Source organism: Anthonomus grandis, chromosome 16 (genome assembly GCF_022605725.1).
Source record: "Anthonomus grandis grandis chromosome 16, icAntGran1.3, whole genome shotgun sequence".
Classification (NCBI taxonomy): Eukaryota; Metazoa; Arthropoda; class Insecta; order Coleoptera; family Curculionidae; genus Anthonomus; species Anthonomus grandis.
The window spans coordinates 332954-477132 of record NC_065561.1 but is presented as its reverse complement, the minus strand read 5'-3'; the positions used below and the strand labels follow the sequence as shown (position 1 = coordinate 477132).

At 34.0% G+C, this 144179-nt stretch overlaps 3 protein-coding genes and 1 long non-coding RNA gene across 5 annotated transcripts; 2 read left to right on the top strand and 2 right to left on the bottom strand.

Moving 5' to 3' along the window:
- Positions 1–39840: 39840 nt before the first annotated feature.
- Positions 39841–143873, top strand: LOC126745699 (folliculin-interacting protein 2). Of its 2 annotated transcripts, XM_050453667.1 has the most exons (11): positions 39841–39982; positions 59481–59658; positions 68997–69125; positions 69196–69361; positions 76644–76811; positions 76875–77052; positions 90157–90630; positions 110719–112062; positions 124951–125172; positions 143106–143244; positions 143304–143873. In XM_050453667.1, the coding sequence occupies exons 1-11, from the start codon at positions 39912–39914 to the stop codon at positions 143508–143510; spliced, it is 3276 nt and encodes a 1091-aa protein (XP_050309624.1). In that variant the 5' UTR covers positions 39841–39911; the 3' UTR covers positions 143511–143873. The 2 variants fall into 2 exon arrangements, with proteins under 2 accessions (XP_050309624.1, XP_050309625.1); XM_050453668.1 differs by lacking the exon at positions 90157–90630.
- LOC126745701 (uncharacterized) lies at positions 46787–69239 on the bottom strand. The gene is made up of 3 exons (XM_050453674.1): positions 69092–69239; positions 63368–63499; positions 46787–54890 (listed from the first exon to the last, which is right to left on the bottom strand). The coding sequence occupies exon 3, from the start codon at positions 52165–52167 to the stop codon at positions 51175–51177; it is 993 nt and encodes a 330-aa protein (XP_050309631.1). The 5' UTR covers positions 52168–54890; positions 63368–63499; positions 69092–69239; the 3' UTR covers positions 46787–51174.
- On the top strand, positions 126995–128569 carry LOC126745702 (uncharacterized). Its single transcript, XM_050453675.1, has 2 exons — positions 126995–127360; positions 127416–128569. The coding sequence occupies exons 1-2, from the start codon at positions 127198–127200 to the stop codon at positions 127946–127948; spliced, it is 696 nt and encodes a 231-aa protein (XP_050309632.1). The 5' UTR covers positions 126995–127197; the 3' UTR covers positions 127949–128569.
- LOC126745703 (uncharacterized) lies at positions 135486–136730 on the bottom strand. Its single transcript, XR_007663637.1, has 2 exons — positions 136400–136730; positions 135486–136339 (listed from the first exon to the last, which is right to left on the bottom strand). It is a non-coding gene; the product is annotated as an uncharacterized LOC126745703 (long non-coding RNA).
- Positions 143874–144179: the final 306 nt, after the last annotated feature.

The following is a 144179-nucleotide window of genomic DNA, read 5'->3' as shown; positions in this document are numbered from 1 at the left end:
ATCCCTGAAATTTGGAAGACTGCTAAAATAATACCTATTTTAAAAGCTGGGGACTCTGATTTAATCGTGAACTACAGGCCAATCTCATTACTCTGTAACTTCTCAAAACTTTTCGAAATTATCCTGAATCGGTCGCTATTTAGTCACGCAAAAGAACTCATCTCTGTAGACCAGCATGGATTTTTTAGCGGGCGATCTTGTGTTACTAACTTATCCTGTCTGTCTAGCCACATCTGTGAATCACTTGATGTTAATACTCAAGTCGATGTTATTTATACCGACTTCCAAAAAGCCTTTGATCGGATAGATCACTATATTTTGCTGCATAAATTAACTCAGTATGGTTTTTCAGGGAGATTATTTAATTTATTTCATTCCTACTTGATTGGTAGATCTCAATATGTTGAATATGAGGGCTTTAAATCGAAACTTTTTAACGTAACGTCGGGTGTGCCACAGGGCTCGAACCTGGGTTCGCTCCTGTTTAGTTTTTTTATAAATGACTTGATTGAGTCACTCACTTGTCATAGGCTGGCTTTTGCCGATGATTTGAAGCTATATTTAAATGTATATGGTTTGGAGGATTGTGTTTTTCTTCAGAACTGTCTAAATACATTGGAGGTATGGTGCGCTGTTAACAGGTTAGGCTTGAATGCGGCTAAGTGTAGTGTGGTCAGTTACTCTAGATCAAAAACACCCTTAAATTTTAATTACTTTATTAATTATACTATTTTGAGTAGATTAGAGCAAATTACTGATCTTGGTATAACCTTTGACTCTGAATTTACATTCGTTCCACACTTCAATAACATAGTCAAGTCAGCCCTGAGAAGGCTTGGGTTCATAATTAGAAGTTCTCAGAGTTTTACTTTGGAGTCTACATTAAAACTGCTTTTCTGTTGCTTTGTGAGATCAAAACTGGAGTTTGGCTGCATTATATGGAACCCGCTCTATCAGAATCATGTTGGTCTCCTTGAATCTGTTCAGCGTAGATTTGCTAAGTTTTTGGCCTTCAGGCAGGATGGCATATATCCGGTAAGAGGGTTTGATAATCGGCAACTATTGGAACGCTTCAATCTACATCCATTACAACTCAGAAGAATGATCTTCTCTGTAAAATTCCTGCATGGGTTACTGAATGGATTCATTGATAGTCCTGTACTTCTTTCCGGTGTACGTTTCATGGTGCCTAGGCTTAATGCTAGACATCCCCTAGCATTCTTTCTGCCAAGGCCTCATACTAACATCCTGTTGAAATCGCCACTATATACAATATGCGCTATATTTAATCGGATCTGTCACATGTGCGATATAAATTTCTCTCCGGTTCATGTGATTGTCGATATCTTGGTGGATCATTACTCTTGGGATTAAGACCCATGTGTTTAAGTTATAGTTAGTAGGTATATTGCAGTTAATTTAATTTAATTTTGTTGAATATGCGATTATCTTGTTAAACTTTTATAATTGGGTTTTTATATCATATTAATAGTTATTTGTTCTAATTCTTTGGATAACTTTTGAGAATGTGACTTTACTTTACTCTTTTTCTTTTCTTTTCATTCTTTTAGGTTTGTTTGTGTGTGTTTTTTTTTAACTATATTTTTCATTGTTTTGCAACTGTTTCCTGTTATTGGGCAAGTTGCCTGTTGGAAATAAAGGCTTATTATTATTATTATTATTATTATAAATTTCATCCATTCAAAATGAAAATATTGCAAGAGTTAACCAAGGACGATTTCGATAGGCGAGTTGAGTTTTGTGAAAAAATGACTGAAGCGATTAATGATAATACTATTCATGTAAAGAATATCTGCTTCAGCGATGAATGCATATTTTATCCAAATGGATTTGTTAATAAGCAAAACTGTAATATTGGAGCAATGAAAATCCTCATGCATTTGTAGAAGGGCATACCCAGTACCCTCAAAAAATTAATATATGGGCAGGCATTTTAGGAAATAAACTGATTGGGCCATTATTTATGAGCAGAAATTTAAATGGAGACATTTATTTGGATATGTTGGAAAATACCATCAATCCGCTTATCACTGAATCCATTGAAAACCAAATCGATGATGATGGAAAGCCTATACTTGATGAGGCTGAAATATATTTCCAGCAAGACGTCGCTCTTTCTTACTATGTTCTTCCCGTTCGGCAATGGCTAGACGATGAGTGATCCAGATAAATGGATAGGGCGAAGGGGGGCTATAGAATGGCCTACTAGATCTCCTGATATAACGCCATTAGACTTTTTTCTATGGGGTCTTTGAAATCGATTGTGTTTACTCCCCAACCTGAAAGTTTGGATGAACTTCGTCAACGCATCATCGACAGCTGCCATGATATCCCACAACATGTTTTTGAAAATGTCCGTCAGGAGTTTGAATATCGCCTATATCATTGTTTGGTCAAAAACGGGCAACATTTTGAACACTTATTAAAATAAAAACTGATATTTTCAGGTTTTTGTTTTCTATCTGAACAAATTAAGATAAACAAAGATTTTTCTAATTTTCTCGAAAACGGATCGATCGATTTAAAAAAATCAAACGTCAAGATAAAACACTTCGAAAGACCTTTTAAACAAGTTATTACTCGATACCCCTTGCCATTTAAAAATTTTAAGAGGATGACCCTGGGGGGCAGAGGGTCAAAGGGGGTGAAGTAATTTTAGGTCAGAAAGTTGTCCCCCTTGACAAACCTTTTGACGTATTTCGGCGTTTTTTTTTAAACAGTGGTTTTCGATAAATCCGTGGTGGGAAGTTTTCAAATGAACACCCTGTATACAAATTACACACAAACAATTTTACAAATATATACTATATAACCCGAGGACAAAAAGGACTACAGCGCGACCATAGTGGCCGATAATACAAAATACACAAGTCATGTGTATTTGTGCGCGATACCCCTGTGTAACCTAAATTATGTAAAAACCTAAAAATGTAGTAAATAACTCAATAATGTTTCTAATGGAATAGCAAATGGCAGAAAAAAAAGGGTGAAAGTTGTGCGCGAGACAAACAAGGGAAGCTAACAGTAAATATAATATTAATTTTAAAAGTTATCCTATGTTAGCTTAGCGAAAAAATCTGACAACCCTGCACGCATGGTTTAGAAGAAATGTAGGTTATTATTGATTATTATTTTATCATTAATAAGAAATTGCTTAGCGTATTTTAGGAATCTTTTATAAGTAATTTCCGTCACTTCATCTGGTAAACCATTCCACAATTTAATCCCTATGTATGTAAAAGATTTCTGAAATCTGCAGTGTTGAGGTACCCTGTATTTATTAACAAAACTTGTATGATGCTGATGTAAAAATGGATTAAATAACGCTGCAAGGTATGAGGGTTAAAATTAAATTTTCTACGGTAACTCATATTAAGGATATTTTTATTATTTAAATAAGGTGTAATGTAAGAAAAACGCATACAGCTGTTTTGTCTTTTTTGTATTTGGTGTGCTAATTGCATCGTCGCAGATGAACTATAAACCACATCACCGTAGTCGAATAGCGATAATATTAAACTGTCACATAAATGATGCTTTATTTTGGATGGTAGCCATTTTTTTAAATAATTAAGTTTTTTAAATTTTTTTTAGGCAATTTTTAATTGATTATGATTTCACGAATCTTGTTCAGCACAACATCACTATATAACAATCTGAATGGGAATAGGATGTATGCATTTCACAAGGCTGAAATTGCTAAGATACGTAGGGGGCTGCTTCAAACCAGACTAAACCAGACTCCCTTTGGAATACCAATGAGTGTAAAATTATCAAAGTGTGTGAAGATGCTTATTTTCATTTGTAAGACCCTTGTAGTAACTTTACGTATAATGAAAATCCTGGTAAACGGTACTTTCAGGCTATTGAAGTGCTTGGAAATTCTGAAACAATTAGTGTAGTAAATTTAGAAACAGTTCAATGCGTTGATCTAGGAGTTCTAGCTTACAACTTCTTGAGTTACTTATTTTATTGGGTATTACGTCACTTATAGCAAAAATCAATTTAGAACTTACTATCTTTTATTATAATTATATCTTACTATATTTTAAAGAAGTAACCTTTGAATTTTTTGTTATCTTTCAAAACAGTTTGTCAAACTATTAATAAACCGTGAAATTATATAAAAAAAGTATTTAAAATATTGCAGAATTAGGAAGGAGTTTTAAAGGTATTATATAGCGGGAGATTTCAAAGATAAGTATAAGTATATTTTGTTTATATTTTTAATTTATTTTTATTTTGTTTTAATTACCTTGATAACGGTAGTAGATATAACTACCGAAACGTTGATTCAAATTAGGTATTTTAAAATTTAAAAAAAAATAAAATTCTTGTTGTTTTTATCGTTTTTTAATTTTAATATTCATAAAAAGTTAGGTAAAATATTGAAAAGAAGAAACGAGCCCAGAGATTAATAGATTAAAGCTCAGCTCCTAGGTATATAAAAAATCTATTATTAAATTATTGTATTTAAAACCTATTGAACTTAAAGAAATTAAATTAAGTATATCGAACGGTATCATTATAGATTTAAGTTCATATTTCTTTTAAATGCGTGAATAAGTCTATTTTCTTCTTCTTTTCAAATTTTGAGCGTCTGAGATAGTAATTTCTAAATTGATTTTTGCTATAAGTGACGTAATACGCAATAAAATAAGTAACTCAATAGGAATTCGTTACAACAATACAGATTTTACTTACAACTTCTTGTCCTCCCTACCTGAAATCAAACTTTTATTTTTAACCTAGACTATCTAAAGTAAAAATAACTTTTCAGGAACTAAAACAAATATTTGAGTCCCAACATATCTGCAAAAATGATACACAAAAGTGCTGGATTGGTAGACAAACTTTATAGACAATATAATATTTATTTTGAAGGCATCTTTAACACATAAATCCTAGATCCGAACTGTCCACATTTTCCTGAAAGAAGCATTTCCAAATATCTTATGCACTACCTGAATTTCCCAAGTTCTATACTCAAAAAAGATTAAGAACTTGCTAATAAATCATAAAGCGAAAGGGCGTTGAGCGAAAAAATGAAAGCCTCACAGCACGTCACGTTATCTTATATTGTTAAAAGTACAGTTTCAAAAACTAATACTAAAAGATGTCTATGATATCAAATGCATATTGAACATTATCCAGCCACTACAAAGGAATACGGACTTCATTATACGAAGCTTAGCTCATTTCGTCGAACTCCTTCAAGCCACTAGCTAGTAAGCTCTGATGTTAAGAGTCTTTATACAAATGTGACCATCGTAGAATCCTATGACATCACCAGAGAAAGACTCAGGACACAACACTTGCAGAGCGCACTGGATTTCCACTGGAATGATAGGCCTTTCGGCAGTTTATCTTCGTAAGTCCTACTTTCAATTCAAAGATAGGTTTTACGCAGGATGAATGTCTTCCAATAAGTTCGCCATTTTTTCAAGTGGTTCGAGGAGCAAAGTTGTAAAAGGACAGCTCAATCCAAATCCAAGATATGGCTTCGATATGTCGATGACACATTTATTATTTGAGATAAAAAGCGATACAGACCTAGCAATATTTCTGCACTAGCTAGCAATAATCAGCACTGCCCTTCTTAGATGTTTTTGTAAAGAGCAACAATGGACGCCTAAGGACATCAATACAGGGTTACTGGTAATTCGATACATTCCTTTGGAGATATGATAGGGGAGGGGGTAAGAAGTCAATTGAACCCTAATATGTATTATGCAAAAGTTGATAGTTTTCGACATATTTAATTTTTTCTGTTTTTCTTCAAAATGTAGACCTTAGTGGTTTAAAAGGCAGTTTCCAGAAAATCCGCTGTATATTTTTTTTAACTTTTTAGGCAAAATACATGCTCAACACAATAGTGTTACGTTTGTAATGGCAAAAGTCCCGCAAATAGTTGTAACTATAGGTAAATTCTCGATGCAAAGTGTAATTTTTTTTTCTTAAATAAAATACTACACTTTCTAGTGGATATTTTTTGGAAAAAAATTATGCTACATTCTTCAAAATTTGCTTAAAACTTCCTTATTACCTAAGCTAGCTCACAGGATACAAATGCTTAAAAGTTAGGTGACATGGTTTTGTATTTTTATTATAAATTGTAAAGTAACGCATTTATCAGTATTTACCTTCACAAATCTTGTTCAAAATGAGAGCCTCTATTGCGAATACAGGCTCGGCAGCGCCTTCTCATTTCAGTCTTTGTTGTTCTAGTTGTTATGGTATTCCTGATCTGCTGGGCAGCGTTGGTTATTCTTTGGATAAGATCTTCCCGGGTAATTATTGGGGTTGCATAAACCAGTGCTTTCATTTGACCCCATATGCTATAATCAAGCGGGGTTAAGTCAGGGCTTCGTGCTGGCCAAGCTATTGGACCTGACCTACCAATCCAACGATTCGGGAAACGTTCATCCAGGAACTGCCGAACTGACCGCCATAAATGAGCTGGACAGCCGTCATGTTGAAATATCATTCGTCCTCTAACGGCGAGAGGAATATCGTCAAAAAGATCTTGTAGGTCATGTCGTAAAAAATTTTCATAAATATCCCCGTTTAAATGGTCTGGGAAAAAATGTGGTCCTAATACATCCCGGCCAATAAGTCCCATCCACACATTTACAGAAAACTTTCTTTGAAAACTGGTTTCTCTTGTTAAACGGGGATTTTCTTCAGCCCAAAAATGAAGGTTATGAAAATTTGTAATGCCCTCATGACTAAACTTTGACTCGTCCGTCCACAAAATGTCGGTTAAAAAAGTTCTATTGTCTGCATCAGAATTTATAATAAATCTGCAGAATTCTACCCTTCTTATCGGGTCCCCTTCTTCCAATCCTTGGACAGGCGTATAATGGTAAGGATGGCTTCCCATTTGCCGAATCGTGGACCAAACTTTCCATTGCGATGATCCTGTTTGCTGCGCTACGGCATTAGTGGATGTGGTTGGATCGTCTTCAAAATGTCTTAATATTTCCTCCTCATCTTCTGCTCGATATACGCGAGGAGCGCCAGCGTCACCTCTTCTTGGTTTTACGGATCCAGTTTCAGCGATAGCTCGGTAGGTCGAAGCGAAAACACGGACATTTGGAATGCGGCGGTTCGGAAAGCGACGTTGGTATTCTCGGCGAGACTCCGCGGCATTACCATTGCAAAACCCATAAACAAACATAATATCTGCATATTCAGCGTTAGTAAATGTGGCCATAGCGCAGAAACCAATAGAATACCATCTTTGAAAACACGAGAAAAATTAACTCGAAACTCGTAATTTAAGTACTTTCCACAACAATTATTGCTGTCAGACTATCTACACATCAAATTTTTAACAATAAAATTTAAAAAACAAATTGTTGCTATAGTACTTAAATACCATAGAAGTAAATACCACTTGGCATTTTTCAAGTGCGTTCTTACTATTAATAATAAAAATACAAAATTCTGTTAAAATTTTTGGTAGCATTTATAGCCTATGAGTTAGCTTAGATAATAAGAAAGTTTTACGTAAATTTTGAAGAATGTAGCATAATTTTTTTTCAAAAAATATCCACTAGAAAGTGTAGTATTTTATTTAAGAAAAAAAAATTACAATTTGCATCGAGAATTTACCTATGGTTACAACTATTTGCGGGACTTTTGCCATTACAAACGTAACACTATTGTGTTGAGCATGTATTTTGCTTAAAAAGTTATACAGCGGATTTTCTGGAAACTGCCTTTTAAACCACTAAGGTCTACATTTTGAAGAAAAACAGAAAAAATTAAATATGTCGAAAACTATCAACTTTTGCATAATACATATTAGGGTTCAATTTACTTCTTACCCCCTCCCCTATCACATCTCCAAAGGGTAACCCTGTATATTGCACACCAACACCCACAGGACAATACTTACATTACAACTCAAATTATCCTGCTTTAATAAAGGTGAGAATCATTAAGATTTCGCATAGGAGGTCAGCCACAATATGCAATAACAATGTTGACCTTAACTGGGAAATAATATAAAAAAAAACATTTCCAAAGACTTAAAGTAGAACGGGTAACCAAGCAAACTAATAAATACAACTATTAGGAAAGCAGAGCAGAAATAACAAAGAAAGATCTACAGCAACTGAAGGATCCTATAGGATTTTTAACGATTCCGTACATCAGGGAAACTTTGGAGAAAATTAGAAAAATTGCAAGAAAATTCAACATCAAGACAGCCTTCACTTCGAAAACAACCAACGAGGTTTAACATCGAAGACCAAACTAGAATGCCTTCTGGACATCAAGAACTACATATACCAAATCCCCTGTGAATGTGGAGAGTCATACATAGACGAGATAAAGCGATCACTGGAACATCAAAGGCTTACCCGAACAGGAGAGGTTTCTAGACTAGGGATATCAAAACACGTTTGCTCCAATGGCTACAACATACATTAGATAGAAGCAAAGATTTTGTGACAGGAGCAACATTCGAAAAAAAAAAAGATTCCTGAAAGCAACTTATATCATGTAAAAATAGTGAATCTTCAGCCAGCATAGGGTTAATCCCAACATCTGAAGACCCTAATTATCGGGATGTATATAACATCTAATGCACTTCATATATGATTAAACGTCACGCACCTCTGGTATAAGCCTATTATAGGCTGCTCAATGTAAAATAAAGACATTGTAAATTCGAAAATTGGACATTACTACTTTACGAATGTCTATCACTTTCAAAAACAGAGGTGTAGTAAAACTAAGGAAGGTTTTAATTTCTGTTTTGCATTAAAAGGATAGTTCCGAAAATATTGACAATTATAGGTGATAATTTTATGGCTGAAACCTTTGGTATGATACTCAAATTACGAGACAGTTTTATCACTAACCGAAACTCTTTATTTTTACTCTCAACACGTGTTTCGCTAACGATGTTAGTATCTTCGAGTTTCAGTCTTCTCCCGAAGATAGTAACATCGTTAGCGAAACACGTGTCGAGAGTAAAAATAAAGAGTTTTGGTTTGTGGTAAAATCTCGTAATATAACTATAGGAGAATCTTCTTGCGAGTGGTTTTTCAATCAAAAACCCTTTCATTTCAGTCGTTCTAGTTCTTTAATTAATTTAAAAAAAATATTACCAGATTTAAATATGATTTTAGAAGGGTGGCATGACCCTTAGTGCTAAATGCTATTTCTCCTAAAAAGTCTGTTCTTCGATGTTAGTGGTGCTTTTGATCTGGTAAATCCCATCAAACTGATAAGTAAGGGAATGCTATGGGGATTTTGGCATAAAGGGAATGCTATAATACATGTATATTAGAAAATTTCCATAACTTTAGATCCGTTAAGGTAAAAAGTACCTATCAATCAATAAATCACTAGTTTATCCATATCAGTTACATTAAATATTGTTGTACGGGTCAAATAACATGGACAAATAGGTCCTAAGAATAAACTACAATAAAGATTATAATTTAAAATATAGAATACACACGACTACTACATATCAAGACTATTACAATAAAACAGATCCAGTACTATCATAACAAATTAAAATTTGAATTAAAATATTCTTCATGGGAGTAGAAATCCTGACTAGTAGGTTTTAAATACAGAGTGGCAACTCTCTTATTCTCATAGGTAACGCATTAAAATTTTTAGTCGCCAAATACCTGGGCCATCTTGACATCTTTCTAGGCGACGGTAAGCAGGCACCAAATCGTCCCTGGCACGAGTGTAATAGTTGTGCACATCCCGATGAGTTGAAAATAGGTCCAAGTTTTCCCTTACACATTAAAAATCTTTAGAATAATAAAGGCACTTTTGCAATCCTCTCTTTAACTCAAACCAGATATCACCTTAACAGCCTTCCTCTGCAATCCAAACACTAGAATATCCCTTTGCAAGAATTGCATAGCTAGTCTGGGAATGAAAAACTGCAAAATAGGTTGTTCGCCTTACATTAGTGGAGACACACTGAGAAATATGCCGGAGAAGATAAAGGTCTTCGGCTAATTTTTTTGCAAAGGGGTCAACATGTTCACACCACTGTATTTTGGGATCCAAAGTCACACTCAAAAAAGACACTGTCGACGAAGAAAATTACCATATGCGTCATCTCTGTATTCCGCAGCAACTTGTTAAAGCAGATCCATTTCTCTGCTCTCTCCTGTCCCAACCTGGTAGCCTTCAATGTGCCTACCCAATATATTAGCAGCAAAAGAAACAGTGGAGTCATTAGCAAAGAGAGTATATTTGGTCACTATAAGGAAGGTCATAGATATACATATATTAAAAATAATATTGGCTCTCAATAGTTGACCCCTGAGGTACACCTACGTTAATCTCACTCATTGCTGAGGACACTCCTGCCACCTTTACCACTTAATGTCTGTGTTATAGGTATGAGCGAATCAAGTTCACATTTGGGATCTCGAAGTATTACTAGTAGTGTGGGGAGCTAGAGCTCGGCAAGTAGGCCTGAGCAGTCCCTTTTCGCCAATCCTAGAATCACCCACCCCTACGCCTCCACTCCCAATGCACGGTCTTCACTGAGTCGGCCTGTCCTTTTAATAAAGGCTTGCGCGTACGTTGTCCCAGTCCATTGTCTTTAAGATTTTCCCGTCGGAGTGTTGTTGCTCCGAAAGTTTTCCTTCTCAGGTGACTCCACCTATCATAGGCACCTAGTATGTGGTATGAAGTTTCCTCGCCTGTACCGCAATTCAGACAGACTGAGCTTTCACTTATACCAAGAAGGTGTAGAGGCCTATTTAGACTGTTGTGCCCAGTCAGGATTCCCACCAAATCTTTGATACTCTGTCGGGTCTTTGTTAGCAGTCACCTTGCTTTAGAACCGGCATGGTCTGGTACCATTTCCTTGGCCTGTCTACATCTTTCTGTCCTTTTTCTAATTCTTCCTTTTTTCCCAGGCCCAATTATTAAGTGCCCGGAAAATTTGTTTTTTTGCTGAGACCGAGACAAGGTTCGGAGCCTACGAAGGGGTTAGCGGAACCCTGTCTTACCAGTTTGTCGGCCTGCTCATTGTCCTCAATATCCTGGTGTCCTGGAACCCACCTCAGTCTCATTTGTGTGTTGCAAGCCTTTCCAATGCGTCTCTGCATTCCTGGACTAGAGCTGAGCTGGCCCTGGGTTTCTGAATCGCCTTAAGGGCAGCTTGACTATCAGAGTAGATACAAATTCCGCCGCTGAATTGGTGCTTTTCATCCATGATCCATCTGTGTACCAGGCCTAGAAACCATTTGGCTCTTTAATTTGGTTCGCCGACCATTCTTCCCTTGTCGGGATTTCGACTTGAAACCTCTTCTTTAACCTTAGTTTGCCACTTTCTGTAGCGCACCTGGATTTCAGAATCGGTATGTTCTTACACATCCTGAGAGCAATCGTCATATGGCCTTGTCCTAACGAACGTTGCGCCATCATGGCCTCCCTCTCAATCCAGACTGGGAGGTCCGGTAGCCCAAGAAGAATATTTAGTATTGCCGCAGGTGTTGTTCTCATGGTTTTAGTTATTCCCAACAGCTTTTGGGCGTTGACGATCTTACGTCTGGCCACCATACCAGGGATCCATATAAGATCCTCGATCGTATGACTGCAGTATAAAGCCACTGGAGAACGTGGGGTTTTAGACCCCATCTTGACCCTATTGTTCGCCGTGATGTCCAAATTCTGATATTTAATTTTTCGAAGGCGGTTACCATGGTCATTACATTCAAAGGCGTTGATCAAATCTAAAAATAAAACAGGGAAAACATATTGTGGATGTTTTCTCTTTGTGGTGCATATTGTGGAAAGCGTCCAAAATGGCAAATGCAAGATCTATTATTCTATGAACTGTGTTTCTGTTTTTTCTGAAACCAAACTGAAAACATTGGCGAAAACATTTTTGGTATTGAAGAAATTCACCATTTGAATGGTCGTACATTTCTTCAGGCCAATATCTCTTCTGTCTTGAAACCGTAGGTCTGTAATTTTCAGGTTGACCCAGATTTCCTTTCTTAAAGATTAGAGTCACACTTGCAACCTTTAGAGCATCACACACCCGTTTTTAAACATAAATTAATTAACAAGTATTTTATTTTTGACTGATTTTAGTAGTCAAATGTTAAAATCCCATATATGTCACGTCTGTGTTTGTTGCTTAGCTAATCCAACATTTTCCTTATATTATTGAAACTTACTTCCTTAGAGGAGAAGGCAGATTTAGGTTTAATCAAATTGTTTAAATATGTTAAACGGTCAATATCTGAATTTGGAATTTTGCAAACTATATGGTCAGTTATATTAGAAAAAGTTATTAAAATCGTTAGAACTGGGCAAGAATTTCTTCTGAATATCTTGGGCCCTATGGTGGTGCTAATCTATTATTTGTTACATGGTCTTATTGGGATTTAAAGAAGTAAGAATTAAGTTATCATTTGCCCTAATTTTTGCCTCAATTATAGATTCCCTATACCTTTGATAAAATTTGAAGAGATTTTCTATATCTGGAATATTATATTGGGCTCATAAAAGATTGAGTTGTTACCGCATTGCCTTAAGATATTTGTTAAACAATGATATATTACAAGATTGGTCAGATTTTACATTATAATACTTCTCTGGGAAAGATTCTAGATAGCCATATTCCAAGATGTGTATAAATTATTTGAATTTTTGATTAGCATTACTGTTTTCATTGATGAAATCTTCGGATGTACTAGATATTTTATTAAAAAACTGAAAGAGACGCCATTTTGTATCGGTCTGCACACCACACTTCACACTATCAACCGCACAGTTTAACATTTGACCCATATGATCTAATATATTCAACTCTACAACATTTGCAAAGCTCGCACTTACTTACTGCATCGGGATGGCTTGTATTGAAATGGATGTTAAAGCCGGCAATTATGATATTAGTACCATTCTTAAAATCAAACATAATTTTTTCAAATGTTATTAAAAGAGTATCAAAACAGCCCGAGAGTGAGCGATATAATTCTAAAATCTATGAATTAAATTTATTAATACAGGCGTAATACACTTGTTAATACTAAAACTAGGATTTGTTCATTTTTACCTCTAGAGGTAATAGATACAGTCTTTTACCTATGATTCATGATCATGATTACGAGGATCGTGGTACCACTACCTGTATTCTCACTCTTTGCAGAGTACCCTGCCACTTTAAAACCATTAAATTACAAAGCCAGTATTCTGAGATACATACTGAGATGTCAATATCTGTGTCCTCTATAAATGCTTCAAGCTGACCACCTTTTTGTCGGATCAATTTCACATTTAGATGTAGAGTGTTTAGGCTGACCTCAAGACTGCTATTATGGCTCTTACCATTTAATGGCGTTGAATGTTCATAAGAAACACCTAGGAATGAACCAGCTGTTAACCACCCAACATATTGACTATACCAGGTTGCCAAATTTTCAATATTTTCCTGTCCATAATCCATCGATACAATTCCCGAAAAATCACTCCGTATTACCATCGGAAGCTTTACATGAAGGCAAGGTAAGCGTAATGGTGTTCCTGGCCTATACTCCAGCTTTTAGCTTGTTAAGCTATGATATTTTAGAGAATATTTTGTTCTATATTGGTTTTAGAACTGCTGCTCAATTTGTATTTAGATATTTTTAAATTAGGAAGACTCATAAAGAAGTGATATATTTTCTGAATTAATATCTGTTATGCATAATCATCCTTCAGTACCGTAACTACTGTTATTTATATGTAAGAGAAATTTTCTACGTTTTTAAATCAGATATTATTCGATTAAATGCATGTCTTTACTAGCATTTTACATTATTAGATCATCAGCAATAATTTTTAATAACCCTTATAAAAGATTCTAAACTAGTCCTATTTAAGTAATTAACTACAGATATTTAATTAAAATGTACTAGACAGAAATTGATATACAAAAACTTTTCAACGGGAATACTTTTGTTGTTGGTTATTTTCATTTGTTTGAAAATTATTATTTTACCGGAACAATAATATATTTTAATATTATAATTTTTTTATAGAAACAATATTAAAGACTAAAATATTACTGTAACTCTCTATGTTTATTTTTTTTAATTGGCACAGTATAATTCTTAAGTATATGAAATAATCTGACGATGTTCCCAGGCGATACCTACCTTAGGTGAAAGCAATATTGCGCTTTCATTTCTAGTTCTAGGTTGGAAAAATTTCTTTACCAACATGCAGCTGTTTAGTAATTTCATTATTGTTTAAGTATATTGAATTGAATCGACTTATATGCCTTTTTTGGTAAATAATTAAACCCGTACCAAATAGGATTCTGTTGTAAAGGATTTCCGTACTGAATATGAAGCAGGCATTTATTATTAGTTTTTTTTTGATTAATTTTAGAGATTCTAAAAATCCGTTTTAATAATTAGAAATTATACAGGGTGTTCATTTGAAAACCTCCCACCACGGATGTATCGAAAACCACGGTTAAAAAAAAATCGCCGAAATACGTCAAAAGGTTTGTCAAGGGGGAAAACTTTCTAACCTAAAATTACTTCACCCCCTTTCACCCTCTGCCACCCAGGGTCATCCCCTTAAAAATTTTAAATGGCAAGGGGTATCGAGTAATAGCTTGATTAAAAGGTCTTTCGAAGTCTTTTATTTTGACGTTTGATTTTTTTAAATCGGTCGATTCGTTTACGAGAAAATTAGAAAAATCTTTGTTTATCTTAATTTGTTCAGATAGAAAACAAAAACATGAAAATAACAGTTTTTATTTCAATAAGTGTTCAAAATGTTGCCCGTTTCTAGCCAAACTAAAGTTCATCCAAATTTTCAGGTTTGGGAGTAAACACAATAAATGTCAAATGACCCCATAGAAAAAAGTCTAACGGCGTTATATCAGCAGATCTAGCAGGCCATTCTATACGAAGGGGGCCTTCGCCCTATCCATTTATCTGGAAACTCGTCGTCTAGCCATTGCCGAACGGGAAGAACATAGTGAGGAGGAGCGCCGTCTTGCTGGAAATATATTTCAGCCTCATCATAATAAGGTTTCCATCATTATCGATTTGGTTTTCAATGGATTCAGTGATAAGCGGATTGATGGTATTTTCCAACATATTCAAATAAATGTCTCCATTTAAATTTCCGTTAATAAATAATGGCCCAATCACTTTATTTCGTAAAATGCCCATAAATTAATTTTTTAAGGGGAGTGGGTATGCCCTTCTACAAATGCATGAGGATTTTCATTGCTCCAATATCTACAGTTATGCTTATTAACAAATCCATTTAGATAAAATGTGCATTCATCGCTGAAGCAGCTGTTCTTTACATGAATAGTATTATCATTAATCGCTTCAGTCATTTTTTCACAAAACTCAACTCGCCTATCGAAATCGTCTTCGGTTAACTCTTGCAATATTTTCATTTTGAATGGATGAAATTTATGAAGTTTGGTAACTGTGTGAACAGAGCCTAATGAAATACCAGTGGCAGCAACAATTTTGCGTAATGAAGTATTAGGATTTATTCCAAAATAACCCAAGACTTCAACTTGAGCGGCTTCATCTAAAATTCGCCGATGATCACGTTTTTTATTTGCAACAGATCCAGTTTCAGTAAACTTAGTAACAAGGTCCAAAACATACCTGCGAAGTTATCTTCTCCGTGACGGCAGTTTGCCGAGCACATTCATTTTGGGCACCATAAATTAGAATAATTTCCACTTTTTCGGCTAGTGTATAAACCATTTTGGAAGTAAAATCTTTAATTCAACAAATAAATTTTCACTATTGCAAGATTGTCACAAATGTAACTGAGGGCAAAATAAATTCTTTATTTTCCTTAGCAACTATAAATAACTAAGCAGGTACAACAATAAATACAGTTCGCTTAGGATATCTGTGTTGATGAAAAGAATGTGGAAAAAAATTCATTTATTTAGTTTTTTCCACGTCTAATATTCGGAATTGCTGTTTATGTTGGTAGTTTCCGTTTTAAATTATAAACGAATTGTAGATTTGGCAAACCCTAACGGGCCACATTTTGAACACATTGAAATAAAAACTGATATTTTCATGTTTTTGTTTTCTATCTGAATAAATTAAGATAAACAAAGATTTTCCTAATTTTCTCGAAAACGGATCGACCGATCTAAAATAATCAAACGTCAAAATAAAAGACTTCGAAAGACCTTTTAAACAAGCTATTACTCGATACCCCTTGCCATTTAAAATTTTTAAGGGGATGACCCTGGGTGGCAGAGGGTGAAAGGGGGTGAAGTAATTTTAGGTTAGAAAGTTGTCCCCCTTGACAAACCTTTTGACGTATTTCGGCGTTTTTTTTAAACAATGGTTTTCGGTAAATCCGTGGTGGGAAGTTTTCAAATGAACACCCTGTATATATATTTTTTTTATTTGCAGTTCGTAATTTCTACAAATATTTTTTTTATATGAGGATATCATGAATTTTCAATTTCACTTCATATCTTTATAATGTTTTTTAATAATACCCTATAAAACTACCTTCTACGTAGTGGCTTTTTTTAATTGAATAAAACATTCATCATCATCATTATCAGCCCAATTATGTACAGCAGTGGATGCATCTCCAACTGCGTCCACTGCAATTGTTTGTTGGCGAGCGTTCCCTATTTCGGTAGGCCTCATTTCTCGGTCTCTATTCGAAGATTCTTCTGGTCCATCGATTATCTGTCATCCGTGCGAGGTATCGTCCCGCCTGGTGCCATTTCAATGTAGTGACTTCTTCTTACAACTTATTTGGAGATATCTTCATTGATTTGCTTCAAGGTAGATAAAATTGCAGTGTACCTTTCTCCCATCTCCTCTTTCTCTTTAGGTTCCTCATTTTTGGCTTAGTTTTTCTTTTCTTTGTCTTTCTCTTTTCGCTGTGCCTTTCTCAAGCATTCTTTAAAAGTATGATTTATGGTAAAATGCTGTGGATTTTAATGATGTTTTGCTTGAAGTCTTTGTGAACAATACAATTAACTCCTTCTCATGCTATATCTTTTTCTCCTCAATAGTGTAATAGATGGTTCGATTTAAGGGTTATTTGATTTTGAAAAATTCACTTCATCATTTGCTCTGTGAAGTCAGACTGCCTCTTAAAAATAACAGATTTTAGGTGATACCAGAGGAAGAAATCAATAGGCAATAAGTCCAAGAATCTAGGGAGCCAACCAAAATTTTTCTTTCAAGCCCTTGATTAGGATAATTATTATTTAATATTCTTCTAAGTATAAATTTCCACGTGCATCCCTTTGATTTTGTAAAGGATTTACTGCAAACTGTCTTAAGTGTCACTGCATCCAGTAATTGGGAACAGTATTAGGTTCTTGAAATTTCGCTACTAGTTGGCGAATGATGATGTGACTTATATTTCTGTCCGGATGCCTCTAATTCACTACGTGAACTCTTCTTAATAAACACTGATCTTCTTTACTATAAATAAAGATTATCTTCACACGTTCAAATGTGCTATTAATATTCTCAGATCAGCTCTGAACAGCTGACGAGGGAAGCCAATAATAGCAAATCACAAAATGTAAATTATAACGGATCGCCAAACAAAATAGTGAATCTGTGCGAAATCGAACACTTTGACCAATTTTCAACTCATTCTGATGTGAGGTTTTTTTTAAGTACTTTTCTAAGATGCTAAAAGTGACCAATCACGAGAGCGGATTAGACGTCGGAAAAACAGCAAATGAGCAGTTCTACGTCCCCTTTTATGTAAAGGTCGACAAAGGTCGTAGAGGGGTTCCAAGGGTAATAAACTCAACAGGTTGTCTCATTGAACAGTTTTTGGGTGAGGGGAAAGCGCGGACGAGGCGGAAGTAGTGACGTTGTCTGGCGGGCTGCTCTGTGGTGTACGGTTGTTTTTTTATCTTTTTGCTGCACATTTATGTATTAAAAGGCGTTTGAAGTAAGGATTAATGCGTTGTGATTGGTGTATGACATTTTGAGTTTTAAAAACAAAGTTCAGTGTTTAGTATTCTTTTATATTGGACTCGATTTGGCCTGAAAAATGTAAGTAAACAATATTTGTTAGTTGCAAGAGTATATTAAATAAAGTAGTGATATATACTATACAATACGGTAAATAATGATTTGATTTATGCAAAGAAGAAAATGCAGCCCTTTGAGAAAGCATATATTGTGTACTGCTTAAACAAATAATATTAAAATAGCGACCGAATCATGTTCATGATTGTTATTGCTTTTATTATGTGATATGAATTATGACTTATTAGGTATGTGATATATTATTGTAGTACAATGTACTGGTGGCTGCTAGTCATAAGAATAAAGTTAAATGAAACCAACCTACTTTATAACGACAATAAAAACCATAACCTTTAAATGTAGAACAATAATAGAATTGGTTTCAAATATACCACCAAATTTTTTTTTAATCACTTATAACTTTTGTATTTTTTTTTGTCATTTGTTTTTTTTTACCATTTATTTTTATTTCAGTTGTACAATGCCTGGAATGTTATGTGCAGTTGCGGCCTGCACTAATAGCAGGGCTAAGGCCAAAAAATCAGGAAATGATGAAATTAGCTTTTATCGGTTTCCCAAGGACAAACAAATTCGAGAAATGTGGATCCATAAATGTCGCAGAGCTGATAAATGGAATCCTGATAATTGTCGTGTATGTTCTCAACATTTCACAGAAGATGATTATGAACGTGACTTACAAGCTGAACTGCTCAGTCTTCCAATAAAAAAAAAGTTGAAAGCCATAGGTGAATATATTTTTTTACGAACTTGAATTTCAATGAGAGACTTATATTGTTTTTCTTGTTTTTTTTATGTATTTAAAATAAATGTATAGATACCCTATTAATAATCTCGTTTGTTTCAGCTGTGCCTTCACTCTATGTGGACAAAGTTTTACTATCATTTGCTACATTAACACAAAAGGATCAACGAAATAAGAGATCAGAGAAAAGAAGGAAAAAGTCCATAGTGCAAGATATTATGGTAAACCAAAAAACTCATGATATTGATACTGGTGCCATTTCAACTGTGACTTCTCCGAAGACTTCTCTTTTACCTCTGGGTGAGCCTTCAACATCTCAGCAAAACCATGAAGAAAATACATATGACATCCTTCTTAAAAAATATGAAGCCTTGCTTGCAGAAAATGATGAAGTTAAGAAGCAACTAATGGATAAGAAAAAAGAAAATGACATGCTTGAAGCCAAAATCCGCACCCTTAAACGAGATCTGGGATATATAGCGTCAAATTTAAAGATAGAAGAATCATACCGTAAGCAGATAGAACAATCTCTAACACAATTTTTTAACTAAGGCTTAAAGAGATATTATAATAGATAAAAAGAAAAGAGTAGTTTGGAGTTCAGAAGACATTTCGAACGCATTTGCTATCCGATATTTTAGTAAAAGGTGCTATGTGTATTTGAGAGAAAAACGAAAATACCCACTACCAGGAATATCATCATTACAAAGATGGGCTTCTCGACTCAACATGCGTCAAGGTATCTTAACTGATGTTTTAAGAATTATGAGCGTTGCCGCTCATGAGATGACTGATTTTGAAAAAGTGGCTGTGATTCAATTCGATGAAGTTAAGGTGAATACACTGTACGAGTACGATAAAGCCAAAGATGAGGTAGTGGGTCCTCATTCACAGATGCAAGTTGTAATGGTGAGAGGGCTCTTTTCGAAATGGAAACAACCAGTGTATTTGGACTTCGACAAAAAAATTACAAAGGTTATTTTGCTCTCTGTGATAGAAAAACTACATGAAATTACATATTCAGTTGTTGCTTGTGTTTCAGACTGTGGTGGAGGAAATGTAGGATTGTGGAAAGAACTAAAAATCGACAAAGATCATACTTTCTTTGCTAATCCAGTGTCAGGGCATAATGTGTACTTTTTTGCTGATGCTCCTCATTTATTGAAACTTATAAGAAATTGACTTCTAGACCATGGTTTTGTTTTAAAAGATGGCTCGATTATTAATGCTAACCCCCTAAAAGATCTTATCTTAAATTCTGTCACAAAGGTGTCTTCTTGTTATAAAATTAGCAAAAAACACTTGGAATGTATAGGTCCTCAGCGTCAGAATGTTTCTTTAGCTGCACAATTGGTATCACATACAACGGCCACTGCACTAAAACGTTACCAGCCTGGAGCTAACAAGAAACTCGCCAATGACTTGGGAAATTTTTTAGAAGACATAAATTGTTGGTTTGATGTTTTTAATAGTTATTCTACTACAGTTTCAATACCATCAAAAAAACTCTATGGACTGAATATAGAATACCAAAATAAAATATTAGATGATGTTGTAAATACTATGAGTACCATGAAATGCCAAGGAAAAGGTACTTTGCAAATTTTTCAAAAAGCAGTAATCATGTCAATTTCTTCATTAAAGCAACTTTTCGTGGATATGAGGGAAAAATATGATGTTAAATATATTTCTACACATAAATTAAATCAAGATTGTTTAGAAAATTTCTTTTCTCAAATTCGAGGTAGAGGTGGGCTTAATGATCATCCTTTACCACTTGATGCAATATATAGAATCCGTATGATCATTTTGGAAAAAAACCCAGGGGTTGTACAAAGAAGTTTAAATACAATAGCACATAATAGAGACAAAGATGAGTACATGGTAGTGGCAGAGGTTATTTCCAGTAGTATTTCTATAGCAGATACAAAAGTGATAAATGAAAAAGAAATGGATATTTCGGACACTGAAAGCATTTTTAGTATAGAAACAAATTCATCAAATTCAGCATTACCACAAGACATAAAGAAAGCCACAGAAGCAGATGGTCATGAATATTTAGCTGGATGGGTAGCATACAAATTAAAAGACAGTCACCCTGATTTAGGACAACATTCCTATAAAACCCAAATTGAGCATTGCTATAATATGCCTTCATGGGTCTCACACTTATCATTTGGAGGACTTATGCAGCCATCAAAGGAATGGGAACAACAAGCAAACATCCTCAACAAATTATTTGGGAAATTTCATAAGGATGGAAAAATAAGAAAGGAACAGAAAATAACCCAAAAGCTTCTCAAAATCGTCGAAAATAAATATAAGGACATAGATTTGAAAGCGGCTACATGTTATCTAAGACAGAGATTGTTCATCAGAATGAAATATCTGAACGAAATATCCAAACAAGAAAGGAGCATTAAAAGAAAATCTACCGCAAACCACGACAAAATTTTGAAAAAAATTAAGAAAGTTGTTACTTGATGTTATACGTTTATTATTAAGATTATATTTATTGTATTTGTGTTAATCTTTATAAATATAATAATCTACCATCAGTGTTTGAATCGTACCTACGTATTATTAAACAATACACATATATTTGCATTTCTTTATTCAAAAAAGGTGCAATTATTTTTAACCTATGAAAATAAACTTAGTAAATTATTGTACCCGACGACAAATATATGACTAATAATTAAAAAAATCTAATAAAATAATTTTAGATTCTGAAATAAATTCGTCTTTATGTCCTAAAAAATTTATTATTTTTATCAGGCGGAATTAATTTTTTCATAAATTTTTTTATAATGATTTGAATAAATTCTGAAATATGTAATTTGTTTATTTTTTTACAAAAATGTATATCCTATAAACCTCATTAACAAATCAAAAAAAAGTTATTTCGCGTTTTCCAATTAGTATAAGAAAAACTTTTTTTTTAAGTAACTGTAACTCGAAAAGAATGGGTATTACTGGAAGTGTTTACATCATAAACTTTTTCGACTTACAAAATATCCCTTTAAATATAAGTCTTTTTCTCCCATAACACCCTGTGTAATGAGAATATGAGATCAATAATCAAATTCAAAAAAAATTTTTAGTATGAACCGCCAATTTATTACGTCATTTTGCTTCAAAAAAACAATTAATACTTTGAATACTTACTAAAAATCACTGGCTGCGCATAATTAAATCTTAATATTATAATTATATAAAAATTATAAATGTTCTTTTAAAGTCGTTATTTAATTAAAACACCTATGACTATATAGAATAATTAAAATGCTTTTAAAATATGAAGCAGAAAAGAACAGTGTTATACAGATTACAAGGAGTAGGAGAGAGAGCGCTTGATACGGGCATTCGGAGATATCGCGGGGCTGAGGTAAGGAGAGGCATGAGGTAACCTGGTGAGTTTATTAGCCTTGGAGGGGTTCACCACTTATAGGTCATTTTTGTCAAACTTGACGCGGTGCTTTTTACATTCACGCGATTAAAAATCAACAATCCATCAAAGTCTGTTAAGGTGCATGTCCGCTGGTTGTCCTGAGTAGCAACACGTTTTAAGGTAAATATTTACTGGTTGTGCTGAGTCGCAATGTGCAGTTTCATGGGGCTGGTATTCGGTGTTGAAGACAAGAAGTCTTAGAATTAACAATAATTAATATAAAAATACGGTACGGTGTCAAACGTTATGGGCGGATATGGATTGGGAACTAGAAATGAGAGAGAGGAGCATCTTATGCCCTTCTGTCAGGAACAAAAACTATTGATAAGTAATTCTTTTTTCAAACAAGTACAGGAATCCTGAAAAAGAAACATCAGTGAATCCGCAATAGACGAATTTGATAAATGGGAGTTCAAGTGACAAACAAGACACTTCTGTTACATGATCGCGTAAAGAAGAAGGAATGGCTGACTGATGAAATCCTTGTTGATGATGGAGGAAAAGAGACAACATAAATGCAAAAATCTAATGAAGTACCAAGAAACAATTCGCAATATAAAAACAAAGTGACAAAAGCCCAAAATGACTAGACTCGAAATAAAAGGTTATTTTATTAGTAGAAAAGGCCATTTCATCGCTAAAAAACGACAAAACATCAGGTCCCGAGAACATATAGGGTGAGATCATAAAACTGTTACCGTAAAGTGGGGTTATTTTGCGCCATAAAGGGATACTTTACGCCTCTTAGGAAAAAAGTGTATAAATTTTTTCCACGGAGATTCAGTGCAGGGAACCAAACAAACGCTCAGGTGTATTCATGGTTGCCTACGCCTTCATGGATTACGCATCAAGTTGGAGCGGCTGACAATTTCTAACAAGCCCTGGCGCGCAAGTGAACATGTTATTTCTTGTACATCAATTGATATAGAACAATTAAATATATTTATATTGTATCTTTTATGTATTATTTTAAAACTACCATCAATATTTTAGTTTTATAACACCATACAATCATTTAAAAAAATAATAATTCTTTGAAGTGACAAAATATAGAAAATATGGGGTTACTTTGCACCACATGATTTCTGGCACAAAGTATCCCTTGCGTTTGTCCAAATTTGAATTGCCTTATTTTTTCAATTGTGGCGCAAAGTATTTCGTTTTAAAGAGATTTCTTTTTACATATACCCAGAACACACAAAAGAAGGCTGGGTGCGAGAAGGTACAGTGATTACAGTAAAGAATGACTTGAAGCATGTTTGCATCATGAAAAGCAGAGGCGAAATACAATATTCCGAGGCGAACAATTTATAATAAATTGAAAGGGAAACACCCCAAGCTAATTGGAAAACAACCTGTATTCAATACTGATTAAGAAAACCAATTTAAGAAGTGTATAATCTTTATGGGAGAATTACGGATTTCCCGTAAATGATAGAGAACTTCGAAACATCATGAAAAACTATCTCGAACAAGCTGGTAGACAAGTTAAAGTATTCACAAAAATAATTTACCTGGACGAGAATAGATTAAATCATTCCTGAAGCGTCGTCCAGGACTTTCTGAGAGGTTTGCAGAGAATGTGAAACGAACAAGAGATGAAATAGTAAATGAACAGCAGATGAAACAACTTTGAGGGCTTTTATTGATAATTTACGTCAAGAAATAAAAGACGTTCCACCAACAAATAATAGGAACTTTGATGAGACAAATCTTGTGGACGATCCTGGAAAAAAAAAGGTTTTAGTTAAAAAGGGCTGCAAATACTAAGAAACCAGAAATTCGTTAGAAATTCGTTCAAAGTTTCTGTTTTACTGGAAATGCTGCTTGAGAGCTCCTTCCGCCTTACATAGTTTATCGGGTCAACATATGTGGACAACGTGGGCCCACCCGATTGCAGGTATAATGCTAACGTTAGCAGATGGTTTGATGCTGCCATTTTCACTGTCTGGCTCAAAGCTCAAATGGTGCCTCGAATGAACAAGTTGGAAGGAAAAAAGATTCTGATTTGTGAAAATCTTTTTTCCCACATAACTGTAGATGCGCTCCACCTTTGTCATGAAAACGAAATTACTCTAATTTGCCTACCTCCTAATAGCACGGACTTGACCCAACCACTTGATTCGGCCATGTTCAGACCACTAAAAATTGCTTGGAGGTAAGTGCTTTTTCACTGGAAAGACTCCCCAGAAGGCATCCGCAGCGTTACCATTCAAAAGCAACAGTTTCCACCACTACTAAAGAAAATGCTACAAGTCCTTTTACCAAATGTTGTCGACAACTTGAAATCTGATTTTCGTAAATGCGGGATTTATCCGATTAATGAGGCAGAACTTTTAAACCGCATTTCTAGAAATACTCGTGATCCAAATAAGGTTCACTTCGTTTTCCTGCAAAATCTGGGAGATAGAAAATCTGATAAAAGTGTCTGCATTGAGGCGGAAAACAGTAGTGGAAGCGAAGACATAAGTTTACTTGCTGAACCTATGACTAACCTATTCATCAAAGCCAAAAAAGAAATGCATTTCAGATGTGTTTTCTGATCATTCCTCAGATGAAATTGACTTTGACGAGATAGTCAAGGAGTATGAAAAAGAACAAGACTTCATTGAATACGTCTACCGCAAAACATCAGGCGAAACAAAACAATGTTCGGATGTTGTAAGAGAAGTGGGGAAATTTGTTGCATTGCTATTTTGTATGATTAGATGAAGTGATACAATCTTAACAATCGGATTACTTTGCTCCCTAGATTAAATTAGCCTTGGTTACAGTGCTTTGAATTTGGTGGCGCAAAGTTGCCTCTCCAATTAATATGGTTTGCGCCATTTTTTATTAGAAAAATTAAACTACCTATAATAATTTTTTCTCACTTTTTCTTCTCAAAACTTGTTTTGCTAAATTGCCTCTATCACCTAACCCATTTTTGAAATTTCATCTATTTCCTTTCAATTTTTGACATGGTATTTTATTTTAAACTTTCTAAAAATGGAGCAAAGTACTTTACTAAGTACCCCACTTTACGGTATGCGAAAAGGATGACCACTTTAAGACCTTTTGCGACAAAGGATAGATTATGGAGGTGATCAAAGCCGATTAATAAGCCTGGTTAATCATATTAACAAAGTTTTTACCAAAATTATACATAATAGAATATATAACAAATGCGTAGCAAATACATTGGAGTCACAATTTTGATTCTAAAGCGCATAAGAGATGCAGCAAGTTTAAATTCGAATATGCAGAGACATGGATCAGAACGTCCACTTATGCCTCATCGACTTCTCCAAGGCGTTTGATAATATCAAACCTAATAAACTCATGGAAATCCTCAGGAAGATGCATCACTTAATAGCACAGCTAGTCGAAAATATGGCCTAGAATTAAATACAACCAAAACTAAGTGTATGCTCATCAGCAGAACAATCTCCGATGCAATTGACATTAAACGACCAAAACATAGGACAAGTAGAGACATACACATACCTTGAAACCACAGTCAACACAAAATGGGATTAGTCAACAGAAATAAGAACACGAGTTGGAAAAACGCAAGCTGCGTTCAACAATATGAAAAAGTAGTTCAGAAGCAAAATCTCAATAGAATTAAAATTAAGACTCGTCAAGTGTTATGTCTTCCCAGCCTTATCCTATAAAGCAGAGACATAGATCACAACGGAAGCCCCCTTTAAGAAATTAGAATCCTTTGAGCTGCAGATCTATCGCCGCATTCTTTGAATATTCTAGACTTGCCACATCACCAACGTAGGACGAAATAAAAATTACACAGAATAGGCAGAAGCAAATAATAATCTTCACCGTAAAGAAACGGAAGCTTGAATACTTCGGACATGTCATGTGCTACAGTTAATAATCCAAAAATTAGTAAAAAGCAAAGCAGTATCTTGGTGATCATACCCCTTCGAACGAATTGCCATAGACGTAGCAGGACCTTTTGTTGTTCGCAGCTCCGGAAATCTGTATGCTCTTGTGGATATGGATTACCTTAGTAAGTGGCCTAAACTTTATCCTATTTCAAACCAAGAAGCAACCAAAGTAGCTGAAGTGCTATTCCAGAATATTCATCCCATGCCGATTTGATATCCTCAGACAATGGAAAACCTATTTGAAAATTGTTGTCAATTTTAAGCAAATCAACTGGAATACCTGTGTACAACTATTCCTATTGGCATATCGTTCTTTTATCTATAAGTCTATTGAAAAAAGTCCGACAAAAGCTGTGATTAACTTCGTTCACCTTTGAACATTATTACTGGGAGACTCGACAAGGCTAAAACCCTTGACGAGTACATCAACCAATTACAAAGGCATTTGCAAATAGTCTATGAACAGGCACGGAATACACTTCTTTTTTTTCAGTGTTATCATATAAAAAAAATTTTAAGAATTCAAAAAATTCAAAAAACATTTTAAGAATTAATTTTATTATACTGGACTTTTATTATACTTAGACTTTGGAGACCGAAACCTTGTGTTTGTGTATTTTTTCGCCTATTTAAATCATATTGAGGTCTCTTTGAGCGAAATAGACGAATTTTTTCAACGGAATACACTTCACCTAGAGAGTAACAAAATGAAATCACGATATGACATAAAGGTGAGTTCTATCAGATTTAATCTTGGCGAGAGAGTCTGGTTAAATATTCCACGGAGGACAAAGGACAAGTCTGCAAAGGTCCAGAAGGATTGGGAAGGTCTATTTAATGTGGTCACAGGAATCAACGACGTGGTGTACCGGAGCGACCGACGTCCGACAACGAGGATGAAAATTGTTGATGAAACGAGAATGAAAAGGATAAACATCGTCCGGGTAGCGCTTTATCGTGACTCAGGTTGCCTCATCTTTAATCCTGATGGTGTTGATTGATCAGGGCGATCAAACTTGAGAGGAGAGCAGGTTTATGAAAATGTACTTATCTTAATTATTTTTATATCTTGTAGTATGATATTAAATTAATAAAATTTATTAAGGGTTCTACTTACGTTTTGTCTACTTTAATCTATGTATAATATGCAAATACCTATGGCATTATGTCACTTACGATGCTAATTAATTTCATTAAATAACAAGAAGAACATAAAAATTGTATTATTATCGTCAATATTCCTTATAAATTAACGAAGTTTGACAAGTCTCATAAAATACATAAATAGTAGTGATTTAACCACAAACTATTATTAAACTCCATTGGAGTTGTATAGTGTGATGTTTCATATTTAACTTAACTCAATTTACTTAGAATCAACTAAGTCACTTAGGCAACAGTTAAACAGTTTAACTCACAGGACTCACATACTTATTAAAGTTGCTATGATAACAAACGTTACGTAGACCGTATTCAATTTTTGATTTTTGAATAGATTTTTTAAACAACGAATTTGAGTAGTATATATTATTAATAGTTTTTTGATTAGCACTACAATATTTTTCACGTATAAGTTTCCAAAGCAAGTTATCGACACACAATAGTTCCTGGTTCAAAACTTATGTAAGCAGGGGTGATATACCAATATACACAATGCAAAATTTTGATAAAAAAATACCATAGAGAAAATACAACGCAGACAGCGTAACTGCCTAGCGATATCTAAAAATATGACAGAACAATATGCCTGTTTCGCTGGAAGACATGCCTCTTTGGCACAACAAAATGAAATATTGTTTCGGCAGCTTGGGTGCCCGCTCATAATTCAAAGTTAATTAAACCATATTTAAATGCCATTTGGTAATGACGGCATTGTATTGATACATACGTATCGATCAGATGGCCCTTGAAGTTATTGACATAATTAGAAAAATAATATTATCTATTATAAATTATAATTTAGAAGAATCCGATTTTTAAAGTTTGAAAGAAGGAGAGTAAGATAATAAAAACTTATCTTGATCAAATTATTAAAGTTCAAAAAGAAAATTCATGACATTATTGATTAGACTTAAGGATTTATTAACGTAGTAATAATAAATATTAATGTAGATTTTCGGTAAACGGCCGAGGAAGACTTAGGTCGAGCCTGCCACCCTGTCATTAAATGGATGTACTATTGATTCAACTAGCCTGCGCATAAAATCACGACAGTTTGATAAAATAATACTTTAAAGTATTTATCATCGTCAGTTTGAATCAGCGGCAAAAATGGCTGGTAGTCCAAGGACAATATAACTGCACAAACTTTGGCCTTAAGAAGAGATGCCGTCCTGCAAAAATTGTCACTACTGTAAATGTACGAAGGTGGTCCGGTGGTACTTAGCCTACAAAAGAAAAACGAAAATTGACAAAGTGAAAAAAAACTGACATGGGCGGAAATGGTTTGGAAACAAGAAGTCGCACGGGGCCAAATCTGGCGAACACGGTGGATATGGCAGAAGTTCGTAGCCCAATTCAACCAAATTACCCGTGGCATTGGCGGAGGTGTGAGTCGAGGCGCGTTGTCATGGTTGGCGCGTGTGGGTGTGACTCGTATGACCGACGTCCGACTACGTTGAAACTCATTAGACCAATTTTTGACGGTTGCCATCGAAGAAGAAGTAGAATCACCGTACACAGCATCCCCGCGCTTTAGTAGTAGTAGCAGTAGTGGTAGTAATAAGGTTGGGGAAGCCAAAGCTCATCAAGTGGGTCTCAAACTCCCTTTTCATCAACCCTAGAATTACCCACCTCTGCGCCACCACTCCCAATGCATGGTCTTTACTGAGTCAGTTGGTCTTCTTAATAAAGGCTTGAACTTAAATCTCTGGACTGGGACAGTTCAGATGATCCGTTGGAGTGTCCTAACTCGCAAATTGCTAATATATGGTATTAAGTTTCCTCCCCTGTACCGCAATTCGGACAGAGTGACTCCAGGACAGTTCGATTTCTGGGAATCAAGTTAGATCCCAAACTCTCCTGGCACGATCATGCAGACACCAGAATGAAGAAGGCCACCTGCGCGCTATGGGCCTGCAGGCGGGCTTTCGGCAATACCTGGGGTCTGTCTCCTAAGATCCTCCACTGGATCTACTCGCGCATTGTGAGACCTCTTCTCACATACGGGGCTATCGTTTGGTGGCCATGTACGGAGAAAGCGAAAATTCGTGCTCAACTGGACAGAGTCCAACGTCTTGCATGTGTCAGCATAGCGGGTTCCATGCAGACGGCGCCAACTAGAGCGCTTGAGACTCTATTGAGCCTTCCGCCTCTGGACCTCGTTGTGCAATTCGAGGCAATGAGGACTGCGTACAGGCTATACGTCCTCGGCGAACTACGTGCTGGCGAGACCGGTCAGGCAAAAATTTGGTCACGGGCCATACAGGAATGTCCTCTCCTTCTGATGGGTAGTGACTGCATGGCTCCAGTGACTGTGGACTGCGAGGGATTTGTGACGCACATTGCAGGCAGAGAGGAGTGGCAGCATTCCAACAGACCTGCATTGCTAAATAGGGGGACCATCTGGTACACAGATGGCTCCAGAATGAATAACAGAGCTGGATCAGGGCTTTGTGGTGGGTTCCCACATACCAGTAGGGCATACTCGCTGGGGGAGCACTCCACTATCTTCCAGGCCGAAGTATTCACTGTATTAAAATGCGGACAGAAAATCCTAAGCTGCGGACCCCGCAATACAGTCGTATCAATATGCTCGGACAGCAGAGCTGCCTTTAAGGCTATCTCGGCCGCAAAGGTAAGCTCCAAGCTTGTACTAAAGTGCATAAAAGTCCTGAAAAAAATGGTACAGGTTGGCTGCAGGGTCCAGCTCGTCTGAAAACCTGGCCACGCAGGTAATGAGGAAGCGGACTCTCTTGCCAGACTGGGATCCGTGAATGTGCCGATGGGGCCGAGTTGGTATCGCCAAATGCGTTGCGGTCGCGTCAATGAAGGGTCTGCTGGACAAGTGGACCCACTGAAGATGGACTGAGTCCCCTGGTATGAGACAGGCCAAAGCGCATATAGGTGGGCCCTCTGCCTGTCTCACCAAAAATCTACTACGCCTAAAAAAACGCGAAATTCGGATAGTGACAGGTCTTTTAACCGGTCACTGGCACTTATGAAGCCATCTCCATACTATCGGTATTGCGGACAACCCGGAATGCCGATGGTGCAGTGAGGAGGATGAAACCGTTGACCATGTAGTCGGGGAGTGCCCAGCACTCACGCGCACCAGCTTCAAATACTTGATTGACGAAAAACAAATAAAAACACAAAGTCACGGTCTCACAACATGTAATCAAACGGGCTACACGTGTTTCGCTCTAGTTAGAGCATCATCAGGCCTTTAGAAGCCATCCACACACTTCACAGTACATAAATGGTAAGTTCATTTGAATGAATGAGTGTGTGGATGGCTTCTAAAGGCCTGATGATGCTCTAACTAGAGCGAAACACGTGTAGCCCGTTTGATTACATGTTGTGAGACCGTGACTTTGTGTTTTTATTTGTTTTTCGTCAATTTTGTAAGTTGGTCTCTTAGAGAAGAATGGATGAGATTTTTGGATTCAAATACTTGGGTAACACTTTCAGTGTACCGAGTGACTTTAAGTCCTTCAGACCAGAGAGCCTTATCGGTTTCTCTAAGGCCGTTGGGCTCTGGTAACCCCCAGTGAGGCATGACGAGTCCATCAGGAGACCTACATGCACAACTGCCTTGCAGCAGCCCACTGTTTTGACAATTCAACCACAAAACTTTTATACTTTCGTGGAAGCCACGCGATATATTGCAAAACACGATGCCGAAAAAGATGTTTATATGTCTCTAAATTTCGCTATGAACATCGTAACATCTTTAAAACAATGGTGTGACATCGCCATTACTTTCATTTATACCAAAAATGTGCCAACTTCTGTATCTAGTGCAACAGCTGAATCAGACTTGAAGATATTAATTCGACTCTTTGAAACTAATTGGAGTTTTGAGATATCCTCACACGCCGCTAACAATGTCAATCTTAATAAGTGGAATAAAGTTACCATTGTGCCTTTAAAAAGTGACTTGCGTTTATTAAGGAACCATCCAATCTATTTAGCCACAGCAGCTTTAAAAGTTCTTGCTAAAAGCGTTGAAGTTGTAAAACAAGACTCAAACTTAGATCAGTCTGCATCAATAATACAGGATCGTCAAAGTCTACAAGCTTTCAACAGCATAATGGAAACCATTTACTGTAGTAATCTTATTAAATAGAAAACGATCTGGAGAATTGCAAAGAATGTATTTACATACTTACCTTAGTGCTCCATCTGAAATAAGAAGAGTTTGATAATGTGGTAATGTAGTAACCATTCTACTTGCAGCAGTCGTACGAGACGGTCGTGTTTTCGTTCGTTGGCTCTGTTAGTATTGAATTTTTGTTTTGTTTTGATTTGACCGCGTATTTTAAAAACTTTTTTGTTTAAAAATTGCAACGGTGTGTTTTCCGCTATACATACGCTTCCTGATAAATTCTAGTTCCTGTTATACTGTTTATGTTCCGCTAGTATAAACTTTTTCGGTGTAACTTAACGTGACCTTGTATAGCTACCATTGACTTTTTCGATATTTATTGAACTTTTAATATTGAACATTATTTGCTGTGCGTGCTTTCTAGTTAAACAATATTTCCTGCTAACTATTTAGTTCCTGTGTAACTCTGTCTGTTGAACTATTTTTGAGTTTTTCCTTTATAAACATCTACCGTCCACTTGAGAATAATGGCTGAATTCAAGTGCGATTCCTGCCAAAAAATCGTCTCGGATAAGGGGAAATACAAACTTCGTTGCAGTGGGGAATGCCGCCGTAATTTCTGTATGGGCTGCACAGGACTGGACAAGGTAACTACAAAGGTCCTTAAACAGCAGAAATACAACAACATTAGATTTTTCTGCAGTGTTTGCGATTCACCAACATTAAAATATCTTCATAGTAAAGTTTCGCAGCTGCAAAACTCTCAGATATCTCCAGAAAATGTCAATGCTCTGGGTACCTGTCTAAAGAAGAATAACGACCTTCTTCCAGTGTTTCCAAAGATGTACGACATTTTAAATTCTCACAACTCCAAATGGAAGAATCTCTATGACAAAATTGATGACATTTATCGCCTCCATCTCTGAAAATGGACAAGAATCTCTTTTTCATTCAATCAGAGATATGAAACAGGAAATTTTCAACCTGTCATCAATTCTTATGGACAACCATGGTGAGGCGGTAAAGGTACAGATCCATCATTCTTCCAATGAAGAGTTAAAAAGTGAAGTAGAGAATCTGAGGAAAGATGTTAAACAAATGGCTCGCACCATAGAACAATTAGCTAAAGAAAAATCGAATGTTAAAAGTTACCAACCTATAACTAAAAGGACGATAGCCTACCAGACTGATCATACAGAAAAACCAGACCCGGAGGTTCCGACGTCACCGAACGACAACACAATGAACAAAGATGAATGGCATTACGTGGTTGTATCAAATATCCCACCTCCGTTTCCGGAAATCAGCTTTCACACTTCATCAAAGAAAAACTGGGAACGACGGACGTTATCCAATGTTTCCCAATGCTAAAAACCAAGGACATTGCCCATTCCGACTTCAAAATTGGTGTGCAGAACTTAAATCACTTAAAGCGGCTGAAGGATATTAGTATGTGGCCACCGGGCACTCTCATAAATTCATGTTTGGAAACCTCTAAAGCGCCAGTCCAAATAAATAATCACCTCGCCCAAATCTAAGCCTTCCCAGTCTAAGTCCAAGCTTCACTCTCCATGCAGCCATAACCTGCCACATCGCTCAGTTCCATCAACATCTGCTACAATATCCAGAGAGGTTCAATCTTTGAAAATTAGTTCTGATAGGGAGGCCATTGCTGCCTCTAAATCCCTTGCAACAGAATTATTAGAGGTTGATTTTGTCATCGATAATAATTCAGTGGCGAATAAAGCAGTAAATATGGACCCGTTGACTCCACCAATAGTGGGACTATCAAGAGACTCAGATGCGACTGATGGTCGCTATTTATTGGCCAGACTGAGAGACCCTTCCATCGTAAAACCTCTTAGGCTATTCCTTGCCTATCTGCATGATCAACCCTCCGATTGGCACTTGCATCAGAGGGACTTCCTGGTGACGTGGACTCTTTGCGGAGGCTCTACTTTAGGTACCATGATGCCTATTGGTATTGGTCCAACTGAAGTTGAAGCAGATCGGTCAGCCTCCAGGTCCTTCTTCTCATCAGAAAAGCTGATACGCCTTCAAAAAATCAGAGAGAGTCATACCAATTATTATTCTGGTGGATCTCCCGCCAGGAATAAAAATTTTTAAATGACTTGACGCGAACAGAGAATCAAGCACCCTCTGAAATACTGGACAATGGCAAGCTTAGTATTTTCTCTCTAAATATTCTGTCCTTAAGACATAAAACTAATGATTTATTTCTTTTACTAGAAGAGCTTCATTTTCCCGAATTCGTTGCCATAACTGAACATTGGTTGTATGTTGGTGAGCCTGTGGTGGTGGATAATTAAACTACAGTTGCCAGATTTGATAGAACAAATCTAACTCATGGAGGTACTGTGATATTGTCTACTAGCAACGACTTTTCAATGGTAATCAGGTTCGATAATTTAGTTTCTGAAAAAAGATTTGAATTTTCCATTGTCTACAATAATAATTTTGATCTTTACGTTGTTTGTATTTACAGAACACCTGATGCTGACGTAAATGTTTTTTTCCAAAAATTACTAAGCTTGCTTGAGTCTCTGCCGTTAAAAAGCAAACTCATTTTATGTGGCGACCTAAACATTGATTTTTCCAGTGTGTGTGCTGCTCAAGAATCTCTCCAGTCCATTTTCGACTCTTTTGGCTTAATCATGCACATTAAATCACCTACCACAATAACTAAACCAGCGCTAGTACAATAGATTATGTCGTATCTTCCTTTGAGCCAGATTTCGTCGATTGTACTGTCTTAAGCTCAGGTTTCTCAGACTATGAAGCAGTGTTAACAAAGTTTTCCATATCTAAATCTAAAAGAAAAAATGTTCCACGCAAATTAGGCCGTATTTTCTCGGATAATTTTTTTTTACATTTTAGGCACCTTTTTCAATCAACTGACTGGAATATTCTTTCTGACGACGTTAATTCAGAATTCTCTAGATTTGTAAAAACGCTATCTAGTCTTTCTCACAAATCCTTTCCTTTGGGACCTCTTAAAAAGAAGCAACATAACTCCTGGTCTACCCAAGGCTTGCGTACATCTGTTAAGAACATGAGCTTATTGTCTCATCTTAAGACATTTTCAGACAGCGCTTTTTTTCATGAATACGTAAGACTTTCAATACATCTTTTGACGTTACATCATGACGTTACATCTTTTCTTTACATCCGTAATATTACCAGAGCTTTGCAGCTCAATTAGGGAAATCAAAAACAAAGGCTCTTCTGGAATTGATGGACTTACTCTCAATTTTTTTTCAAATCTGCCCGAATGTACATATGTCATCTTATTACTCTAATTAATCAGTCTTTTCAAAAAGGTGTTTTTCCTAACTGCCTTAAGATGACGATAATAATTCCACTACATAAAGGAGGAGACAAAGATCAGTCTTCCAACTATCGCCCTATCGCTCTTCTTCCCACACTTTCAAAAATTATTGAAAGATTGGTTAAAAAAAGACTTTTATCATTTTTGCTAAGATATAAAATACTTACTTCCCATCAATTTGGATTTTTAAATAACAAATGCACAAATGATGCTATGTTTTTTCCTTTTAATAATGTATACTCTAGCTTAAACAACAAACACCCTACAGCAACAATTTTCTGTGATTTTTCTAAAGCCTTTGATTGTGTTAATCATGACATCTTATTAAAAAAGATCTAATATTACGGGTTCAGAGAGGGCCTTTTCAATGGTTTAAGTCGTATCTCAGTAACAGAAGTCAAGCTGTGAAAATTGATTCGACTATGTCTTCTTGCAAGCCAATACAAAGTGGAGTGCCTCAAGGTTCCGTACTTGGCCCTATTTTGCTTCTTATCTTCATCAATGACATTGCTAATCTAAATATTAATGGTAAAGTCTGTCTATTTGCTGATGATACTAGTTTTACTTGGAGTAATCCGGATATTTCTATACTTCATAGAACCGTATCAAGTGATTTAACTACTATTGAATTATGGTGCGACTCTAATCTCCATGTCTCAACATTTCCAAAACTAAAATGTTGTCCTATAAAAATACCTTGCAATCTTTTGTACTTGGTAAAGCAACAATTGACGAAGTTGATTCTGTAAAGTTTTTAGGGCTAACTGTTGACAACTCGTTAAAATGGGACACACATATTGACTCTTTATCAAGAAAATTAAGTTCCACTTGTTTTGCGTTAAGATCAATTTCTAAGGAGATTAGTCTGTCTACTTCTAGAACAGTTTATTTTGCCCTTTTTGAATCGCACCTTCGATACGCCCTTCCATTCTGGGGTACATGTAGTGCAACTCAATTTGACCGTATTTTTAGATTACAAAAGAGAGCTTTACGTTATACATTGAGACTTAAATACAGAAGTCATTGCCAGCATTTCTTCAAAAAATTTCAAATATTAACTCTTCCATCTTTATTCATATTTGAGTCCGTTTGTCTAATACGCAAACACGGTTCAGCATCTGATAGGCCTTCCCATAGTTATCTACTTAGAAACACGGAACATGATCTATACCTGCCTACCCCACATTCAGAGTTGGTCAAAAGTTCCATATTATATAATGCAAAAAAAATGCACAATCATCTGTCATTGGAAATTAAATCCATCACATCTTTTTTTGCATTTCGTAAAGCATTAAAAGCATTCTTACTGGAGAGAGCTTTTTACACAGTTAACGATTTATTTATTTATTTTTTTTTTTAACGATTTTTTTTGTAATCATTGATTTGAAATTTCGCACTAGCTGATTATTTATTTTTACTGTACACTGTGTCCCATTTTGGATGAGACTGTAGGGTATCTCTGTCATTTTTTAAGATAGAGCTTTGCGGTTTTCGCGACCCTGTATCACTTTTTTGTAAAACTTTTAAAGCCACAAATAGAAATATTGTAACTACTTTTGTTCCTGAAATACAGGGTGAAAACGAAAATGTTCACTTTTGGAGATGTTATTATTTCTCAGGCCCTGTATAAGATAACATTTTTATGTTTATATAAAACTGCTTATAATAGATATTTTTACATAAAAGTCAGTGGCGTATTTCATTTTTTTTCCCAATGCACTGTTTTTAAGATTGGGCACAAACTTGGTATTTTTTAAATGGAACACCCTGTATATTTTAACGTCAAATTTTTGCATTTTTTTTTCTGAATACATTGATGTATCACAACCTATTCTTTAGTAAATTTTAGCTTCAAAAATCAGAAAAATCCATATTTATTTTTGTTTTTAATAGTAGGCCATGAATTCTTACACACATGCATTTAATTATTCCTTTTTTAAAACGCCATGTGATTTAAACCTGTTTATTTAACTATATTTTAAACATTAACTTAAAATATTAATATAAACATAAAAATGTTAAAAACAAAAAAAATATATCGGACCAGGTTTAACATTAAAAACTAATTAGTAATTACAAGAATCAAATTAGAAAATTAATTACAAAAACCAAAAAAAAAACAACAAATATAAATTTAATAAAACTGTTCAAACTGCTGTCCATTTTGTCTTATACAAAAACCACATACAGTCTGTATTCGTCTTAAGGCATTTAAAATTATAAAGGGTTGCCTTTGTAAGTTTATGAATGCTTCTTCAGTTGTCGCTCGGAGTTCATTTATATTATTATGCCGATTTGCATAAATTTTATTTTTTAAGTACGACCATACAAAAAAGTCCAAAACACTTAAGTCCGGTGACCTCGGGAGCCATCTGATTGGCCCGTGTGTGCCAATCCAACGTCTATGAAAATGGGCACTTAAATATTCTCTAACTACCCTTGAATTATGAGCGGGCGCTCCATCTTGCTGGAAATATATTTGATGTCGCTGGGCTAAAGGTATGTCCTCCAGCAACTCTGGCAAATTATTTTGCAATATATTTAGATATCGTTGGGCAGTTAAGCTACCCTCAAAAATTGTATATACAATTTTAGTGCCCAATACAAAACAGGAAACACTAAAACCAAATCGGCCTTGTTGCTGTCGTTCAAAAGTAATATGTTGGTTTTCTTGATACCAATGTCTGGTATTTTGCCTATTAAATATGCCACTACTGCTTATATGGGATTCGTCAGACCATATTACCTTTTTTACAAAATCCGGATCTTCATTAGTTTTGGTTCAAAACCAATTAGAAAATTCCAGTCGTTTAAACGGATCGTCAGGATGCAATTCTTGAATAATATTTATCTTATACGGTTTAAATTTATGCTTTTTTAAAATTTTTTGCACTTTTGTTTTGGAAACTCCTATCTCTTCCTCTATCTTACTACAGGAAATTTGGGGTCTTGCTTCCACACACGCTAAAACATTAATTTCGCCAGCTTCATTTCTATCAACATGGGGTTGCCTAGGTTTTGAATAGCAGCCATAATTTAAAAGATTAGATTTTAACCGGAATATCGTAGCCCGAGATGGCTGACGTCTTTCTGGAAACCTAATAAGATCTTTTTTATTTTTTGAATTTTGTAACAAAATAAAATAAGCTAGAGCTTTACCTATTTAAATATAATTGCTGCGCCGCTTCGACATTTTCGTTAGAAAGGTTTAAACATTTTATAATATCATACTTTTCAAAATTTTGGAATTCCATATTTTCACCGTCAGCCATCATTATTGATATGTATTTAGTCTGTTTGTGACTTAGTTTCCATGAATGCAATAAACAAAACATTTTTTTATGCATGTGTCAAAGAATTCATGGCCTACTATTAAAAAAATAAACATAAATATGGATTTTTCTAATTCTTTGAGCTAAAATTTATCAAAGATTAGGTTGTGATACATCAATGTATTCAGAAAAAAAAATGCAAAAATTTGACGTTAAAATATACAGGGTGTTCCAAGTTTGTGCCCAATCTTAAAAACAGTGCATTGGGAAAAAAATTAAATACGCCACTGACTTTTATGTAAAAATATCTATTATAAGCAGTTTTCATTTTTATTCTATCTTATACAGGGCCTGAGAAATAATAACATCTCCAAAAGTGAACATTTTCGTTTTCACCCTGTATTTCAGGAACAAAAGTAGTTAGAATATTTCTGTTTGTGGCTTTAAAACTTTTACAAAAAAGTGATAGAGGGTCGCAAAAACCGCAAAGCTCTATCTTAAAAAATGACAGAGATACCCTGCAGTCTCATCCAAAATGGGACACAGTGTACATGTTTAGGTATACTGCTTTGTGTAGCTTTTTTAGGATTTTTTATAATTTTTTACTTTTTTAAACATTTTTTACATTTTTATTTTTTAACATAGAGAGATTTTTTAATGATTTTTTTTTTGACATTGTATACATTAAATTGTATATTTTATAATAATATCTTTGACACCTTACAATTTTTAAATCTGTATATATTGTAAATGTTCTATTCTATTCTATTTATTTATTTATTTTTTTTTATTTTGTTTTGTTTGTCTTTTCTTTAATTGTGTCATGTTTGTATTTTTGTGTCTTTTTTGTTTTACAGCTTTGTCTACAAATTGTAACAATCTCTTGACAATAAAGAATTGATTGATTGATTGATTGGTTTCTGCGCCCGAAAATTTTCTTTTACAGTCTTTAAAAAGAGTGGTTATCAGAAAAAAACGGGGCAAAGGTGTTCCTGTTTTATTCGATTCTGATATACAAAAACATATCAAAATGGTACTAGAAAGAAGTGATTATTTCATTCCCAAAGATAATCCTTACCTTTTTGCTGTAGCTAACTTAACTACACATTTGATAGGTTACAAAGTTTTAAGCAAACACTCTAAATTATGTGGTGCTCAAAATTATTTATCAATTACATCTACTCAATTACAAATGTATAAACAGGAGTTCTTAACTCTGTATACAATAAAGCATTTTTTATTATATTTGATTATAACAGGTAAAAAATTGAAAAAACTAACAACGGGCGCGGACTAATTTAATGGCTGGCAACCGACATATGCTGCGTTCTCGACTTTGGCGTTGGCAACCGATCGAAGGCACACAGGAACATCTGTCAAAGTAAAAGTTTACATTTGATTTGAGTATTCCTCTTGATTCATTATTTACTCTATTTATGGAATAATTTGTTTATTTACTAATTTAAGCTACCAAGAAAAGACGTAATGATGTATTTCCAACTTATTACGGTGTTTCTTTCGATGACCCGAATTATAAAACATAGTAGAAATGAAGGCAAGGGAACCCTATAGTCCTAGTAAGTCAACATTTCACAAAATATATTTTCCATTTCCTAATTAATAAGCGAGCGATAATTACGCAAAACGTTCGACCTATTGTTGTAACCCGATTGATACTACTTATTTTTTGCCTAGGGTACATTCTCCCACAGTGATGACACACTGAGAGAGAACTTACTGAATGACCTATAAAGAGAGAGATGATAAACTGTATCATATGACTGGACCGCACGTGATTTTTATTTATTGTTTTCACTCTGGCATCGTACGAGGCAAAACTCGTGCTGATTCAACTATAAATGAATGTGAATAGTGCAGTATCTATGGTATGGCTCTTTTTAAATTCTTTCCGAAACTTAGGACCACGGGACAAGCTAGTGAGGAAGGGAGGAATGTCAGGTGTGTATTATTTTATGAGGTTTTTTCTTTTTTTAAATTATATTATTAGTTACTTATATAGTCGCTTACCAGTTCACAGGATATATAAATTGTATCCTAAACAGTTCAGTCAGTATGACAATGTATTACTAATGTAATAATACACATTTGTCTCTATATAGGGTAAACTGCCCTAATGTTGGCACCTACCCAATCGTTGGTATCAAAAAATATTTTTATAATTTATGAGGTTCTTGAAAGATATTTAAGTCTATGGATTAATATTTTTTAATGCGGCAACCTATATTATTTCCATCACACATAGACAATATAGTTCTTGCTGGGTTTAGCATGGGCTAGCAAATCATGTGTGTGTTGTAGTGAAGTGAAAAAAAAAAGTAAAAAATTACGATTTTTTATAAGGAAACCCCTAGAAATCATTTATTTTTTTTTTAATTTAGTTCTAACCATATAGTTGTATAAAAAGACAGTGTTAACTATAGGGTAGTTAAAATATGTGTTTTCTATTTATTGGCACTTTATGCCAACGATAGTGATATTTAGGGTTATTTATACCTGCTTAAATTGGGCACCCTTTAAAAGTTTGTGTTTTTTTAAAATATTTGTCACTTTAACATATTGCCCAATGTCCAAGTTATCCTAAAATTTAGGAATGTTTGCAGCTTTTATGACTTTTTTACTTTATTTATAACCAATATTTTAAAATATTACATTAAAACCCTTTCAAAAATGTTTGTTTAGTAAAAAAATTTTAAAAATGTCAATAAATATTTAAAATATTATATATAAAACTTTCATATTATTGGCACTCTCCTTTTATTGTTCTTTTTTTGCAAAATTTAATTTCAGTTTCTAACAAATACTATGCAAAATTATGATTTTTATTAACAAATGTAATCCTACAGTATCAGTATGGGGAATATATTTCCAAAGGACCATTATTTTGCAGTATTATCTGACAAGGAAATGATGAAGAAGGATCAGCACAGGTATCTGAGCAAAATGTAAGAAAGTGTTTAATGATATTTATGTCTACTTTGAGGAAAAAGAATTTGACAATATTTTACAGGCCCAATGATTTTTAATGGGGATGAAAAGAATTTATTTTTTATTTATTTTATTTTTTATTGTTGAAAAGTTTTTGCTCCAAAAGAAACTAAAAACGTGTATATGAGGTTGACCAATAGGATGTCAAACAGTATTTAACTGTAACATTTACTTTTTTGGTGTGCAACTTGCCTTTCTAAAGTACCTGGACTTTCTTTGACTCCTATCAAAGTATTTTGTTAAGTTTAAAAAGTTCTATAATGTGATCTACTCAGCAATGGAAAGGTTTATTCCTCTAAAGAGGTACAAAAGTTCTGTTTTTCCATCTTGGTTTTCTTCAGAGCTTCGCGGTTTGATCATAAGAAAGAAACAAATTCACAAAAAGTTTAAAATTAGTGGTCAACAGCAGGATTATGATGAATTTGTATTGTTGAGACAACAATGTGAGTACTTAAGAGAGTTGTGCTATCAACAATACATTAATAAGGTGGAAATGAATCTCGCTGGCAATCCAAGGTACTTCTGGTCATATATTTAAAATAAAAGAACTGGTTTTAGTCTTCCCTCCAGAATGACATACAATAACAGGACTCGTATGAATATCTCGGACACTGCGAATATGTTTGCAGAATACTTTTCATCCATCTATTCGGATGAGCAAGTCAATGACATACCATCTTTTGTTTTTGATGAATCAATTTGTCTGAGCACTTTAACTCTGTCAACGCAGGATGCTTATGAGGTTATTACTTCCTCTAAGAATAAGCTCTGCACTGGACCAGATGGGATTCCGGCATTCTTCCTAAAAAAATGTGTTTGTGTTCTTACGAAACCAATACTGTTCATTTTTAACAAATCTCTAGGTACTGGTTCTTATCCACTCTCTGGAAGAGAAGTTTTCTAAAACCCATTTTTAAATCTGGTAGTAGAAATGAAATTTCCAATTATCGGGCTGTGTGTAACCAATCTGATTTGCCAGATTTATGCATATAAAGTAAGGCCTTGTGTATTTACTGTAAACACGCGCATTCTTACGCTCCGCGAATTTGCTTTATTTTACACGATTAGAAAGAGGTAGACTTCAGATTCTTACATATTTTCTGCTTCTTGGCATTGTCTTTGCAATATTCTGATCTGGTACTGCTGGTGATTGGTGGTTCGTGAGTAATTGTGATTTTCAGTGGAAACAATAGAAATTCTCAGATAACAATACGTTTTTTTTTTGTGCGTCTATGAGAATCAATACCTGAACATTCTTGGTATTTATTTTGCCGCTCTGCTTAAGCCAACGAGTTTGAAGAATTGGATTTGTTGACTTTTAATAATAATTTCCAAGTCAACGTGTTTTCGGATTTGGAGTTTTTGGGAGCCTGTTGAATTGCTATTTTGATCTATATCATGGCTTGCGGAAGGTGTGGTGCAAGTCTAACAGATAGAGAGGTAAAATATAAGATTGTTTGCGACTTCTGTAGTGTCGTGCATTGCTTATCATGTTCAAAATTTACTACATCAGAGGCTCAGGTCACTCAAATGAAGACTAAAGTCATGTGTTTTGTGTGTTCTGTGTGCAAACCCAGCTTGTGGACAACCAGCACGGATAACAGCTCCCCAACAAATGCTGCTATTTTTCTGGAAGCTCAAATGAAATCCTTTCAAAACACAATCACCAACCAAATTTCTTGTGGTTTTCATGATGCTAATATTGCATTCTAGGAGGGACTTATGAGATTGGTCGAGAAAGGAATCGGAGGAAAGAGCGTTTCCGCCTCAAACCGTGATTCTGAATTGTTAAAACTACTACAAGCAAAAAATGAAGCGCTAGAGGTCAGGTTGACAATACTGGAAGAGGATTTAAACATGCTCAAGGATCTTATACCATCAAAGTCATCCTGCCCCCCAACTAATATAACTTCTCTAACATCTTTGTCTCCGGACAATACTGTGTCTTTGCCGATAGAAACAGAAACAGTAGCCCATACCTACGCAAAAAGGGTTGATCCAATCAGATCAAGGCCTAGTAGCTCTTCAATGGCTGGCGCCAATTCTGAAGCAAAATCACAGAATAGGTCGACACCACAATCAATCCATCGAACTAACCCTGGCAGACAAACAGTCATCATTGGGACTTCTTCTGAAGCTTCTTCACTATCTGCAGCTGATAGACGTCAGTGGTTGTATTTGGGCAGATGCAATCCGGACACTACTGAGCAGCAGATTCTAAAATACCTTGAGAAGCAACTAAACATCTCAGATGTTAAATGTGCCATATTGGATAAGAATGAGGATGTTACATCCTTTAGGATAGGGGTAAAAGAGTCCCTACTAAAGGGACTACTTGACCCGAACCTCTGGCCAGCCGGTATAGCGGTCAAGGAATTTCGTCCCAGGCGCACTCAGGGCCGAGGGGCGAATTTTCAGTTAGACCCAACACTGTCTCAGCGCCCACAGTAGATGATGTATCGTTCTTTTATCAGAACGTGAGGGGCTTAAAAACTAAACTAAAGGGATTTCTCTGTGCGGCCCAAGCAGAAGACTACCACATTCTTGCCCTAACTGAAACTTGGCTGGATCCTACAGTCAACGACGGTGAATTCCTTAGCTCCAATTACTGTGTGTATAGAACGAACCGCAACACTAGTAACAGTTCAAAAAGTAGAGGAGGGGGTGTGCTCCTAGCAGTGAGCAACACCCTAAAATCCCATCGTTTGCCAACTGCTGACAATTCACTTGAAGAAAACTGGATCTCTGTGCGTCTTGGTGATGGCGAGGATTATTGCATTAGCTGCATTTATGTTCCTCCATCCATGGATCTATCTGTGTATGCAGCGCATTATGCCTCTGTTACCAAAGCTTGCGAGAGCTTTAATATTGTTCTTATTGTTGGTGACTTTAACCTTTCTAATATTTCATGGTTACCTAGTGATGATCATTATGGCTTAACCCCAAATAATGTTACATCTGATAAAGAAAATCTTTTATGTGACACATTCACTTTTCTAGGTTTAATGCAGCTCAATGCAGTGGTTAATGATCATGGAACAATTCTTGACCTTTGCTTTACAACTTTTCATTCCACTTTAACAACTAAATGTAATGGTTTAGTCGGGTCAGATCCTTACCATCCTGCTCTTGAGCTGCAACTACCCAATAGTAAGTCCAATTACCTGGAACTACCTATAACATATTTTTACAACTTTAATCAAGCAGATTTTGTGTCTATAAATAACTACTTTTCTACATACAACTGGATGTCAATAATTGTTAACGATAACTTAAATACCACTGTTGCAAACTTCTATTCTGTTGTTTATGATTGTTTGAATCTGTTTGTGCCAATAAAAAAACACTCTCCCAAGAAACATTATCCACCATGGTTTTCTAGAGAACTAAAAAGTCTAGTTATTTAGAAAAAAATAGCACATAGAAGGTACAGACAGTCAGGATCAAATACTGATTACTTAAGTTTTAGTGTTCTGCGCTCAGAATGCCGTTCATTATCTAGTGAATGCTACAGACATTAAATTGAAAGAGCCGAAAATGCAATAGAGAACGATAGCAAGACCTTTTGGAAATTTGTAAGACTTCAGTCCAATCAAAGCGATTCTACTGTTCCAGATGAGATGTTCCTTCATGATCTCAGGGTCGATACTGGTATTTCTATTGCAAATCTCTTTGCCACCCACTTTTTATCTGTATTTAACAAGAATACTAACCCTTCTAATGCCTCTGACGGTCTCGATACCTCATGTAAATTTAACCATATCAACCACGTGTTCCTTAGTGCTACTACAATTGAAACAGCATTAGCTAAACTGGACAACAGAAAGGGAGCGGGTCCCGATGGAATTCCAAACAGGCTTTTGAAAGAATGCAGCCATTCCCTTTTCCTTCCACTTTTTCATATTTTCAATTTGTCCCTAACTTCTGGAACTTTTCCAGAGAACTGGAAGCTATCTCATGTATGTCCTATTTATAAATCTGGGAATAAGAGTGACATAACTAACTATCGCCCCATTAGTATCCTCTCTGCAATTCCTAAGCTGTTCGAGCACTGTGTAGAGGTGGTTCTATCTGGCACATTTCAGGAAATAATTGGAGATCAGCAGCATGGATTCACCAGAGGTCGTTCTGTGGATACAAACTTGTTTGTTTTTAGCAACTATATCTTCAAATCTTTTGCCGACGGTAATGAAACACATGCAATATACACGGACTTTAGTAAGGCCTTCGATAGGGTCAACCATAATATTCTTATCTCTCATATTTCAGATCTCGGCATCAGCGGATCTCTTTTACTTTGGATCAAGTCTTATCTGATGGATAGAGAGCAGCGTGTTAAAATTGGTGGTTTTTTGTCCAACCCATTTTTGACAACTTCAGGGGTCCCTCAGGGCTCCCATTTGGGACCATTGTTATTCAGTCTCTTTATCAATCACCTCGGCTCCCTACTGGAGTCTGAGTTTTTGCTCTTCGCTGATGATTTGAAAATTTTTCGGCGGATTTCCTCCTCTCAGGATCAGTTGGTGCTTCAGAGAGATATAAACAGAGTGTTTTCCTGGTGTAAGTCGAATGAAATGTCATTGAATGTTGGGAAATGTGGGTTTATGAGGTTTACTCGTTTAAGGGTCTCCCCTCCTTGTCAATATGTTATTGATGGTATCCCCTTGAAGGAGCTTGACTCAGTCAAGGATTTGGGTGTCTTTCTGGACCCGAGTCTTACTTTCTCCCGCCACTTCGAAAATACTGTAAATAGAGCTAATAAACTGCTTGGTTTTATCAAAAGATCTTGCAAAGACTTTACTAATGTGTCAGCATTGAAGACACTATATATTTGCCTGGTGAGATCTCCTCTCGAATTCTCCAATATTGTTTGGTAACCTTATTTTCTGATTCACATTGAGAGGCTTGAAAATATCCAGCACAAATTTATCAGGTTTGCCAGATATACTCTTATGAAGTCAGGCCTGGATCTTACCTGTTCAGAGACCATGTCCTACCTGAGCATAAACTCCTTATCAAGTAGAAGGCAGTTCTTTGATGTTTGCTTTGCGTTTAAGGTTCTGAATGGTATTGTTAGAAGTCCGGAATGTCTGTGCCTTTTCTCTTTGCATGTATCTTCTTACACAACACGAGGTCAGGCGCTTCTCCACATTCCCTTTTGCAGAACATCCTATCTACTAAACAGTCCTATAAATAGAATAGCTTCTACAGTGAATAGATTTGCAAAAGATCTTGATTTTTTCAGTACATCTTTAAATAAATTTAAGTCGTCAGCTAGGGCAACTATCTTGGGATAGTGCCCTACTCCCACTCTTTGGATTATGTTTGGCACAGTATTGTTTATTAGTATTATAGTTTTTACTTAAGACTACTGTTAATTATTAATAAGTACTTGAAATGTTATATACGTTGATGAATAAATAAATAAATAAATAAATAAATCATATAGCATGTATATAGCATTTAGCATGTATATAATATGTAATAATAAGTGTTATGCAATTGTTGAGAGACGTAGGTGTTTAGGACTAAAAGGACAAAAATATTTCATTTAAAACTAGGACAAAAAATATAAAATCGAGAGTTGGATTTATCACAATAGTTTTAAGGTTAGTTAAGCAAGTTTATTATAATTCGGAAAATAGAACCAACTTTTTTTTGAAACATCAGCGCACACAGGTGTGTTATGAACACCTAGGCGTTAATTTAAGATAGATACAGTGTAATAATATATATATATATTTTTGTTCGTACATAATTTTTCTTTTTATAAAATTACTGTAAATAAATGTGGCAGGGAGTCAGGGTGTACTGATCCCTCCAAATAATGAAATAATGAAAAGCTGACTGCCTGGTCAGTCAAAGGATTGCCTGGAGTTTTAAATCTTTATTTAATGCTGAGCAATTTGGATTTATAAAAGGCAGATCTACTGATGCTAATTTGGTGCTGTATGTCAACTATCTCTACCGCTACTTGGAGAAGGGACAGGTTGACTCAATATATACAGATTTTTTCAAAGCTTTTGATCGGGTTAACCATGGGGTACTCTTGCAGAAACTTAGGCCTTTAGGTATTGTGGTATTGGGCCTCTTCTTCAGTGGATTTCAGGATTCATCAGAGGTAGAACCCAGATTGTTAATCTTGGAGGTACATATTCCTCTGAAATTTTGGTGCCATCTGGGGTGCCACAGGGCTCTCACTCGGGCCCTGTTTTGGTTTGCCTCTTTTTGATTGATTTTGTTTGGAAACTTGAAAATTGTCGTGTGCTAATGTTTGCTGATGATGTGAAGCTATTTAGGCTTATCACATCCCTTTCTGATGCTGTGCTCCTGCAAAAAGACCTCAATTTGTTCTTTGATTGGTGCCACTTGAATAGAATGTCCCTTAATATCAATAAGTGCCATAAGATTACTTTTTCTAAGCCAAGAAACCCTATTGCCTTTCTTTATAAAATAAATAATGTAGCAATTGGTTTCAAAACAGAGGTTTCTGACTTAGGAATATTTATTGACCCCAGGTTGTCTTTTAAAAGTCACATCAATCAGGTGACTGGTAGGGCAATGAAAATGCTGGGTTTTATCCAACGGTCTACAACTGATTTGTCTTTGTTTACTTTTAGATTACTTTATTGCTCTCTTGTTAGGCCCATCTTAGAGTATGGCTCAATTGTGTGGTCCCCGTCATATAACTGCTACATTGAGCAGATTGAAAAAACTCAAAATAAATTTTTAAGGGTGGCGGCTTTTAGATGTGGTTACAGGAGACAGGAGTATTACTATCAGTGGGTCAGGGATAACCTGAACTTACCCACATTAGAGTCACGAAGAACATTACTCGACTTATGTTTTATGCATAAGGTTTTAAATGCTACTATAGATTGTCCGGACTTATTGTCTCTTTTTAAACTTAGGGTGCCTTCCAGATTGAATAGACAATCAGAAATATTTTCAGTCCCATTCCACCATACCAATTATGGCATTAATGAGCCAATTACACGAATGGCTCGAAGTGCTAATGGTCTGTCAGGACAGATAAACTTTTTTGACTCTAGGATAACATCTTTTAAGGGGCAGTTAAAGAATATTATTTCATTTCCTTCAAGTACTTTATTGTCGAAAACTTGGTACATGTACACGAATTTTATTGACAAAGCTTCAGAAAATAAATACAATCAAATCAGATTTTACAAAACAAATTTAAAAAATTTATACAACATATAAAATGCCTAAAAAAAAAAAAAAATGCAAGAGAAAAATGTTACAAACAAAATCTTTATAAAACAAAATATATGCATGTAGACAAAGGTAGCAGAGATAAAGGGACACATAAAGGTATGTTCAAAATTAAAATTAACAGATTAAAAGCTTAGCATCTACTACACAACATCCTCAACCTTAAAAAAGTCTTCAATCGAATAAAAGGCTTTTAGAAGCAAATATGACTTCAGTTTACAACAAAACTGGCGCAAAGACTGAACACTTCTTAATTCCACGCTAATGTGATTATAAATCATTAAACCGCGATATATAAATGAATCTTTGATAGATGTAAAATGAGGAATAGGAAGGGGAATATTATTAATCTGTCTGGTAGGATAACTGTGATGTCGGACTGGAAAACTGTTCTTATTTTTGAATATTAAACATGCAGTTTCCAAAATAAATAATGATGGTAGGGTCAAAATACGGCTCTCTTTGAAAAGATTACCACAATGCATTCTAGAATGGGCCTTAAATAAACCTCTGACAGCCCTCTTTTGCAGCACAAAAACAGACTGAAACAGATAATTTGAACATGCACCCCAAAATGGAAGAGCATACCTTAAATGCGACTCGAACAAAGCAAAGTACACATCACGAGCAACATCTCTCCCCAGTTCATGAACGGTTGCCCTAACAGAGAAGCAGCCAGAAGCAAGTTTTTTATTTAACTTTATTATATGATCAGAAAACTTTAAATCTTTATCAATGACTAAACCAAGAAATGCAGAATTGTCTACCATATCCAATGCGTTCTCACCAAAATCAAGACTCTCAGCTTGAAAATTGAAACCAATAATATGGGACTTTGACATATTTAAGCAAAGTTGATTGGAATCACACCATTGCTTTAATTTCAGGAGATCGGCTGCAACATCTCTGACAAGCTGCTTGGGATCTTTATTCGACCATAAAACCGTTGTGTCTTCAGCAAACAATGTAAAATGTCCACATATGCTAAGAGTAATAAGATCATTAATGTATACAAGAAATAGAAGGGGACCAAGAACTGACCCCTGTGGAACACCACAATCCACAGACTCCCTACCAGAAAAGTCACCATTAAGGTACACAGACTGCTCGCGACCAGACAAATAGCACTCAAACCACTTCAGTGCAACACCCCTAACTCCATAAGCAGAAAGCTTCTGAAGCAGTATCCTATGACTCACACAATCAAAAGCTTTGGACAAGTCACAGAACACCGCCGCAGTCGCCTCTCTTCCATTAACACCCTGGAGAAGTTTGGACAAGAAATCAAACATAGCGTCAGAGGTGCTTTTCCCTGATAGAAAACCAAATTGTTCATCTCGAAGAACCCCTTCTCTCAGAAGAAACTTTAAAAGACGATCCTTCATAAGTCTTTCAATTAACTTAGATAAAGTAGACAAAATTGAAATCGGCCTATAGTTGGATGGACTAGAACGATCACCACCCTTATAAAGAGGCAACATTTTTGCTAATTTTAGGCAAAGAGAAAATGTGCCCGACTGAAATGAAATATTAATAGCATCAGAAAGAGCCTGTATAGCACTCAAAGGAAGTTTTCCCAATAAATTCACTGAAATACCACTAGATGCCCTTTTCTTTTTCATCGATCCTATAGTGCAAAAAAATCTCCCTGGGAGTAGTGGGGCTGAGGTAAAATGAGTTTCCAGTAGTGGTAGGTAAAAATTTGAGAGGGTCATAAGTGGAAGAGAGACCCTTTGTGAGGATATCAGCAACCGAACAAAAGTACTTATTTAATATGTCAGAATCAATCTGCACTTCTTGAGAGCCATTACTTTTGGACACAACCTCATTAACAATTGACCACGCTTCGCGTTGCTCATTGGAGGAATATTTCAAACGTTTGGAATAATAGAGACTTTTCGCTTCACACACAACTTTCCGGTAAACTTTTCGATATCTCGAGATTAGCGACAATACAAAATTATTTATCGGGTAGAACTTTTTTAAAATACCAAAAAATCTAAGATTACGGCCGGAAATGCGAATATCAGGAGTTAACCATCTTTTCCGGTCCCTAAATCGATTTTTTAATGGGTGAACGGGAAAGTATCTATCAACTAACTTTGAAAGAGATGGGTGAAATGAAGCAAGAGCATCCTGCTCACAAAATATTGAGTCCCAATTAAAAGTCCGACATCCGTCAAAAGACCGGAAGTTCCTTGTGCTGTAAATTCTACCCAAACCTCTGGATTTGTATTTTTTTCTGAATGGCACCTGAGCCAGGATGGCATTATGATCAGACAAAGCTGGATCAAATAAATTACAAATTACATTCTCCTGTATATTGGAGGCAACATAGTCAATGGTTGTTGATGTGGTACCTGTTACACGCGTAGGGAAGCAAATTAATTAAATCCAATGTAGCCCTATTCTCCCCATCTTCAAAATCTATATTAAGATCGCCAGCAAGAATTATAGTATTTTTAGGAGAAAATTTAAAAAGGAATTGTTAGCAAGCCTATCTAAAAAAGTACTACTACTATTTGGGGAACGATACATACACACAATATAATAATTGGCTTTACCAGAATAAACAATTGAGAATTCAAACTCCTTTTCGACACTAAGATCATCAAAATCGCCAAAACCAACAAAGCCGTCGCAAAAACATTGATGCACAAGAGCCACAGTGCCACCATATCCAAGGCCAGCCCTACAGAATTTGGAAGCTACAGAGTAGCCAGGAAGGGAAATTGGTTCCTCATTTCTCAACCAGTGCTCAGTAAGTAAGACAATGTTTGGAAAATTTAAACTGTCTAAAAGTATTTACAAATCATCAGATTTACCGCGCAGTGATTGAATATTCAAAAGCATAATAGAAATGCATGCGTCAAAGTTGCCTACCCTAAAAAAGAAGTAGAAGTTAGTAGAAGTTAAGCTGAAGTAGAGTTAAGAGTAAGAGGAGAACTATCAGAGTTAGAGCCACTGGAATGCTTATCAAAATTAACATTAGATAATGGAACGGGGGAGAGTACAAAATTTCTTTTTAACGCATAACTAACAGTAACAAACAAAACCAGACGAACACAAAGAGCACTCTTACTAATTCTAAATTTATTATTTTGAGAGTTATTGCTGAAAATTCTTACTGAAGCCCTTTGGGACTTAAGAAATCTCTTACAAATAGATACCACATGAAAATAATTAAACTTATTTGTATCATCGTAAGTTAAGCTTAAAGTTAAATTAGTGAATTTACCCAAAGAAAGTAAACCATAAAAGGAGTGACAGTCAAAATAAGTTGATCCTAAATCTAAGCAAACAATAATATTATCCGTACTAACATAGTCAGTGGTTAATTCAAATATACGGTTTGCCATCTGGGATAAAGTATAGTTGGAGTGAACTTCACCGTGAATAGAATAGATCTTAGAGTCCAAAGAATGTGTCATCCTAGAGGCTACACCTCTTGCAGTCTGATCACCAAACACCAGGACCTGCTTTCTGCATACATTGACAGGATTACTTGTCACAAAAAACTCTTTAACATCAGGTACTGTTAAATTCTTGGTACTAGAAGGATTGTCAAGTTCTGTACTAAGTGTACAATGAGTGTCAAATTCGATATCCGAAGAATCCTGGATAACTTCCTCGCGTGAGTTAGAGGCTTTAAATACCTCCATGTCATTTTTGAGAGAAGGTATTTCACAAGAGTATGATTGATTTTCTGCTTCAAGAAGTCTAATTGAAGTAATCATTTTTTTGCATATCGAATTAGCTTCTTCTAGATCTTTCTGGAGTAAAGATATTTTTTCCTTCTGATCAGAAATAGAAATTTTCAAAAGCTCTTCATTCAGCATTAATTTATCAATCTCAGATCGCAACTTAATAACCTCTTCTCTTTTGTTATTTAATTTCTCAACCATTTTGCGCTCTGCTTCCAATATATCCTCCTCGAAGCCTGAGTTAGTTTGCGTTCTTTTCGAAAAGCATTATCCCTAGATTCTAGTTCCTTATGCAAATCAGTCACCCTATCCTGTAGAAAACTAATTTCATCATTTTTAGATAATTCTAACTGTTCAATAAAGATGTTCTTTTCATTGAGCATGGATTGAAGCTCGGCAACCAATTTAAGTGCATTATCATGCTCAACGGATTTTACAGAATTAGGTGAGGAAGCAGTTGATTTGCACACATCAGAACAAAAAATTTTTGTTTGTCCTATTTTTTCATGTGACCGAAAATCCCAAAGACAGCTTGGGTGAAAAAATCCCAAACATTCAATGCATAAATAATTATTAAATGTTTTATTAGCACAGCATTTAAATTTACTTTTTGGCTTCATACCATACATTTTGTGTGATTGTAAATACTTCTCAGAGAATGACCCCATAACACCAATTCATTTCATGGAAGCAAGAAACATTCAGACAACAGTCTCAGAGAATCACCCAATGGTATTTGTACACAAAATCTTTATTTATATGATTGCATTCCAAGTTCTTTTATGGAAATGAAATCACACCAATTTGTCACTTTAATTTACAGTAAGCCAATTTGTTTTTACATCACGATTTAGAGCGCACTTCACGTAACATACCGACCAAAAATTAAAATTTTTCTGATCTTCTGATATCCTGATTATACACGTATTTATGATATAAGAACGCACAAGCTGCGGTACGACCGTTCTCCGAGTCGAATCTGGGGCTTTAACTTTTTTTTTCTTCTCATAGGGGCTTTAATTAATTAACTCATCTACACCGTTCACTGATTTATAGATGTTTGTATGCTATGTAACACTTTTGTAAATGGATTCCGTTAATAAATAAATAAATAAATAAATAAATAATATTAAATAATATGAGTAATGTTCTTAAGTAAATATTTATGTTTTATGAAAATAATTTTAATTTTTATTATTCACCTTAAGATAATGCTTTATTTTGATAATCAAAGTTTGTGTCAAATCAATTTTTTCAATTTCTTTGTTTTTTCTTTGTTACACTTTGTTCATTTAAAATTTTATATAAAATTAGGTTTTTTATTTATGGTAAACACCTAATTATTGTTAAGTACACAAATTGAATGAAAACAGAAGTGCCAATAATTGGGCAAATGTGGGTGCCAATATTAGGTTAAAAGGTGCCAATCATTGGGCAATTGGTCCTAGTTTTCTAGTTTTATTTAATTATAATAGATATTACTTTTTTACTATAAATCTAATTTCATTTTTTAAAAATAGTATCTTTGGCGATTCAAAAAATTAACCTCAAGATGCATGTCAGAGAGTCAGTATTATTATTTTCGGTGGACATGTTCGTTACAAGTAAAACTTGTAATTTGTGAAAACACACACTTAATTACTATATTGACAAAGTTCTCTCAAAAGACTGCCTTTTCTGTTCCTTTATGCTTCTTCAAGCATTCATTCCCGGCCTCGTTCCACTCGATTCTCGATATCTCTTAAAAGATATTGAGTCATGTCCTTTATTTTATTTCTAAATAAACTTCACTAAAAATCAACATGAACTCAGACTCATAAAAATAATTAATGGACGGCCGTACCGCCGATCGTTGACAGTAACTTAATACCAAGCCTATTACTAATCAAAACAAATCCTTATCTTAATATTCTTAGAAAAATACGTATGGCCGACATGCATATAGAACTATAGGACGCAAAGATAAAACTTTCCTTAAAGTGCCAACCATTGGGTAGTTTACCCGAGACAGTTTGCAAATTTGTATGACAGTTATTCATAATTAAATACATAATCTACTCTATATTCTGTTTGAATTTTTACAATTTTATCAGTCATGAAAAAAAAGATAATTCCTATGACCCCGTTATATGAACCAGTCCTAGGAATACCTTCACATTTTCATTGTTGTGGTTTCATCACATATTGGATAATAAAATATTTTTTTTTACGGTTCAATAAATTATACAGGCTGCATAGAGACAAATTTGTCAAATCAGTTTGATTGCCAAATTTCACAGTTTTCTTAATTACAAAATTGCACTTAAACTACACAGTAATTCTTGATTTTGTAAAAAGTTTTTTTTATATTTCATGCAGGTAAATTTGTGAAGAGCTTGAGCTGCTGTTTTGTTTTATTTATTCTTTTTCTTTGCTTTTGCCTTTTGCAGTAGTTAGGTGGGATTAACGCTTGTAAATTTGTTAAAATATTTATTTAATTAATAATTAAATTAACAGCTACTAATTTTGTAAGCCTATCTCTGGTTCAGTATAGATATAAATAATATTGATAACATAATATTACTTCTTTTAAAACATATAACATTTTTGTTTTTGGTTTGTAAATTTTTTTGAAATTTAACGCATTTACTCCTTTAGTTGCATAAGTTTCATTTGGTAATGAAAATGTCACTATTATACTTGTATATACCTGTGTTCTCTTATAAAGCATGAAGGTTGCACAACTCAATGTAAGGTTGCTTTTCAATGGTTTTCAGGAGTTTACCTCATTGGTTGTTGAACATGACTTCGATGTTGTTATGTTAACCGAGACGTGGCTAAACAATAATTTATCTGTTAATGCACTGAATATCCCTGGCTACTGTTTTTATCACAAGGATCGATCTGGTAGAGGTGGGGAAGTTGGTGCCTATGTAAAATGTAATCTAAAACATACAACTATTGGTTTTAATTTTCAAACATCTGATCAACTAGAATACATATGATAAATGATTTTGAAAACATAATATCTGAGACATTTCTTCAAGCGGATATACTTTTGTACCTGGGAGATTTTAACATCAACTTTTTTAATTTATCTAATTCTATACTGGATACTTTTGAGTCTTATGGTCTGCAACAGCTTATAAATGAGCCTACTAGAGTGACGGAGACCTCAAGCACTCTTATTGATCCTATATTTATCAATAATTTTGACATAGTGAAACAATGTGGAACGATATCTTCAAATGGAATTTCTGACCATAATTTAGTATATGTTAATATGTCTCTTAATATTAAAAAAGCACCTCCTAAAATATTCTCTTTTAGGTCATTTAGAAATTTTAATCAACTAAATTTTGAAAATGATTTTTTAAATATGTTGTGGCATCAAATTTTATGGGAAGAGAATTTAGAAAGTAAACTAGAACTTTTCAATCATTTCATTATAGAACTTTTTGATAAACATGCTCCCATAATAGAGGTCCGAGCAACAAAACCAAAAGCTCCTTGGTTAAATGATGATATTTGTCACCTAAGAGTATTGAGAGATAAAAGTTGGCAAAAGTATAGAAAAACTAGATCGGACGCTGACCATTTACTCTATAAAAATATTTGTAACCAGACATTATCTGCCACTAGAGCTGCAAAAAAGAGATATATTATAAATACTTCTCAATTAAACAATACAGCTAAACTCTGGAAAACTCTTCAAGCTTTAAATGTTCGCTCACAAAAAAAACACATTATACCAAGTAACCTCTCAAATCCTAATGAAATTAATAGTTATTTTACATACTTTTTGCAATCCATATCAAATCCTTCAAATAATCAAATTTTATATTATAACACCCATATATTCAACCCAGAAATAAACTTCAAATTTTCTTTAGCTACAATAGATGAAATACACTCCGCTCTACATAACATCCGAACTAACGCTGTTGGTACAGATCAAATTAATGCAAAAATGCTAAAAATATGTAGCCCTTTAATAGATCATATAATTTTACACATTATTAACACGGCCATAGAGAAGAAACAAGTCCCAACAAGATGGAAAACTGCTCTGGGAATGCCACTACCAAAGAATAGTCAGCCCTCCCATTTTTCTGAGTTAAGGATCATAAGTATTCTTCCCACCCTGTCAAAAATTTTTGAGCGAATCCTTTATAATCAAATATTCACTTATTTCACTGTTAATAAAATCCTGCCTGATAATCAATGTGGATTTCGAGAGAATTTTAGTACAGTATCTGTTTTAGCATCTGTGCTTGATGATATATTCAGGGCCTGCGATGAAGGCTACATAAATATTTTAGTACTTCTAGACTTCTCCAAGGCCTTTGATACTCTGGATCACCGTCTCCTATTAGCTAAGCTAAAATATTATGGGTTCGACGCGGACTCTGTTCAATTAATTAATTCATTTTTAAGCAAACGGTCGCAGAAGGTGGTCTATAACAATATTACGTCGAATGCATTGGATGTTCTGATTCTCATTGGATGATACGTCGATTCATTGGATGCGAGAATTATTGATATAATTCTCGCACTTAAATACTGTAAAACACAAGCATACGCAGATGACACACAAATCTATGTCTCTTTTGATTATAACAAATCGCAAGAAATGGCCGATAAAATAAACGCTGATCTTCAGGTAATTAAAGAATTATCTGCTGAACATAACCTAAACTTAAATTCTGACAAAACTAAACTATTATGTATTGGCAGCAAAATCAAAAGGAACTCTATTAAAAACAACTTAAAATTAAAAATAAATGATACTACATTAAAATTTGTATCCAGCGCAAAAAATCTTGGTTTAACTATCGACGAAGATCTCAGATTTAGTGCACCCGTTCAGAATATAACAAGAAAACGCTTCTGTGCGCTGAAATTATTATATAATAATCGACACATTCTTAACTACTCGTTGAAAAAAAGTTTATGCGACACATTAGTACTCTCACATTTCAACTATGGTGACTTTATATACGGTCCATATTTTACAGCTCTCGATAAACAAAAAATACAAAGGGTACAGAACGCATGCTGTCGATTGATATACGGAATCAGGAAGCATGACCATATTACTCATAAAATTGTAGAATCTAACTGGCTAAATATGGAAAGCCGTAGAAAACTACATCTTTCAAATTTTGTGCATAAGCTTTTCAATACCACTAACACCTCGAATACTCTTAAAAATTAATTTCTGCCAAGGACAAGCATGCATGGACAAAATATTAGAAACAAAAACAAATTCTCCATCCCGTTACATAAAAAATCTATGTATAAAAGATCCTTTTCATATAATGCAATCACCTTATATAATTCCATACCTGATAATTTTAAAATATTATTATGAAAATGTAAATACGTTAATTATTCTGCTAGTTTTTGTACAATTTTATTAGTATTCTGTAGTTAAAGTTGATTCGTAGGGTTTCTTTAGGGTTCTACTTACGTTTGGTTTATTATTTTCATCTATAGTGTTTAGTTTTTAAGTAGTTCATCTTGTTTGAGAGCCCCATTTTGGCCCCAACTTAGGTTATTTAGGTTATATTATTGTAAATCCCTGTAGTTCTAATTTTCTAGAATTTGTATACTTGCTTGCTTTGACTGTCAGTATTCTCCTAAAATTATTGGTCTCTTTGGGCAAAAACAATGAAGATAATTCTAAATATTTCGAAACTGATCCATCGGGTTTTAAAAAGGACGCGCTTCGTGACAAATCATTCAGTTTTAATTGTTTAGTCAGTTTTTACCTTGGAAACAATTAAACGACAGTCAAGGCGAGTTAGGTTAGTGTTTTTGACGTTGACAATAAAAGTGTGTTCCCGAATTTCGTTACAATATTTAATATTAACAAATTTAAATACAAAATGCGTTTGTTTTTATTTAATCAACAAACTCACCATGAATAAGAAAGGATTTTTTTTTCTTACTAAAGACAAAAAGACACTTAAAATGAGCATGTTGAGGCAATACTTAATAAAAAAATAAAAGAATAAATAAAAAAAATGGGAGAATAACCAGGAAAAGTGTATCTGACTTGTGTAATAAACCAACCTTATATATTTGAAGAATTTATAAACAAGTATGCTGAACTGGACTAGGCTTTGAAATTATTTCAAAATATAACTAGCTACTTTTTAAAGAAAATCTCTACCTGCTACTGGATAAAGCTATATTACGGTGTTTTGTATCGCACAGTTTGTCGTTGTGTATAATAATTCTTTAAGTAACTTTTTTTTTCTTTCTACAGTGTGTGCGTATATTTAAAGAGCTATTCGCTAATAAATTGCATGATATTGTTTTATTTTCACTTCAGAGGGATTAGGTAGGTTAAGTAAGAGTAGCCACATGGCTAGACTTCGCATCTCTTATATCCCTATAGAAATGTATGTATTATAATCACAACTGTAAACTATTTGTTTGTTAAATAAAAGAGGTTTATTATTATTATTATTATTATTATTATTATATAACATTATTAGTCTAATACAAACATATAAGTTTTGCAACTACGTAAACATTATATTTAAAACTTAAAAATATCTGCACATAAAAACATTTAAGGTATAATAATACCTACATATTAAGAAATAAAATATATGTATATATACCGGGTGACACAGGAAAAAGGGAATACTTATTAATTATTTTATTATTTAATATAAACAAATGAAATTTGGTATATCAATTGAATTATTATAGGAGCATCTTTTGACATATTCAGTTGTTTTCTGTCACTTCCAGTTTAACCGGAAGTGACACTAACTTTGATTATTGATCTGATTATTTTTTAAATTGGTTGATAAATAAGCCCATAAACAGAAAAAAAAATTAATAATTTATAATTATAATAATTATTTCTTAAATTATTTCAATTTTTTAACTTTTCATACTTCTTGTAATAAATCTGATCTCTTAATTTACTTGCAATCGATGAACAAACATTTTCACACCACATCAGATTTTTAGGGAATTAAAATTGTTTTTATTTTTTTAAGAGAAAACCGTGCGTCGGACAAAATAAAAACAAGAAATCAAATTTGCTAAAAAGTGGTTGAGGATTTTAAAAATAATTTTTATTTGAAGAAAAAGCAGTGTGCATTCTATTTTTTCACAACAATATTCAATTAAAGACCTGTAGGGACGCCACTGGCAGAGAAAATATTTTTTTGCACATCAAAAAATGCGTCTTGACGCATAGAATATATGTACCAAATTTCATAAAAATGTCTACAATATTGTCTAAGTTATTATTAAAAAACTGATTTTTTTTGAAAACTCTTCTTTTGAACACCCTGCATCTCAAAAGTTAAGACGTTTAGGACATATGTTCATAGGAATTTTTTTTCTTAAATGGGTCCAGGAATCACCTCCTTAAATATTAGCACGTCTTTAAGGAATACCCTGTATATTAAAAAAAATTACTTTAATATTTAGTACTAACATTTTTTTTCGTATAGGATGATAGATTTATTATCCTTTTTATGTTTAGACAATACTATTTTTTATAGTGAAAAATCATCATGTCCTTTTGGGACAGACCAGGTCAGACTTATGCTATTCAGGGAGTGCGACTTTAGAGGCAGAAAGCTCCTCTTTGACTCTGATGCCACTCAAAAAATTCCAGTGGAAAAAACGGAGGCGGATAAGAAATTTATTGAAATTACAAACGGATATGGTTACTTAGTCGTATGTATTATTATATATTATTTGACCCTCAAAAAGGGAATCTCGGAATCTATAAGAGATACTAAAATGGTTAAATTGGGAATTTTTGAGCTTAACAATGTGCTGTTTAAAAAAATTAAAAATTTCTAATAGTTCCAAAGATTCAAAAAAGAAATTTGACAAAATTTTGAAAAATCGATTTTATTTTTTTCTGAGCTTATTTCTTATCCCATTTCATTTAATCCCATTTTTTAATAATTTGCACATTTTCATTGCCAATTTTTTCGTGCTACATGATGGTGTTTTTAGATTTTGAATATGATGTTTCGTCTTTTGCCATCATCAGCTTTGTGATTTCTTATAGGTACCATATTTGGTTTTTGCTTTTTTAACATCTTTGCTTTCTAATGATGTATCACAAGTAATATTTAAAAAAAAACTGACAAAAAACCAAATTTACCACAGTAGGTTGTGCATATTTAAACTGTCAATAAATGTTACATGTTATAAATAAAAGATAGGCAGAATTGCATTGCTAGTATAATGCAATACCGTTGTTTCGTTCTCTCTCCTTTTGTTACTTTTTGCTAATTTTTCTTATTTTTAGTTTCAACAACAACAGTTTTCTTTAAAGTTTAAGATATTTAATAATTAGTTCGGTAATACTTTTTTTATTTTGGTTTATTTACATTGATTTCGCATATAAAAGTTCACCCGGTATAACACAAGCGTTTCTTGGTAAATTGTCAATATTTAAACTCGACCTATCTTACATTTCTTTATTCTCTTATTCCGATGTTCCTTCTATAAAGCCTTGCTCTTTTACCCTACTTCACCTTATGGACCCCTCGGGGCGAGAGTAGTAAGCTATTTGACCGAGGTCATCCGCCAAAATACGGAACAGGTGTGCTATACCGGAAAGCAGTAGTACTACGGCAATTATTGAATCGGTACCTAAATCTCATGCGAGATAATACCGAAGTGCATCACGTTTTTGTCGATTTAATGAAAGCTGATTGGGGTGTTCCTTATATCAACATCCTTTACTTCATTTATTACTAGGGTAAGTCGAGTCCTTTTTTCCTTTCACGTTAAATTGTGTCTCTTTTTATTAATTTTCTATTTTATTTCACTCATTATATAGCCCCTAAGGGTGTGCGTCGAAAACCGAAGGATCACCTTATTTCAGTGTGACTGGAGCAGCGTCCCTATTTTTTTACAGTCTGGCCTTGATAACTTGATAAATAATTAAGATAGAAATAACCTTGATTTAAGTAATTAAACACATATTATAAACAGGCCCGAAACAACCGTAGTAGTGCACATGCATCACTTCAGGGTTACACCTTTATTATTTTCGAAACACCTGTAAATATTTTAAAAGACACTAAATTAATTTAGTTATTTAAAAAAAACACACTTTATAGTAATTTTCTAAAGGAATCATGTTATCCAAATAGTCTTCAACATCCGATCTTAAAAACTGGTAATAAGAATCTCCGTTAAGAGTTCCATTAATCCAAAATTCGATTTTTATAAATACCTGCGCGAACATTCAGGCTAAATCGCACTTGTGCCCGAATTTTATTTATCCTTTTAGTAATTTTTATTAATTTTCCATGAACTTGAAATGTTGTTGAAGTTTTGCAGTTTTGTTGTCGGAATAATTTTTCATAACTTACAAGCATTTAATGTAATTTTCTAGTGATTTTCATAATATTTTAATAATGTAGTAATTTTCCAGGCAATCAAAGTTTTTTTGTAAACTGTTTTTTGAGTTGAAGTCTTCTGAGAACTTCAAATGTTTGTAATTCTTTCCAGGCATTTGGATTAAGTTTTTATGTTTTCTAAACTTTCTTTATAATGACATAAAATTTATTTTTTTGTTTTATTTTAGAAAATTACGTTAAATGTCTGGAAGACAGAAAATTACGCAAAAAACCTGGGAAATATTAAATATTTAAAAAAATATTTAAATCTCTGGAATGCGTAAAAATGTCCATGAAATGTTTAAACTAAAATATAAATCAATCCGGTTTTCTAGAAAACCTACAGAATTGCGTTAAATGTCTGGAGGTCATAAGATATTAAGAATATGGAAAATACAAAAACTGATTTTAAAAGCCTGGAATAAAACAAAAATGTATTTTAATTGCCTGGATTAAATAAAAAATTAATTGTTAAACCTAGAAAGCTTATAAAAAAAGTCTAAAAACATGGAAATTTCTCAAATTAAAAACGGCAATAATTTACCCTAAAAACTTAAAATTAAATAAAAAATTATTTCAAAATATTCCAAAAATATCAAATTAAAAAAACATAAAACCAAAAAAAAATAATTTTAAAGAAAAATGACTCGGAAGTTGTGGAAAAAAAGCGCAAAGTTCTGGAATAAAACGATATTTTTAAATGCCTGGAATAATACAAGAATGCTCGAAAAATCCAGAAAATGTTAAAATTTATTTCAAAAATTTGAAAAGAGTAACTTATTTTAAAACATTAAAATTGAAAGATAATTTTTTTTAAATAATAATAATAATAATTTCTGGGAATTGTCGTGAATTATTTTCGCCTCAAATGCGTTTATTATTTCTATTAAAATTGCCACAGTTTGTAAATGTGCTTTCATTGGTTCATATTACATTCTCAAGAAAATTGGGGTAATCAGTAATTTTTTGCGTTAGTCAATTATAAAAAACAACACAGGTCTTTCAGTATTATCAGGATGCAATTTTTGAGCTAAATTAATTTTAAATGACTTTTTTAAGTTTTATCCAACCATTTGTATGGGAGGCAATAATATTCTGAGAAAATTTCCGTGTATACTTCTTTGGGTTCACATTTATCTACAAAATATTTCTTAGGTAGTGCAATAAGCACAAAAATCGCTGATCCATACCTCATTAAGTAAGTTTTCTTTAGTTTCTTCATCTATTCCATTTCCATGTTTACTTTTAAGCTTATTAAAAGAATCAAACATACCAAAATTTTTAGCCTTTATTTATTTTTTATGTGTATGTATAAATATATTTAAAAAATATATTTTTTATACAGTGAGGACGCGCAAGTAGGAACAAATTCATTTAAAATTCAGGGCTGTGGCGATTTTTTGAACCAAAAATAAGCAACGACCATCAACTTCAATTTTTTAAATGGAAACACCTATTTTTTATTCCATTTTTGAATTCTGCATAGAACTTTAGCTATATTTTGTATATCATGTCTTATACCTAATACTAGCATTATTAATAAATTTGCAACTGTTTGGGTCATTTGAGCATATTCAAACATGTTTTTTCATAATTTTTTAACAGGTATATTTAATTGTTGACACCTTGTCACCATTTAATCGCATGGAAACAGTATGTATTACTTTACGTAAATGTCAGTAAGTGTCAAGTGCAGTTGCAAAGTTTAAAAGTATGGCGCGTTTAACTGAAAAACAAATAATTGAAATTTTGATGATGGTAGGATATGGCGACACGACTCGAATACAGGCCGAAATTTGCGATTTGTTTAACAATAAGTACCCGGAGAGGCCTATTACACGTTCGGTAGTAAGCAAAATTGAAAAAAGTTTTTGAGAGAGATTTTGGTAATGTTAGAGACAAATATGACCTGGACCGTCCCACGCTTCCAGAAAACAGACAATTAGATATTTAATACTAAAATATTAATTAAAGACTATTTAATAATTATTATTAAATACTATTTAATAATACGAAATTACCTTATCAGCATTTTTCCGAATAGATGAATGGGAAGGGGGGTTTTATTGAATGGCCAGCAAGGTCTCCACATTTAACCCCATTGGATTTTTATCTATGGAGTTATCTAAAATCTAAAGTGTAGTTTGATAAACCTGAAAGTTTAGAAGAGTTAAAAAATATAATTAGAGCCGAAATACAACAAATCCCGCCTCAAACAATAAGTATTACAACAATTTGAATATCGACTTGGTTACTGTCAGAACGCTAACGGTCAACAATTTGAACATTTATTTTAATTTTTTTGTTTTGTTTTTTTTTATAAACCTTTCCAAAAATTCATGGTTATGTATAAAAAATTTAATCGTAAATATCTTAATAAATATTGAGGTTAGGTATAGGACATGGCATACAAAATATACTTAAAATTTCATACAGAATTAAAAAATAAAATAAAAAATGGGTGCTTCTATTTAAAATGATAGCTCTTAATAAGGTGACAGTTTATTATCAGAATGTAAATGGCTTAAGAACAAAGTTGGTTGAAGTTTGCAAAAATGCTTCAACTTCAGTATATGGCGTGATGATGTTGAGTGAAACTTCATTGAACAGCAACTTCTTGGACAGTGAACTGGGTCTGCATAGCTTTACTATTTACAGACGGGACAGATGTCTTGAACGGACTGGTAAAACCAGGAATGGTGGAGTACTTATTGCTGTTCGCTCGTCTCTAGAGTCTGAATTGCTGCCTATGGCTCATGAAGAATCTGAAGCCATCTGGGTGTCCGTTATTTTTGGTAAAGTGAGACGAATTTTTTGTTGCTTTTACATACCTCCCAATTCTAAACCCGAAGACTACCAACGTTTTTGTGAGACAACCGAGAGGGTGGCCGAAGACTATGGTGACAGCTCAATTTTGATTGCCGGTGATTTTAATCTACCAAAATTGACTTGGTGTAATGACTCTCTTGGAATGTTTAGTAGTGGTGTTGTGGGGCCTGCAGAATCTTTACTAGAAACAATGCCATACCTTAACATGTATCAGATCAATAACATTCAAAATGCAAATGGGGTATATCTAGATCTAGTTTTTAGTAACAATAGTAATGATACCCTATCATGCTCAAATGATCTTTTAGTTAAATGTGATCGACATCATCCTGCATTGGTGATTTTTATAAAGTTAAACAATTTTGAATCTCTTGATTATTGTGAAGAAATACACGACTTCAAGAATGCAGATTATGCAGGTCTTAACAGCTACCTTCTTGATGCGGATTGGGATAGTTTATTCTCATCTGATGTTAACGCTAATGTGGACTGTTTGTATAATGCATTGGGCAACGCTCTCACCTATTTTGTACCTATCAAAAAATTAACAATAAATTCAAGTTTCCAATATGGTTCAGCGCAGAATTGAAATCAAATGTCTTGCAAAAAAGATTGTCACATGCAAAGTATAAACAGTCTAAGGCCGTTGAAGATTATGAAATGTTCAGTAATCTTAGAGCAATCTGTAAGAATCAGGCCGATCAGTGCTACTCAAACTATATTGAGCAAACCAATCTTCTATTTCCGGTGACCCTAAATATTTCTGGAAATATATAAGAGATAAGACACAAAATAACAGTATTCCATCTACTGTGAAATATTTAGATGCAGTGGGTGAAAATGGCCATGAAATAGCATCTTTATTTGCACAATATTTTTCTTCAGTCTACTCTCCTGATGAATTTGATGTTCAGGAATTTACGCAGCCTGGTATTAATGAAATGCATGTACAAATATCTGAAATGCATGTACGAATATCTTTTGCAAAGTTAACCAATGTCAATGTTAATAAGGGCCCTGGGCCTGACTATAATCCAGCTGTCTTCATAAAACACTGTGCTTTTGCTTTGGCACGTCCACTATGGCTGATTTATAATTTATCTTTCAAGACAGGTAGATTTTCAACCTCATGGAAGTTAAATTATTTGACTCCTATATTTAAGAATACAGGTCAGAGGGATGATGTGAAAAACTATCGTCCTGTTTCTCTGGCTTGTCACTTTGTAAAGGTTCTTGAAAGTTTTGTCACAAATCAGAGAAAAAGGTCGGTTAATTCCATAAATACTGACTTTTCCAAGGCCTTTGACAGGGTTAATCATTCTCTCCTGGTTGCAAAGTTGTCACTCTATGGCATTGGTGGTTGTCTTTTGGCCTGGTTGAAGTGATATCTGCCTGGAAGAACACAGATTGTAAAGATAAATAATTTTTATTCTAGTCCTTTTCCAATGACTTCTGGGGTACCTCAGGGTGCCCATCTTGCTCCTTTTTTATTTAATCTTTTTAATAATGATGATTTTGATTATTGTAATGTGTTGCTTTTTGCTGATGATGTTAAGATTTCTAGAATTATAGACAGTAACTTGGCACATCATGAACTTTGTTCTGATCTTCACAAATTTGAATTATGGTGCAAGAACAATAGAATGGTCCTAAATGCTAAAAAATGCAAATATATTCAATTTACCAGGAGTTTTAGTCCACCATTTCATCAGTACCATCTAATGACTTCACTTATTGAGAAGGTATCAGAGATACGTGATCTTGGGGTGCTTTTTGATTGCAGACTTTTTCAAAAAATATTGAATACCTGTGTAATAAGGCTTACAAAATGTTGGGTTTTATTAAGAGGCACACTCATCAATTCAGCAGTATTGATTCCATCAAACTTCTGTATTTTTCATTGGTTCGCAGTTAACTTGAGTTGAATTCATGTATATGGTCACCTTATTATGCTAAATATATAATGTGTCTAGAAAAAGTTCAACGTAAATTCATAAGATACATCGCTTACAAGCTTAATATTCCTTGTATTGATATTAATTACAGTGAAATGTATAGTTTGCTGAACATTGAAAAGTTGGAGACTCGACGTAAAAACTGCGATATTGTCACAACATACAAGATTCTTAACAATGTAATACAGTCTCCTGAGTTGTTGTGTCAGCTTAATTTAAATGTTCCTCCTACTACAGTGCTCAGACAGACTAGATTATTCTACCTTGAACAAGATCGTACACTGTATGGTGAAAACTGTGCAATAGGTAGAATGATGATTAACTCAAATAGGGTCAGTATAGATTTGTTTAATTTTTCTCTGAGTTCACTTCAACGAGTTTTAAAATCTGCTTAAGTGCAATATAATTTTATATCTTGACTTTGCTTAAAGTGTGTCTTCTTTTCTATTGCAGTTATTCTGTTTTAAACCATTGTTGTCCTTATATTTTATTTAATTTTATTGATGTTACCTATTAGATGTTATTTATGCTAGATATTTAATGATAGTACTAATACTTCAAGTGCTTTATTGCGATATAAAATCTTATTTTGTTGAATATTTTATATACTATATTTATTTTGTAAATTGGTTAATTACCGTAATATATACTGAATCTGAAAAACAATTAAGTTGATAGTCGTAGCTCATTTTTGGTTGATCCTGTATACATGAATTCATCATCAAAAAAAAAACGACGTGTCCGAGCGTTTTTTTTTTCGAACACACCCCTGATTTTAAATGAATTTGTTCCAACTTGTGCGTCCTCACTGTATAAAATAACCGCTCCGTATGATATTGAGCATCATTCATCATTTCTGATGCTCTAATAGCATTTCTATAATATTTCTAATAAATTTTAATCATATCTCGCTTTTTTTCATTCATAAAAACCATAATTGCTTAAATTATTAGTATTAGTACTACAATACTAACAAAATATACAAATATTTAAAACATATGATATTTATGACAGTTTGTATCAGTGTCAGTTTATCATAGCCAACTGAGGCAAATTTAGTTGTTTCCAAAAATTCAGGTTTTTACAAAAAATAAATATTACTTCTGATACATCGTTAAAAAGGTAATTTTGCACAGATTTAAAAAAATAAAAATTCAATATAGCGTCCATAAGAAAAAACGAGTTAATGATGGTTTGCAAAAGACGAAATTTATATTAAAAATCTAAAAACGCCATCATATAGCACGAAAAAAGCGGCAATGCAAAAGCGCAAATTATTTTAGAATCAGATAAGAAATAAACTCGGAAAAAATTAAAATCGATTTTTAAAAATTTCGGATTTTTCCGAATATATTCGGTATAACCATCCTGAGTTTTTAAACGGCATATTGTTAATTTTGAGGGTCGAATTTGAAACACCCTGTATATGTACAGATTGTTTCATTGGGAAAGGGACATATTTTAAACTCAAATAGAACTTACACAGGAGGTTCCAAAACCCATATATAACAATTAAAAGTTGTGAGCGTCAGCTAAATAATTTTATAATTTTTAATACGTTAAATAAATTCAAAATAATCAAAATAAAGCATAAAAATAGGATAAAACCTTGTAAAACAACTGGGCGCTTGGGCGACTCCAAAGTAGAGATGGTGACGTGTAGACCTAAAATAATAAAAGTAACCTGAGCACATTTATTCCTATTAAATTAATTATTAAAACAAAAATTAAGCAAAACTCATTAATATGAAAGATATGAATTAATATGTTTTAAACTGGCTCAGTGATTTTACTTTTACGATAACCATTTAATTCATGTTCACCGACATTTAACCACTTTACTTAAATATCCCAAAATTCATTATTCACCAATTTATTACTTTTATCCGATTGTTAAATGCCCCAGTAACGACAACGTACTGATATTAAATGATATACAATCGTTCAATATGCTAAAACGTGAGCACTACATTACTGTACAAACCGTAGCCGAAATGCTATCAAAAACATTATCATAAAACATGAGATTGAGATAGCAATCTCCGATCTAGACCACTTGACGATAACACACTTTGTACTGAGGGGTGCAATGGACACCAAAACGCGAGGGTCCTCTCCAAATACAAAGCCTTGTTAAATACAACGAGCTGTGCAATGGTCCCAGACCAGCTCAGTATCTTAACAAGGAACAATAAACAATCGTCACAACAACACAAGCAAGACAAACAACAATCGTTCAATAAAATATTTCATTAATCACATTTTTTAATTAAAAAGGTAAAATATCGGTGTAATCAATAAGATAGAAATAAGCAGACTCTGTGATAACAGTCACCTTTTCTTGTAGTAAAACACTACACCAAACCAACACAGCTTATTTCACGTCGCAACACCCTGTATTGTTTTTTATTAAATAACTTCAGTTTAGTGACCAAAACTCAAATGAATTTTATAAACCAAATATTTATCTCAGACTCTTTTATCGAAACCCATAAAAATAATTCCCGAGGGGAAACGCTAAGTGTAAACCGTATTTGGTTACTTACGGTACCGCTGAGCTAGTTTTAGTTTTGTATATATCCTGGACCTCTTTTCGGTCAGACCGATAAATTTCATCTTAATGACTAAGAAAAATATTTAAATTCTTTAGAAAATAAACAGGGTCTTACAAGAGGGAAAAGAAAGAGAAAAATTCAGGTAGTACATTAAATGTAGAATAAAAAACGAGTAATTTTAGAGGCATTAGACTCAATAATTATGGTTTTTTTTTAATCTCCTGTATGACTTCTATTTGTGTTTTAAAATATGCCCCTTTCCCATAAATTTATAAATTATATACTCTTATATTCTCTCGTTATGTATTCAGGTTTCAAAACACAATGGGGACTACCAGCAATTATCAGACATGGTTTTTGGTTCTGTTGCTATGAGCTTTAGAGGTACTTACTTAAAAATACATACCCTTACAAATCCCGATAGAATTATGTTTACACAGGTAAATTAGTGCTTTATTCATGATTTTTCATATACACTTCTTATATGTTGAATTTCATTTTATGTTTTAGGTTTTTCCTAGTCCCAGTCACAGCAAAAGATCAAAAACTTCCAGTAACCAGTCGACTGGGAGTAGTTTTGAACATTCCATTAGATTAGACGATTCAGGAAATAATAGTAGCTTTTCTACTAGTGACAGACTTTCAGACCATAGTACTGCTTCTGATACAGTTTTAGGTAAGAAAGCTCATGTTTTTATTTAAATCCGTTATTTACGTACCCTTGACTTGTTCTTGGAATTGCATTAGCCTTATCTTGTTTATACACATTTCTATTTTTACAACTTAATAAACAAAATTATTCCATTCCATTGTTTACTTGCATAGTGATAATTATGACGAAGACGAATGTGTTAATGACGTTTTATCATGTATACAGTAAACGTAAATGACGCCAATAAACGCGAAATGTTTATATTTAACAAATGATGCGTGGATTTTGATGCATTTACATACCGACACTCCTACATGTTACTTGGAACTAAAGTATGGTGATTTTTTTAGCACAATTGGACATACCGCTTATCTATATTTATCTGGCATTGACACGAATGCCTTCAAATTTAGATTAGGTTTATTTTTGATGTAGGGATTTGCAGGCTTTTTGAATGGATGAACGTAGGTATTTTATCTTTGGCTTTAAACATTTTTTTGTTTTTAAAAAAGGAATAATTTTAATTAATTCATTTTGCATGCCTAAATAGGTTACAAAAACTTTGTTATTTTAAATGGGATACCCTATAAATATATCAGTTTTACATTCTACTTTTAGTATTTTTTTATCGATTTACTGATAAATTTATCGCCTAACATGATAAGGATATCTATGTGGGAATCCTGGAAAACAAAAGACATACGAGGAATTAAATTAGAGAAAATTTACACATTTTTAAGCCTAACAACCGTTTAGAAAGTTTTAAAATTCCGAGTAGTTCCGGAGATATGAAAAAACAAAAGACACGTTCTCATGGCCACTTTTTAAGCTCTACAAAACAGGGTATATAAATATTAGGGTGGGTCGATTCAAACATTTTTTTTTTATTTTTAAACGCCTGTAGTTGTAAAAGTTGAAATTGGATATGCATATTAAAAAAAAAATTAGATCGCCTGTAGCAAAAATGCAGTGCATCCCAAAAATTATGTCTAAATTCATTTAAAATTCATGGGTGTGTTCGAAAAAAAAAACGCTCGGACCCTTCGATTTTTATTTCAAGTTGCGCATTTTTGTACGTGAAGTTTGTATATACAGGGTTGCTCAAAAATAAATTACGACGATCTACTTAATTTTTTCAAATGAAAGCACCTTTTTTTATTTCATTTTTGAATTTTGCGTGGAATTCTACATATGTTTCATGCATCATGTCCTATACCTAAAGTCAACAGTTATCGAAAAAAAGACGACCAAACATTATTAAAGTTCATCTTACAAGTCACCTTATCTCTGAGAATTTTTGTACAGAGCAAAATTCTATTCATTCGTGTTTTTTTATTGTTGGCTGGTGACCGTGTATTTTCATAGAAACTGCATGACAGTTGTACGCCAAACAGATATTGTCAAGTGTGAAGTGTACGAGCAAAGTTGCGGTTTTCGCAATGGTAAAGTTAACGGAACGAGAAAAAATAGAAATTCTGTGCATAGTTGGGTTTGGTAATAGAACACGTTTTCAAAGAGAAGCTGCTCAATTATTCAATGAAATCCATCTTGATCGTCCTCCGATATGTCAAAAGGTGGTGAGTAGAATAGAGGCTAAATTTAGAGAATTCGGTCATGTTAGAGATCTGTCGAAATCTGGTTGTCCTGTTCGAGATGAAAATGAACAACTTGACGTTTTGCTTTCTTTGAAAGCAAATCCATGCACTCCTCTGTCGCAGATTGGGGCAAATTTACACATGGCGAAATCTATAGTTCACCGAATAGTTAAAAAGCACAAATATCACCCCTACAGAGTTATTCCTGTGCAAGAGTTATTTGATGACGATTTCGATAGGCAAAATGAGTTTTCTGAACGCTTACAAAACATGTGCAACCTAAATAATAATTTAGTAACAAATATTATTTTTTCCGATGAAGCCACGTTCTGTTTGAATGGTAGTGTGAACAGACAAAATTGTCGATATTGGGAAACAGAAAATCCGCATTGGATGATAGAGGTAAACACCCAGTACCCTCAAAAACTAAATGTGTGGTGTGGAATAGTGTGCGGAAGAGTAATAGGTCCCTTTTTCTTTGAACAGACTTTAACGAGACAAGTGTATCTCGATTTTCTCCAATTTGAGTTAGTTCCAGCATTACTAGTTTTATTTCCAAATCCATTGGACCCAGACTATCCTGACGAAGAACTAATTTTCCAGGAAGATGCACTCAACCAATTAGTAGCATAAATAAAAAGAAAGAGTTCATAAATACAATGAAATATTCATTAAAATCGATCCAAAGAACGGCATCTTTAAATAAATGAATTGTGCGACATAGAAGCAAGAACAGTTTCTTCATGAGCTACCACAATTCATATTATACAGGGTGTCTCACGACGAATAGACGCGATCGATGTCTCGGAAACTAATTTTTCAAACATTTTGAAAATTTGGCAACATGGCACAGTCGATGGGGGCTACACAACTAAAATATTTTGACAGTTGTGACGTTTCCGGTTATACCGGAAGTATGTGTCAACTTCGTTATTTTAAATGAAACACCCTGTATATTTTTACATTTTTGGCTTCCACGTGAAATTCTAGGTATATTTTGTGTATAATGTCCTATACCTAAGTGTAACCGTTTTTGCCATATTTTTAATTTCATGTAAAAAAATATGTTTATAAGCCCTAACATAATTACCGATTACTCCCTTTTAGTAGCCTTTATTTATTGGTTAGTTTTGGTTTTATTTTAAAGGAAGGACCACTTTAAAAGACTATTTTAATATTTGGCTAAAAAAAGATACAGGGGGGTCAAAAACTAGCAATAAAAATTGAAATGAAAAAATCATTAAAAGTCAATTTTTTTAAATGGAAACCCCCTATTTTTATTATTTTTTCATAAAGATAATTAAAAATAAGGTTAACTTTGTAAAAGGTTATCTAGTCCAAAAATTGATAGTTTCCGAAATATTGGCAGTTTAAATTTGGCCTAATATTAAAACCCGTATAGTAAACACGGCTCAAGAATTGTTGATTAGTTGATCATGACGATTGTCATAGTAACCGCTAGAAGCGGCAGTAAGATGGATTATAACAGAAATGTACACTTTTTAAATAAATTAGACATTAAATTACACTTTTACGAAGAACACTTAAATAGCAAGTCACTTATAAATTTAATGCATATAATCCATTGTCTTACTGCGGCTTCTAGCGGTTACTATGACAATCGTCATGATCAACTAATCAACAATTCTTGAGCCGTGTTTACTATACGGGTTTTAATATTAGGCCAAATTTAAACTGCCAATATTTCGGAAACTATCAATTTTTGGACTAGATAACCTTTTACAAAGTAAACCTTATTTTTAATTATCTTTATGAAAAAATAATAAAAATAGGGGGTTTCCATTTAAAAAAATTGACTTTTAATGATTTTTTCATTTCAATTTTTAATGCTAGTTTTTGACCCCCCTGTATCTTTTTTTAGCCAAATATTAAAATAGTCTTTTAAAGTGGTCCTTCATTTAAAATTTAAAATAAAACCAAAACTAACCAATAAATAAAGGCTACTAAAAGGGAGTAATCGGTAATTATGTTAGGGCTTATAAACATATTTTTTCACATGAAATTAAAAATATGGCAAAAACGGTTACACTTAGGTATAGGACATTATACACAAAATATACCTAGAATTTCACGTGGAAGCCAAAAATGTAAAAATATATAGGGTGTTCCATTTAAAATAACGAAGTTGACACATACTTCCGGTATAACCGGAAACGTCACAACTGTCAAAATATTTTAGTTCTGTAGCCCCCATCGACTGTGCCATGTTGCCAAATTTTCAAAATGTTTGAAAAATTAGTTTCCGAGATATCGATCGCGTCTATTCGTCGTGAGACACCCTGTATATGAACAATGATCATTAAATTAAGATGCCTCAGTCTTACGTTACCTATAGAATATATTCAGAGTATTAATGAACAAACTTATTAGTTCAAATACTAACATTTCATTGATGTAATGATTATAACGCATAGTTATAATGACTCATAGCATTGTATTTTTATTATATTTTTTTAATTAATTAATAATGTTAAAGTTAAATTTTCATCACAAAGTATCCTGTCGGCCTTACGTTTACCTAACGTAAGACTGCCGAGTTGAAAAGTTTTTAGGAAAAAACATTTTTTTTTCTAAATTTGACACCCTGTAAATTTGCTATAAAACATGTTTGAACAAAATTTCTTTGCAAAAGTCTATTTTTTTAAATTCTCTGCCACATAATAAAAGTAATGACGTTTGAACCGAACTACCTTGTATAAGTAAAGGATGTAATAAGTAAAACGGTGAAGATTTTTAACTTGTTTTTATTTTAAAACTTACAAATATTATTTTACAAATTTTATTATTGCTCTTTAAGAGTGTTACATAAAACATGAATTTTTGAATTTGAATGGTCTGAGCTTAATTGATAAAAATATGTTTCTATAAAAGACCAAAAGTTCATTGCAGCATCGGGAAATTTTAGGTTAAACACATAAAATATTTTGAAGCAACTATCTACTGCTCTTAAGAAATTCGTAAATGAATATTTCACATCATCAACATACACATAAATCTTTTGTATACTAGTTATTTCATCATCCACTAGCAGAAGAAGCGGCTGTATGTTTGTTTTCCGATTAGCCAAATGATGTAACAAGTAATCGTCCAAATCTTGATGCGACTTTCGCTGTAATACAAATGCTTCTTGGGAATCTTTGATGGTATATTTTATGACACTAGTTTTTCCTGCTTTGTCTTTGCACACGGTCCTAGACGTCGGAACTAAGTACTCATGAAGCGCCCAAAGTATCATAGCATTAAGCCTGTCTAAAAAAATAAAGTGCCATAAAATATTTAAAAAACGCAACTTTTTATAAAAAATCTTTGTCAAAAACTCGATTTGAGAATTAGTTACTTACTTTCTGAAACTTAATTATTCTTTATATATTATACTATATACCAAAGAACACTTGATGTTTTTGTCTTTGACATTATCATTGGACAAAAAATTCACTATAGCATCTCTTTTTGTTTCCCATGTTGACAAAAGAGCATCTCCATTAGGATGCAGCGCGTCAAAGTCCATATCAATCTAATAATACATGTAACTTGATTTAGATTTTTATGTTATAGCAAAACAAGTAATTTACCTACCAGTTTAAAGCCAGAAGAATCTTGTAAAAGGGCTATTTGTCAAAAATGGCGGTCGTATTTTCCATTTTCTTTATATCCGCCATGCGAAATTGTCGGCATGCCTTTCAATAGCTATCAACATCTTCCGTAGAAAGATTGTCAAATTTAAGTGCTCTGATGCAGACTTCCGCATGTTCTTCTGGAACTATAAGACGAAAGAAATTACATTTCAAATTAAATAGTGGGTTGAGTTGGGTTTTAAATTATTAAAACCATCACTAATCAAAACAAACAATATAGAAAAGTGAGGTTAAGAAGTTATATTGTATTGGTATTGCTATTTCGTCTTAAAAAATAAACAGAAACCCTGCAAATAATGGATGTATAATAATAGACAATTTACTTAACATTTAACTTAATTTTTGTTCTTTTTTATTTGTTACCTGAATCGTCTTTTTTTCTATAACTGTTGACTTTAGGTATAAGACATGATGCATGAAACATATGTAGAATTCCACACGAAATTCAAAGATGAAATGAAAAAAGGTGCTTTCATTTGAAAAAATGAAGTTGATGGTCGTAATTTATTTTTGAGCAACCCTGTATATACAAACTTCACGTACAAAAATGCACAACTTGAAATAAAAATCGACGGGTCCGAGCGTTTTTTTTTCGAACACACCCCTGAATTTTAAATGAATAACTTTTGGGATGCACTGTATATGAAGTACTTTCATCCAAGAAACTCGAGCCTTTTGTACCTGATGAGGTAACTTATTTGCTTCTCGGCCGTAGGCCTAAAAGTTGGCATCTACTGAGATACAGCAGAAAATAGCAAGCGAGTTACAAAAGATAGTTAAAACAGGTTTGATTTCTTTTATAATTAATAAAGAGTTTCTTGAAAATGTTTCTTCGCAAATAAGTGTTGAAATGGTGAAATTTTTGGAAAATAGTCAGCAGGATGACGAAGTTATTCATATCTAAGGACTCTAGACAACAAGAGGTATGCCGTAATAGTATTTATATTAGTAAACACGCTGACCTGAGAGTGGCTTGCTGTAAAGTAAATATGCAAAATAGGCCTATTCAAGAACTAGAACAATCTAATAAAACCTTAAATACTGTAATTTCACTTTTACAAACACAGGCCGCTTATTGTGAGGTCAGACAAAATCAAAACAATAACCAACAAAGTAAGTCCATATTTTTTGACATGGTAACATATTTTGTATGTTTTCAGAAAAAAGGGAATTAAAGAGTAAGAATAGAAAAGTGAAATCCGTTTTATTCTATTTTTAGTAAAATAAAATGGAGTTTTAGAGGCTTTTAATTTCATAAAAGCAGCAATTTTCAAAAACGCGTATCTTAGAAACACTTGTATAAAAGTATGGCACGTGATACATCAAAATGTTTACAATTTTGTGTAGAATCCAAAAATGTAATCACATACAGGGTGTTTTATTTAAAATAATAAAGTTGGTATTGACCACGGCTACATGGGACGTGTGCTAGCGTTTATCCGAACACGCCCTCATTAATTTTTTTATTGAACTTGTTCCATATTTTTGCCTTTCACTGTATGACACCATCTACTTTGCGCATCAATATACAAAAAAATTATATGTATTCTTTTAAACCCCAATGAAGATTTTTTGTATTATTATATTTTGTGTTTTTCCCATCGAACAACGATCACAAGCCTTCCTAATTCGTAAAAAAAATCTAGTACTAATTTTAAAAAAACTCGGTTATATTATAAATACAAAGTTATGTAGATTTGATTCGTAGTTTTCATTAGCTCAGATTTGACATAAAACAAATCTGTAACCTTTAAAATTAAATAAAAACCAGGATAGAATAAAATTCACGCGGTAAACAATTAAACAAGTCATGGTCGACTAAATTGCATTAAAATCTCATTGGGATCGTTGTTTCCTGCACGTATTTTCTACCCGACGAGCTCACATGAATTTCTTGGCACTCCGCCATCAGACAACTGTTGCGTTTTTGCACGTACGAAATATATTTGAAAAATAATTTATTGGTGTCTTTTTATCGCTTTATTTAATTAAATATCTCAGTAATATTTAGGCGTTCACAAAATTTGAATTTTAACGTGAACTATTTATGAATAGTTTGTCGGAGACTGCAGAGCAGCCCTTTAGACGTACCGGGATTGCTACCAAAGAGTTTATCTAAGAGCAGTTTGATAGTCGACTCAGGTTGTGCAGATCACTCTTTTTCTAGTACTAGTACTGGTCCTTTAAATATTTCTATATGGGAGTCCGTTTTTTCTCATAAAGGTAAGAAAGAGGATGTATATTTAGACTTAATTCAAATATTAATAATGAGCATTTCGTTGATAGATTTGACTAGTATACAGTTTTCAAGTGGCGTATTTAAGAAATTACTAAGAAGTTCGACTAGATCTTTAAGCAGTTCGATTTCCTTGCCAAATTCCACTGAAGCTTTACATAAAAGTGCCCGGAGGGATAGCAAGTTGGGCCTAAGCATTATCATAAATCTGTCTGCTGAAAGAGAAAGGTAAATTAACAAATATATTTTAATACTCAGTTAATTTTAACGTATTTTAATTTCTAATGAGTATACTATCTTTTGTGTTTGACTTTTAGTTTTAATTATTAATACAAATTTTAATTTAGCCTCGCTATTGAAATGGTGTGTTTTTTAGTTTAAAAATGAAATCTAAAAATAGCTCTGCTGATTTCAGAATTGTGATCAAAAAGAATTAATTTAAATTTAAAAACAACTTGAATATTGTTACCATGCTATCAATCGTTGCCATAAAAAATCATAGTGATTATTTATGTTGTATACATTGACGTCTTATTGATAACTAAATTGTGCTTAATAAGAAAAAAATATGGAAACGAATTTGAATATAGAAGTTGATATGTTGTCTTAGAACATTGAAAGGCTAGAATTGTGGAAATTTTCAGCTGTATATTAACACATATAATAATGTTAATTCAACTTATTTGTATTGGATTTTGGATTAAAAATAAATAGTAGAAATACATACAAGGTGTTCATTTGAAAACTTCCCACCACGGATTTATCGAAAACCACTGTTTAAAAAAAGACGCCGAAATACGTCAAAAGGTTTGTCAAGGGGGACAACTTTCTAACCTAAAATTACTTCACCCCGTTCACCCTAACCCCCAGGGTCGTCCCCTTAAAAATTTTAAATGGCAAGGGGTATCGAGTAATAGCTTGTTTAAAAGGTCTTTCGAAGTCTTTTATTTTGACGTTTGATTTTTTAAAACGGTCGATTCGTTTTCGAGAAAATTAGAAAAATCTTTGTTTATCTTAATTTGTTCAGATAGAAAACAAAAACATGAAAATATCAGTTTTTATTTCAATAAATGTTCAAAATGTTGCTCGTTTTTGGCCAAACAATAATATAGGCGATGTTCAAATTCCTGACGGACATTTTCAAAAACATGTTGTGGGATATCATGGCAGCTGTCGATGATGCGTTGACGAAGTTCATCCAAACTTTCAGGTTGGGAAGTAAACACAATAGATTTCAAATGACCCCATAGAAAAAAGTCTAACGGCGTTATCACTGGCGGCTTTTCAGGGACGGCAGTGCCCCAAAAATTAAAGAAGTTGAGGTGATAAATTAAAATATAGGTTCTTAACCTAGTTTTTTTTTATTTATATGAACTGCGGACTAAAATTATATAGTTATATAGGTAAAGGTAAGACAATATAGGTAAGCGTTAAGTAAAAAAAAATAAAAAATGTGTAACGGAAGTGTGCAAGAAACTGATCACGCAATGGTTGTAACTGTAAGTACAAGTACCGATAGGTCTGATGTTGTTATTTATATTTTAGAGCATGGGTTTTTCTCTTTATCGTTTAAAGAATAAATTTTTATTAAAAATAAGGTCGTCCGTTGCCTAAAATGTCGGGGCTTATAAATATTAGTTCGGGAAGTAAGGGAAGTAACAGGGCGTTTCCAGAAAATTGGTATAATAAATATTCATGGTTAACCGGGAGCGAAACAAAAAACACTGTTTTATTGGCCTTGTATTTTGTTTTCCATTAAGAGGGGCAAGACTCAAAATCCGTAGTGTGAATCTGGTTACGACAACTTAGAAGAATTATTTAGGGCCTTACAAAAACATGACATTTCTAAAAATCACACTTATAGTCAACTTAAATTTGATTTATTTGGTAAGTAAAATATCTATATGTCACTAGATAATGCACAACGTGAAAACGCTATTAAACATAATGAAATTGTCAAAAATAATCATGCAGTTTTACGTCGTTTAATTGATATTGTTATATTTTTAAGTTGTCAAGAAATATCATTTAGGGGGCATGATGAATCGGAACATTCAGTAAATCAGGGTAACTATAGAGAATTAATTAAGTTATTTAAAAAATACGATTCGGAATTTTCTAAATTATTATCTGATTCGAAAACATTTAGCGAGGTCTCAAAAACAGTGCAAAATGAATTAATAGAGTCAATAAGTCATATTTTAAATAAAACCATTGAGTCAGAAATAAACGAATCCAGTTGCTTTTCTCTAGAAGTAAATGAAACAACGGATATTTCTTGTCACACCCAATTGTCAATTGTTGTTCGATATGCGCTACACGGGGAGATTTATGAGAGATTTTTAGGGTTCAGAGATATCAGTAAGAGTCACAAGGCTCAATATATTTTTAATATTATAAAGGAAAATTTTAACTGCTTTGATATAAAAAATATATTAGTGGGACAAACTTTTGATGGTGCTGCAGTGGTGTCAAGCGAACTAAATGGTTACAGGCAAAAATTAAAACTATTGCCCCACAGGCGGGTATTTACACACTGTCATGCACACCGTATGAATTTAGTTTTGCAAGATACCTGTAAAAAAATTAGGAATGTCGTATTTTTTTTGCTAACTTAACCGGGTTTGCTTCATTTTTCACAACCTCGCCTAAACGCACTTATATCTTAGAACAAATTGCTTCTAAAAAACTTTCAACAGTTTCTCAAACGCGATGGAATTTTAAATCTCGTTTAATTTTCACTGTAGCAAAGTGAGCAACCTTTGGAAGTTTTTGAATTAATTATTGAAGGAAATGATTTTGAAAATGACGACATATCGATCCAAGAAGCAATTGGTTTACAAAAATTATTAAATGATTACACTTTCAACGTCTTTTTAAATATTTAAAAAAAAAATGTACTCAAACAGATTTAATTTTTAATATTATTCAAAATCAATCTACTGACATTATTTATTCAAGAAACAGAATTACAAAACTTTTAGAAAATCTGAAAGAATTTCGTAGACATGATAGTAATTTTGAACACATAAGAAGTGACGTTTTGGACTCTCTTGATATTTCTGAACCTCCTAAAAAAGACGAAGACAAAATGATGAGCAAGACATAAATCCTGAAAAACGTGCCTATTTTGAAATTTTAGATACCATAACAATGCAAATAGAGACGCGCTTTGCAAATTTCGAAGATTTAAAAATTTTTGCTCTTTTTGAACAGACAAAATTTAAAAATTATTCTAAAGAATTTTCAAAATACTTATTAAATTATTTAAAAATTATCCAACATTTTTTAATCCACTAAAATTAGAATTGATGGTTGATGGTACTTTAGACGTTTACGGAGAACGGAAAATATTTTTTTTTTGAAAATTTGGCAACATGGGTTTTAGCTGATGATCTAACGATTAAAAATATTTTTAACGATGCAGCGTTGCCGCTTGTACCGAAAAGTAGTAGCACCTTTGTTATTTTTAATCGAATACCCTGTATATTTTTTTATTTTCCGATCCGCTATCCCTTTATGATTGGTTTTGTATAAGATATTCCTATACCTATCTTTAGTGGTTTTCGAGAAATTAATTATTTTCTTTATTTTTTGACCAAAACATAGCTCCCAATAAATTTGTATTACTATGCCAATGGAACGCACAAAACCTTGAAATTATAAACGTAATTTATAGAAGTATTGTACATTATTTTTCACTATGAAAATTTGTTCTACGTTATACAGGGTTGCTCAAAATTAGTGATTTTACCGCTAGATACAAAAATGGTAAAAAGTGCATTTTTTTAAATGGAACACCCTGTATATTATAACATATTCTAAAAGGAAATTAAAATCCCTGTGTAAAGAGGTATTATGTTCCTATATCGAAGTAGTTCGGTTTCGGAAATAAAAGCAATTTTCTGTAAAAATCGGAATATTTTGACATATTTGCTTTAGTTGGCCATGAAAGGTCATGATGAAACAATGCTATGCTATTGATGTTTGACAGTGACATTTGGTTGATTAATAGTAAATACGCTTGGGTGTTTTTTTATTCAAATGAAGTTTTGATGAATCTATTTATTATTCATGGACAATGTGACAAAATTGTAGCAAGAACATGCAGAAAGTTCAATGAAATGTACCCGAATTTACAAAAAATGGATAAAAGTAAATTTGTGCGAATACAAAATAACTTTATACAATTTGGTTCACAACTTAAAAATGATACAAGATTATAAGTAATTTACAATAAATTTTCAAAATGATTGCCATTGACTTCTAAGCTATTCAAAATCCTGCGTTGTACAGCATGTCTTGTCGCTGCTTGTATTTCAGAAGGATCCAGTTGACCAATGCAAATGATAAGTCGTTGACGTAGTTCCTGTTTACTGTTTACCGGTGTCTTGTATACCATTTGCTTCAAATTACCCCAAAAGTAAAAATCAAGTGGTGTAAGATCAGGTGATCTCGCACTGGCCTGCGATAGTCCCAAACGCCTAAACCAGCGGTCATCGAATTTCTCAAATAACTCACGTGTCACCTCCTCAGTGCAATGAGCAGATGCCCAATCCAATTGGAACCAGCAAGAGCGATAATCTTCATGCGTTAAATTTTCCAGAAAATCTTCTACTACTGAGCGCAAAATCTGAATGTATTTATGGGAGTTTAATGACCCGTTATAAATAAAAAAAGCTATTTGATTATCTTTTAGTAAACAAAAAACATTAAAACTAATTTTTTTTGAAACCCCATTTCCTTAACCGCGTGTGGATTTTGATTAACCCAAAAATGTTGATTTCTTCTATTAAAAAATCTCTAGAAAACTTTGCTTCGTCTATCCATATTATTTTTTTTAGAAAGTTTGGATCCTCTTGAGTGCGTGTCAGAAGTATCTCACAATATTGAATGCGACGTTCGTAATCATCCGGTTTCAGCTAATGAACTTTTGAATATTTAAAGGGACGCATATTATTGTCGTTCAGAATTCTTTGAACAGAATAATAAGTTAGGCCTAAATCATCTGCTGCACTCCGGATGGAAGCTTGTGGATATGCGTGAAAGTAGGCTAAAACATTCACGATGTTGTCCTTATCAGACGTTACAGGCTTGGGCAAACTTGTATCATTTTTAAGTTGTGAACCAAATTGTATAAAGTTATTTTGTATTCGCACAAATTTACTTTTATCCATTTTTTTGTAAATTCGGGTACATTTCATTGAACTTTCTGCATGTTCTTGCTACAATTTTGTCATTCATCAAAACTTCATTTGAATAACTATTTCTTTCCATTTTAATGAATTTTTAGGTCACTATTTAAAAAAAAAACACCCAAGCGTATTTACTATTAATCAACCAAATGTCACTGTCAAACATCAATAGCATAGCATTGTTTCATCATGACCTTTCATGGCCAACTAAAGCAAATATGTCAAAATATTCCGATTTTTACAGAAAATTGCTTTTATTTCCGAAACCGAACTACTTCGATATAGGAACATAATACGTCTTTACACAGGGATTTTAATTTCCTTTTAGAATATGTTATAATATACAGGGTGTTCCATTTAAAAAAATGCACTTTTTACCATTTTTGTATCTAGCGGTAAAATCACTAATTTTGAGCAACCCTGTATAACGTAGAACAAATTTTCATAGTGAAAAATAATGTACAATACTTCTATAAATTACGTTTATAATTTCAAGGTTTTGTGCGTTCCATTGGCATAGTAATACAAATTTATTGGGAGCTATGTTTTGGTCAAAAAATAAAGAAAATAATTAATTTCTCGAAAACCACTAAAGATAGGTATAGGAACACCTGATACAAAACCACTCATAAAGTGATAGCGGATCGGAAAATAAAAAAATATACAGGGTATTCCATTTAAAATAACAAAGTTGCTACTACTTTTTGGTATAAGCGGCAACGCTGCATCGCTAAAAATATTTTTAATCGTTAGATCATCAGCTAAAACCCATGTTGCCAAATTTTCAAAAAAAATATATTTTCCGTTTTCCGTAAACGTCTAAGGTACCATCAACCATCAATCACCCTGTATAGTGATTTTAGAGATGCAACGTGAGCTCTTTCATTCTTGAGAAGAAACTTAAGCTTAGATAACTTACACATCACAGACTTATGTACATTGTACATAATTTCATGCTCATTTGTAAGATTATCCTTAGACAGTCCTGCCTTGGCAAGAATTTATACTCACTATTTATACATTTATACGTTACTATTTATACCTCTTATACTCACGAAGAAAAGAGTATTTGTCACTATAGTCTCTCTTAGTTTTCAAACTGGAGAAATCAGAGCTGGACGATATTGGAGTATTATCCAGATTCACAGTGTCTGAAGAGATGTTTGGAATTAGAATCTGTAAGATTTGGAACCGTGATTTTTAAGGATTTTTGCACTTGAAATGAACTTAGATCTTCTTTACTAACTGAATAAAGTTGTTCTCTGTCAATCTGATCAACATCAATGAATACATCTTGAGACACACTTTGGGACTAGGTTGCAAATAGGACTTTTTTTTCATTAGGGACCTTTGAATAATTATGATCACTTCGCATTTCAATCTTATGTGGTACAGCATCCCATCTAAGTCGCACAGGATTATCAGGCGTATTAAAATCAGAACCAGAAAAGTGATTGGAGCAAACTCAATAATTGGTGACACTTTTAGTTGGACTTACATGACAGATCTCCCTCCAAGATTTTTGTTAGGATGAATTTAATGGAAATTTAAAGAATCTATGATTTCTGTGACCGTCTGGGCAATTACTAACATACCAACTACTGCATAAAGGATATTTGCACGAATATTTTAATCTAGATGAAGACAATGAAGAGGAAATACTAGACATTTTCCCCGTGGACGACCAAGAATTAAAATTGAATTGTAGAAAAAAATTTTAATTGAGAATAGTGATATTTATATGTCCAAAATAGGATTGAATCTATAAATTATACCCTGGAAAATGATAATACATCCAAAATGCACCTTAACATTATTAGAAAACACTTACGTATGTCATAATTAAAATTTACCTGTCTCCTGCACTATGTAGTCGCACGATGATTGGATGTTGGCACGTTTGTGAAATAATTTATTAACCCATGACTTAAGAAAACTAAAAAAAGCTATAAAATTACTTAAAAAACTTTACATTGGAAAAAAACCATGAGGCTTCGCTTGTTTTCCACCCAAAAGGAACTTAAAATAGACAATCGTCAAGTACGACAGTTAAAAAATGTCACTATTGTCATGTTTGATGTACGTCAAAATCAAAAATTAAAATCAATCGGCCATCTGGGTGGCAAACTATTCTGCCCCGCCCTATTCAACCTTCATAAAGTCCAGTTCAGAGATCTATTAGAATCTTTGATGTGTCGCAGATGCCGCACTAACTAGTCCGTGCGCCTATGTCATATTTATTGTTGCATGATATATATGTTTAAATGGCTAAATTTTATATTGTGTATCTATGAAATCATTTTAAATATACGTAAAACCCCATGTTTTATACTATTTTTTATTTTTCTTTCGAAAATGTCAATTTTTAGAAAGAAAATAATATCACAAGAAAATAATATCAAAAAATTGACCGCGGACTAAAATCCAAGCATCTTACAAAATATTTTAAACACTTCCAGCACTCACAGACTTGTCACCTCTTTTTAGCCAGTCTATTAAACAAAGATAAAACACCTGCGTTCTGACAATTCCTACTTTAGGCTGTCCAAGTGATTGTGTATCTCTCTCTATCCCACTGAATTTAAGAATTACGGGGCCGTACCCAAATAAATTTTTGGACCGTTTTTGTATTATTTTCGTCGTGTTTTTAAAGAGATCTTTACGGATGGGTCTATCAGCTTTAATAGTTGGGAGGGGGGCCATGTGAGGTTATTATTTGATGTGTTTTGCCGGTTATGCTTTTTACACGTTTATGAAAGTAAAGAATTTAGAATTTGGCCTGTATTCCTGTAAATTTTTTGCAGTTTTTACTGTGAGGAACAGTGTTTTTTTATTTGTGTTTGTGGATTTGTTTTGGTATTATACCTAAAGACCTTAAAATGTTTCGACCCTGGAAAAATAGGCAGGAAAATTTGGCAAATAAAGAGGAAAGTGTTTGTGCGGGCTTATGGAGGCCGTGGGTGTACAAGAAAGACAATAACATTTGTGATAAAAACAATAAGAGTGATCTGGGCAGTGATTTAGACTTACATAGTTCTGATAGTTCATTTTCTAGTATTGAGGAAGCAAAAAGAAGCAAGGGAAGTAGAAGCTACAGAGGAAATCAAGCAGTTTTAAATGAACAAATTTATCTAAATATCTATAACAATCTAAGGAATGATACTCAGTTCACAAATGATTGTAGTGCTTTGCAAAAAATAGCGTTTTTAACAGGGGTTCCCTATAGTACAATATGCCTGTAAAAAAAAGGATTAAACACAGAATACAAAGGAAAGATGCAGGACAATCAAAGGGACTTGACATGGATATTGCCAAATTGCTAAGGAAAGGTGTGTATTCTAAATACAAAAACAATGAGGTTCTGACCATATAGACACCTTATCGGCAAGGGACAAACATTTCTCAGTCTCAACCTTGCGGAGATACCTGATAAAACTTGGATTTAAGCTTAAGATGGTTAACAAAAGAGCTGCTGTAATGGAATTGTCAGGTGGTGTATAGAATATTTGAGGAAAATTTAAAAAATTTGGGAGGAAGAAAGATCCATATATTATTTAGCCGAAACATGATATGATACATTTATGATTGATGTATGATTTCCATTCTCTGGGAAAAAAGTCTCTTTTTTGCCATAGTAAGAAAACCATATTTTTATTAATAAAACAAGTTTAAAATTTTGTTTTTTACAGCTTACTACCCCTGTTGTCCTTCAGCGACACAATAAAGTATATATAATGTAATGCTTTAGTATCCATATGCTGATGTGCGAGATGAAGTTGGAATCCATGGCGGCAACAGAGAAACTGTTTCCTTCCTTAATGGAAGAAACTGCTAAAGAACAATGGCAAAAACACAGAATTTACAAAATTTGTATTAACTTTTTGGGCCAGATTCAAAAGAGTGGTTAAATTTATAAAAGTATTTAGTATCCTCACTGTAGTTTTAGGATCCAGTATACTTAAAATGTAGTGTTTTGTATAAGATTTTTAGTTTTTAGTATAAGCATTTATTTTTGTTAATTTTTATCTAATCTCTCCTAATATGCATAATAACTAAATACGAGGCAAACAAATTAATAAATACGTTAGGGATGTAAGGTGTGTTTTTTTTATAAGTAAAACTTGTGTCTTTTAAAGGCATAAAGTATAGACAGCCAGATGATTTTTAATGTAAAAGTTTATTTAAAAAAATATACTTCCAATTTTCTGACTACATAATTACTTTTTATCAAAAGAAGTTGGTACTAAATATAGAGATGGGGGGGTTTTCATGAGTATATTATTATAATAATATATCATAATATGTATTAATTAAAAAAAACTATAATAAAGGACATTGAATATGGCAGCCACAATCCCCATTAATAACCACCACCATGTAAAAATAAATCTCAATTCCCAAAAAAAGGAAATATATACAATTTGAAGACAAACCAAAACATTTTACACTTTTGTGTCAAAAAGTAACTATTTAATGCCTTAATCCACAGAATAAATGGGCCTAAGTAATTTGTCACCTACTCTCTCATTAAACTCAAAAATGCTTTGTTGTCAATATAAACATAGAAGTTGTAGACAAAGCCAATAGACTGTACATTAAAGGAATAAAAACGAGAAACTAATTTAAAATAAAATAAAATTATATAGTAAAACTTTGAAAAATACTTAAATGCTAATCATTAAAAATTCATCATTGTTTAGGTGCTACATAGTTTAGTACGCTTTACTAGCAAGAAATATTTTCTTCCTTGTACGTAGGCTTTTTTCAGTCTTAAGTTGTCTTATTTCTAGTGGAAGTTTATTAAACAGCTTTCTACCTCCATATATGATAGAGCTACGGACAAGTTCAAAATGAGGAATGGGTAGCCTCAACAAATAGTTTTGTCGCGTATTATAGTGGCTTCCTAAGTGGAGTTCCTGTTTATATTTTCTAAAAACTTAGCAAACTGTTTCCAAAATAAAAATACAACACAGGGTTAAAATATTATGACTTACAAAAAGCGGGCGACATGAATCACGAGGCTTGGCCTCACATAGATATCTAATGGCCCCTTTTTGGAGTACAAACACTGAACTAAAAAGTGAATTTGAACATGAACCCCAAAAGCAAATTCCATATCGAAGGTGCGACTCGATAATCGCGAAGTATGCAGATCTGGCGATGGAGAAATTAAGACTGGTGGCAATAACCCTTAGGGCGTAGCAGCCTGGTGAGACTTTTCTACATACATTCACAATATGGTCTTCAAATTTAAGGAACTTGTCTATGGAAAGACCCAAAAACTTACTGAACGGTGGCATGTTGATGGCTTCATTATTTAAACATATATCATTTGTATTACATTTAAGAATATTTGTTTTGGAAACATTAAATGTCAAAAAATTTGCATCACACCAGTCTTTTATTTTTAACAAATCTGCACGTATATTGGCCTCCAATTGAGAAACATCAGAGTCGTGCCAGAGGATGGTGGTATCATCGGCACACCAGTTACCTGCAGTTGTGGCAGATCGTTCACATAAATGAGAAAAATTAAAAGACCAAGTACTGATCCTTGCGGAACACCCACATTTATATTAAGTTCCTTAGACATACCACCATTAAAGTTGACAGCCTGGACACGATTTGATAAGTAGGAACGAAACCACTCAAGGGCAGTTCCCCTGAAACCATAGAGCTCCAGTTTCATCAGCAGCACTCTGTGACTCATGCAGTCAAATGCCTTGGACAAGTCACAAAATACCGCTGCTGCAACTTCACCAACATTCAGTCGGTTGTACAGGTGCTCTAGAAAGCTAAAGATAGCATCATTTGTGCTCAAAGACTTACAAAAGCCAAACTGCTGAAGACTCAATAGGCCAAATCTATTTGAAAATGAAACCATCCTCACCTTAACGAGCCGTTCCACTATCTTGGCTAAAGTAGGCAATAACTTTAGTTACGTAGTAACTTCTTAGTTTTCTATTTCGTTTCTTAATATTGACAACAGGAAAAGCAGTGTTAAAATTGTTTAATACTATTTGATGAAAGCTATGCAGTGGGTTAACAGTAGTCAATACATTATTCCAACTTGACATATTGCAAAGCAAAGAGACTTGACTTGTTATAAGGGACTGATGGCGCTAAAAACTAAAATTTTTGGTTAAACTCATTTAACGTACTTAAATCTTATATTTAAATTAAATATTATCTTGCTATCAACTATCCTGAATTTCTAACTTAATAAAACTAAACCCAAAAATCCCGAATAATAAAGTTTTAAATACAAATAAATTTTAAGGCCGGACCTGTGCAACTTTTCACACTTGAGTGGCTGTGACTAAGGTCAGGCGTTTAACAAAATAGTACGTGGGCACATGCAGTCACATTTTACGAATCAAATGTATAAATTCTTAAAAAAATGCTTAAAACATTTATTTATTTAATGAAATGATTAAATATCGCTTAGAATAATACTTTATGACTCTTTCCACATAAAATTTTGCGGTTTAAAGATGCATGTCATGTGACAATACAAGCAACACCGGCACACGGACTATTTGCGGTACATCAAAGATTCTAATAGATCTCTGAACTGAACTATACCGGTGATGGTGATCTGAACATTTTCAGTGAAAAAAATATATTAAATAACGGTAATGAAGTTGACGACGCTGACGTTCGACGTGTGAGTATAGCGGATTGCATAGTTTTTGGCGATTTGTAAATGACGTTTGGGTATATCGTCTGCAACAGGCGATATAGCGTCCTCCTTATTTAATACGTGGATAACGTATCACCATCCTTATTTAAACGTATTTGGTTCGCTGTTTCTCAAAACCAAATTATTGTAAATTGCATGTCCGTGTTTATGATAGAATAATATATAGAGTTGTTTATTTTTACTATATAAACCCTTGCGATATATAAACCTTTGCTAATGTAGTACATAGAAGGAAAGTAAAAATTAACAGTAGTTAAAATAGAAAGAAAATAAAAGTGTTTTTAACTTAATTTGTTAGGTAAATACAAGCAGAAATTTAACTAAAGATCATCATTTTCATAGTATTAGGATTTGTAAGATTTAAGTTTAAGTTTAGATTTAGAAGTTTCAAGAATCAGAATAATAAAACAAATATTTTAAATTGCATGCATCTATCTCAAGTTAATTGAAACTTAGGTCAGGAATACTTTCTTTCATAAATTTTAACGAAATTCTTAAAGAAGTACAAGAAATATCACAGATGTAACGCGCAACTATCTTAAATTCCTAACTAAATGTAACTTTCTATTTTGTATTTGTAAACATAACCTCTCAAAAAACTTTAATTTCCCTACAATTGGCACAACTGAAATTTCTCAAAACGGCCAACATCGAAAGGGCACAATCACGCAAAATGGTGGCCCCCTAGTAGTGATCATTTACTTTTCATTGAAATGGCAGTCTAACTATATTTATTAAATTCGTGGCCGTACGTCTTAAAAGACTTGCATGCGGTTGCATTTTAAGAATCTTAAAATGCAACCCGAGACTCTTCTCTATTTAACTTTGTTTTCTAACAGGAGATTTTCTGTGCTAAAGACTTTCGTCGCGTCCGGAGCTGCTTACATAATCGTTAAGCACGATTCATACTTATTAGCGAATAACGTATTTGGTGCAAATATTTAATTGTAACTTTGACAGTGTCGTGGTTTTCACAACAGGCATTATTCATAATTTATTTTAGATCCAATAAAAGCACATTAATTTATTTGGGAGAAAAGAGTGGCTCAAGCTCTAGAGGATGAAAAAAATTTACTTAATTTTTTATCAAACAGAAAAAAAGAAACAAAAACATCAACTCTTTAATTGCTAATAACCAATTCATTTCAGCGACTGTTTCCTTAGATCTTAATTCTTATGTGGTGGGGAAACAATACGTCACACTTACCTGTCAAAATTGTCAATCAAGAGTAGCCGCGGTTCTAACCAATTCCACGCTGATAATCGGCTTAAGATTTCGCAGATTTAATGCTATTTGATTTATTCCAAGTTAATTGACAACAAACTAAATTTTGTTCTCGAATGGATATAATGCGCTTTGATAAGTTGCTCCGCATTTAATGTTTTTAGTGAAACGTAACTTGTTTTGATTTTACATTGTTCTTTTTTTTTAAGGTCCCTAATACAATTTTTTATGGAGCACATCACTTTAATGGAATCTCTTATTTGGCGCACACACCGCTCTGTCGTATCGGCCTACCACCGACCCTCCTTCTTCATATCCCTAATGATGGAAACGTTTCAAAATGTGGCATCATTCCTTAGGAATTTACAAACCGCCCCACGTATAGTAACCAATTTGTGGCATTGTCTCTCTTTTGGCTGTGATAATTTATCTAATAATTATGCATTTATTAACGAGCTCGATGATACAAGTTGCCAGACGTTGCCCAAGGACAGTCACACGGAGCTGAAAGTTCTAAGCGCGCCTAAGACTGAATTTTTAGGATTTAATTTTAGTAGAATTTTGAAGACTGATTGGAATTTGAGTGAGAAGAGAGGAGGGAACAGAGAAGAGGTTGCTGCTGATAGTTTTATAAAGGAATTCTGTGAGCTGTTGGAGGAATTTGATGTCAAGGATACTAATTTGTGAGTTATTAATTTGTTTTATTTTTAATGCATGGTTTGGCATTACATTATTAGGCTAAGCGAAAATAACTCTAAAAAATTAGATACTTTTATGAGACCTGACATTACACGTCAGATCGTTATTTTCATGCTTGATTTTGAGTGCGAAACGTATAATCTTCAATGTTCATTATCTATGTTATGTACAGGGTGGCCAAATAAGAATGTGAGGTACTGTATCTGGGAAACTATTTATTGTAGAAGCTTGCGATAAAAAAATTTATTACTAAAATGGCCAAGAGAATGACCTGGAAAATATTTTCAAGTTTCTAAAATGGCCGCTAGGGGGCGCAACTGCAATCTTGAATCTAGAAAACTGATGTTTCTGTAAATTTTGCTGAATTAACCTAACAAAAAAATAGCTGATTATTAAAGTAGACACTAATCCGAACCTTTTTTATTTGAATAGTTTTGCTGTATCTCTAAAAATAAAGTGGTGGGGGGTGTTCAAAAGTTGGCTTAAAACACACCCTGTATACTAAAAACGCCTTAGCCGATTTTATCAAACTTGGGCTAGTTGAAAAGAGCTATTATTAAGTTACGAATATTATTATATTTCATGTTTTTTTAGTTTTACATCTCGCCGCTAGAGGGCTTTTTTCGGCTTTCTGACACAAATGACTAATTTTCTCAAAAAACTTAAATGCGTTGATATGATTTTTTTTTCATAGAAAAATAGCTAAATGATGTCTAAATAATCTTGCGAAAACCGCAACTCGATATCTTGTTCCTAACCTAAAATATAGGCCAAAGAATATTTTATACCCTTAAATTTTAATTTTTTTATACTAATTATTTTGGAATTTTTTAAAATTCACTACTTTTGAAAACAAAATTTACCATTTTTGAAAATATTACCTAATATCACTAAAAGGTAAGTATTAATAATGCTTCTATCAAAAATCAGACCTATTTTATGTTATATATTCACTATGGATATAATACGAAAAAAATTATTATTAGAAAGCAGGCCATGGAATGCAACAAAACAAATGTCTACTCAAATTATAAACATTCCTCAAATTGTCAATAGTAAGTTGTCAAAAGTTTTACGTTACTTGAGCATTTTTTGTTTTTGCAAAATGCGTTTTACGAACGATGAAGCTGTTAATATGCTTGCGGTTTATTTTGAATGTCTTCAAAATGCTGCAGTAGCAAAAAGAGTTTATGCTGCTCGATATCCAAATCGAAGTCCTTGCGATGTTAGATTTTTTCCCCGATTAGTGGCGAACTTACGAGCCAATGGTAGTTTTCGGCCTAGGTTTCAACGGCCAAGAATTAGAAGAAATGTGGACAATATTAACAGCGTACTGGGATATATTGAAGGAAATCCTCATGTTAGCACAAGAGCATTATCCCTTGAATTAGGCATATCAAGAACAACGATTCAAAATATTTTGAAGGACAATAGGTAAATTCTAATAGCCATCGCCATATATGGATTTATTTAAGTTCAGCTTTTTTTTAAATATATTTATAGAATGCACCCATATCATGTTAATTTACATCTGGCATTGGAAGAAGCAGACTTTGACCGTAGGTTGGACTATTGCCATTGGATATTAGGCATGATACGCGAGGACAGAGATTTTTTATTTAAAATTCTTGGAATGAAGCCACATTTAATAGTGACGGTAGAGTCAACCTGCATAACATGCATTATTGGTCTGCAGAAAATCCGTATTGGTTGCGTGAAGTTCAGCACCAAGGGCTGGAGTTTAAATGTGTGGTGTGGTATACTTGGAGGCAACATTATTGGACCATATTTTTTTGAGCAATCTCTAAATGTCAATGTTTTTTTCGACTTTTTGGTAAATCGATTACCGTTGTTGCTGGAAGATGTGCCACTGGAAGTCCGGCAAAATTTGTTTTTGCAGTTGGATGGTTGTCCAGCACATTTTGCTAGGAATGTGCGAGAGCATATTAATAACATTTTTCAACAGCGGTGGATTGGAAGAGGAAGCCTGTTTCCATGGCCTCCGCGATCCCCAGACTTAACCTGTCTTGATTTCTATTTATGGGGGCGGTTAAAGGACATTGTATTTCAGACTCAGCCTACGACTAGAGAAGATATGAAAAACCGCATTCGTAATGCAATACATACCATACCGAAAGCCGAAATTGAAGCTGCAGTTCTATCTACCCATGAGAGGCTTCAGCAATGCATAGAGCGTGATGATCAGCATTTCGAGCATTTACGGGGGCATTAAAACCCTTTCTTTTTAAAATCGGTCCTTTATAGGGCCACAACTTACATTATAAAAGAAATTCGAAATAAATTATTTTGTAGTTTTTATAAATATTAAGGGATTTCCATATAAAATTTTCTTTGGCCTAAATTTTAGGTTAGGATGAAGATATTAAGATGCGGTTTTCGCAAGCATATTTAGGCGTCATTAAGCTATTTTTTTGTATAAAAAAATTTATACCATTGCATTTAAGTTTTTTGAGAAAATTAGTCATTTGTGTCAGAAAGCCGAAAAAAAGCCCTCTAGCGGCGAGATGTAAAACTAAAAAAACATGAAATATAATAATATTCGTAGCTTAATAATAGCTCTTTTCAACTAGCCCAAGTTTGATAAAATCGGCTAAGGCGTTTTTAGTATACAAGGTGTGTTTTAAGCCAACTTTTGAACACCCCCCACCACTTTATTTTTAGAGATACAGCAAAACTATTCAAATAAAAAAGGTTCGGATTAGTCTCTACTTTAATAATCAGCTATTTTTTTGTTAGGTTAATTCAGCAAAATTTACAGAAACATCAGTTTTCTAGATTCAAGATTGCAGTTGCGCCCCCTAGCGGCCATTTTAGAAACTTGAAAATATTTTCCAGGTCATTCTCTTGGCCATTTTAGTAATAATTTTTTTTATCGCAAGCTTCTACGATGAATAGTTTCCCAGATACAGTACCTCGCATTCTTATTTGGCCACCCTGTACATATGTATATGTATTGAAGAGAGTATTACACATATATATGAACATAATAAATATAAAATAATGGAGAAATATTCTTTATATAGTTATGTATTTCATATTTACATACATGAAGGTGCTACATCAACAAATATACATATGTATGTAAGTTTAATATGTAATTATTTTTTGAAAAAGTCTGTGATTTTCTTCTGTTTTTTAACCTTCAGTGAATTTCTGAATGCGATATCCCTCCATTTTCTAATCACCACAACGTCTAATGCTGTTGACTCATGTTGCTGCTCAATGTATTTTAATGTAAGTTCCCTTACATTTTTGGCTTCTTCATGAGAAATCGTTTTTTCCTCTTCAATGTCACTACTCTCATCATATTCCTCTGGTTCTTTGGTTGCTAAATCTATGATTTCTTAATCAGTCAAAAATTCATTTTCAAGGTGATCGTCACAACTTATCATCCAATTTTCCAAATCTTCTGGTTGCAATGCTTCGTTACCCGTTAACTTTTGAAGGTCTTGTAGAGTGGATTTGTTTTCTTCTTCTTCAGTCCCTGCAATATTCGAGATCGCAACTAGATTCTCAACATCTGGCCAAAGTTTTCTCCAAGATTTAATAAACGTTGAAGAGGGCATTTCTTGAAATGCTGTAGCTAACATATAAATAACGTCCTTGATATTGATCTTTTTGATGACTAAAAGACCTTTGTCTTCACTCTCTGAGTGTTGCAGAATTTCAGAAACAAGTTTATGCCTGTATCGTCTTTTTAAGCTTTCGATCACTTCTTGGTCCGATGGTTGCACTAAGGTTGTCACATTAGGAGGAAGATAAACTAATTTTATGTCATCTACATCGCAGTCATGAGGATGGGTTGGAGCATTATCTAACACTAGAACTGCTTTGATAGGCAAGTTAACACTTTTTTAATGTTTTTTAACTCTTGTAACAAACTCTTAATTAAACCACTCTTTAAACAGGTCTGAATTCATCCACGCTGATTTTTGTGACTTATAATAGACCGGAAGGGACGATGGATTCAAGTTTTTGAATGCCCGTGGTTTAGCAGACTTGCCAATAACGAAAATAGGAATTTTATGAGTTCCCGCTGCATTCGAACAAACGGCCACTGTAATACGTTCTTTGTTCTTTTTAAAACCAGGGGCAGACTGTTCATGACTGCCTAGAAAAGTTTTTTCTGGTAACATTTTAATGTTTAGCCCGGTCTCGTCCATACTATAAACTTGTTCTAGAGATAATTCCTCTGTTTTAACCATTTCACCAAACTTAGTCTTGAATTCTGTCGCACCTGAAGTATCAGCAGACAGTTTTTCTCCACTTACATGTGCGAAATGAATTCCGTGGCGCTTTTTCCATCGATTAAGCCAACCATCACTTGCCACAAATTCTCCTCCATTATTAATCTTCTGGTGAATAGCCAGAGCTTTTTCTTTGAAAATTGGGCCGCCAATCGGTGTACCTCTTCGACGTTCCTGAAGAAACCAGATCCACAAAGCTTCATCGACGAATTAGTTTTTTTTTCTCGTACAACGGCTGCCCAGATTCTTATCAGATTCCATTTTCGAACAAAACTCCTCAATCTCTTCGCCAGTCATTTACAGTGCTTTTTCCAACATTAAATTCTGCACAGATTTTCGCCACGGATTCACCATTATCAATCCGCTTTAACACTTTTAAACCTGTATCCATCGAAACCACAATTCTTTTGCGCTTTGCACTCATTGTTGAGGAAATAGTTATGTTTTGTACGTACCCACAGCAAGAACAAACCAAACTGATCAAAACGACAAAATAATCCTATCCAACATCGTTTATAGTTTAGTTCACAGGGATCTCCCCGTAATAACGGGAAAATCCCAGCCGAATCGCCTCGCCGGTGAATTTCTTGGAAAACATTGCGTTGCGTTCGGCTGTTGTAAACAGGCCGGTTAATGGACGGGACACACATGCCCGCAACAAGTCCGCACCGAGCACGCACCGTAGCGCGGCCGTGTCTCGGTTGTGAATTGTCGTTCGTAATCATATGAAGTAGTCTTAACATGACCGCACCGTGCCCGTGCGCCGACTCCGCACCGAGTCCGCAACGAGCTAGAATAGTTTTGTTTAATTTTCAACGGTGACGGTGCGCTGTACGGTCTCGAACGAGCAATAAAATTTAGCTATTCAAAATGGAAATTGAAAGGTTAATAGAGGAAGTAAGGAAGTTTCTATCACTGTATGATTAAAAAAATGAAAAATATAGGAATACAGATTATAAAGACAGAGTGTGGAAGAAAATTTATTTGGAATTGAACAAAAAAAGTGGGTCCAAATTTATAAAACATATTTTTAGTAAATTTAATTCGAAAAATTGTTAAATAATTTGTAGTATATTAGGTAGATTTTGGCAACATCCGGTTGTCTAGATGAGCGAATTTGTTTTAGTAAGGGGCTATTATAATTTGTTCCAGTTGTAATTATTTTATACACCGTGAAATTGATTCTTTTTTCTAAAATGCATTACAGCCCATTTTACAAAAATCAAACGAAGATTGAGCTTGATATTTGAAGTGGTGTGTAAGATCAGGTGTAAAAAAACGACCTAGAAAATGTTCTAATTCATATTTTAGGATAGGAAACATGCAGTTTTTTGAAAAGCTTTTATTTAACTTGCAATGTATGTATGTATGTATGTATGTATGTACATATGTAACTTCTAGTTGTCCGATTTTGGTGAAATTTGGAACATATACGGTTTTTGGTGAAATTTGATACATTTGCGGTTAGATAGAGTAGCCCCAGGCTAGATCTCGCCGCATTTTTGGATAATAACTTTTGTAACTATTTTCTCTCTTTTGGCTGTATTTTCGTAATATAAAGGCATTTATTATTATTATTATTATTATTATTATTATATACGTAATTCCGGAGACAATGAAATTTAGTACTATTTAGTACTAAAATTAACTAAGGTTGGTACTTCTATATCCATAAAAAAATATTAATTAATTTTTCGAAATAAAACTTCTTCAAGTTAACGTTTTTATTTGATTTTAACTTAATTAACTGGTAACGATAGTTGTATACGCAAATTCCAATTACTCAATATACTAGGTTTTTATTTAGTTTTTAAATTTACATAAAAAAAGGTTACAAAGTTTAATTACCAATATTTTTACCACTAGATTCTACATTAGTTGTTTGGGATTTTCGTCTTAGAAAAAAATTTTTTACGGCGAAGAAACCAAATAACTACTAAAAAACATGAATTTGAGACGATCTAGATTTTATTTACTACATTTTAGCGAAAAAGATGCAACATCTAAAAAAACTGGCAAATATGATCCATAAATTAAATTATTTAAATTGCCAGGGCTGTATTTTCCTGCCAATCTACGCTGCCCTCTACAGAACTAAAGAAATCATTTAGTTGTTCTCGTATTGCGAATGCTGCATTTGTTGATCATTACCAAATTTCGAAAACATTTTTCTTTGAAATAAATTTAATGTACCAACCCAATTAAGTTTCGATCCAAACTGAATACTCTAAAGTGCGTCATGACCGTCCAATGCGATGCGGGATGCGGCCGTGTGTCGGAGATGTGTGTTTTGGGAGATAACGCACCGAGACACGGCCGAGCTACGCTGCGGGCACGGTGCGGTCTCGGTACGGATATGTGTGCCCCGACCTTAATCCGTCGACCGGTTAATGCGAAGCCGGTTAAGAGGAATTATACTGTATTATATAGTCGGAAGTCGTTTATAATAGTCAGTGACTCATCGTTAGCATTAGGGCCACCGAGACGGTTGCGCGGTGAGAGACGTAGCTAGCAGCGGCGTAGACATTTTTAAAAAGTGATTTTAGTATATTATATAAATTATTATTTATTTAAGCACATAATAATTTTATTATGATTTCAATATTATTGTCTCGATTATTGTAATGAAAATAGTTAGTGTAATTTATAATAAAGTTATAAATAATAATTAATTTATAATAGGTATAATGAAATTATAAATGTATGTAGTTCAATAAATGAAGGAAACTTTGTTGCAATAAACAAGTTTTAAATAATAAATATTGTACCTCTATAATGGTTAAAACGCGCTAATTGCTATCAGAGGTTTCATCAGAAGAACTTGAAGAAGAATCATCGCTATCACTATTTTCAGAGCCAGGAGTAATAATAAGTGGTTCCACAACAACTTCAATGTGATTATCCAAATCCCACATTTTTTGCTCCTCTTTCACCACATGTTCGATGCACTTTTGCCAGTTGGTGGGTGTTACATTACCGATAGCTTCATTTAATAACACTTTAAGGTCATTTAATTTAAACGTTGTATTCTTGCTGGCCACTTCGCCTTTTATTTGCGCCCATATAAGTTTTATCGGGTTAAGTTCACAATGATACGGCTGTAACCGCAATATTGTAACCCCACTGTTTCGCGCCATTTCATCAACCACATATTTAATATATTGTGCTTTGTGGACATGAACAATATCAAGCAATTGTGCCTTAAGCATGTCTTCGTCAAATTTTATATCGCCTTTTGATTTTAACCAATCTTTTATATCATTTTTTCGCCAAGCAGTCGTGGGTATTTTTTCCACTCGCCGACTATGATAAGGTGCATTGTCTATCACTATAACTGAACCGGGCTGCATACACTTCAACACGGACGAAAACCATTTTTCAAAAACCTCAGCGTTCATGTCTTCATGATAGTCTCCCGATTTTCTGGATTCAAAAACATTCAGACCTCGTTCATCGGTATAATAAATTTTTCTTCCTTCGCGCCGATGTTTACGAATTTCATCTAAATATTTCCTTCGCCACAAAACAATCTCTTTTTTGTCAATCAAAAAACTTTTCCGGTTCCTTTTTAAATAACGAAAATTTAAGTCGCGTAATGTTCGCTTTAAAACACCAGTGGAAAGTTTAGGTAAATAATAATTGTCACTATCAAGTTCGGCCTTAATTTTCTTAATTGTTTTTTTTTTTTTTATGGTAAACACAAGCACAAGAGGAAAGTCCTATGACACTCTTGGAGTGGTGCTTGCGCGAAGATATTTGTGGGCGTTTATCTTGAATCGCTGCAGGTTGTATACGTCGGGAAATATGTGAGATGGAAGCCCGTTCCACAAAGATGTTCTCCAGATGAATGAGTCCCGATACAGCGACGTCCTTGGGGTAGGCAGGTGGACTCGATGTTGATGAGCCGCAACTGCTAGACGCGTCCTTCTTGCCGGAACAGTCCTGGGTGGAATCAGGCCTGCCAGCTCAGAGGAGCACTTACCGTGATCATAACGGTAGAATAAACAGAGATCGGCCACCTTTCTCCTGAGTTCCAAACTATCCAAACTCTTTGTCAGTTCTGGTTTGTCGATAAGACGAATAGCTCTCTTCTGTATAGAATCTAGCAGCTTTAAACTATGCTTGGGTGCAGAGCTCCAGACATGCGAGCAATACTCAAGGGAAGAGCGTATTTGAGCCTTATAAAGAGTCAGCAGGTGTTCTGGTGTATACAGTTTTTTCGTTTTGAAAAGCACTCCGAGTTTTTTGGAAGCTGCCCTGGCGATCTCGGCAACGTGGTCATGCCAGGACACACTGTTGGTGACTTCGACTCCTAGAAGATGTAAAGATGATTTCATTGGCAATGTTTTCCCTGCCATAACCAGCTCCGGGTCATCAACGTTAGTCTTCATCGTAAATACTGCAGCCTGCGTTTTTTTAGCGTTAAAATTGACCAGATTGTTACCGCCCCACTCCAAGATTGCTCTAATATCGTTGTTGGTTGAAGCTACTTGTTGCTGCCTAAGATTCTGAGAAGTTGTGGCTGTCGTTGATTTGGCGGACTTAAATGTGGAAATAAGTGTGCTATCGTCCGCAAAGCTGTAGATTGGATTGACAGTGGTTCCTAGCAAATCGTTGATATATATCAAGAAAAGGGTGGGGGATAGAATGCATCCTTGAGGGACTCCAGCGTTAATGTTAAATTTGTCGGAGAGGTATCCATCGACGGCTACTTGGATTGTTCGTTGTTCAAGAAAACTTTTGATCCAATTCAATAATGAGTTTTGTATGCCGATTGAGGAGAGCTTGGTTAGTAGTCCCTCATGCCACACTCTGTCAAATGCCTTGAAAATGTCAAGAGCGACTGAGCGGGACTCGCCGTGCTTCTCCATGGCCTCCGTCCACAAGTGTGTGACGTAAGCCAGAAGATCGCCGGTGGATCTAAGCTTTCGGAAGCCGTATTGATGATCGCTGATTAGTCCAGATGATTCCAGATATCTTAACAGTTGTTGGTTGACTGCTTTCTCCATAATCTTCGATATTACTGGAACTAGTGCAATCGGGCGGTAATTGGAGGGCATCGTCTTCTTACCCTTTTTGGGTACAGTTTGCACTTGAGCAGTTTTCCAGCTTGTTGGAAATGAGCCCAGTTTATACGATGCCGTGAACAGTCTACATAAGGGAGTAGTCAATTCGTCTGCACAACGTTTTAGTACTAGGGCTGGAATTCCATCGGGTCCAGAAGCTTTGTTGGTTTCTACGCTTTTAAGAATTTTATTTATAATTCGTTGGGGAAACGAAATTTCTCCCATCGATGAATTCACCCTTGGCAAATATGGCGATGTTTTGCCTTGCGAGTGCAGAGTAGAATTGGGCGCGAAGAGTTTACCCAGTAAGTTGGCTTTTTCCCTTGCTGTTACCGCGATAGAACCATCATCTGCTGTTAGGGGTGGCAAGGCCGACTTAGCAAATCCTTGACTAACGGCTTTCGATACCGACCAGAAAGATCTTGTTCCATTTGGGCAGTTTAGCAGTTTGTTTTTGATCCTGTTGTTGTGACTCTCTTTGCATTCATCAATAATTCGCTTGCAGCTATTTCTGGAGGTTAAAAAGTTCCTCCAATTTTCGGTGGAAGGATGTTGACGCCATTTGCGATATGCTGCGTTTTTAGTGTTTACTGCCTTTTTGCAATTCAGGTTGAACCATTGCTTGTTGTTTGATCTGCATTTAGTAGAAAAAGGGATATAAGCTTCCATTCCTGCCAAGATCGTCTCTGTAATTTGGTTTGCACATTCTGAGATGTTATTGGTTCTAAAGCAGAATTCTTTCCAAGGGAATGAGCGATAAAATTCCCGAAGATGGTTCCACTCTGCTGATTTATAGTGCCATACCTTCCGCGGCATCGGAGGATCCTGCGTTTTAACATCCAACTGGCAAGAGACTGTTATCAATTTGTGGTCCGATGTTCCTAGGGGGACCTGTACTGATACAGTGTACGAGTCAGGGTCTGAAGCCAAGACCAGATCTAGGAGACTCGCGAACTCGCCGTCTCGATCGAGGATTCTGGTAGGTTCCTCCACAAGCTGCGTAAGCCCGCATATGGTGGCAAATAGCTCAGCTTCTCGTCCTTCATCGTAGTTCTTGTTGCAGAAGTGCAGCCAGTTGATATTGTGAACCTTCAATAAATTCTAGTTGCGATCCTATAGGTTTGAAATCTTGAGTTTAGTTGTGGGATGGGATCGAAGGAATAAAAACAAACGTCACTTTATGTACTGGCCAACGTTTCGCAATAATTTTATTGCTTCATCAGGGCCCTAAGGTAACAAAAAAGACACAATAAAAAAGGATTATTATATATAAACAAAATTTCACTTTTTGGGGTTATGTTGATACCACCAAAAAAAAAAAAGAAAAAAACAGAAAAACAAAAAAAAAAAAAACACAACAAAATCTTAGATTTGAAATAAAAAAAATTTTAAAAAAAATTACACAACAAAAAAAAAATATGATAAAATTGCTTACATAACAGTGTGATTTTGCTTGTCATAAAAAATCATGTTTACAGGACACACAGGTAACATAGAATATATAAAATATTGTTTTTTTAACAAAAACGGTTAATGTTAGATAACAGCCCTTTTACTAACAAATTTCATAAAGTTCTACTTAAATTTCAAAAATCCATTATTAACTTAGAAATCGAGCATAGTCACTGGAAATGCAATAAAATTAAACAATCAATTAATACTTTAAAAAATACAGTGCATGGTAATATTTCTAATGAAATGTTCCAAACTTTCTGCAATTTTCAAGATCGTTTTTTTAATATCACTTGCAATAAATTAAAAAATAATCAAATAAAAAAGTTCAAATCTTTACTTAGCAAACAACGTAATGATAGTTGCATGTCCAGTTACAATGTTAATGATAAATGGATCATCAATTTAACAAATATAGACATTCCGAATGATGTAAAATACCTATTAAGTTTAGGAGATAAATTTAATCTTCCTTACCCCACTAACAAAGTGCCAATCGAACAGCTGATCATAGACATTGAATACATTTTTGAAAAATTTGATGAACCAACTAGGATTGACTTGCGTAATAGGTGTATAAATATTATTACAAACCATATTAAGTCAAACAAATTTTGCAAAAATACTAACAATAATTTCAAGAAAAGTACAAGTAAAACTATACAATTTATACGTAACCATAAAGAGCTTGTAATCACGAAAGCAGATAAGGGTAATTGCACCGTAATCCAAAACAAGTATGACTTTGACCAAAGGATAGTTAATGCTCTCAATGATACTGAAACTTATAAAAAATTAAATAAAAATCCTACCATGAACATTCAAAGAAAAACTAACAAAATTATATCACAACTTTTTGATAAAAAAATGATATCGATTGAACAACAAAAATGGTTAAAAATTAATAATGGTGTCGCTCCCAAAATCTATTTTTTACCAAAAATTCATAAATTGGGGACACCACTACGACCCATAGTCTCTTTTACTGGTTCCCCTCTTTACAATTTAACAAAACTTTTGTCCAACATTTTACAACATTTTTTTATAAAAGATGAACGATATGTGAAAAATTCTTTTGATTTCGCTAATTACATTAAAGAGCAAACAGTCCCTGAAGGTTATATTCTTGTATCGTTGGATGTTGTTTCTTTATTTACTAATATACCGGTGGACCTAGTAACTGATATAATCACCCAAAAAAAAAAAAAAAAAAAAAAAAGTGGCATCTTATCCGGCCTAATACATCGCTAGACCTTGAAACAGTTGTTTTTCTTTTTAATTTTTGTATTGAGAATAATTATTTCCAACATGGTGAAAATTTCTATACCCAAATTTTTGGCCTCGGAATGGGAAACTGCATGTCCCCAATATGCTCAGACATTGTAAAGGCACAACTACAAGATCAGTGTATTTCTGAACTATCTTTTAATGTACCTTTTTTCTGTAGGTACGTTGATGACATAATCACGGCAATTCCAAATAAAAAAGAAAACGAAATTCTATCAGTCTTCAATAGTTTCCATCCACGTTTACAATTCACTATCGAACAAGAAATTAACTGTAGTCTTCCATTTTTGGATGTTAAAGTCATAAGATCCACAGATGGTACCATAAAAACAGATTGGTATCAAAAACCAACTTTTTCAGAACGCATTTTAAATTATTTTTCAGAACATCCTATGACACACAAAATAAATGTAATAAAAAACTTAAAACATCGGTGCTTGAGACTTTCTAGTCCAGAATATCATAAAAAAAAACCTTCATTATGTTCAGACAATTTTAAAGAAAAACAACTACCCCCTATCAATTATTAAAAAAATAATTAACGACACCGAGAACATTACTCAAAATATTCCACGAAACAATGAAAATAATCAATTGGCTTATTTCAAGATTCCCCTTACATTAACACACTTTCTCATAAAATTAAAAAGACCATACAATCAAAATCTGTTGTTATTAAAATCTCAGAAAGAAGTGAAAACTCGGTAAGAAAACATTTCTTTACGAAGCTTAAAACTAAAGACGCCTTTGATTTACATTCTAACATTATTTATAAAATACTTTGCTCTGGGTGTGATGTGTGTTACATTGGTCAGACGGGTAGATATTTGAGGCAGCGCCTATACGAACATGAGTATGATTGTAGGAATTTAGCCCTTAAAAAAAACCCTACTGCTTTAGCTGAGCACAAAATGAACACAGGACACAATTTTAATTTTGGCAAGACTACAATTATGGGCCAACAGCAGCTTTTTAAAAAGAGACTTCTAGCCGAAATGATAAACATAAAAAAACATAATTATGCGGTAAATAAAAGAACGGATATAGACAATCTAAGTTCCTCTTATTTTAATCTAATAGATCAAAACAAAATGTAAACTTTTGGGACTGTTTTGGTTCTTATCACTAAAAAGAATGCGTCTATTGTGTTCTCGCATACCCGGTTTATTTGGCTAGATGCTAAATTATTATTGTACACCGTAGAATCAATTTTAAAGCAACTGTCTGTGATACAACCCATCAATTTAAACCGTTTTTGTTAAAAAAACAATATTTTATATATTCTATGTTACCTGTGTGTCCTGTAAACATGATTTTTTATGACAAGCAAAATCACACTGTTATGTAAGCAATTTTATCATATTTTTTTTTTTTTTTTTATTTTTTTTATTTCAAATCTAAGATTTTGTTGTGTTTTTTTTTTTTTTTGTTTTTCTGTTTTTTTCTTTTTTTTTTTTTGGTGGTATCAACATAACCCCAAAAAGTGAAATTTTGTTTATATATAATAATCCTTTTTTATTGTGTCTTTTTTGTTACCTTAGGGCCCTGATGAAGCAATAAAATTAGTGCGAAACGTTGGCCAGTACATAAAGTGACGTTTGTTTTTATTCCTTCGATCCCATCCCACAACTAAACTTAAGATATTGTGAACGTTAAAATCACCCATGACGATGATTTCTGCGCTTGGGTAGTTAGAATCTCATCTCTAAAAAAATTTTCTAAAAATTATTTAAAAAGAAAACATACCAGACCAGACATAAAGAGCAATAAAATACATACATAAAATATAACTATACCTAAATTAAATATTTTATAAAAATGTATAATAATCTTCTTTGTAAAAAAAAAATCTAAATGTCACTGCTGAATGATTTATTTCTTTGTTCAATATACAGGGTGTTTGGCGGAGGGTTAGCCAAACTTGGTGGGCATATAGATAGGCTCAGATAGAAGATATTTTCTTAATAAACTTGTGTTCTAAAAGTCTCGGGTTTTTTTACATCATTGATTTTGTGTTATTTTCAGGATTTTCAAAAAATTATGCCTTTTGACATCTTTAAATTTTTTCAGCATATTTTTCACGTTTTTTTTACATTTGTATTTAGTCTGTAATGTATCCTGAATCTAAAAAATCAATATCAAGTACAGATCATACCGAAATAATTCGTTTTGTGCTCAAAAAGTTAATACAAGTAGCAAAAAAAGTTATGAAAGGTAACTTTAACTTGACGCAAAAAAAAACTAAAATCTATCAAGATGTTCAGGTAGTTTTAAAAACATCTCCAGTAAATACTCTTTTCAATGATATACGATGTGTAACACAAAGCCGACTAACTTGCCACAATTCATGACTTTAAAGGAAAATAAAGTAAAAAAAAATATTGTTTAAATTTTATGTATTTATTTCAAAATTACAAATTTTGTTGAAACTGCCCTCCCCTGGCTCTTATGTAGGGCATACATCGCCGTCGCATTTCTACCGTCGTAAGGCGAAGTTGCATCTCTTCTCTGACGGTTAGAAAATCGGCATTGATTCTTTGAATTAAGTGGTAAATTAACGTAAAAATCGAGAGGCGTTAAATCAGGGGACCGTGGAGGCCATGCGATGGCCTGTTCTTCCGATCCACGAATTGGGAAAAGTATTGTCCATAAATTCTCTAACGGCGACCCGATAGTATGCAGGACACCCGTCATTCTGGAGGACGATTGGCCCGTCTTCATTAAATATGGGTATATCAGCCAATAATTGTGGGAGGTCATTTTGTAAAAAATGTAAGTAATTATCCCCGTTGAGGTTTCTCGGCAAGTAGTGTGGACCGATGAGGTGTCTCCCAATCACACCTGCCCAAACATTAACACTGAATCTTGTTTGGAAAGACTTAGCTCTGGTCAAATGCGGATTTACGTTTTTGTTTTCCCAATAATGTAAATTATGTTGGTTAAATATCCCCGCACGTGTAAATGTTGATTCATCTATCCATAAGATGCTTTTTAAAAAGTGTCCATTTTCAACGTGTGCGTGAAGCAAAAAGCGGCAAAATTGTACCCGTCGCTCATAATCGGCTTGTAGAAGACCTAGAATAGAGTATCACGATGCCAGTAAAAATTGCGGAATTAACTTGTTGATGTAGTTTGAAATTACCTTGCACTGGGGTGTAATGGAAAGGATGCCTTCCTTCTGCCTTGACAACTGACCATGCTTTCCATGTAGAAATGTTCAGATCTGTAGCTACTTTCCTTGTACTAGTGGTGAGATCCTAATCGAATGCGCGAATTACGTTTTCATCTACAGCAACATCATACTGCCTCCGATTGATCCTCGGTTCTTGAAAATTTAGATTGCCTGTTTCCCTTAATCGACGAAAAGTGTTGTGGTGGGGCACACGCCTGTTGGGGTATTGCTCCTCATAAATTCTTTGTGCTTCTCGCGTATTACCATTGGCTCTTCCATAAGCAGAGACAATATCGGCGTATTCTTCGGTAGTGTATGCAACCATTGTGGCGATAATGATACGAAAATAAGGAAAGTCACAAAAACAATATAAAAACTCAATTAACAGAAACAATAACAACAGTATTAACAATAACAACTACAGAAATGATACAATAGTAAATTAACGACTTGGGTACCTAAGAAAGCTAAAAAGTTACACCACGACAAATGTCAAATGACAATAACAATATGTAGCACATATTGTTGTTATCACAACAACAATCTCATAGCATGTTGCACGATCTCCTCATTTGACCATTCAAATAATCGATGCCGCTTTTCAAACTATCAGAAAAGAGATGCGGCTTCGTCTTACGACAGTGGAAATGCGACGGCGACGTAGGTCATGTATTAGAGCCAGGGGAGCGCACTTTTAATAAAATTTGTAATTTTGAAATAAATACATAAAATTAAAAAAATATTCTTTTTAAATTTATTGTCCTTTAAAGTCATGAATTGTGGCAAGTTAGTCGGCTTTGTGTTACACATCGTATATCATTGAAAAAAGTATTAACTGGAGATGTTTTTAAAACTACCTGAACATCTTGATAGATTTTAGGTTTTTTTTTGCGTCAAGTTAAAGTTACCTTTCATAACTTTTTTTGCTACTTGTATTAACTTTTTGAGCTCAAAACGAAGTATTTCGGTATTATTTGTACTTGATATTGATTTTTTTAGATTCAGGATACATTACAGACTAAATACAAATGTAAAAAAAACGTGAAAAATATGCTGAAAAAATTTAAAGATGTCAAAGGGCATATTTTTTTGAAAATCCTGAAAATAACACAAAATCAATGATATAAAAAACCCGAGACTTTTAGAACACAAGTTTATTAAGAAAATATCTTCTATCTGAGCCTATCTATATGCCCACCAAGTTTGGCTAGCCCTCCGCCAAACACCCTGTATATTTCTTTCTGTTTCTTAAAGAAAAATTAAACATATTACAAAAACTAATTAAAAATTCTATAACAGTAAATAAACTCTTTGAAAATTAAAATAACTTATAATGTGGTATATATCACATATACAGGGTGTAAATTTGAAAACTTCCCACCCCTATTATCTCGAAACGGGTTAGGTTTTTATAAAATCGCTAGGACACGTCGATTTTATTATCGAGGGGGAACAATTTTTATGCAGAAATCACTTCGCCTCTTTTAACCCCCTAACCCCCAGAACCTCCCTCTCAAAAATCTTAAATGGCAATAGGGGTTGAGTGATACCTCATTTGAAAGAACTTTTTATTCTCTACATTTTGGCACCTTATTTTTTAAATTTGAGTGCTGCGTTGCCAAGTTAGGGTTATTTAAACATTGTTAAATTACTTATTATTAAACATTATTCCTGTAAGTGTTTTAATTACGTTAAAGCTATGATTTGCATTGAAACATGTTATTTAGGTTAATATTATTTTTACTAAACATTTGCAGAGCCGTTACAATTATGGTCTTTACAAAAGCACGCCTAAAATTTATTTTATTAACACATCTACTTTAAGAGGTGTTCAAAGTGTTCTCCATTGTTCTCCAAACAAAAATAAAGTCTATTCTCAAATTCTTCCCGAACATTCTGAAATACCTCTTCTGGAATAGCCCTACTTGCCTCTGTAATTCTTCTTTTTAAATCTTCGATATCATCAGGCTGAGTTTTGTAAACAACCGATTTTATGTGCCCCCATAAAAAAAAATCTAACGGCGTTAAATCTGGTGACCTAGCAGGCCATTCTATCGGTCCCCTTCTACCAATCCATTGGTTAGGGAATCTGTTATTCAACCACTCCCGCACTGGCCGAAAATAATGCGGCGTAGCTCCATCTTGCTAAAAGTGTAGTTCGTTTTCTTGCAAAATGTTACCAACTTGATTTTCCAGTCCAGTTGTTATCAAACGATCAATTACATCTTCAAGTAGGTGTAAGTAGAGCTCTCCAGTTAAGTTTTCTTCAATAAACAACGGTCCTATAACAGCATTTCCAAGAATACCGGCCCAAACATTAATTTTTTGTGGCCGCTGTGTAGCACTTTCTTTGAAAATGTGGGGATTGTCCTCACTCCAGTATCGACAATTCTGTCTATTGACATGGCCGTTTAGAAAAAAGGTACATTCATCACTGAAGCAAATGTTGCTTACCACAATTGCACGAGTGTTTATTAAGTTGGACATAATTTCGCAAAACTCTATTCTCCTATCAAAATCGTCCTCATGAAGTTCCTGTAAAATTTGCATCTTGTACGGATGATATTTATGTAACTGTAATGCTCGTCGTACAGTTTCATGTGACATTCCAGTTAGACGTGCTACTGTACGGAGAGAATTGGTGGGTTCTGCAACGAATGTTCCCAAAATCTCTACTTGAGCATCTTCGTTTAAAACACGCCGACTTGCCCTTTTTTTGTTTCCAACTGAACCCGTTTCATTAAATTTAGCTACTACGTCCAAAATGTATCTGTGACTTACATTACAATTAGGATTTCTATTATTAAAAACTTCTGCCGTTCTTCTTGCGCATCTTCCTTGCTCGCCATAAATAAAAATCATTTCAATTCTTTGCCTAAGCGTGTATACCATAGTAACTAACAATAACACACAAATTATCGAAATAAATTTCTGATTTAAATACCTAGTGACATTGACTGGTAGGAAAGTTCACTAAATACTATTTTAAATTTCGGATCATATCATCGAACTGTATTGAGACGAATTCCATTGCAAACGAAAATAAACAAAAAAGAAAAAAAATTAAATGTTTATCTTTCATGACCAAAAGAATTTGTCGAATTGATAAACACTTTCAGTGAGAAATGCACCGGTTCGCTTTATGGTCAAACACGTTCCAATAGAAATCATAGCTTCAACGTATTTAAAACACTTACAGGAATAATGTTTAATAATAAGTATTTTAACAATGTTTAAATAACCCTAACTTGGCAACGCAGCACTCAAATTTAAAAAATAAGGTGCCAAAATGTAGAGAATAAAAAGTTCTTTCAAATGAGGTATCACTCAACCCCTATTGCCATTTAAGATTTTTGAGAGGGAGGTTCTGGGGGGTAGGGGGTTGAAAGAGGCGAAGTGATTTCTGCATAAAAATTGTTCCCCCTCGATAATAAAATCGACGTGTCCTAGTGATTTTATAAAAACCTAACCCGTTTCGAGATAATAGGGGTGGGAAGTTTTCAAATTTACACCCTGTATAATATATATTTGTTAATCTTCGATAATACTGACAACATAACTTGGAACTATAATATTGAAAAAAAAACTTAATTCAAAGACAGAAAATAAAAAAAAAAAACAAGTTATAAAAAAACATTCACTCTGATCCATTCTGGGTGCTCAGCTCTGTTAGTCTCTATACCTTCATATGAAATCGATTCGATTCATGTAAAAAATAATATAAAATAAATAAATATGTATTATAGTGTAAATCCAGCAGTATCAGCGTTATTAAAATTTGGTGGAGAGAACTGATCAGAACAAATTCTATAGCTTAGTCTTAATAAAATTTACATTGCATATCTCTCTCCATGTTTTTCTTGTAATGGGGACTGAAGGAAATTGAAATTTTTTTTATTACTATATATCTGAACCATTCTTACATGAAGGATACTTACATGAAAATTTTATTCAATTTTTTAATTGTTGAAAGGAAATGAGGCCAGTCATTTTGTAATATGTATTTATAATAATCAAGTTTAAATATTTGAAAATTCAAAAATTCAATATTTGAAAGATGAAACATCTTGATTGAAACCACCTGAATATGATTTTATTACAGACTAAACATTGACGCTACAAAAAAAAATAAGAGTAATAAATAAAATCATTTTTTCTTACCGGACACCTGGCACATTAATTTATAATAATTTTTTAGGAAAAAAAGTTATTGATTTAAAATAGCATCCTTAAAACAATCCCAACCCACGCTTCCAGCATACATTGAAATCAAAAACAAACTCAAATGATATGACAAATGTTGTTCTATCAGTCAATGTCAACGTCATTTCTGTCAGCTCCAGTCAATTTTACCAAGCAAGATGGCCGACATACGATTCCGATTTTTACCATACAAGCTTCATACATGTGATTCTCACTAGTGACGTAATACCCAATAAAATAAGACACTCATTAAAATTTTTTTGTTTACTTATCACCTAACCTCTAAATTGGGGAAGATCCTGAGATCTTCTAGTAAAGGGGGTTCTTCTTGTACATATTTGAGGCGTTTTTAACCTCTAAGAGGTCATCTTGAGTGCCAATATTAAAAGTAACGCAAGCCAACTTTTCCTATTTATAAGATATTTTAATTGAGTTGAAACTCGGAAGCCAAAGATTCGCCTCTTGGCAATTTTTTTTCGAAATGACATTTTTAATTAATAATATTATTAATCAATTATATTTTAAATAGGAAATATCTTCAGAAAAAAATATAGCAATAAAATCGCGAATACTATTGGTACCCTCAATTGCTCTTTTTAATTAATTATTTTTTTTACTTTTCAGCTTTATAAGCACCCTCATCACTGCGGTCCTTACACATCACTTGGGCTGGGTAGCAACCGTTCTTCCGAATTTTTCTAAGGAACCAATAATATCCGCTAAACACCCCTGCAACCCACTTTGGAGTCAACTGACGGACCTGTATGGGGCTGTAGGCTACCCCATCAAAACTGCACAAACTGTGATAACAGGAACAAATAAGAACAATATCGTTACCAAATTATTAAACTCTCTTACTTATTTTATAAGATTTGACAATGTTGAGAGAAAAAACGTGACTAGAGCCGGCCTAGAAGAAGAAAATAAAGTAGCTGGTCAAATATGCGCCAGAAATAAATGCATACCAAAGCAATACTATATGAAATATCAAGATCATTTGAAAAACATATTATGGGAAGAGCCTGTTAAGGTTAAAAAGGAGGACAAATCTGCAGTTGATCAACTCAAATCATCGAAAGGTTTAACTAAAACGAAATCCCAATCAAACATGTCTTCCTTGATATCGGAAAAACTGAAATGCAATATTGAATCACCATTAACGTTTGGGCACGTTTTAAAGACCGAAAGCTTTTATAAAAATCAGGCTAATTTAGATCAAAACCATAATAATGTTTCTGAAAAATGTGTTAAAGCGCCTTTGAAGAATTTATCAAAGTCACAAAAAATTAACGATCTGACAAAATTGGAGCAGGACATTGCTCCAGAGGATTTTGAATCTTTCCAGCCGCCTAGCGTCGATGAAACCGTAGTGTTTGTCTTGGGAGAAAATGAGAAACTTGTGGGACTAAAAAAAGACGAGAGTTCAGAATTAGTAGGGGCGGGTGTGAAAAGAAAAATCTCCGCTTCCAAACGACCCTCTTCATTAAATATTCTGAAAAGTGACAAACCAGGCAACTTGCATTTACACGAATCCTCGTCCTATGAATCCCTTGTCGTGGAAAATTTCGAAGAACCTCTCCCTCATTTCCAAACCAGAGCGCAAAGCGAACCTCCCGAGATCAGAAAAACATCCCCTCCGAAATTCAGGCACTCTAGAGTGAAATTTAATCTCCAGCAGTACCCCCAAGTGGTAAAAAACTACATGAAAAGCAAAAATATCGAGTTGGAGGGTCTCTCTTTAGGGGAGAAGGTTTTTGATAAGTTCGTTACCGTACAGCACAACATAAAGTTGGACCTTTCTGGGTATGAGTATGAAAACGATGAGGCGGAAGTTCTGCAGACACCTTCCAATGCTTCGGAAGAGTTTCCGACTGATATGGACACAGATCCTGATAAAGAATATGTAAAGGAGGTGGCAATTGAAGAGAAAAAGCAGTTGATGATGATTGTTGATCTTCCAATGCCAAAGTAAGTAGTTTAATTAATTTATTGTTGTTTTATTTTATTGGATAAAGGTAATTTAGTATTTTTCCTATTTCATATACAAGGGGTATTCTAAAATTAAATTTCCCTGTATTGGAAAGAAATAAAACACTATTTTTGGGCTATAAAAATAATTTGACTTTATTTTTTACTCTTAAATAATTTTTGTACAGGGTGGCCAGATAAGAATGCAAAGTGTTGTATTTTGGAAACTATTCGTCATAGAGACTTGCGGTAAAAAATTTTATGACTAAAGTGGCCAAAAGAATACCGTGGAAAATATTTTCAGATTTCTAAGATGGTTGCCAGGGGGCGTAACCGCCGTCTTAAACTTTTTAAGTGATTTTTCACTGAAATCTACCCGGTCACTTATGAAAAAATATATGCTTTTTAAAGCTCAGCTTTACTCGAGTAATTGTTTAACACTTTGTGACGTATCTATTAAAATAAACTGGTGGGGGGTAAACAGCTGTAATTCCTAAACGACTGAATGGATTTTAATAAAGTTGGTCTCGTTGGAACAAACATTTATTCCTCCATCAAATCAGTCTTATCTGTGATATGTCTAGTTCTTAGTAATGCCGCTAAAGCGCGTTTTTTTGATCTAATAAAAGAAAATTGCTAAATTCTATAAAAAATTAAATGCAATAATATGACTTTTTTTTTGAAATGATAGCTAAATAGGTCAGTGAAAACCGTATCTCGATATCTTATTCGTAGACTGAAATATCGAAGAAAGAATATTTATCATATAATTTTAATAAGACGCTATTACACCGATATTTATTGTTATTTATTTGTCTTTTTTCAAGGTTTAATGATAAAATATCTTAATTTAATAATTTATAAATAATTAATATATGTATACACAGTGCATCCCAAAAGTTATGTCTAAATTAATTTAAAATTCATGGGTGTGTTCGAAAAAAAAATGCTCGGACCCGTCGATTTTTATTTCAAGTTGCGCATTTTTGCACGTGAAGTTTGTATATACAGGGTTGCTCAAAAATAAACTACGACCATCAACTTCATTTTTTCAAATGAAAGCACCTTTTTTTATTTCATCTTTGAATTTCGCGTGGAATTCTACGTATGTTTCATGCATCATGTCCTATTCCGAAAGTCAACAGTTATCGAAAAAAAGATGATTCATGTAACAAATAAAAAAAAGAACAAAAATTAAGTTAAATGTTCAAAATGGTTGCCATTCACGGCTTGACAATATCCAAGGCGATCAATAAAGTCTCGTTGCACATTTTCAATCATTTCCGGAGTTATGGCGCGCACTTCTCTGCGGATTCTCTCTTTCAAGTCGTCTAGATTATTTAGCCTATTAACAAATACCTTCGACTTGAGGTATCCCCACAAAAAAAAGTCCATTGGTGTTAAGTCAGGCGACCTAGCAGGCCATTCGATGAGTCCTCTCCTTCCTATCGATCGATTGAAAAAGGTTTCATCCAAAAATGTACGCACAGTGGCAGCATAGTGCAGAGAAGCACCGTGTTGCTGGAAAATTAATTTTTCGTCAGGATAGTCTGGGTCCAATGGATTTGGAAATAAAACTAGTAATGCTGGAACTAATTCAAATTGGAGAAAATCGAGATACACTTGTCCCGTTAAAGTCTGTTCAAAGAAAAAGGGACCTATTACTCTTCCGCGCACTATTCCACACCACACATTCAGTTTTTGAGGGTACTGAGTGTTTACCGCCATCATCCAATGTGGATTTTCTGTTGCCCAATATCGACAATTTTGTCTGTTCACACTACCATTCAAACAGAACGTGGCTTCATCGGAAAAAATTATATTTGTTACTAAATTATGATTTAGGTTGCACAATTTTTGTAAGCGTTTAGAAAACTCATTTAGCCTATCGAAATCGTCATCAAATAATTCTTGCACAGGAATAACTTTGTAGGGGTGATATTTGTGCTTTTTAACTATTCGGTGAACTATAGATTTCGTCATGTGTAAATTTGCCCCAATCTGCGACAGAGGAGTGCATGGATTTTGTTCCAAAAAAAGCAAAACGTCAAGTTGTTCATTTTCATCTCGAGCAGGACGACCAGATTTCGACAGATCTCTAACATGACTGAATTCTCTAAATTTAGCCTCTATCCTAAAGGTGAACTTCAATAGTAATGTTTGGTCGTCTTTTTTTCGATAACTGTTCACTTTAGGTATAGGACATGATGCATGAAAACATACGTAGAATACCACGCGAAATTCAAAGATAAAATAAAAAAGGTGCTTTCATTTGAAAAAATAAAGTTGATGGTCGTCATTTATTTTTAAGCAACCCTGTATATACAAACTTCACGTGCAAAAATGCGCACTTGAAATAAAAATCGACGGGTCCGAGCGTTTTTTTTTCGAACACACCCATGAATTTAAAATTAATTTAGACATAACTTTTGGGATGCACTGTATATAATAATTATATATAATAATAATACTTTGTTCAAAAAATTTAAAAAAAAACGCATATGGGCATAATAAAAAAATTGCCGATTTTGGAATAAAACTAATACCTCCATCAAACTTAATGCATTGTTGGAGCCGCTTATGCGTGGATATTACAGCAGCTTCAACTTCTGCTGTGAATGGCTTCTTGTATTCGTATTTTCAATATCTTTTAACCGACCCCATAGGTAGTAGTCCAAACAGGTGAGGTCTGGGGATCGGGGTGGCCAAGGAAATAGACTTCCTCGCCCAATCCACCTCTGTTGATATCTTAAATCTACATGTTCTCGCACATTTCTTGAAAAATGTGCTGGGCAACCGTTTAGTTGCAAGAAAATATTTTGTCGTAATTGCAGGGGTATATCTTCTAATAAAAGAAGGCAATTGGTACACCAGAAAATCAAGAAATACGGCAAATACGGCATCATTTAGTGGTTGATCAAAGATATAGGGACCTCTAATAGTTTTGCCCAGAATACCACACAACACATTGAGACTCCAATGGCCTTGATGATGGATCTCCCGCAACCAGTGAGGATTGTTGCATATTATGCAAATTAATGTTTCCATTACTCCTAAAAGTAGCCTTATCTGTCCAAAGAATTTCGGATAAAAGTTCTCTATTTTCCCTAAGGCTGCCCAACATCCAATGACAATCTAACAGTCGGTCAGAGTCTTCGTGATTCAAGGCTTGATGTAAAACCATTACTCTAGGGCAGTGTTACTCAAACTTCTTTCGTGATGGAACCCTTTTAAAAAACTAAATTTTTAACGGAACCCTAAACTCTAAACTAAAAGCAAAAGCAGTAATATGTGAATTGTTTATTAATAATCATACAAAAAAAGATAGATACAGTAAGTAGTAAATTAGTAAGCAAATGATAATACTAAGTTCATTTAATGCAAGGCATGTAATTGTTTTTTATTCCTCATCAACTGGGTAATGTCAGGCTTGATAGAAGAAAGTTGAATTCTCATGTCTGGTTCGGCATCCAGTCTTTTGCGGTATTTTGTTTTTGTAGTTGTATATGCTGAAAATCCCGTTTCACACAAATACGTTGTTAGGAACGGTAGAAGAACATTCAAAGCTTCTGTGACAAGTTGTGGATATTCATCATGAACCCTGCACCAAAAATCATTTAGTGAAATTGTTTTGAACAATGATTCCATGCTTGTAGCCGATGTCATTTCTAGAAATGATTCATAGATCTGATTTGACATATTTTCAGCAGAATTTATATGAAAAAGGGCTTTGAATCCATGACTATGGTGACTCACTTAGCAATGAAAAGCTTTCGATTTTTCTTACCAAAACAAGTAATCCAAAAATCTAATTTTCTTTTAAAGGCAGTTATTTTGTTGTTAACATTGAAAACTGTTGTCTGTTTTCCTTGTAGTGACAGGTTTAATTCGTTAAGTTTTCCAAATATGTCTGCTAAAAATGCTAGTCTAAGTAACCAGCTTTTATCGGACAAACGGTCTTTTAAATTAAAAGGAACATCTGTAAGAAAAGCTACTAATTCTGTTTTTACTTTAAAAAGCCTTGTCAAAGTTTTACCTAGAGACAACAATCTCACTTCAGTATGGAGCAATAGTGTTTTATGATCGCTACCATAATCTTCACATAATATTAGGAACAATCGGGATTGTAGTGGACGTGACTTAACAAAATTAATTATTTTTACTGACTCATCAAGAACCAATTTTAGATTTGGTGGCATTTTCTTAATCGCGAGTGATTGTCTATGCAGGATGCAGTGGCTGGAACTACAATTTAGCGCTTTCATTTTTATTCGTGATATTGCTCCTGCTGTTCTACCTGTCATTGCCTTGGCTCCATCGGTACAAATATCAATGCAATCATTCCAATCAAGTTGGTTTTCTTCAAAAAATATGTTAATCGTGTTAAAAATGTCTTCTCCGGTTGTGTTAGTAGGCAGCGATGAGCACTTAGGCAAGTCTTCTTTGAGTGAATGTTTATATGGATATCGCACAATTACTAGCAAGATGGCCAGTCCAGCAACATCAGTCGACTTATCCATTTGCAAGACGAATTTGTTATTTTGAAGCCGTGAAACCAGTTCTTGTTTTATGTTTGCTGCGATATCCCCAATTCGGTGTGTAGAAAGATGCTTTACAGATTTTTCGTCGAGCATACATTTTGTTATGTCTACCACACATGGTTTTATTAGCTTTTCAGCGATAGTGTGCGCTTCTCCTGCTTGGGCAATGCGGTAACTAACCAAATACGATGCCTCCGTGGCCTTTTCATTCACAGTCTGAGTCGCATACGTCATAGTTTTTTGGCTTCTTAATAACTGTTCTTTTTTACATAGAAAAAATTATTTACTTTTGTTTTTGAAGTCGGGATGTACAGTTTTTAAATGTCGGCGAATCTTAGCAGGTACCATCGAACTATTAGGAAGGAGTTTGCTGCACAACATACAAAGAGGTGAGCCGTTGGAATCAACAAATCCGAGATTAATGTATGATTCGTCATACTTTTGTTTTTTCACCTTCAGTATGTCATTACATGTTTTACTACTTGAACTTGAAACCATAAAACTAGAACTTGACGGCGTCATATCACCTTGATTTGAATTTGACGCATTATCCAAGCGAACCACATTTTTTGCAACACCTTTAAGCCAGCGCTCCATTCTTCTTTAACACTAATTTGATTTGGTCAATTTTATGACAAATAGTATCTCTTGACGCACGAAATACAAGATTTTACAACCACTACGAACAACAACAAGACAAGCGAACATAAAATACTGAGCGCGGTGTGAGTAAATTTTGCGATACGTTGCTTGATTAATAAATTCTCCGCGCCAAACAATCCTTTATATTATACCAGCAACCATCGAATCATCTCGAATTCCTTAGAAACTTCGAAGAGCCACACGATTTTCTACGAAGTACGCGTCGACGCACGAGCACGAGAAACAACGCGACTAACCGAGTAAAGGTCGGGACTTCGCCATATGATTACTATAGTGTTGTTGACAACCGAGACACGGCCGAGCTGCGCTGTGGGCACGGTGCGTCCTCGGTACGGATATGTGTGCCCCGACCTTAAAGGTCGAAGGCGAAGTCTTAACATCAGCGCACCGTACCCGAGCATGTAGCACGCACCGCATCCGTGACGAGTAGGAATAGTTTTGTTTAATTTTCAACGGTGACAGTGCGTTGTACGGTCTCGAACGAGCAATAAAATTTAGCTATTCAAAATGGAAATTGAAAGGTTAATAGAGGAAGTAAGAAAGTTTCCATCACTGTATGTTCAAATAGTTCATCAGAAATAGTTCATATTGCAGTAGAGTTTTTAATTAAGTAAGAAAAAGGCAAATACTGTTTGCCTCTACTAAATTAGTGCCTCTAATAAACAATGTAATGCATATTTAAACTTCTTTAAGAGTGCATAAAAAACTCGGCTATTTTGGGTGGAGGCTTCAATTTATATGATTATCAAAATATTAATTAACTGCTATACGAAAATGGAACTAAATATGTATAATTTTTAAAACTTCCTGCTTTGGGAACCGCCGCTTATGGTACGCAGATATGGCACTAAATGATCCTTAAAAACTCTTGTAAGCAAATAATACGTACGAAAATGGCACAACACCAAAACAATACCACATAACGACAAACACAATTTAAAATTCTTACATTAATCAAAATTAAAAAGTTTTCATGTTAAAAACCAAAATTTAAAAGTTGATATTAGAAAGATTGACCTTTTTGGTTTTTATCTTTTATTTTATAATGTAAATCACTTACCTCAAACACACCGCTAGCCTTTCTTTTGATGTTATTGATAACCTCCAAAAGGTATCTTTCTCATCAATTTTTTTTCCAATTTTTTCAGTAGCTTATGAAACGTGGATTGTGTCATTCTAAAGCACTGATAGAATTTTGTCTCGTCATCCATCAGATGAGGAAATAATGTGCTGAATTCTCCTTCTGTAGTTCTTGCTTTCCAAGCACCGTGTATCCATTTTCTTCTCAACTTTTTCTTTTTATTTCTGACTTTGTTTTCTTCCTCTTCATCCAATGCAATAGCTAGCGTTGCTAATTCACTATTACCAAATTTCGAGAACATTTATCTTTGAAATAAATTTAATGTACCAACCCAATTAAGTTTCGATCCAGACTTAATACTTTGAAGTGCGTCGTGACCGTCCAATGAGATGAGGGATGCGGCCGTGTGTCGAAGATGTGCGTTTTGGGAGATAACGCACCGAGACACGGCCGAGCTACGCTGCGGGCACGATGCGGTCTCGGTACGGATATGTGTGCCCCGACCTTTACGCTGTAACATTTCGATGTAATAGGTCGGGCATTTACTTAATAATACATACCGGGTGGTGCGTCGCCGAGCGGAACGTAGGAAAACCCATGTAAATTTTAACGGGGTCAATTATTGGCTTCCCTGTACATTTTATAGAAAAAATGTAAGATAACTTTTTGAAGAGACCAATCTGGCAAACCCTTGTGCAAAGTTTCAAAAAAATTTTAATAAGCGAATCTTGAATTATTCAATTCAATGTAATTGCAAAATTAGAAAATTTTCGGTTCAGGTAAAACCAAACGGGCACCAGTAAAATGAATATTGTCACTGACGTGAGGAAAAGTGTCAATAAATCAGTGATAGTCGATATTTGAAAACAAGTATGAATTATTCAATCGACGAAAAAATAGCCATAATTAAGTGGCATTATGGGGGAAACAGTTTTAGAGCAGTATCTGAAATGTTTTCAGTTAATTTAAAAAAAAAACATTTTTTGTATTCGGCTGTACGTCAATCAATCAATCAATCAATGCTTTATTATCATAAAATTTAAAATTTTGTCGACAAAGCTATTATTATTATTAATTGTATATTTATATAAATTTATATATGATTTGTTTAAATAATAGCTACAAACAAATTACAAAGAAAAAAACAAAAAATACAAATATATAAAAATAAAAAATATATCAAAACATACAAAAAACTTAACAATTTTATAAATTGTTTGAGGTACATTTCCTTAAAATCTATAAAATATATATACATTTACTTGTATACAAAGTCGGCAAAAAAAGCAGGCACCTGTTTACAAAAACATTATTAGCAAACTACTAGTTTGCTTACATAATATTCGTATATTATTTATGTACATTATCATAACAACATAAACAAATTAACCAGTGTTTAGGAAGCGCGTGCTTAAAATTACATAACATTAATTATTAAAAAAAGTCGTTTACTGTGTATAAGGCTCTCTCCAGTAAGTATGATTTTAGAGCTTTCCGAAATTTGGTAAAAGTTGTTATTGATTTGATTTCAAATGGGAGATGATTGTGCATTTTTTTGCATTGTAAAGAATGGATCGTTTAACTAGTTCTGATCGTGGGGTTGGTAGATAAAGATCGTACTCTGCGTTTCTAAGAGGATAATTGTGAGATGGCCTTTCTGGCATATCTGATAAGTGCTTGCGGATTAGGCAGACGGATTCAAATATAAATAAGGAAGGAAGAGTTAGTATTTACATTTTTTTTAAATATTCCTGGCAGTGAGTTCTGTAATTTAGTCTTAATGAATAGCGTATAGCTCTCTTTTGTAGCTTAAATATGCGCTCAAATTGAGTCGCACCACACGTACCCCAAAACGGAAGGACATATCGGAGGTGCGACTCAAACAGGGCATAATAAACTGTTATAGCCGTTGCCAAGCTTAGCTCCCTGGATACTGATCTCAGAGCAAAACATAATTTTTTGGATAAAGAATCGATGTGGATATCCCATTTTAAAGAGTTGTCTGCCATCAGTCCCAAGAACTTTACGGAATCAACGACCTCCATTCTGTTGTTATTAATTACAAAAGGTTGCAACGCACCGCTAAATGATAATACTTTAGTTTTTGAGACCTTAAGGCACAAGAGATTTGAATTGCACCACGATTTAATGGTGACTAGGTCACGAGATATGGTTCTACGAAGAGCCACCATATTTAAGTTGCTCCAAGAAAAACTAGTATCGTCCGCAAAGAGACAAATTTATGTCTAGATTAGCAATATCATTTATAAATAAAAGAAACAAAATAGGGCCTAGAACTGAGCCCTGAGGTACCCCGCATTCTATTGGCTTGCACGAAGACGTCATCGAATCAACCCTAACAAACTGATTCCTGTTGTTCAGGTATGACTTGAACCACTCGACAGGTGTTCCTCTAATTCCATAGTGCTGTAATTTATTAATTAGGATATTATGGTTTACACAGTCGAAAGCTTTAGAGAAATCACAGAAAATTGTTGCTGTAGAAAGATGGCTGTTTAGGCTGGAGTATATATTATTAAAGAGGGACAACATAGCGTCATTAGTGCACTTGTTACTCAAGAATCCGAACTGATGCGGAGTTATAATTTTATATTTAAGCAAAAAGGATAAAAGTCGTTTCTTTACCAGTCTTTCAATAATATTCGATAATGTTGGGAGAAGTGCAATTGGGCGGTAGTTCGAACATTGATCCTTCTCGCCCCCTTTATGTAAAGGAATAATAATTGCCGTCTTAAGGCAGCTTGGAAAGATTCCAATTTGAAGAGACATATTAATCAAGTTTAAAGTGATATTCGGGAGATTTGAAAACATTTTGAGCGTTAGACCATCAGCCCCAGATGAAGATTTGTTTTTAATGTATTTTATTGTGCTGCGTAGTTCTTCTAATGCTATGGGTGTAAGAAAGAAATTATGTAAATTCTCATTAGCGAGATATGAGAGAGGATCGTGGGAAGGAGCTACGGTATTCATGAGATTTTTGGCTACATTTATAAAGTAGTTGTTTAAGTTATCCGGTGAAGTGGGGATTGTGATAGATGGAGAAGCCTTATCCCTTAATTCATTAACAATAGACCAAGTCTCCTTACCAACATTTCCAGAATTAGAAATCCTTTTATTGTAATAGAGGTCCTTGGCTGCCTTTATTGTTTTATGGTAAATTTTTTTGTTCAACCTTACGTAATCGTGGAAGAACACACTGTCTAAGAATTTTTTTAAGTGTGATAAGGAGCGTATATTTTTAGAAGACAAGCGTAAGCCTTTAGTAGACCATGGTTTTTTTTGTTTAATTTTGATGGGTCTAAGAGGAAATGAGTTGGATGCCAAATCAGACAGTGACTTTATAAATCGAGAAAACTCAGTGTTAACATCATCAGATAGGAAGTCCCAGTCCGTTCTTAGACATAGATTTTTGAAATTTAGGAATTTTTTTTCCCCAAAGATACGGCACATTTTGCGCGGGACTCTTTAATTTTTGTGATTTAGAGAAAATTTAGTTAACACTGCTTCATGATCGGAGAAACCTGAGTTAAAGACAGTTGAATCAACGAGTTCCGGATCAAAGGTTGATACGACGTAGTCAATGATACGAGAGCTAGTTTTGGTTATTCTGGATAGGGAGTTAATATGCATAACCATCCCAAATGAATCAAATATGGACTGAAGGAATTCCTTAGCAGCACACACACTGGAGAAGTCAATATTAAGATCGCCACACAAAATTAATTTGCTTATTAAGGGCAGGGATTCTAGCAAGCTTAATTTTTGGCAGAAAATTTGCACGTTCGCGTCAGGTGTTTTGTAAATACAAACTATATAAAGGTCAAAGGTATTATGATAGACGATGGAAAATTCGAATACTTTTTCAGATAATAAATTATCAAATTTTGTGACCGCGGAAAAATCGTTGTTAGTGGACATTATCATAGTACCTCCATGAGATAAATTACTTCTATTATATCTAGCTAAAGTGGTATAGTTTTTAATAAATACAGGCTCATCAGTCTTTAACCAATGTTCTGTTATGGCAACGATATGTGGAAAGTTTAGCTCTTCCAATAAAAGATGTAATTCGTCTGTTTTATGTCTTAAGGACTGAATGTTAATGAGGAATATATTAAGTTTGCTAACGTCCATTTTTGTAGAGGGTGCTTGATCCTCTATTCGCGTCGTTTTATTAAAAATTTTGTTGACTTAGTTGGAGAAAAATAATTAGTTTGACCTTCTCTAATTTTCTGAAGCCGTAGGAGTCTTTCTGAAGAGAAGAAGGATCCAAAGGCGGAGAGGTCTGCTTCAATTTCAGCCGAACCAATACCATAGGCATTATGAAACCGACAGTATAATTTTCTCAGGAAGTCCATGTCAGTGGGAAGTCCTTCTGCGGCAAGCATTAGTTTAAGGCTAGTTTTCGTGTGCCCTTCAAAGCATGTACTCGCCGGCAGGTCGTGGAGGTATGCCAGGTAGAGCCTAAGTGATGTTAAAATTGAAAGGGACCCTTCCTGGCCAATAGGTAACGGCTATTCTCAGGATCAGAATTTTGGGACAGTCTCACTATTGGCGGAGTCAACGGCTCCATGAAGGGCCAGTCATCGTTCATCGTTTTTTTTCAATTATTATTTTAGAGGGTTCTTGTGCAACGGACTTACTCGCAACGATTGCTTCCTTGTCTGAAGCAATTCTTAAAGATCTCTCTGGCGTAGCAGTGGCTTCTGGTGGTGGCTGAATCTTGGATGTTGGTGAATCTGGATGGGTTGAAGCATTCAATTTGTAGCCATCTACAATTGTACCTGCTGGCCACATAGTTGGGTCTTTTAAAGTTTGTAGGTGCTCTTTTTTTTTCACGCCAACTTTGAAGTCTGAGTCTGGACAGTCCTTGTTCTTCAGCATAGGAAAGCATCTAACAAAGTCCGTGGTTTTAAGTTTCTCCTTAGAGACTTCTTGAGATTTAAAGTAGTCTTGAGTCTTTGATGAGGGGATCCTAGACACAACCTCGTATTCCCAGTCCTCTTTTACAAAAGATTTGGGAGGTGGAGGAGTGGTTTTGTTTATGGGAGTCTTCACATCTATAGGGTTTTCCAAATGCTTTGTCAGATTTGACAAAGCCTTATAACAAATTGTTTGCTGGTGGCTGGTGTCTGGTTTTACCTGAACCGAAAATTTTGTAATTTTGCCATTACATTTAATTGAATAATTCAAGATTCGCTTATTAACATATTTTGAAACTTTGCACGAGGGTTTGCCAGATTGGTCTCTTCAAAAAGTTATCTTAAATTTTTTCTGTAAAATGTACAGGGAAGCCAATAATTGACCCCCTTAAAATTTACACGGGATTTCCTATGTTCCGCTCGGCGACGCACCACCCGGTATATTAAATTTTCGTATATGTACCAGTAACAACAACTAAGTAGACGTTTCGTTTTGGTTGTTTGTTTTTATCTTAGGTAACTTTATTCTTATAGGGTCTACTTTAATACATGCATTCATTTATTATGACTGCTGGCGAAGCCCTACCGAGCACACTTTGAGTAACGCTACTCTAGGGAGTGCCGATCTAGCTGAAGGATTTGTGTCGTTAATAAAAACCTTAATTTGCGACTCTTGAACTTTTACTATTTTTGTTGCGATAAGTTTACATTCTCCTGGAGCACTTGCAGGTGGTCATCACTTTGTAGGTTATTCGGCGCTTGCTCGTTGTTTATTTTCAACGTCAATTTATCGTTAAATAGAATTATGAGCTTCCGTTGCAGCACCTCCACCAGGTAAGGTGTATCTTCTTGCATCCCTCTCCTCAGCGCCCTGTTACCGAAGGTTCCAATATTATCGGGTTCAGCGCCTGTTTCAGAAATTTCTCCAAAAAAATACGAAATTTGGTGTAATAATGTAGGAGGTTAAGGAGTTTCAATTAAAAACGACTTGTTTAAAACATGACTAAAATCTAAGTCTATTCAAAAATATAATAATTTAGTACAGAAGCACTCAAAATTGCTTAGCCTAAACTATTACACATAAGTCAACAATATAATTATTAAATAAGCATATTACCGAATTGGTTGACTTACATAGCGCATAAACTGGCATGAACCCTTACTAGGATATTGACTAATCTATAAATATAATAACATATCTAAGAATGTAGGTACCTACCGAATGATAATAAAATAAGAAATAATTATATTTGTTTTATTCTAAATATAATACATAACTTATTACTTTTATTATACTACATTGGTGAATGACGCTATCATCTACAATATTTCCTACCTAGGTAAAATTATGTAAAAAGCCTTTCGTCACTATTATCCTACCACACCTATCATGACCTTTTTGGTCAATAGAAGTTCCAGGAACATAAAATTTTCATCCCCTTTTTGCTAACAAAATTTTTTTTTCGCAGACCATATATCTAATACTTTCCAGAGACAATGCAGGAATTCTTACTGACTTAACTTCTTATTCAGAAATTGAATTGTAAATCTTTTTTTAGTTTTTAAATACAAAAAGGTCAAATGGCATAAAACTTTCACTCTTCTCACGACAAGCAGTCTAATAATGCACATTACCTTGATTTTTTTATTATCGTTTTAGATCGGCTATTTTCTCGGAAAAGCAACTCTCGGTACCATATACCTCGACAGTTATGAGAGGAGTAATAGATAATTACATACCTGACATGGTTTTACAAGGCCTCATATCTAACAACAAGTGTGATTCGCAGTTAAAAAGTAACCTTGCCATAAACGCTCAACATTCGTTGCTGGATCACCCTGTTGATGAAGCCTTGGCCATTGTAGCTAATGCTGATACCTGGTAAGCTTATTAAATGTTTATATGATATTTTTAACTTAATAAGATTTTTGATTGTTTTATAAAAACCTTACGGAAATTTATAATAGGTAATTTTGTAGTTTAGTAACCTTTAAAATAAATTCAATTAGAATGAATGAATTTTTTTATTAAAATAAGTATCAAATTTAATTTATTTCCAGAAAGATTTTGCATGTAATATTTTTTTTTAATTGTCCAAACTTCATTAAAATACCTCATTTTTAAAGATGATGACATACATTTATTTTTCCCTAAATATTACAGAAAAAAGTATCTATAAATACTAGAAAGATGCACAATCACTTGCACAGCCTGAAGTAGGAATCGCCAGAACGCAGGTGTTTTATCTTTGTTTAATAGACTAGCTAAAAAGAGGTGAGAAGGCTGGAAGTGTTTAAAATATCGTGTAAGATGCTTGGGTTTTAGTCCGCGGTCAATTTTTTGATATTATTGTCTTGTGATATTATTTTTTTTCTAAAAATGGACATTTTTGAAAGAAAAATAAAAAATAGTTTAAACCAGGGGGTTTTACGTATATTTAAAATGATTTGATATATAAACTATATAAAATTTTGCCATTTAAACATGTATATCATGCGGCAATAAATACGACATAAACGCACAGACTATTTAGTGCGGCATTTGCGACATATCAAAGATTCTAATAGATATCTGAACTGGACTTTAAAAAAAAAAAAAAAAAAAAGTTAGAATATGATTGAGGATTTTGCAGCTCTAGAATCAGACAAAAATTATTGTATATGATGTATATATTTTTTGTGCATTTTTTGCTTTTCGATAATATGATTTTTAAGATAATTTCATAAATAATATTTAGCATTGCTTCAAGAGGCTTATTCAAAAATAAAAAATCTCAATCGAACTAATCCAAGAACACTACAATCTCTTGAAAATTGGCAGACTTAAAATCCCTGTAGAATCCATTAAACCCAAGACCCTCTACGACCTCCACGAGGCAACTATTTAACTTAATACATAGCGGTGGGTGAACAACTGGAGGAACCAAAAAAATAGTCTGGTTATTTGACATCTATTGAGGAGTCTTGTGTCAACACCAAATCGAAAAGGCTTCCGTGTAAGGTTAGGTATAAGTTAAGTTGAAATAAGTTATGGAAATTACATGTATTTGACATAACTTGTGTGCTCAACGCTTCTTCAGGTCGTGCTTTATTTGTTGATACTGTGGAGCTAAAGCTGATTTTTTCCCCTATACCATAAGGCAAATTGAAGTCACCCATAATATGCAGCATAGAATTCGGCATACAAAGAGCGAGTGCCATGTAAGATTGTGCTGACGAATTGGGTGGGATATATACAGGATGATTCAAAAGTAAGCGGCATCTTTTCAGGGGCGTAATCCTTGTATGAAAATAAGGCAAAAAGTTCATATTAATATGGGTTCGAAATTGCTTCCTAAGGGAGCTACGCCCCTTTGAATAGGACCGCTTGAGGACAATTTTTTCTCTATAACTTTAAAACCCTTTAGAATTAAATTTTGAAAATTGGTGTAGTGCATAAACATTTTGTTGTGAATAAGATTCCAATTTCAAATTTTTTAAATTTTATTCAGGTGCGTTACATGCGGGGGTTGGTAAGGGTAAAACATCCCTTTTTCTTTTACTCTTTAGGTTATTGTTATTTTGTTTGAAAATTATAAAATTTTAGAGTCTTATACGTAAAAAAGGTACTCTTAGTTCAATTCGATAGAGCGTACCATTTACGAGAAAATCGACTTTGAAAATTTTCTGATTGCGTATGTTCAATATATAATAAAATTACTGGATACGCATTTAAAACGAAGTTGGCGGTTGTTTTGTGGTTTCTGGCATTTAAATGACTGATAAATGTCATTATAAAATACAATTTACTTTGCCAAAGTAAAATTAGTTTCATAGAGTGTTTTACAAATTACTATTTATTATTAATAATAAAGGCATTGCCTTTGTTGAGTTTGGTACTTTGTGTTTCTAAGTTTAAAAAGCAAACATGGATTTTACGTATCAAGAACAAGCTGATATTCACATTATGTTTGAAAGAGCATTTGGTAATTGTGTTGAAGCAAGACGATTGTATCATGAGGCATTTCCTAATCGACGAGTGCCACACCGTACGGTTTTCGCAAGAGTAGATCGTAATTTAAGGGAAACAGGTAAATTCAAAAATGTGAGTAATATCGCATAATATCTACTTAAATTTTGCTTAAGGAACATTTCAAAGACAGGAAGTTGTTGGGCGACCAAGAAATGCCAGAACCCTAGCATTAGAAGAACGCGTGCTAGATCGTATTGAAGAAGATCCATCTTTGAGCACTCGCATCATCGCAAATCAAGAAGGGTCCTCTCAGTCAACCGTATGGAGAATTTTGCACGATATGTCACTCTACCCTTATCATATTCAACGGGTTCAGGCTTTGGAAGAGCGAGATTTCCTTCCTCGTGTACACTTCTGTAATTGGCTAGAAGAAAACCGCGTTGCTTTTGAAAATTTTGAGAAGAAAATTTTATTTACTGACGAGGCCGGCTTCACAAGAAACGGAATTTTCAATTTCCACAACAACCACCTATGGACGGATGAGAATCCCCATGCTACGGTACAGAAGGTACATCAGCAGCAGTTTAGTTTAAATGTGTGGGCGGGAATAATCGATGGGCATTTAAAAGGACCTGTATTTATGCCGCAACGACTTAATGGACAAATTTACACAATTTTTTTACAGAATGAATATTACAAATATTAGAAAATCTACCACTTCAATTACGAGCACAAATGTGGTTTATGCACGATGGTGCTCCCCCACATTTTAGCATTCTCGCTAGAGAACATTTAAATAATGTCTATCAATACCGCTGGATAGGTCGTGGGGGTCCAATGCCATGGCCACCACGGTCTCCTGACCTAAACCCCCTTGATTTTTATTTATGGGGACACCTAAAACAACTAGTTTATTCCCGCCTTATACCCAATATTGATGTTCTCAGGCAAAGAATAGACATTTCAGACAATTAAAAACAATCCAAGAATTCTACCACGTGTGCACCATAATCTAATAAAAAGATTAAGAGCTTGCCGTGACGCGAATGGTAATAATTTTGAACACTTTCTATAAATTGTTAAATAAAATGTGAGTAAAAAGTGTCTTTTTTGTCGATCGTAATGCGAATTAATTTTCATCAATAAACATACGCATTAGAACATTTTCAAAGTCGCTTTTCTCGTAAATGGTACGCTCTATCGAATTGAACTAAGAGTACCTTTTTTACGTATAAGACTCTAAAATTTTATAATTTTCAAACAAAATCACAATAACCTAAAGAGTAAAAGAAAAAGGGATGTTTTTACCCTTACCAACCCCCGCATGTGACGCACCTGAATAAAATTTAAAAAATTTAAATTTAGAATCTTATTCACAACGAAATGTTTATGCAGTATACCAATTTTCAAAATTTAATTCTAAAGGGTTTTAAAGTTAAAAAAAAAAAATGTTGTCTTCAAGGGGTCCTATTCAAAGGGGCGTAGCTCCCTTAGGACGCAATTTCGGACCCATATTAATATGAACTTTTTGCCTTATTTTCATACAAGGATTACGCCCCTGAAAGGATGCCGCTTACTTTTGAATCACCCTGTACAGCTCCTATGATAATATTCAAAAATTAACAGATCCAACTGAGACAAAAACGTGTTCAATATTATCAGGAACTTGAAGACGTTTACTAGATATAGATTTGTGTATATAGAAAATAAAATCCCTCCCCCTCTCTTGAAGATACTGGTACTGCCAGAACGGTCCTGGAGGTAGATATTAAAATTTATAGCGTTGCCCAAAAAACATGAAGCAAAGAAGTGCAAGGAATATCGAGCCGTCATCAGTCCGATCTGTCATATGTTAACATTGTTTTTAAAAATTATACAAGAATTTACAACAAATGTGAAACACAGATATTTAAAAACCAGTTTGATTTTATAAATGCAGACGGAATCAGGGAGGCACTGTGGCGTTAACTTTACAGTGTTCTATTGTGCCAAGAGTTTGCAGACGGTAGCTCAGAATTATTGGAGGCTTGGGATTGTTCGAAGGTTCACTTATGACTGGCTATTAAAGAATATAAACTTACGGGCGCCACTTAGTTTTTTTTTATAAATGAAAGAAAACTAAGAAAAAGACTTGGTATATAGGTTTCAATTAACAATTAAATGACCCTGGATAAGGTAGATTTAAAGAGGCAAAAATAATCTCAACAATATAACCAAATTATATTTACATCAAAGATATGTACACACCTCATCTTCTAATCTGATAAATGTTAATTATTTGCTATGAATTAAAATATGAATAATGTTAATATGATTAAAATCGGTTTGACAAAAGTAACTTTTAGATTATGATTTCGCTACTAGGTAGATTTCAGCACTTGAAAAATAAATTGCAATTATTAAAAGTTTTTAGTATATATTTGTATTTGTATAACCTTTTTATCTAAGGCATATCAGCCTCAACCGTGTTATATCTACTTAATTATTAAAAAGGGTACTGAGAAATACTGAACAAAAAATAACTAATATTATAGATAAGAAATTGACGTATTAAATTATGATATTGATTAAATATTTATAACGTTAAATTGAAATAAAAGGTATATTAATAAAAATTTAAATAAGTGAGACAAATCTATGGTTAGTAATATTTAAATAAATGGAATAAACTGGCATGTATATTCCTCCAAGAAATGAATGGCTAGCCTTCAAAAACGTGGCTGTGAATGTATGCTATTTGTAGCTCAGCTATCCGGACAGGGAATCTCTAATACTAGCTCTAACTCTGGCTCCAGCTCCACCGCTTTCAGCAATTTTCCGGGGAAATCAAAAGCCTGCAGCCATCAAAAATTGAAGAAGAATAAAGAGGAAAACGAAAAAGTAAAACCCTTGCTAGATTTCATTATCTATCCATCAAAATATTGGGCATCCTGCACCATAATTATGAAATAAACGGTTTCCTAAAGGAACAAGATTAAGGACCATAAATTATAAACCATATTGGCCACTTCTTACTTCACAAACTTCGGAAAAAAAAACTGGCCTTTTACGTGCGCTCCTACCTGCAACACGGGAACAAGTCCTCGAAAAATGGACGCAGTACCGAATAAATCGATAACGACCCCACCTGTCGCCTGAGCTGTCAATATCAGCCAATCAGAGAAAATATTAATTATGACCAATCAGAGAAGTGACGAACCGTCAACAGATAGCATGGATAATTAAACCAGGAGCAGTGTTGCTAGATGTACGATAATTATCGATTTCGTACGATAAAACCAATGCTTGTGCGATGTACGATAGTACTTATGCGATAATGCCACTTTGTACGATAATTTTGAATTTTATTTTTTTTATTTCAAAAAAATATTTAAACCCTACTTCATACAATAGTAATATTTTGTTAGCAATAATATTTTATTTAGTCACTAACATACTATAGTATTAAGTAGGAATTTATAAGTGTTCTGTGCATTAATAAGTGTTTGTGGTTGCCTATCTTGGCAACCACACTAATGGATGGCACATATTACGAAATATATGAATGGCTATGGGCGGCGCGGCGCCGTACACAACTAGAGTATATCGAATCGCGTATCGGGGATTCCCCATTCTTATTTTTCGTCGTAAATTACTTACAGCTTACAGTTTACCTGCATCTTTCACACGTGATTGTGGTAATTATGAGCGGTGTTGATTTTATCTAAAACTAGTGTAAAAACTAGACTAAAAAAAATAAGAAGTAACCATGTCTGATTCCGAATCTGCACGTTAAAGTAGGAGTTCAACTCCTGAATATAAAAAGTTGAAACCCGGCGAATGTTCCCAAAAGTTTAAGCACCGAAAACAAAAAATACCGAGTGGAGTGGGAACAAGGCTCGAGGTTTAAAGGTTGGCTTATTAAAAGTAATAGTAAATTGTTATCAATAATTAATTTTTTTCCCTTTATGTCATATATTTAAATTGCACTTTCAGATGAAAAGGCTAGGTGTCGTCCTTGTAATTTAGAGCTTACTGCAGAACTAACCATTATTAAAAATCATGCTAAATCATCAAAGCATGTTCAGAACGTAAAAGCTATTCCAAAGACGACAATAACCTCTTTGTTTAATAAACCTGAGAGTTGTTTGCAAACTCAGGGCAAAGTGGCCGAAAATAAAATAACAGGATATTTGACAGAGCACAATATCTATTTAATTCAGCTGATCATTTAACAAATCTTATTTATTTCAGTCTTATTTATTTAATGTAACATGACGTTTCGGTTAGTAAGTATCTCCAACCGTTATCAAGTGTAAACTGACAGCAAATAACTATTCTATAGGCTTATATACTAGATGTGTGCAGCGATGTGGAAGGGAAAGTCATCCGTGAAAAGAGTTGGGGGGGGGGGAGGACACTCCTCTCTCTAGATCCTACACTGTCCTGAGAGTAGAGGCTTCCAGATGTTGGGCACATCGACGCTTGGCTGGCTGAAGATCCCCTGATTTTGTGAAATAAAAACTGCCTCTACGAACTTCCTCTTCCGCCAGTGCTGTTCCTTGTGCAGAATCTTGGCTTCTGACCAATGGATATTGTGTCCATTATGCCACGCGTGCTCTGCTATTCCGGATTTGGAAACCTCTCCTCTTTGGGTCCAGCTGCGATGTTCCTTCGCTCTGACTTCTAGGGGGCGCTTCGTTTCACCTATGTATGAGTCACCGCACTCACATGGGGTCTGGTAGACGCAATTTTTGGTATCCAACAGGCCATCTGGTTTGGTCTTTGATATCACGCTTCTGATAGTGGTGCTAGATCTAAAGGCAGTTCTAATATTGTACTTGCTGGCAATGCGTCGGATTTGTTCCGATGTACCCCTAATGTAAGGTATGGGTAGAAGTCTGGTTGTCGTGGTGGCCTCGTTTCTGATTTGATTTGGACGCGTCCTTTGGATGGTCCTACTTATTAGCTTCTTTGGATATCCATTCTGTTGTAGGTCTTTGTAGATGGTATCCACTTCAGTCTTGAGATCCTCGTCGCTTCTACAGATGGTTCGAGCTCTATTGTAGAGGGATCTTATGATGCCTACTTTGGTGGTTGCAGGATGGTTGGACTCATAGTGAAGATACTGGCCCGTGTGTGTTGGTTTCCTATAAACTGAAGTTCGTAGATTTCCACCAACCTTTTTAACGAGGACATCTAGGAAAGGTAGAGCTGAGTCCTTCTCTGTCTCCATCGTGAACTTGATTGTTGGTCTGATGTTGTTGAGGTGAAGCAGAAACTCCTGAAGTGCTTTTTCCTCTTTGTCCCAGATGATGAAGGTGTCGTCCACATATCGAAGCCAGAGCTTGGGTTTGCAATGGGAGGCATCTATTGCATGTTCCTCAAACCATTCCATAAAGATGTTTGCTACTACTGGGGAAAGAGATGAACCCATCGGAAGTCCTTCGTCTTGGGCGTAGAATCTATCCTTGACCTGAAAGTAAGAATTACGAAGACAGATCTCCAAAAGTTCCATCACTCCGTTCAGAGGCAGTGTGGTCCGACTTGAGAAATCTGCATCCTTGCCTAGTTTGTCTCGGATGATGTTAAGAGACTCTCCTATGGGTATATTGGTGTAGAGACTTTCGACATCAAAGCTCACCAATCTGTCATTGGTCCGACTTCGATCCCTCCAAGAAGGTCTACAAAGTGGGCAGAGTTTCGCACGAAAGACGCTGCATTTCCCTGGATCGGTCTAATGATCTCCAAAAGGAATTTCGAGAGTTCTGATGTCGGCGAATTTCTAGAGATCGTGATGGGCCGCAGAGGCATTTGCTCCTTATGAATCTTGGGTAGTCCGTATAGGTGTGGAGGTTTGCTATAATGTGGTGTCAGCCTAGAGCGTACCGCATCCGACAATGTTGAGGAGTACTTCTTTAGTGCTCTGTAAATTCGAACTTCTATGGTTGTCGTCGGATCCTTGTCGTCAGATAGTAGCCTGTATTCGCCTTTGTTCAAAACTTCCTCAACCTTGTTTTCGTAGGTTTCCAGGTCCATAACCACAGTTGCATTGCCCTTATCTGCAGGAAGAATTTTGATGTTTTTTTCACTTTTGAGATTCCTGAGAGCTGATTCCTCTTCTTTGCTGATGTTCTGCGAAATACTTACCAACCGAAACGTCGTGTTACATTAAATAAATAAGACAATGCAAGTCCGACAAGATGTTTTCACTGTACCATTGTCTACCACCTTCAAAAACTGGTAATTTTAAATTTACACAGTAACATGGTTATGTGTAACAAAACTATATCAATAATACAGACATTGGTAAAATTGACCCAACTGATGATGCACATTTCCTTTGAATAACAAATATTTATTTGGATATTGGGGTTCTTCAGAATATAGATGCTTTAGAGGAACCTGCTAAAATTGATTTTCTTCAACGCTGTCGTAATTTTTTAATTACTGCTTGTCTAGAAATAAAAAAACGGTATATTTTCGAAGATCCTGTGCTAAGTAAGTTGCCCATCTTAACTTTAAATAGTATCAAAAAGGGCAATGAGGCCACACTTTTACCGCTGATGAAATCTTTACCTCAAATTTGCAAACTTCAAAACACACATCAAATACAAAAAATTGATGACCAGTGGAGAAAATTAAAAATTTACGAAGATCTACCAGAATCCAAGTTGATGAGTTTTTTTATAAACTAAGTCAGGTAAAAGATTTTAGTGGAGAATTCATATTCCCCGATTTGTCCAAGTTTGCACTAAATGTGCTGTCAATACCGCATTCAAGTGCCAGTTGTGAAAGGCAATTTTCAAAGGTGAATTTAATAAAAACTAACGCAAGAAATAGAATAATAACGGATACATTAAATGGTCATATGTTATCTTCCCAGAAAGTTCATCTAGAACAAAACTGTTTAAGATTTAATCCTAGTGAAAAAATGTTGAGAACTATGACGTCAGCCACACTTTATCAGAATAAAGCTGCGACAAAAGAGAAAGAAACTAACGCAGAATCTGAAGACGATGACCTAATTTTTGATGAATGTTAACCATATTTTAATTCAAATTTTGTAATATTTAGGAAATAAATACATTTAAGAATATTTTTAGAATTTTTTTCCCTTAAACTTTCGACTTCAAAGTAATATTAATTAAACTTTCGAAGGTATAAATATCGACGTTCAGTACGATAATTTTAAACAAGCTATGCGATTATTCTCTTTATGACATCTAGCAACACTGACCAGGAGAGTGATGCGTTACAGTAGTAATGTGTCGTTGACAGTGTGAATTTAAAGAAATATGAATAAAAGAAGTTGACTGAAATTATTAATGTAATTATTGAAATTAATAAAATGTCAATGGAGCGTTAGTGAACATAAGGAATAGAAAAATAAAACGCTACAGCACTCTTTGGAGTTAAAAAAAAGCATTTCATCGCGTTCAACATCATAAGATGATTGTAATATCCTGGAAGAGGTCGGCTTGGACAATAAAGATTTAATATTAATTTCAAATCTCTACTGGAATCAAACAGCATGCTTTAAACTTAATGGAAAACGAACGGTACAAGTGAAAATTCAACGTGGGGTCAGAGAGATATGTGTCCCTTTCGCCTTTGATAGTCAATTTATATTCCGAAAAAATTTTCAACAAAGTAGAAGAAGGTATCTTTTTGAACGGATTCAGAATAAATAATATTTAATACGCCGGCGATAGCTTGGAAGCACTGTTAATGGACCATATCGCGCAGTACAGTCAGTAATATGGTCTTAACAAAAGAGATATATGACCAAAGTATACTCAAAGCCTCATAAATCAAGCGTCTATTTAACGGGTTACGCGTTTCGCCGCATTAGGGCATCATCAGACCTAAAAAAAAAATTTTTTTTTAAATTATATTTTTATTCTTTCATAGTTGAATTTGTTTTGGTTCTTTATAAGATAATATGTATAAAATGTACTGCCTTTCGGTGATATTTGGCGTTTTAAAGTTCTTATTTTAGTCAATAACGGTACACGATGTTGTAGACATTTTATATTTTTATTTATGTTAGTGAGAGTAAGTGTGTAGTTTTTGTATTTAGAAGAGGTATGTCTTTTCTGTTAATTAACGTTTTATTTCTTAATATTTAATTTTGATAATTTTATGCCCTAATGCGGCGAAACGCGTAAACTTTTAAATAGACGCTTGATTTGTCAGACTCTGAGTATACGAGCCCTAACAACTATGTTGGAACAAGCAGTTATTTTGAAATAAAATGCCCATTTAGCGAAAATTATTTTATTTAATTTTTTTTTTAATCATAAATATGAAATGAACAAGCTTTTTTATAATGTTTAATATTGTTTTTATAATTTATTTATATATTTTAAGTTATTTAGTATTTAATTACTTGGTAAATAATTGAAAAATGCTGACAACTAAATATTGGAACAAGTGAGTTGTAAAATAGGAAAATACAAATGAGTAAGGCGTAACGTCGCCCTTAGCTTGAATAACAGCCTGAACTCTATGAGGCATTGTACCAACTAGACCTTCACAAAATTTAGGGGTGAAACTATCCCATATTTTCTGTAATTTAGCACGTAGTTGTGGCAAAGTACGCTGCGGACTACCTCTTATGCGTTGCTATATTTTGTGCTAAAGTGTTTCGATTGGATTGAGATCCGGGCTGCTAGAGGGATGTGACAAAACTTTCATATTATGTTCCCCCATCCATTTTTTGGTAGATTTAGCAGTATGACATGAGGCACCGTCCTATTGAAAGATAAAATCTCCAGATGGATATAAATTTGCTGCACTTGGTAAACGAGAATGTCTCGATATTTTTCTGCATTTACTATGCCATCAATAAAGTGTAACGTTCCCAACTCTTTAGCTGACATACCACCCCACACCGTGATGCCCTGTGGAAACTTTACAGTCCTTTTAAGACAATCCTTATGGAATGCTTCTGTTTTGTCCCGCTTTCGATAATCTCCGACACAGACATCAAATTTGCTTTCGTCGCTATAAATAACTTGTTGCTCCAATTTTCTTTGGTCCACGAGAGTTTTGATTTGGCCCAAATGTAACAATTCCTTTTTTGAGTCTCCGTTAACAATGGTTTTTCTTTGGCCTAGGCGAAATAATGAGAAAAATGAAAATAATATAGCACAGAACAGCCTATTAAACATACCTTATAAAAACTAAGACCGCTCTTGTGGATATATTTGTGGCAGCATTCTCTGGAAACATTTATCCCACTTTCTCTATTCCACCTTGCAGTTACTTCTCGTAGAGTATTTCTTCTTCCCGACTTACAAATTTTAATCAAGTTCCTTACATTTCTTTGAGAAACAACTTTTGGACGTCCTGAACTTTTGCCGCGAACACCAATACTGGCAGTTTCACCATATTTTTTAATTATATTAAATATAGTAGTTGTTGCAACATTTAATTCACTGGAGATTTCTCGCATTGTTTTCCCTTTATGGTACTGCCGGATAATAATTTCTCGTACTTTTAGATCAGTAGGTTTTCCACGAGCCAATATTGTATTTTACTCGTAAAAAAATGACAGTAATTGATTATTAATGGTCAAGTGACGCATCAAAATTTTTATTGTTGACAACGCACTACTTACTTTTGTTTATTCAAAGCCATCTTCGCGTCATGCTAATAAAACTGGAAAAATTTGAGCAAAAGCAATCCATGTTCCAACATTTAGTTGTCAAAATTTTTTGATTATCAAACAATTAAATAAATATTATTTAACATCAAAATTTTATTAATTTATTATTTTTAAGTAAAAAAAATAAATTAAAAGAATTACGGTAAACTGGAATTTTATTCGTAAAATGACTACTTGTTCCAATATATAGTTGTTAGGGCTCGTACTTTCTTTTCCGTTGGTCATATATCTAAGTCTCTTTGAGAATAATGGATGATTATTTTGAAAAGAGATATAAATGGAGATCACTTATACAGGGTGATTTTTATAAGAAGGTCATGCTTTTGGGGGATGATAGGGGACGTTCAAATATAACTTTTGATATAAGACACTATGGGTCGGAAATGCCTCAGAAGCAAAATACAGGGGTTAAAGTTCTTAAAAAAATTAAGAAATTAATTTTTAGTTTTTTGACTGTTTAAAATATCGGTTAAGAAAATCTCATCCATTTTTCACAAAGAGACCGACGTATACAACAGACGAAAAACAATGAAAAACACACAAACAAGTCTCTGGATTGGCTATGGGTTCATGCCTTTCCCCACTGTTAAGTGAAATTTTTATGAGCAACCTAGAAGAAAGGATTGTTAAGGGTAGGTTTGGGGAGTTTCTCATTGAATATAAGAGGTACGTTGACGATATTTTCATTGTCTGGAATGGCCAGAAAGAAGATTTGACAAATTTTCTTCGTTTTGTGAATTCTTTGCACCCAAAGATTTCTTTTACCATTGAGGAAGAACAAAATGGTAAACTGCCATTCCTAGACCTCCTTATAGAAAGACTCAATAATAAACTAATATTTGAAATATATCGTAAACCCACAACTACTGATCATGTCATTCAATACGCGTCTATTTCTCCCTATCCATACAAATTTGCCTCCTTCAATTCTTTCTTTTACAGACTTTTAACATCGCCCTGTCAAAGGAAGCGTTTGCTAAAGAGCTTAATATTATAAAACATATTGCTTTTAATAATGGATTCCCACTTTACTTAATTAACAAATTATACTTTAAGTTCTTAAATAAATACAGGTTGACTTACAATCTCTGTTCTTTAAGAACATGTAGCGTTGTTTGAGAAATTTAAAAATACAGACGTCCGTGATACAAAGTCAGCGTTTGCGAATCACCTGTTAGCTTCCACACATCACTTTTCTCCAGAGGTCGGAGCTGAAATACTTCATGAATGCCCTAAAGGGAAAAAGCTTGACCTTCTGGAGAGAATGGAAATTACTAAAGCCAAGAAGAGTCCTGTTCTTGTCTGTGTTAACGACGTATTTAATTTTGAACCCAACCTTATTTTTAATAATCTTATTTAATCAATTTTATATTTACATAATCTCTTCCAACTGAAATAAGTTTAATATTTAATATTTAAATATAGTGTTAAAATGCCTTAGCTTAACAACAAATGTTTTGAACTTCTCCTCAGTGTTCCGGTAGCCCATAGGTTATAGTCTCTGGCTTGTAAGCTTGTTGTCGCGGGTTCGATTCCCAATAGGTGTGATATTATTTTGCAATTTTTAATTTTTTATTTTTTGGTTCCAAATAACTGTAGAGTCATCCTAACCTTAAATGTATGTTTATTCACTGTTTTGCCAACGTTAGTGGCTTTTTAAGGTTTTAGTCTTTTTAATGTCCTCTTTTTTTCTTTCAATACTAATTATTATTGTTTTAGGCCTGATGATGCTCTGAATAGAGCGAAACACGTGTAGCTTTAAGTAAATGTTGTGAGACCGTGACTTTGTGTTTTTCATTGTTTTTCGTCTGTAAAATATCGGTGTCAAATTTTCTCAGTAAAGCTACCTAATAAAGATGCTTTAAATGTAAAAAGTAAATGTTTTAGTTTCAACCAGTGGCGTAGATCAGATAGGCATTAGAGTAATTTTTTAATTAAAAAAATAGTACGCCACTGATAATCAAAAATTTTAAGAATCCTTGGTTTATTGAACAGAAAAAAAGGTATCCTGTATCTTTTTCCCAAAAGGCACCATTTTATCAGAATTTAAAAATAAATAACTTTAATAAAAACTAAGGAAAAAAAAATTATTGGATAACGTTAAAAAATACTAAATAATAAATAATAATAATTAATAATTAATTTAAAAGGTGCTCAAAGTGGCCGCCATTTTGTTGGATCCAGAGCCTGCAGCGTAATGTTAAATTGTCGTGAATTTTCTGAATAACTTCACCCCTATCTTTAATTTTGCCTGCAGCTACTGCAATGCGAGCCAAAAGATCATGTTCATCTGGCACAGGTGTAGAATAACTAAGTTGGTCCAAATGACCGCACAAATAAAAATCACAGGGATTTAAATCGGGGGAGCGCGCTGGCCAAGCCATTGGGCCTCCCCTCCCAATCCAACGTCTAGGATATCTTTGGTTCAAATATTCCCTGAGAACGCGACCATAGTGACGGACAACCATCATGTTGAAGCCACATTATTTGCCGAACATCCAATGGCACATCTTCTAAAAGTTCAGGCAGTACATCTTGAAGAAAAATCAAATAATTCCCTGCAATGAGACGTCTTGGCAAAATGTACAGACCAATCAAGTTCTCCCCTACAATGCCTTCCCAAACACTCACAGAGAATTTTTGTTGGTAGCCACGGATAAATTTAGCATGAGGGTTTTCATCAGCCCAGACATGATTGTTTCTTGGATTGAAATATCTCTCTCGGCAAAACGTTGATTCGTCACTAAACAAAATAGCTTGGCGAATGTCTGAAATGGTGTTCAGCCCCTTGTTGAAGATACCAAGTGGCAAACGCGAACCTATTAGCATAGTCTTGGGGCAACAGATGCTAAACCTTTTGTTTTTTAAATGGATAAAGGTGGTTATAATGCAAAACTTTCCAAACCAACGTTTTGCTTATCCTCAGGTGATCAGCAATTTTTCGGGTACTTGTATTTGGATCCTCTTCAAAATTGTGAAATATTTTCTCCTCAACATTATCACGAATAGGTCTTGCACGAACTCTTATGCCTGGGTTTACCTAAAACAAAAAGTACATGTTAATTTTTTGTTTTTATTTTTTTTAAGTAAGTACTTACTTTTAATTGTCCTCTCTCACGTAGACTCCTGTCGACCTTAAGAAAAAATCTTCTCTCTGGGACCATTCGATTGGGAAAACGTTCAGCATAAATCGCGCGAGCCAATACAGCATTTCCTCTGGATTCACAAAGGGTTAAATGCATATTTGCCAATTCATTCCACGTAAATCGCTCCATAACAGTCAAAATAAAGCAATGGCAGAACAACTACCTTATTTAAATTAATCAGGAAGATGACGTTATAACAAAGTTTTGATTCGTATGTCAAAAATATCCTAGCAACCGGCAAAGCTATTAGTTATTTTGTTATCATGTCCCTCTTTGCAATTTGCGTGGCATTGAGTTAGCGGATATGCACACTCGGCGAATCCGATGAGTTCGTGCGAGACCAAATACCGAAATTGAAGATAGGGGTGAAGTTATTCAGAAAATTCACGACAATTTAACATTACGCTGCAGGCTCTGTATCCAACAAAATGGCGGCCACTTTGAGCACCTTTTAAATTAATTATTAATTATTATTATTTATTATTTAGTATTTTTTAACGTTATCCAATAATTTTTTTTCCTTAGTTTTTATTAAAGTTATTTATTTTTAAATTCTGATAAAATGGTGCCTTTTGGGAAAAAGATAGAGGATACCTTTTTTTCTGTTCAATAAACCAAGGATTCTTAAAATTTTTCATTATCAGTAGCATACTATTTTTTTTTTTATTAAAAAATTACTCTTATGCCTATCTGATCTACGCCACTAGTTGACATTTACTTTTTACATTTAAAGCATCTTTATTAGGTAGCTTTACTGAGAAAATTTGACACCGATATCTTAAACAGTCAAAAAACTAAAAATTAATTTCTTAATTTTTTTAAAAACTTTAACACCCTGTATTTTGCTTCTGAGGCATTTCCGACCCATAGTGTCTTATATCAAAAGTTATAATTGAACGACCCCTATCATCCCCCAAAAGCATGACCTTCTTATAAAAATCACCCTGTATGTGGACGGAACTCGATTTAAATGTGTTCAACACTATTACTACTTTGGAGTCACCATAATAAAGGGACAGTGCACAGGAAATAAAATGTCATATAGAAAAAGCAAGGACGGTAAGCATGCAAGGTAACGGTAAGCAAACAGGGATCTCTTGAAACAAAAGTAACGCAATTAAGATGTCTTTTCTGATTTATTGTATGGTGTAGAATCCTGGACACACACAGGAGCCATCACTAAAAAACTGAAAGCATTTGAAATGTGGCTGTATAAAAGAATACCAGCTCACATTACAAACATATAAACATATTACATGGAAAATAATTGCGTAAAAGAGAACAAGAACATTGCGGAACTTACGGACTTGGTTTGGGAAAAACTCAGTAGGACTGTTTCGAGCTGTTCGCTGAACTGTGACGAAAAAAAAGAAATGAATACTGCAACAAAACTGATACAACAAAAAATGTAAGAAGCTCTATCTAATTCTAAATCTAACATTTAGTCGCAAAACCCATACTGCCCTCCTTAGTTAAAACGTCCTAACTACATTTTTTATGTCTTAAATTCACCTAAATATATTGTCCTATGTGTAGCAAAGACGATAATCCCAAATTAAAATGTCCTATCTATCTTTTTCTAAGGTAAAATGTCCTAAGTAGCATTCCGTTTGTAGAATATTCATTTGTGCCAGTAGGGACATATTCGAAGAGCCGGTGGCAATAATATGACACGAAGGAGTTGCGGGTCAAGATAAGGAAGATTTAATTTCAACTTTTTTTGAATTTTTTTTATATAACAGAGACATGCAATTTTACGATCTGGCTTGACAACTGTGCAGATCAAAACAAAACTTGGGCCTCATTTTGTTTACATTTTAAACTCTACTGGGACTGAACTGGAGAATTTGGAAATAAAATACTTTCAATCTGGTCACACTTTTATGTCCGCGGACTCTTTCCATCACCAGATAGAACAATGATTGCAAAGGCACGGTAAGGTATTCGATTTTAATGATTTTAAATCGGCTGTAGAAAAGGCAAACTCATCTAAGGTCCGTGTAAAAGAGATGAACATACAAAACTTTTTTGATTGGAATGATTGTTCATCAGGGTTAAGCTTCAAAAAATTGTTCTGTTCCCAAACCTCAATTGCAAAATATGGGACATTTGCACTTTAAAAGAAGAGAAAATGTGTTGTACTACAAAAATGCCTTTTCGGAAGAATTTAAGCTCTTGAACTTGTTGTGCTAAATATTATAGAGGTGGAAAATTAGAAAGAAAGCAAAATTTGATTTCTAAGCTACGTCCTATTATTCCTACTGAATAATAGGGCGCTAACCGAATGACATTCTGGGAGGAATTAGTCGTTTCCCAAAATAATGATACTTACGATAAAGAAAAGGTAGATCTCCAGTCAGAGTAAAGCACTTTTTGAGTAACTGATTTCCATTCATAATGATTTAATGATTTACTTTCATATTGTTTTTAATGTTCTAATGTTTTAATAGTAATTTAGTTATAATGTTTAATTTGAAATGTCTTTAATAAAAATCAGTCCTAAAACAGATATATTTTTTTATTATAATTACTTTACTAAGTTAAAAAGTCCTATCTAACTTTTCTTTCTAAAATTTTACCAAATTTTGAATCTAGTCTTTTACTAAACGTTACCCACAAATGTAAAAAAACAAATTTCTAAGCGTATAAAAAGAATCAGATAATTATTTCAAAATATGAGGACTGCATATTAGTTTCCATAAAATCTCAATTTGCTCAGCTTTATCGATTTGCGAGTTAGGATGTTTTAAATAAGGAAGGCAGCATAGTCCCTTTAAATAATATTACGAAAAGTTGCGAATTAAGCCAGCAAAACCGTCGTAAATCGAAATAACACACTCTTAAGTTCAGCAAAAGAGATTTACAGCACCATCTCTTCGAGTATATTCACAATATGAAAAAGTCTGTTTTATAGGTTTATAGAACTTCAGATATAGAATTTGTCTAGTTAAGTAACTAATAAAAAATCATATTTTTTTAAGTTGATACTGTTTTTATCAAGGTTATATTTATTTTTTTAAATGTTTTCTTTAATTAATTACCTTAATATCTTAACTTTATTCCAGGGAAGTTCAAGTAATGTCTAGTCACACTTACGTAATAGATAAAGGCACTAGCGGGGTCCGCGCTGGTATGTCTCAGTTGGTGGCAAACATGTTAGAATCTCTCTTGCAAATGCGGAAATTACACATTCCATCTCAATATGTAAGTCCCGATGTAGCTAGTAATTCTTTCTTCTAATAGTGCGACTTTTAACTTTACAGTGCATTCGACATATTGAGCAGCGCCTTCAAGAGCTGTGTCTTCGGTCCAAGGCGTTAGCACAGCTATTATTGTCAAGCGAATTTTGCAGCATTGAGTTACTCACTTCAACCTTAAGGATAGAAGTGAACGACGTACCTCTACTGATGGCAGTGGCGTCTACTCACACTCCTGAAGTTACTAGCAAATATGGCTTGAGCTTTCATTAGGTTATTGCGCATTTTTAATTTGAGAATGTCTATGAGAAACTGTTTTTTTTATTAAAAAATTCCTCATAGTTTCGAATATTTTGGTGATTTAGGTTGGGTCGGTTATTTTTGTGAAGAGCGAACAATGTAGTGTGAAAAAGTCCAAAGATTTACATTTAGATAAAATTTATTTTAGGTTTTTGAAGTGTGCCAATAATGTAAAGGTTTGTGAGTGCTTTTACTAAAGTGAATTATTTATCACAAGTTTTTTTTATACAAGTTGTATACGTCTACATGTTATGGCAGTATATCTTTTATTTTAGTTATACCATTGTTAATGATTTTTATTTTTTTACTGGTTTTCAATAAATAAATATATTGCAATACAGTAGTTTTATTTTACACAATTTACTAATATACAGTTCATTTGGGAATGAAAGGGTGTCAACTATAAGTTATAAAAAGCATCACAGCTAGACACAAATTTTGTTACATCTTCAAACTTGATGAGTGGGCAAAATAATATAAAATATCTAAGAGACAAAAATATGTAACAAACGTTATATCAATCACTATGCGTTAAGAGTAAATTACAAATATTTACTAAGATTTGGGTAACTTGAAAGAGACCCATTTTATGTAGATAACCTATTTTAAAATTTAAACAACCTTAAGTTGTCGCGAAAACGA

Excerpts from the sequence above, each read along its gene's own strand:
- LOC126745699 (XM_050453667.1), top strand. The coding sequence starts at position 39,912 with ATGGCTCTTTTTAAATTCTTTCCGAAACTTAGGACCACGGGACAAGCT. Across the intron at positions 90,631-110,718 it reads GATGTCAAGGATACTAATTT|CTTTATAAGCACCCTCATCA; the intron begins GTGAGTTATTAA and ends TTTACTTTTCAG. Across the intron at positions 143,245-143,303 it reads TACACATTCCATCTCAATAT|TGCATTCGACATATTGAGCA; the intron begins GTAAGTCCCGAT and ends TTAACTTTACAG.
- LOC126745701 (XM_050453674.1), bottom strand. The coding sequence starts at position 52,167 with ATGGTTGAGAAATTAAATAACAAAAGAGAAGAGGTTATTAAGTTGCGA.
- LOC126745702 (XM_050453675.1), top strand. The coding sequence starts at position 127,198 with ATGGATTTTACGTATCAAGAACAAGCTGATATTCACATTATGTTTGAA. Across the intron at positions 127,361-127,415 it reads TCGTAATTTAAGGGAAACAG|GAACATTTCAAAGACAGGAA; the intron begins GTAAATTCAAAA and ends ATTTTGCTTAAG.